Genomic DNA, 128,185 nt, shown 5'->3' with positions numbered 1-128,185 from the left:
AGTCTGTAGTCCTTACCTTTTTGACAGTGAAATGTTTTTGGCCATGCTGGACGAAGGCGCATGTTTTGCACAGGCCTTTTTTGGCATTGGTACATGCATACAGTGAGGAACAGAAGTATTTGAACACCCTGTTCCTCACTAATGGGAGTGGCATATAGAGAAGGGGCAGGGTGGGAATTATTGGGTTTTAATTTACTTGGAGCTATCTTATTTTTCAGATTGGGTGCCTTCCTATAGGTGACCATGGTTTTTTTTAGGGATATTGTCTTTACGTTGAGGATGTTCGACTGTGTCCTAAGGATGTTCTTTATTTTGAGGTATTGCCCATGAAACCCGGTAGTGAATCTGACTGAATGGTTGGATTCAGTAGCAACCTTGGCTTTATTGGATTTTCAGGGCAAATATTGAGTATAGGCTTCTTTCGATTGGAGCCTCGGGATAACCTATTTCCAATAACTTGTTTTTGAGGATAAGGCTTTGTTTTATGTAGTTTGAGTCCCTGGTGCAGTTCTGTCAAAGTCGACAACTGTCCTTGTCGGAATGTTATGTATCCATTTGGGGTAGCGACAGCTATGGTAGTGCAGAAATTAATTACCTGCAGTGAGTTTTGTGTAGTTTTTGGTTATGATTTTGCCATTCTCATGAACCATTTCAAGATCAAGGAAGGCAAGGTGATCAGGGTGTTTTTCATGGGTAAATGAGAAACCTAAAGGGTTGTTATTGCAGAGGGCAACAAACTCATCTAAAAGGGATGTCGGGCCAAGGACACACATGAAGCAGCAAAGTTCTATGTTCAGAGCAATCGGGGAGGGGGGACACTAAAACAGTAGGCCATGGTACTGAAATGGGCTAGGAAGTCTGTGTTTCAAAGTGGCAGACTGTGATGTAAGGTGTACTGAACTTGAGCAACTGAAAACAGCAGTCTCTCTATTAACTGGAGACAGTTTGGGTTATGGAACCCTCTCACCTGGTTTGTAGTCTTAGCAGAGTGTAGAATGGTCTCTTGGTTGGGAGACTCCCTTGTTCTCTCAGTCCCTCTGAGGAAGAAACAATATCGATTACGGTCCCATGATCCGCCTGCACGGTCAACTCTCCAAGCAATCTCTAATCCCTCTTTCCGCCTCTTCTGTGTGAACCAATCCAGTCTGGGCCCTCTGAGTCCAAGACTAGCATCTTGCACATGTGCACACCCAGTCTCTTTCCTTTCTCCCCAGGAAGTTCCCAGGCTCCAGATTATATAGACTCCTGCCTCTTTTGCCAGCTCTTCTGAGAAATGTAGTTTGTTTACAGCTTGTTCAGTACAGAAGCCCTACTTTCAACACACAGGTTCAACAATGCTTTGCTGTACTTAAGTCTGTAATAACTAAACAGCAAAACACTTCCATCTTGTAGTTAATTAATATCCTGCAATTAGTAACAGTGCAGTGTGTTACATACTCCCCCCACTTAAAGTCTTTTGGCCATAAAGCACTAGTAAGTCAAACCAACAGCATTTGAAAACAAGACATACTGTGTGTGTGTGTATATATATATATATATATATATATATATATATATATATATATATATATATAGTGAGATGTGGAAACAGCTCTCATTATTTGAACACTGTTTGGGTGGAGTAAATTATTGTGTGAAGTGAATTAAATGTTCTGGACTGACATTCTGCGGTTTAGCCACAAGATGCCACTGTTTTCCTAACACAGCCTCAGACTGCATAGATATTTCTATATTCATGAAGTGGTGGGGTTTTCACACAGAGTTTAGAGAACAGGAAGAAGAGAGACAGCAGCCATGTTTGGAGGATGGGGAATGAAGGAGCCATGTGAGCAGAGAATTTGATGGCATCCAGGTGTGAGAGCATCCCGCAGTAGTCAGAGCTGCAGCTAAGTGAAGCTGATCGTGTCCAAGACCCTGATCCTGTTCAGAGAAAGGAAGATTGCTGCCAGGAATGCTGATGAGAGCAGAGGAACAAAGCAACATACACTGCGATATCGCATGCTTGTTGGAGAGTCATTTGTTCTGTTCAGAGTCACCAGCAGATGCAAAGCAGACCCAGGTCGGTAAGATCGTGCATGCACCTCATATCAGTGTTGGCGCCTTGAGACTGAGTCCAGGCCTATAGTTAGTTAGTTAGGGTCTCTGTTTGTGTCAGGCCACAAGTGTTATTACTGATCATTGGAAGGACTCCATAACTTAAAGCGACATTTCACATTGGAGAGCTGATAAAATCCCACAAACTCAAGCCAGACTGGCGTTTTGCTCGGAAGGAATACTCAGGCACGTGCTACAGGACCAGTTATGGGAGGGAGAATACTGTAGAGTTGTGTAAGATTGTAAGCTGTTGTGCTGTACCGCAGGCTAGCCCATACCATACACCCATACACTGATTCCTGCTCTTTTAGGGTAATAACGGGTAAGGTGTGGCAGCTTAGTTGTGCCCGCAAGTAGGTAAATTACTATACTTTCTACCTTCATCCATCAGAAGGCGCCATGCTGTGCAGCATAAGGGTCTCAGCCTTTGGGCTGGGTGTATGTAAATTTATTGTATGTTCTCAGCATTGGTGGTTGTGTTTATTTTCCACATCTAAGTAAAATTCTGTTGTGACAAAAGCTGGTGTTGGGGTTGCTTTCCTCGTTCATGACTTCAATGTATCCTGGGGAGCCCACCCCGGTACACGGCTTACAATATCATGGTCCACCTGCATGCAGGGTCGACTCTTCTGCTTGTCAGTGATATCAGCACTTTGTAGTCCCCCTTTTTCCGACCCTCTGGTGTGACCTGATCTGGACTGGGCCCTGTAAGTCCCACACTAACTTCTGACACACATCCTCAATTGCTCACAGTCTCTTTCCTTCCTCCCCAGGAAGTTCCCAGGCTCTTGATTATATAGGCTCCCGTGCCTTTGCCAGCTCTTCTGGGAAATGTAGGCTGTCTTAACTTGTTTGGGTACAGAAGTCCTGCTCTTAGCACGCAAGTTCATTAACTTTACTATATTAAAGTCTGTAATAACTAAACTGCAGAACACTGCTATCTTGTGGAAATTAACCTCCTGCAATCAGTAACAGTGCAGTGTATTACACTACTTTATCACACAGGTATGTGATGACGTTTGCAAACAAAAGGCAGCTTTGCCTGTGTCAGCATCAAGTGTACACTGTATACCCTGAAATAAAGAAGATAAGGCCTTAGGAAAAAAAAAACCTCCCTTACCATAAAAACACTGAAAACTCAATCACATTTTTTTCACTTGGAAGAAAATAAAAAAAAAATCAATAAACGTAAAATTAAAATAAATACATAAAACAAAAGGTGGACAGTATGCTCTAGTGGTTGTGTGCATTAGGCACATGGAAGCTGTAGGTGACAGCCATCTTGTCAGGTCTCAGCCATTTTTTTATATTTCAGTATATTTATTAAGAATTTTTAGAAACTTTATACAGAAAGACAGGAGATGCAACCCACCAACATGACGAGTTGCAAAACATAAACAATAAGACAGTAAATTCAAGTACAATGTGTAGCAACATAACAACAGAGTCGACCAATAAAGTGTAAAGAGGAATACACTGGTAGCATAAACAAAGTTTGGTCGATTTATGAGCAAATTGCTCCATAAACAAGGTGGTATGAATAATATCATTAAAATAATAGACACAAATATAGAAAACAAAATATAAGGAAAGAACTGAAGAAGAAAATAAAGAAGAAAACCCAGAAAAAAAATGAGAGAGAGGGCAAGCCAAGAGTCCATTAAATAGCAGAAATATGCCAAATCCATGGATCCTAAGTGCTCTCAAATTTAGAAGCATTGTTAAGTATACTAGTAAGTTTATCATTAATCATAATTCAATTAAGTTTCTACTTAACTAATTCCAGCAAAATTGTTGACTGTTTCCAACATTTGGCTATCGTAATTCACACCACCAACAGGATATAAAGAATCAGTTTAACTGATTTCTTAGGAATATCAGTGGGCAATAAATGAAATAGAGCTATTTCAGGGGATCGACGAATATTAACCCCTGTTACCAAATAAAGGAAATTAAATAAACGGATTCAAAACCTAGTCACCACAGGGCATTTCCACCATATGTGGAGCATAGCACCCTCTTATCCACAATGTCGGAAAAAGCTGGGTGACACAGAAGGGTACATTTTAGCAAGACGTGCAGGGACCAGACACCACTGAAGAAGCATTTTGTACTTAGATTCAATGAGTGTAGTGTTAATCGAGATTTTAGATAGAGCATCAGCCGTATTCCGCCAAGTGTCCAGCTCCAGAGAAATATTTAAATCCCTTTGCCAATGTACCATATAAGAAAGCTTAATATTTGGATCAACAAGGGAAGCATATATATTAGACAGATGAGCTTTCACCGTACCCGTAGTCCTACAGGAGACCTCAAGAGGGTTCCTTTAGTAATTTAAGTTTGCTAGTGACAAAAGACATGATTTGATGATAGTGAAACAGTTCGCTAGAAGGCAGGAGGCACTTTGTTTGAAAAAATTGGCGAGAATAAGTCCATCCAAATGGTCCCCGATACACAAAAAGTCCTTATTGATCCACCAGTGAAACACAGATGAAGTTAAACCAGGCGTGAATTCAGGATTACAAAAAACTGGGGCAAGAGGGGTATGTAGGGAAAATAAAGGCTTGCGGGCCCGCCATCTATCCCAGATTGTTAAAGAATATGATAACGTAGGGCAAAGGATGGGAGGACACAACCGACTAGGAAGCCACATAAGGGAGCAAACAGCATACGGATAGCAAGATAGGGCCTCAATACCAACCCATTGAAGCACATAGCCCCTAGCAGTAGTGCATGAGAGCTGCATCATCTGAGCCGCATGGAAATAAGTCATAAGATTAGGAAGTCCCAAACCGCCATGCTTATTCTGAGAAAATGAAGTTGAATTATTGACCCGAGGACGTTTACCTCCCCATATAAATCTTGAGACAGCAGATTATAAGAGTAAGATTTCCCGTCTGGGGACCGCAATCGGCAAAGTCCGAAAATAATGTAGTAGTGTCAGCAGCCGACTGGCGGTAGCCTCTAGCAGTCCACTGGCCGGAGTCACAGGTCGCGACCCCCGAGAAACACCAGCTGTGTGTCAAGGTCCTACCTTTTCCCTGTGGTTATGTTACTTCATGTGCTGGTGTCCATCTTGGATTCTGCTGTGCATGATGGGAGCCCTTTTATGCCTTCAGGTTTCTGTGGTCCATCCTCCAGAGGGGTGTGGCTGATGACATATAAGCCTGTGGCCCGCACATGCTCTTTGCACTTGTGTCTTGTGTCTTTGTGTTGCTGTTACTCTGTTCTGACTCTCGTGACTCTCCTGGTATCTGATTCGGCTTGTCTTGACTATTCTTTGTATTCTCCTTTGATCTGACCCTCTGTTGCTGAACCCGGCTCGTGACCTGTGATTCTCGTCTGCTGTCCTGTACTGTTCTGTCCTGTTGTTGTTGACCCCGGCTTGTCTGACTACTCTTTTGTCTCTTCCACCAGCTACACGCCATTGGCGGCGGCCATTACCGCAGCTGAGGTGTCTCGGGGGCCGCGACCTGGTTCCTGGCTGCGTCAAGTCCATCCCCACCATCAGGGGCCCTGGTGAAGGGCAGCCTGGGACTTAGATTCCGCGCCCTGAGGGACTTCGGTCTGTGGGTGGTGGTTGTCGTCAGCCAGTGCGTTACATTGTTAGGCCTGCCTGTCCGTTCCTCAGCTCCTGCCCTGACATTACACAAGTGCCATGAACCCTGACGGTGCAGGCACGCCTTCGCTCCCAATGTTAGTCGCCAGACTCGATCAACAGGATCACCTGTTGGATCAGTTTGCTCAGGCGTTGCAAACTCTGCTTGCACGCACCGCGCACCTTACTCCTGGTGTTATTAGGCCGGTTGTCGCTCCGGTGGTCGCTTCCGCTGCTGTTCCGCTTGCTGTGCCTACCGCCGCGGCTGATGCGGCACCCGCGGTGTCCAGAGGTATGACCGGTTCAGCCCCTCTTCCACAGCGCTTTGGGGGTGAGCCGAGTCAGTGTCGTGGGTTCCTCAACCAGGTGGGTATTTATTTTGAATTAATACCCCACGCCTTTCCGTCTGAGAGGTCAAAGGTGGGGTTCCTCATCTCACTACTCTCAGACAAGGCCTTGGCCTGGGCAAATCCCTTATGGGAGAGGAACGACCCGGTGATTCAAGATTTTTCTGGTTTTGTCGATGCCTTCCGTAGGGTATTCGACGTACCGGCTCGTTCCGCCTCGGCGGCCAAGCTGCTCATGACCATGCATCAGGGTTCACGGACCGTGGCCGAGTACGCTATAGAGTTTCGTACCCTGGCGGCAGAGGTCGGTTGGAACAATGAGGCTCTGGTGGCTGCGTTTTCCCATGGTCTTTCTGACTCATTGAAGGACGAGATTGCAGCTAAGGAACTGCCTGTGGTGCTGGAGGAGCTCATCTCTTTCCTGATCCTGATTGACACCAGGCTCAGGGAGAGGCCTTCACTCAAGGAACGCCTGCGGAGGCCTTCCAATCGACTGGCACCTGCGTTTTCTGTCCCACCCGTTCCTCCCTCTCCTCCCACGCCTCCTGGGGATAGCTTGTCTGGTGGGGAACCCATGCAGCTGGGGTTTGCTCGCCTTTCCGAGGGGGAGCGGGCCGCTCGGCGTCGGGAGGGTCGCTGCCTGTACTGTGGCCTCGGTGGGCACTTTCGGCAGTCTTGTCCGGTCCGTCCGGGAAACGCTCGCACCTGAGATCATGTCGGGGACAGATCTTGGGTGGAGTTTCCTCGTCCCCGGCGTTCCGCAAGGATAAGCCACTGATCACCGTGGTCCTTTCTTGGACAGGGGGCTCGGTGACGGCCCAGGCGTTGGTAGACTCTGGGGCCGGTGGGTTGTTCTTGGACAGCTCGTTTGCTGCGCAGCACTCCATTCCCCTGCAGGCTCGTGCTGCCCCATTGGTTCTCGAAGCAATAGATGGCAGGCCCCTGCAGCCGCCGCAGGTTACCCACGAGACCCTGCCAATAGAGGTAGCCATTGGGGCTGTTCACAGGAAGTTGGCCTGTTTTCAGGTGATTTCTTCCCCACACTATTCGGTGGTTTTGGGGTATCCCTGGCTCCAGAGGCACAATCCAACCTTCAATTGGCAAACAGCCGAGATTCTCTCATGGTCTCCACAGTGTGGGGCCGGGTGCATCCGGGGGCCGGTTAAGGTATTGTGTGCCTCCTCTGACTCTGCGTTGCCCACCGACTATGGGGAATACCGGGACGTGTTCGATAAGGTACGCGCTGGTACCTTACCACCGCATCGTCCTTACGACTGCGCCATATCCCTGCAACCCGGGGCCACTCCTCCACGTGGCAGGGTGTACCCTCTCTCGGTTGCGGAGAATAAGGCCATGGAGGAGTACGTGGTGGATGCGCTTTCCCGGGGGCACATTCGTAAGTCTACTTCCCCAGCAGGAGCGGGGTTTTTTTTCGTAAAGAAGAAAGGTGGGGAATTGAGGCCCTGCATCGATTATAGGGGTCTCAATCGGATTACCATTAAAAATGCATATCCAATTCCTTTGATTTCTGAGTTATTCGACCGCCTTAAGGGAGCAACGGTCTTTACCAAACTCGACCTTAGGGCGGCGTACAACCTCGTACGGATCAGACAGGGGGATGAGTGGAAGACTGCGTTTAACACCAGAACTGGGCACTACGAATACCTGGTGATGCCCTTCGGATTGTGTAACGCGCCCGCGGTCTTTCAGGAATTCATAAACGATGTCCTTCGTGATTTGTTGCAGCAATGCGTAGTGGTTTACCTGGATGACATCTTGGTTTACTCTACCTCCATGGAGTCCCATGTCCAGGATGTTAAGCAGGTGCTGCAACGATTGCGTGAGAACGGACTCTTTTGTAAACTCGAGAAGTGCGAGTTCCATCGATCCCAGGTTGCCTTTTTGGGCTACATAATTTCCGCGGAGGGATTTTCCATGGACCCTCAGAAGGTTGCGGCAGTTCTGCAGTGGCCTCGTCCCAATGGTCTTCGGCCCATTCAGCGCTTTCTGGGTTTTGCCAACTACTATCGGAAGTTCATCAGGAACTTCTCCACATTGGCAAAGCCTCTCTCTGACCTAACCAAGAAGGGGAGTAACCCTCACGAGTGGCCATCCGAGGCCATCAGAGCTTTCGAGGCTCTGAAAGCTGCCTTTGCTTCGGCTCCGATTCTTTCGCATCCCAATCCTGGGTTGCCCTTCGTCCTCGAAGTTGATGCTTCCGAGACGGGAGTAGGGGCTCTCCTGTCTCAGCGTCGGTCACCCGATGGACCCCTACTTCCCTGCGGGTTCTACTCCAGGAAGCTTTCCTCGGCTGAGTGCAACTACCAGATTGGAGATCGGGAGTTGTTGGTCATCATTCTGGCTCTCAAGGAATGGAGGCACCTGCTCGAGGGTTCCGCGGTTCCGGTCCTCATTCTTACCGATCACAAGAACCTGACTTATCTTTCGGAGGCCAAGAGATTGACACCCCGCCAGGCCAGATGGGCTCTGTTCTTGTCACGCTTCAACTATGTGGTTTCATATTTGCTTGGTTCCAAGAATGTCAGGGCTGATGCGTTATCACGGCAATACTCTGAGTTGTCCAGGGAGGACTCTGAGCCAATCTCACTTATACCTCCAGATCAGATCCTGGCTGCCATTCGCACCAGTCTGACCTCTCCCCTTGGGGAGCAGATTTTGGCGGCTCAAACTGATGCTCCTCCCGGGAGGCCGGAGGGTAGATGTTTCGTACCCGAGGGATTGCGCACCCACCTGCTGCGTACCTACCATAACGCCAAAACTGCCGGGCATCCAGGGAAGAACCAGCTGTGTTGGGTCGTCTCTCGCTTATTCTGGTGGCCAACCCTCCGTGCCGACATTGCCTCTTATGTAGCGGCATGTTCGATCTGTGCCCAGAATAAGTCTCCACGGCATCTCCCTTTGGGTCTTCTGCAACCCATTCCCAATGGGGAGCGTCCTTGGTCACATCTAGGGATGGACTTTATTGTAGACCTCCCGGTGTCTCGGGGTCATACGGTCATCCTCATGATCGTCGATCGGTTTTCCAAGATGTGCCATTGCATTCCACTCAGGAAATTACCCACAGCGCAGGAACTGGCCACGGTCTTTTCCAGGGAGATTTTTCGCCTGCATGGGTTACCTAAGGTGATTGTCTCAGACCGCGGGAGTCAGTTTGTGTCCAGATTCTGGCGTACCTTCTGCTCCCAGTTGGGTATTAGTCTCTCCTTTTCATCAGCCTACCACCCGCAGTCCAATGGGGCTGCGGAGCGTTCCAATCAGGCCTTAGAACAATTCCTTCGGTGTTATATTTCAGACCATCAGGATGATTGGGCCGATCTCCTGCCGTGGGCAGAGTTTGCCAGGAACTCGGCGGTCAACTCCTCCATCGGGATGTCTCCCTTCATGGCCAACTATGGGTTTCAACCCGCGGTATTACCTGAGAGGTTCTCACCACAGGACATTCCGGCTGTGGAGAACCATCTTGCTGCCCTGCGTTCTTCTTGGGGGCAGATCCAGAGGGCCTTGAGGGACTCAGCTCAGCGCCAGAAGTTCCAGGCTGATCGCAGACGGTTGCCCGCTCCTTCATACCAGGTCGGCGATCGGGTGTGGTTGTCTACTCGCAACCTCAATCTTCGGGTGCCCACACCCAAACTGGCTCCCCGTTTTGTCGGTCCTTTCCGCATTCTCCGCAAAGTGAATCCGGTGGCCTATGCACTTGCCCTTCCGTCTGGGATGCGGATCTCCAATATCTTTCATGTTTCCCTGTTGAAACCTCTGATCTGCAATCGCTTCACTACCTCTCTTCCTCGGCCCCGTCCTGTCCGGGTTGACGGTCATGAGGAGTATGAGGTGAGCCGGATCCTGGACTCTCGATTGGTGCGCGGTCAATTACAGTTCCTGGTTCATTGGCGCGGTTATGGTCCCGAGGAGCATTCCTGGGTTCCTTCCGCGGATGTCTATGCTCCTGCCCTCCTCCGCGCTTTTCATACCCGCTTTCCTCAGAAACCTTTTGTTGAGCCGCGGAGGGGGAGGGGCCCTTGAGGGGGAGGTACTGTCAAGGTCCTACCTTTTCCCTGTGGTTATGTTACTTCATGTGCTGGTGTCCATCTTGGATTCTGCTGTGCATGATGGGAGCCCTTTTATGCCTTCAGGTTTCTGTGGTCCATCCTCCAGAGGGGTGTGGCTGATGACATATAAGCCTGTGGCCCGCACATGCTCTTTGCACTTGTGTCTTGTGTCTTTGTGTTGCTGTTACTCTGTTCTGACTCTCGTGACTCTCCTGGTATCTGATTCGGCTTGTCTTGACTATTCTTTGTATTCTCCTTTGATCTGACCCTCTGTTGCTGAACCCGGCTCGTGACCTGTGATTCTCGTCTGCTGTCCTGTACTGTTCTGTCCTGTTGTTGTTGACCCCGGCTTGTCTGACTACTCTTTTGTCTCTTCCACCAGCTACACGCCATTGGCGGCGGCCATTACCGCAGCTGAGGTGTCTCGGGGGCCGCGACCTGGTTCCTGGCTGCGTCAAGTCCATCCCCACCATCAGGAGCCCTGGTGAAGGGCAGCCTGGGACTTAGACTCCGCGCCCTGAGGGACTTCGGTCTGTGGGTGGTGGTTGTCGTCAGCCAGTGCGTTACATTGTTAGGCCTGCCTGTCCGTTCCTCAGCTCCTGCCCTGACACTGTGGTAGAGGCAGATGCCAATGGCGTAGAGCAGGTAAAAGCCAGATGTGAAGAGGTATGCGTGGTCAGACAGGCCGGGTTGGCAACAGCGGAGCAGGCAGTACACAGCGGTAGGCAGAAGAATAACGGGTCACAAGCCGGGTTCAGTAACAGGAGGTCAGGCAATCGGGATCAGGCAGAGAATGGTCAGGACGAGCCAGGGGTCAGAGCAGGAGAAGACAGCAGTATCAGAGACAGGCTGGGTCGGCAACAAGGTAATCAGGAACACAGGAATAATCAGGAGCACAGGAACAGGGAACAAGACCATAAGGCAATTTAGAGATGCACAGGGCTGGTTTAAATAGGGCGCCATGTGCTCTCATTGGTACGCCTGCAATCGCGAGTGCGCATGTGCGGCCGTCGCCGCAATCGCCTAAGGCTCAGTGCTCCCCGGCCAGGACGAGTCGGCGATCTGCACATGCGCGCACCGCCGAACGGCTGGGATCCTTGACATGTAGTCTTGGCAGAAAAGTCATTTTAACGGAATTGATTCTACCAAACCAGGGTAAATGGAGATCTGCCCAATTATGTAAATCAGTCATGAGTAGTTTAAAAAGAGGGGGGTAGTTAGCATGATATATCGATGAAATAGAGCTCGTGAGATGGATACCCAAATAGGGAAGAGAGCGGGGGGCCCATTGAATATCGAAATTGTCCTGCAGATACTGAACCTCCGAAGTGGACAAAGAAATATTTAAAGCAATCATTTTAGAGGAATTCAGAGTAAGACCCAAGGCCATAGAAAAATGGGGAAGTAAATGGAGGAGACTAGGTAAAGACACTCGAGGAGCAGACACATACATAAACAAATACATCATCAGCAAATAAGGCACATTTATGATCTCGTTGGCCACAGTAGATACCAGAGATAGCAGGGTCAGAACGGATAGCAATAGCAAGTAATTCTATTGCTAATGCAAAAAGTAAAGGGGAAAGGGGGCATCCCTGTCTAGTACCTCTCCCAATAGACAGAGGAGCCAATTTGTATCCACGAATAGAGACCTGGGCTGAAGGATTACAATATAGAGCCCGCAATAAAGTAAAAAAGGAGGAGCTGAACCCAAATGCACCTAACATCTGAAATAAATAATCCCATGACAGGCTGTCAAAATCTTTATGGAGATCTAAAGACAACAGCAGGACTTCCCTCGCCAAGGAATTGTCCCAATTAGATTGTACAGGTGACAGTAGTGCCAAATTCGAGGAATTTGATCAAGTGTTTGTCGACCGCTAGTAAATCCTGATTGATCATCATGAATATAATGAGCTAAAAATTTATGAAGGTGTAAAGCCAAAACTTTAGTGAGAATCTTGAGATCACAATTAATCAAGGAGATAGGACGATAATTAGAGACAGCAGTAGTATCTTTATTGGGCTTAGGAGTGACACTAATGAATGCTTTATTTTCGTCAGGAGGCACCACTCCCCCCGTCTCGTAAATAATTAAAATAATGGGCCATATGTGGAATCAGAAGGTCAGGGAAAGCTTTATAATAGGCATGAGGAAGGCCATCCGGTCCTGGGGATTTATGTGGAGCTAAGGTTTTTAAGGCATTCTGAATCTCCTCGCAAGTGATAGGCTGATCCATTAATTCTCTATGGGCCTCCTGAAGAAATGGAAGAGTCACGGAATTCAGGAAACTGTTGGTAGATAAGGAGATGTCCCCTCAAGGTGAACGGTAAAGATCAGTATAAAAGGAATGAAACTCTTGGAGGATCTTACTGGGATCTTGAGATAGAGCACCAGTAGTCAGTCTGATTTTAGGAAGAGCCATATGTGAATGTTTAGGAGACAGCTTGTGTGCTAATAGGGTGCCTGGTCTGTCCCTCTCAGAGAAAAATTTGTGATTGGCTCAACCTAACTTTTTATCCGCCGTTGTAGTAAGGCACAAATTAAGTTCCAATCGGGCCTGGTCAAGTTTAACCAATAGAGCAGGATCAGGAGTCTGTTTATGTTGGGCAACAAGATCAGTATACACTTGAGATTTAGCCAAAATCAATTTGTTTCGGGCCTTTTTAAGTCGTTGAATAAGAAACCCCCTGAAATAAGCTTTATGAGCAGCCCAATTAATACCTGGAGTCGTATTCATTTAAAAATACAATTTCAAATGTGTGGAGATATCAAGACAATAATAAGAGTTACCAAAGAGAGATTCATTAAGGCGCCAATGAGGAGCAGTCCTCCCATGTGTCCAAGATGAAAGCATCAAAAGAAACGGGTCATGGTCGGACCAAGGTGTTGAAAGAATTTTAACTGTAATCAATCTAGAAAGTGAACGTGTGTGGAGGAATATATGATCAATACAGGAAAACCAGTTATGAGCCCTAGATAAATGAGAGTAGTCTTGAGAAGTTGGGTTAGCTTCTCTCCAGGCATCGCTGAGATCATAGTGATATAAGAGCTGGGCAAACTTACGCTTCTATCTAGAAGGGGATTTAAGCATGACGGTACAGGATCGATCCAGTAACTGATCCAATGCTAGATTAGAGTCACCAGCCAAAATAACATCGCCCTCTAGCTCTGAGGCCAAAGAGCTCAAAAAAGAATGAAAGAACTCCACCTGATTGATATTTGGAGCACAGTATACCAAAAAAGTGAGCAAAAAAAGTGACCCTCCCGATCCCTAATAATTTTAGATTCAGTAAACAAACAAACGGCAGGACAAACAAAGGGCTACCCCCCATTTCTTCTCTGTGGCATTAGCAAAATAACACAGAGGATAATGTTTTTGGACATATCGTGGGGTAAAAGAAGGGGGAAAATGTGTCTCCTGAAGGGCTACGAAATCTGCACCTAAAGAGCGGTCTCAGCCATTTTTGTTCATGAGCTCAGTGATCTTACCCCCTTCCTTCTCCTGCAAACTATGGAATTCATAGTCTTAACTTTCAACACACTTCAAAAGAGCCTGTCATCTCAGCATAGAGACAGCAGACATCAGCACAAAGGCTTTGGTCAGAGGTGTAAACAGCTACAGTAATTGAGGCCTGACAGGATGCCTGTTTCTACAGACCATAAAAAACTCTACAGATTAACACTTTCCTCTGACCTATCATAAAACAATGACAAATCCGTCACTTTTGGCACACATGATGTGTAGGGCAATTAAAGCACTAGGAACATATAGGGTACCATAAAACATCTATCCAGAAAGCAGTCAGGTGTGGATGACCTCTGAGACCTCAATTCACAACTTAACAAAAACCACACACAATTCATAAAATCTAACAGTATCAAGACACATTAATATTAAGTATATATGGGGCGTGGCTTGGAGCTAGAGCTGCATGCTTGCACACTGAATGAGCTCCAGGGAGAAGTCAGCTTATGAGCCATTTAAGGGGTACACAGCAGGACGATCATGGGCAGGATTATTAAGCCCACTTCACACAATCGCCTGCACCGTTCGCACTTCGGGTCTTCAGCACGACAGATCCAGGATCTTTTCTGGAATAGAGGCACAGAGAGGAGTGGCCCTGCTGGGAACAAGATGACTGCTATGCAACATGAGGAGGTGCATAGTGAGGAGTCCCTGCCAGCTTCTGAGGACATGGTAAGAGAGGACACTCGCCCCAATCCCTCACTCACATAATCTGAAATGACACAGATCGCTGCAGATCTGAAGAGATCTTTTACAGGTGCCATAACTGATTTGAAGGAAGATCTCCTCTCTCTGAGCAATTGATAACTGTGCATAAGGCTGGTGCTTACAGGCACAGGGTGATCTCTAGGCTGGAGAAAGTTTCTGAAACACACGCCATACACCTGATTAATGTGAATCACCACCTAGAAGATCTAGATAACAGAGGAAGATGGCATAACATCAGAGTCAGAGGCATCCCTGAATCTGTGTCTGCTGAACAGCTCATGTCAGCTTTACAATCCATCTTCAATGATCTTTTAGAGCGGCCTGAGGACACTGTCATTGATTTTGAGAGAGCACACAGAGCCCTTAGGCCAAGGGGGATGGATGGCTCCCCTCCCAGGGACATTATTTGCTGTCTTGCCAATTTTGCATTGAAAGAAGAAATCCTTAAAAAAGCCCGGCACAATGCGCTCATTACTTTTAACGGTGATGAACTTGCCCTCTTCCAGGATTTATCCCCCATTACACTGAAAAATAAAAAAGCATTGCACCTCCTACTGGTCATTATGCAGGAGAAGGGGATTCCTTACAGATGGCGGTTTCCTTTTGCACTGCAAGCGACTCTGAATGGCAAGCATTATCTGCTCAGACTGCCCGCAGACCTTAGGGGTTTCTGTGAAGACCTCCAACTTCCGCAAGTGGATCTTCCTGAATGGTATGAGGAATTTTCGACTTCTATCAGCAGTTTCTGCCACTGCACACATGCCTCTGCAAACCCCTTCAAAGTCACAGTTCAGGAAGACCAGACACCAGAAGCAGATTGGTCCGGGCTCTAGCTTGTCCTCTCTGAAGTCCAAACAGCGCAGAGCTAGAGAGGATTTTGATGATACCTGACTGTGCTTAGTCAATTGTTGTTCTCTCATCTCTTTTTGAAGTCCTCACTGTCCTCTCCCGAACAGAAGAAGGATTGAGGGTTCACATGCTGGGGGAGGGGCCTTTTCTGCGGCTAACCACCGCGGTCTGGCCTCCTCGAATATATGTTCATCCTAGCTCCTTGTGTTGATGCCTGATATAGGTAGCCTAAATAATGGTTGTGTGCAGTGGCAGACTGACAACTCATGGGGCCCCCGGGCAATAGGGTATCATGGGGCCCCTGTGTCCTTGCCCAAACTCAAAAAAGCCTATGAAAAAGGTACCAGGGGCATCTCATGGGACCCCTACTGACCCCGGGCCCTGGGCAGTGCCCGGGTTTACAAATGGTCAGTCCGCCCCTGGTTGTGTGTTTAATCAGCCAGGTGCAGCTATTTTATATTGCTTACAGCCGAATGGTTGGAATGCTGTCCAGTATTGACTAGCAGGGCCCATATGGTCTATTAGTTATTGTCAATTTGTTTGAAAATGTTGCACTTACTGAACATAAGGGTTATATTTACTCATTACAAATTATTTTTGGACTTATGCTGCCCTCTATGATACTGTCCTTGCAATTACCTGAAATATACATTTTATTTTTATGATTGTTGACTCGGAGCTCAGACCTCCCTATATGTTTTGACATCTGTTTTATACCATTTTTTCCTTCCCTAGGGTTTATGTTATCATGGGCACTGTTTTTTTTTTAGTTGCAGATGGCTTTACTTGTGCAATGGCCCCTCCCACTAGCCCCGCAATTTGGCAGAATACCACCTTGTGTTTCATATTACAACACCTAATATTTATGCCTACTTCTGCTGATGCTTAATTAACCTTGCGGTACGGTACTTTTTCTTTAGATAATTATTCACTTGCTTTTATAGGTTTGCAGTATCCTATAGGTTAGCGATAAACAAGATTTTCTTTTCTACACATTTGTTTGGAGCAGGGCAGCTTCCGCATTTTTTTGCGGTTTCTGCTTGCTTTCTCTTCGTCTCTTCTTACACAACATGGCCTACTCAAATATAGGAAACAAGCCCCTGATTATCTCTAACAATGTCAGGGGCTTGAATGTTCCTGAGAAACACTCACAACTGCTACGTGAGCCTGACAAAGCCAAGGCCTCTCTAGTGTTTCTGCAGGAAAAGCATTTTTAAACTGGTCAGATTCCGAAGTTGTCAAGTAAATACTTTACGAAAGCATTCCATTCCACTAATGCCTTGGCAAAGACTAAGGGGGTCACTATTTTGCTCAGTGAGGAAGCACAGATTTTGATCAGGGATCAATCAATTGATCCAGAAGGTAGATACGTTTTCTTAAAAGGCTCATGGGTTGGTACGCCGATCAACTTGGGCAATTTCCACTTCCCCAACTCAGTCCACATCTCCTTTTCTCAGTAAATCGTTGATTCCACTTAACCCTGCTTTTGACACATCTACCGGGGCAACTTGCATTGCATGTAAAAATCTTAAAAAGATCGAAATACTCCTGAGATCTGTGCAGCTAATTTGAGGCTTGGAGGTCACGTAACCCCACTGGCCGTGATTACACATGCTATTCCCCACCACACAACTGCTACGCCAGTATTGATTATCTATTTATTTTACAGAGAGACCTTCCTTTGCTGATTGACGCAAATATTGAGATTCAATCCTTGTCAGACCACGCCCTGATATCGCTTAGCTTGACTCTCCCTGGCCGGGTAGCTAAGACATATAACTGGAGAATTAACCCTGCCTTTTTGACTGATGTGGAAATCCTGAATGATGTCACCACTACTATTAAGCATTATTTTAATACCAACACGGTGGTGGATACTTTGCCTATTAGCATGTGGGAGGCACACAAATGCGTTGTTTGTGGAGTGCTTATTAAGTGGAGTGCTAGGCGTAAACGGGAACAGACTAGGAGAATTGTGGAAATCTCTGCAAACATAGCGAAACTTGAATCCCAGCATAAATTATCTCTGGCTAATTCCTTGGCAGCTGAACTTCAGAGGGCGCGATTGGAATTACAGGCCATCTTAGACACTAATTACAAGCGTTCCTTATTTTTTTTAAAAAAAGGGAGGGAGTAAATAAAAGTGGGCGTTTCTTGGCCAGGGTCTTGTGAGAGGTTATGCTAAATGAAAATATCCATGGAGTCAGGAACTCGAAAGGTATCCTGGAACATGATAGTAAAGCGATTGCTTCATTGTTCCTTCAATATTACACCAAGCTATATAATTTGCCCCCCTCTCACATTCCCAAAGACCTTGAGGGTGAGAAACTTGATTTAATTGATGATTTTCTTAGGAAAAGTAAACTTCCCTCCCTAAACCGCTCTGATGTTAATTTGCTAGAAGGCCCCCTTGGGGAGTTGGAATTGGCTAACGCTATCAAAAGTTTAAAACTGGGGAAAAGCCCAGGCCCAGATGGGTTGACGTCACAGTATTACAAGACTTTTAGCTCCCTGCTCTCCACCCCTCTACTCCAGACCTTTAACTCTTTGACAACAGCACATCCAACACCCCCCCCCCCATTTTCTCTTGCTCATATTACTGTCATCCCCAAAAAGGACAAAGACCCTGCTGAATGCACGAGTTACAGACCTATTTCCCTACTGAACACAGACATAAAATTGCTTGCAAAAATACTGGCTAACCGGCTCAGGCCCTATCCCTCTGATATCATTAGCCCGGAACAAGTTGGTTTTATGTCGGGTAGGGAAACATGCAACAATATAGTCAAGGCCCTCAACCAGATTTATAGGGCGCGTGCTGAGGGCTTCGAAGGCCTTCTCCTCTCTACAGATGCGGAGAAGGCCTTCGATTGTGTATCTTGGGATTTCATGTTTGCTACGTGTGCGCTCATTGGGTTGGCACCTAACATGCTAAATTGGATTGCTTCTCTGTACCAAAACCCCATGGCTAAGATCAAGGTCAATAGCACCCTCTCTGACACAATTACTATTAAGAATGGAACGAGACAGGGCTGTCCTCTGTCTCCTCTTCTGTTCATTCTCACTCTTGAACCCTTCATTTGCCTGGTTCAGCAAAATGAGATTCATGGCTTTCAAATTAACAATAAGATTATAAAATAGCAGCATACGCGGATCACCTGCTACTTTTCATATCTCAACCCCACATATCTGTACCTAACCTTTTGAGCTTATTTAATCACTACCATTTTCTCTCGAATTTGAAAATTAATTACACTAAATCGAAGGCTTTGAATTTGACTGTAAGACCGTCTTCCTTAGACCTCATTAAGTGAAATTTCTCTTTCAAGTGGGACCCTATAGTCCTTAAATATTTAGGCATATGGCTTACTCCAAATCTGGAGGATTTATACATGCAAAACTTTGTCCCCTTATTACGCAAGATTTGGAACAATCTCAAAATTTGGCACGCGAAAAACCTTCTCCTGGTTTGGCAGAGCAGCAATCATCAAAATGAATATTCTTCCTCGAATACTGTATTATATGAATGCTCTCTATTAGGCTCCCTTCCATCTTTTGTACGCAATTACAACAGGCTCAGAGGACCAATAAAAAAACGCGAATTCGATTTCAACTGATTCAACTAATCACGCGCACTAAAGGTTTCGGGGGTATGGGGTTACCAGACTTTATTATTCTACTCATATTACCAGAATAATAGACTAGGTTTCCCTTGAAAGCTCCTACACTTCTGCTCCTTTAAGATTCTCACCATGGTTGTCAATGTCTACCCACTTGAAGCGTTTGTTGGCTCATCCCTTAATTGGTGCGGCTTTATCATGATCTTGCGAAGATTGAAGGTTTTGCGTGCGCTCCAGGTCCCCTCACCCCCTTTGCTGACAACCCTGGGTTGGAGCATGGAGTGATTCCAGTGCATGGGTCGGGACTACCTTTGTTGGTCACTCACTGTTTTAAGCAAGGGGGAGTTAGGTCCAAAGGTGAGCTCCAGGAGACTTGTGGTCAGACTTCTCTCCCATACTGGACTTATTTTCAAATACACAATTACTTGACGAACCACAGACGGAAGGCAGCCTTTTCCAGACCTCTTGCAACCCTAGAAACGTTATGTCTGAAAGGGAAACCTGTTGACAAAACCACCTCTTTGGCCTATTCTTGGCTTCAAAACAATGCCTCTGCCACCCCCGACAATTTTCGGCTAGGTTGGGAATCAGCCTTTCAGGCAGAGTTCTCCGATGACCAGTGGAGAAAAGCTTGTATCTTTGCTCACAAATGCTCCATTAGCACCAGGACTCAAGAAACCTCCTACAAATTGTTTATGCGTTTGTACACTACTCCGGACAGGTTAAAGAGGTGGTTCCTCCAGACGTCAGGCTTATGCTGGCGCTGTGAGTCAGCTGAGAAATCCTTGTTTCATATTTGGTGGCAATGTTCGAGAGCTGATCTACTCTATTACAGGGACTGCATTGCCATTAACCGCTGAATGTTGCCTCCTCCATATTTCTGAGTGTTCCCTGAAATCGTAAAAGAAATCCTTGGTGCGGCACCTTTTGAATGCGGCTAAGTCCTTAATTCCCAGGCACTGGAAGACCACTCATACCCTCTCAATCCAAGAGTGGATAAGAGATGTTAATGTCATTCAGGAATTGGAATGCACACTGGCTATGACTGATGACATGGTAACCAGATTCCACAAATTGTGGTCTTGTTGGTATGCTTTCACTTTTTCAGAAAAGTATAAGGGGCTGATTGGGAATAGCTCTTTTACTCTCCTGGATGCATGGGCCATGCCGGTGAATTCTTGACACCTCACGCAGGGATGGTCCTGCCCTTACTATTGTTATTCTCATGCTTTTTCTACTAGCTTTTCATTTTCTTCTGTTCATACACTTCTTTATATTTGCCTTGACATTTGTACCTGTAAATTGTAAATGTTTTAATATATGAACACTTTCTGCAGAATAATGTTGTGATTATGCTACTGAGTTTGCTCCCAAACTAATTTGTATAATTGTGTACTATATGGTACAATATTATGTCATGCCTCCTTGCAGTTCATTTCTGTTCATATGTTCTGCTTTTTGTCTGAATAAAAGCCAATTGTTTAAAAAAAAAAGTATATATTTGAATGGGGAATATCATAACAAATCAAGTCATACATGACTAAGCTAGCACATACGAAAGGGGTGAAAGCAGTCTCCCACCAAATACTCTGTGTTTGGTATCCCTTGACATGAAATATAATGGTGAACAGTAATCTATCAGTTTCCGGAATGCAACCTGTACATAGTTGAAGATCTTAATATTAGTATAAAACTGTGTAAGGGAAAGCCTGATACAATCATAAACGTGATGGCCTTCCAGCCAACACTCCTTCAACCGGATAATTAGTCAGATGACCTCTGTCAACATCCCCTTGATGCCAGATAAAAAACAAATTGCAAGGAAATTTGATAGCTCTCGTTTAACATCAACCAATGATCACTTAACAGGACTTGAGAGAGCCACTGCACCATTTTTGCTTGATCAATTGGACTCTGCTAAAACCAATTACTTTGCAAGTATTCTTCATTTTCTACTCTTATTTAATTCTCTGTTGCTTAATGGTTTCTTTATATCTTTGTAACACCTTTTTTCTGTAAATATTTTATTTGCAGCATTTTGACTTTTTCATTATTAAACCCTATTTTGAAAAGTGTTAAAACTGTCCCTAAGGCTTTTAATGCAAACTAAAAGAATCCCCATCTCTTGAAGAGTGCTGCTGTTATTACAAATCTCTGAACATACCTGCCTGTGGTGACAGTGCATGTAGCAGACGTTTATTTTAAAATCATAGTTGTTATTGCTAAGATTATTAGTTTCTTCCTTCTCAGCCAAAAGGTGGTGTTGGTGGTGGCAGCTTAAACAGTTAATTGTGTAGTAACTTAACCCAGTGACAATTGCTCTCAGGATATGGCACTTAGATTTTGGTCCCATGAGCTGGAAAATCTTTGTGCAGGGTGCAGCATTTACTATGGTGACTACGAAATATAAATTAATAAGTACGTAAATAAGTATAATTTAAAATACTGTAGCCGCTAGTGTACACAACCCATGTCTCAGTGGGCTAAATGATAAAATAATGTCAGTGAAGAAAAAAAAATGCTGTGCTACATATACAATAATGCACAGTTCCTATAAAACATAACAAAAAAACAAAAACACAGAACAGTGAAATAAAAAAAACTGAGATAATGTGACTCAAACGAATACTATTTAAAAAAAAAAAATAATTATTAAACAAAGTTCAATCAATTAAGTGTTCTTCTGTGACCCCTCCTTGAAATAACGACCACCGTGTGCATCTGTCACTAAATTCCAGTGCAAAACATCCTCCACCATAATCTGCTCACCTCCAGCCAGGGGCGGACTGACAGCTCATGGGGCCCCCGGGCAATAGGGGATCATGGGGCCCCTGTGTCCTTGCACAAACTCAAAAAAGCCTATCAAAAGGGTACCAGGGGCATCTCATGGGGCCCCCTACTGACCCCGGGCCCTCGGGCAGTGCCCGAGTTTTCCAAATGGTCAGTCCACCCCTGCCTTCAGCAGTGTGACCTCACATTATACAATGTTTTGGTCTAACTGCGCTTTTGGTCCCAAATGTATGGACTCTGAAGATCAAATTGCTGAATAATAACTCCAAGGATGCTCCCTCGAGATAACCGCCTAAGGGTCAGCTGTATACCTCATAAACAAAAGCTCAACATAGTGCTTTATCCTTTAAAAACTTTTATTGCACAGTAAACATAAGAAATGCGCTCACATTCAGTAGGTACATAACCACACCAGGTATGATGAACATTCAGTAACGTACTAATTAGGCACAAGATGGCAGTATCATCCCCAGCAGCATAGAATGAGTCGAGGCTTCAAAACGTGTATATTGCAAGGCAAAGCACGGGCCCTATGTATAACTGCAATTGCCTACAAATATGACAATCCTGGAGCGATGTGTGGATTACCATTACCGCTGTTCCGATGAATGGTAACGTTGTAGGTACAAAACCGCACCAGGTATGATGAACATCCAGTAATGTACTAATTAGGCACAAGATGGCAGTATCATCCCCAGCAGCATAAAATCAGCCCAAGTTTGCACAGAGCATAGAGAATATTTATATGGCCTAATGGAAAGAAGAGGAAGTTCTCACCAATAGTTCACCCTCCCTCACTGATTACCAAACTAAAAAAGTTTTTAAATGGCAACCACTTAACAACACCGAGAATGGGGCCTCGGCTCATACCACTCCTAAGAAATCAGGGAGTGAGGGTAATGGGAATGGGTGGGCCCCTTTTAAATAAGCCACCACCTATTAATAAACCACCACCTAACAAAAACAAAAAAAGTACCAACAAGGGGTGATAGTTTCAACTATGGAGGATCAGGTCATCATCAGAACCCTAAGATCCCTCAGACCCAATATCAGCCTCAAGAATATTATTATCATCAACGATTTGAGCTGGGTGATCAAATGAGACACCAACAGGCTCATTATCCCCAAGTTCAATATAGAGGATCCCCATACAATAGGGGACCTAACCAATTTGATAAGTCCCAAAAATACCCCTGACAGGGTATAATACCACACAGTACAGACCCTTACCCCAAAGACTGAGGTTTATAATTAACCCTCAGTCCCAATACCAGGTATCCATTAGTAATAGATTTACCCCATTAAATTATGACAATCAGGGTAATCATTCCTCCCTTCCTCTACCACCGCTTTTTTTAGAAGGCAATCAATTCTTTTTTTGTTTACAAACAATTTTATTTTTCAAGAAATAGACTGTAAAGTGACATTACAGCTTCAAACAGTATGTAAAACAGAAACAATGCACAACTGAAATGTACATTTCAGAAAGTACAATCATGTAGAATAAAGAAGACGAGAAGAGAGAAAGAGAGAAAAGAATTTAAGTACATGAGCAATATAAATAGAAAGGTTGGTAGAATTATACAGCTACCGACAGAGTAACTCTATCAATCCAAACATGGGTGTTACTTAATCATGTAGTAAATGTCTATGAGTTCTACAAATTTCCGATTTTCTATCGAATAAGTGCATCTTGTCCAGTAAAGTGTAATTAATTCTTTCTATGAGCATCACAGCATCAACCCTATGCAGAGCAGAGGCCAATGGTACTGTGAGAGATTTCCAGTGTAGGGCAATAATCCATAGGGCTCCCGAGATATGGGCTCCCAGTAGGCAGGAATGCATAGTCAGATGCACCGGAACACCTGCCAATACAGAAGCTACCTCCGAGATCCTACGCTACACCAAGGAGAGGCCCGCAGAGGCCCAAAATGAATGCACCAGAGTACCGGCAAGCCATGAAAACATAGGTGAGACGTGTCTGAATACAAGACATGTAGTCTGGATGGGGATAACACCATCTGGTTAATACCTTGAGGGCTGTCTCACGGACATAAAGGGATCTGGAGTTCTTATGTATGTTATCCACCATGGAATCCCAATCCTCATCTGAAAAGGTGATACCACTATCAGTTTCCCATTTTTGTCTATAAAGAGGAGGTGTGGGAAAAGAACTAACCAAAAATTGGCGGTACAAATCTGAAATAAGACCCCTACCCCTAGGAGAGTCATGGCTAATACGTTTGAAAAACGAAATGGTGTCAGCGACATTCATTGTAAAGGAAGGAGCTGGGTATGTATTGCTGAAGACGGAACCTTCTGTGGTCACTGACCCACTACACTTTCCTCCTTTCTATAGCTATGGGACAATTCATTTACAACGAATGTCACTGACACCATTGCTAAGAAGTGCTGAGGGCATATGCAGAGGAGAGGAAAGCAGGGGAGAAGCAGTGAGAGAGTAAGATCCCAGCAGGGATAGGAAACGGAGAGCTGGCTGAGAGGGATCCACCATTCCTCATATGGTGCAGCACTACTGTTCCATATAGTGAACACAAGCGATATTAGCCTAGTATAGGCTATCTTGGAGGTGAGCGCACATCTTAATCTCACTAAGGAAGTCACATGGAAGTATTTATTGATTTGAATCACTGGGATTTGTCACCACTTATTCACAGAGACTTATTATTATTTGCAAATGATTAGCATGGGATGTCATATCTTATTTTCTTGATCACATGTTTTTTTATATATTGATATATTTTTGGTTTATGATATGGTTTCTTTAGATATATGAATTGATTTAGTTTGTTATTTTTCACTTAGAGGAGGAGCGCGGCATTATTTATTTATATTTGTTTTATTATTTACACATATAATAAATACAACATGTGTTGTATGTCAGTGCACCTTTATAATTAATAGTAGGTGGCTCGCAAGTTATACTCTCATTTTTTATAGATATAGAATCAAGCCATGAGCCGTTTGGAGAAGCAGAGATTGGTTGTGGGGGCACTAATAGGGTGGAATAAAAATTTTCAAAAATTCCCAGGACTTCACGGGGAAGAGAGGAGTTACTGCCAGATTTAGTATGTAACTTGTAGAGATGTGGGGGTCATATAGAGTGGTTTAATTTGTAAACATAGTAGAGGCTGAGTTACTAAATGAGGCCTTTGACCAGCGCAGAGCTTTTTCAGTTTTCTGGGAAAGTAAAGTATTCAGTTCTAGGCGCTTTTACTAAGTTTTATTAAGGAGAGATGGGTTGCCAACATGGGCTCTACAATGTGCTTCCAATTCTTGGGTAAGTTTCTGAATTTGTTTCCACCGCTCTCTATTTTTAGAAGAAGCCATGGAAATGAGGCGGCCTCGCAGGACCGCCTTATGAGCTACCCGCAAAATGGCCGAGGAGATATCGGGAGTTGTGTTTGACTGAAAGTATTTTTGAATGGAGGTGACTATTTCTTGGCGAGAGTTAGTATCTGTTAGCATAGAGTCGTTAAGTCGCCAGGAGTAAGGAGTAGGTGCTAAACCTATGAAAGTGATAGCGCAATAATATGATCCAACCAGGGGCTTAAGCGAATGCAAGCTTTCCTAGAGTTAGCTAGTAGAATGGGGGAGTAATAGATATAATCTAGTCTAGTATAAGAGTCATGTGGGTGGGAGTAAAATGAATAATCTCGGGCTCCTACATTATGTGCCCTCCAGGAGTCTACCAGTTGAAGTGTATCTCATTTTTTGGTAAGGGATTTTGGGAAGCTTGGGAGGATGGCGAGGACAAACTTCAGTCTAAAAGGGGATTAGCTACCAAATTAAAATCACCTCCCACCAACAAATGAGGGGATAGAAACCCATCAAGAATTTTGAAAAAGTAGGAGAAAAAGGATGCTTGCGCCGAATTTGGTGCATAGACATTAGCGATCGTGAGTTCAAGACCCAAGAGGGTGCCTTTAATAATGATAAATCTGCTCTCAGGGTCGCAATAAACATGTTGAATATCGAAGGGAAATGAGTTGTGCAAAAAAATAGCCATGCCTCTACTTTAATGGAGTGTAAGGTGTAGAACCCCTGTTTTGTAGGATCTATGAAAGTATGTCAGGTGTTTAGCGGCTGCAAAAAGAGTTTCCTGTAGTAAAATAATTTTTGCCCCTAGGCGTTTATACTGAAGGAAGGCAGTTTTACGCTTGTTTGGTGAGTTGAAACCCTTTACATTATGTGAGATACACTGGATTACCATGGCAAACGAGTCAAATCAGCATTATGGTATTCATCCGGCAAGTATCCAATATAATTTGTCTAGTCAGTGGAGAATCTGGATCCACATCAGATAAGGAAAAATCCGCCAGTATCAATTTATGGAGCATCCTAGTCACAATATGGCGGCCAGGATGTCCACAAATTGGTGTAAAACCAACATCATGTACCAAAATTGTCACAAAAATAGAAACATAAAGCAAAAGAATTGGAGCTTTAAGAGCCCCTACAACTAAAGAAATCACAATCAACCATGGATCAGGTAGGCTATCTACCCTTCCTGAAAAGACAGAAAAATTAAACATCAAAGGGCCAATCGGGCCCAAACTCTGCCACCATAAAACATGGGAGGCGGAGCGGCCACCACGCAACTGGGCGGTGACATCTCTGGCCATGCTAGGCGGCAGGGTGGGGTCACTTGTCCAAGAGTCATACAGCACCAGTATACGGGCGTTAAGTAAAGGCCTGATGACCCTTGCTGAACTTTTGCTCGTCCATATAGATGAAAAGGAGGTCAAACATAATATACATATAAAAGTATAAAGAGATCGCAGCTTTGTCCAAAAACCCATCCAAAGAGTGAATGACATGTAAATGAGCAGAATCCTTTCATCCTGGTTCTAGCCTGACTCTCCTCCTTTCCCTTTGTGGAGATGGAGTATGCCAAATTGGAGAAACTCGAGGAGTGGAAGGAAGGCATCGAGGTGAAGGAGCATCTGCCAGGCCTAATTTAGCCAGAATTTCTCGACCTTCAGGGAGAGATGTAGCTATGTACGTGCTACCTTTGTGTGGGACTATCAGCTTAAAGGGGAAGCCCGATTTGTAGCGAATACGAGCTGAGAAAAGGATGGAAGGAGGCAATCAATTCAAGGGAAGTCCACCCATGCAGGGAAATTACACAGGAAAAGGGGATGCAGAGCAGGAAGGAGGGTACAACAAAAAAAGAAGGGACTAATGGGGGAGGGTATTTTTAATTTAAGTGGTTCTGAATTATCTCAAACAGAAATTAAGGTGTTGGATCAAGGACTTAAATTTGCCCCTAAAAAGGGTTTGAATAAGTTTGACACGTATGTAAACATTCAAAAATTAGTGCGCGAGCCTAATAATAAAAAATATTTTATGATGAACCCTACACTGGTGGAGCAGAATAATAATGATGAATGCAGTACTAGGTTAAAAAATTACTCTTTATTTAATCCTGTAATTAATGATAATAAACATATTGATATGTTCAAAAAACTGGTATTAGCTGATTTGGATAAAATGCCCATTAAGAAAGTCATGGAAGAACAATACATTTGAAATGGGATAAAATCATTAAAAAAGAGGAAGGAGCTTGTAATCCACCCTGCGGACAAAGGGCGGGCATTGTAGTGTGGTCCAAACAACAATATTATGATGCCATGGATAAACTTATCATGGATAAAGATACGTATAGGAGGTTGGCTGGTAACCCCACTCACAAATTTGAAAAGGAGTTGGAACAACTGATTAAGTATGGTGTCGACAATTAATTTCTTACAAAAAAAGAAGGGAAATATCTTGTCCCTTCTACCTGTAGATTACCAGTAATTTATTGTATTCCTAAAATTCATAAGGACAGTGTTAATCCACCTGGACGCCCTATCATAAATGGGATTAATTCCTTAACAGCTAGATTAGGGGAATACCTTGATTGTTTTTTACAGCCTATGGTTAAAGTATAAATAAAAAGGAAGTGCAGCGCTAGTGAGCAATAGTGAATACAAGTATACATAAAAATAGTGATAAGTCACTGGTGTGATAAATGGATAGTCCCGTGAATACACATAAATAATAGAGGTGACTCTGTTATTCGTGAGGAGGTGGTGTTAAAATGCGCACTCACCGGACGCGCATTTTAAATGCGCATTGGGTATAAGATCCTGCTGTCAGGTGGTGAGCGGTTCCTCCTTTATCGGGTCCTAAATGGGTTATTCTACTCCACTGGGGGTCCCTGTAGAAACCGTCCTTGCTGGTGATCTGGATAATGGATAGCAATCCTTTCTTGGAGTTCTTCTACAGGGACCCCCAGTGGAGTAGAATAACCCATTTAGGACCCGATAAAGGAGGAACCGCTCACCACCTGACAGCAGGATCTTATACCCAATGCGCATTTAAAATGCGCGTCCGGTGAGTGCGCATTTTAACACCACCTCCTCACCTCTATTATTTATGTGTATTCACGGGACTATCCATTTATCACACCAGTGACTTATCACTATTTTTATGTATACTTGTATTCACTATTGCTCACTAGCGCTGCACTTCCTTTTTATTTATTGTCTATTACTATAGGTCTTTGGTACCTATTTTTGTGCATAGCAGCTTGTGGGGTTTTTTCTTACTAAGGCGCTCTTTACTACTTTTTATTATATGGTTAAAGTAACTACAGCGTATTTTAAGGACACTAAACAAATACTACAACTGATAGCTGGTAATGACATTAAATTTCATGGAATCATGCTCACTGCAGATGTGGCATCATTGTATACTAAAATTAATCATGAGGAGGCAATGCGGGCCGTGGAGTGGGCTTTTGGACGTGTGAATGTTCTGGCACAACAACATATAAAATTCCTCTTGAAGTGCTTGGATTTTTGTTTGCAGCACAATTATTTCTGGTATCGTAACAATTATTATTTACAAATCTCTGGGGTTGCTATGGACGCAAAGTTTGCACCAAGCATAGCAAATATTTATATGGCCCAATGGGAAGAAGAGGAAGCTTTCACCAATAGTTCACCCTCCCTCAGTCTATATCGTAGGTTCATAGACGATTTAATCATCCTGTGGGATGGGACTCTATGTGACCTAGAGGGGATGATGAATAGGATGAACATTAACAATAGGAACATTTGTTTAACGTGGGAATGGAGTACCACATGGATACATTTTTTGGATTTAGAACTCATTAAAGATACAAGTGGTTTCAGGACAGTTACATTTTTTTAAAAGCACTGACAGAAATGCATATATACCGAGTCATAGCTGTCATCATAGACCGTGGCTTATAAATGTCCCAAGGGGCTGATTCATGAGAGTGAGGAGGAACTGTAGAAAGGATTCAGACTATAGTGTTCAGTCCCGTGCGTTGACCAAAGGGTTTGTTTCAAAAGGCTATGTGTCAGATTTTATACAGTCCACAAGGGAAGAAGTAGGGTCCCTAAACAGATAATCCCTACTTATGGATAAAGCTCGAGGAGTAAAAACCATGGAAGGGGTACCAGTTATTTTGGATTATAATATCGAATTTGGACAGGTCGAGCAGATTGTGAAACAATATTGGCCTATACTTAAATTGGATAAACAACTTGGTCCTAATTTAATGGACACCCCTAGGTTTATATTCAAAAAAGCCCCCACTCTAAGGGATAAATTGGTTCATAATGTGGTGGAACCCCCCAAGGAGCAGGGATTTACATTCTTTGAAGGAAAAGGTTTTTAGGCTTGCGGATGGTGTTACAGCTGTATAAGGGTGTGAACAAAAGAAGGGATTGTTTTAGTAGTTCAGCAAAAGCGAGGGTATACCAAGATTTTATATCATGTAATACAGCAGGAGTAGTGTATGGTTTATCCTGCCCTTGTGGGCTTCAATATGTTGGACACACTAAAAGAATTCTTAAGGATAGGATTCAAGAACATGTCCGCAATATTACCAAGGGATTTCCTAAACACTATGTTTCTAGGCATTTTTTGGATGTGTATAATAAGGATTGCTCAGGTTTGACCTTTTGGGGTATTGAAGTGTACAAAAAAAATTGGAGGGGTGATAATAAAGTAAGGGAGCTTAGTAAAAGAGAGTCCTTTTGGATTCATGAACTTCAAACTTTGTCCCCTAGGGGGATAATTAGGGAATTTGACCTGAACAGATTCATTAGTGATTTTTAATTTAATTAAATTTTTTTTTATTAATGTAAATATCTTATTTTGAATCAGAGCTTTATATTCATTATTTTGTTTATATTTTAGTGGTTTATATAATTTTTAAATACAAATGAACAATTGTCATATGCAGGGGCGGACTGACCATTTGGAACCTCGGGCACTGCCCGAGGGCCCGGGGTCAGTAGGGGGCCCCATGAGATGCCCCTGGTACCTTTTTCATAGGCTTTTTTGAGTTTGGGGAAGGACACAGGGGCCCCATGATCCCTTATTGCCCGGGCGCCTCATGAGTTGTCAGTCCGCCCCTGGTCAATTTGTAAGTGTGATGAGCATCCTAATTTGTTTGCCTTTTGATGGTTTTAAATGACGGACTGATGACGTCCTTACCGCTCGCATAGTCGGGTCTTTTTGTAGCTTAAGAATGATGTTTTGTTCTGGTAGTGTTTTCCCTTTTGATCTTCTAAAAGATGGCGCCGATCGGCATGTATTAGCACATCGGCTTGGTCCACAACAAAATGGCACCAGTTCTCTATATAAACTGAATGAATGTCGGACAGTCCAATCAGATCTCCTTGATCAAGTCACATGATATGTGACGAAAAGCATCGGGGAGGAGTGTGCAGATGACGTCACAATGTTACCATTCATCGGAACAGCAGTAATGGTAATCCACACATCACTCCAGGATTGTCATATATGTAGGCAATTGCAGTTATACATAGGGCCCGTGCTTTGCCTTGCAATATACACGTTTTGAAGCCTCGACTCATTCTATGCTGCTGGGGATGATACTGCCATCTTGTGCCTAATTAGTACGTTACTGAATGTTCATCATACCTGGTGTGGTTATGTACCTACTGAATGTGAGCGCATTTCTTATGTTTACTGTGCAATAAAAGTTTTTAAAGGATAAAGCACTATGTTGAGCTTTTGTTTATGAGGTATACTGCTGACCCTTATGTGGTTATCTAGAGGGAGCATCCTTGGAGTTATTAATCAGCAATTTTATCTTCAGAGTCCATACATTTGGGATCAAAAGCGCAGTTAGACCAAAACATTGTATAATGTGAGGTCACACTGCTGGAGGTGAGCAGATTATGGTGGAGGATGATTTGCACTGGAATTTAGTGACAGATGCACACGGTGGTCGTTAGCTCAAGGAGGGGTCACAGAAGAACACTTAATTGATTGGACTTTGTTTAATAATTTTTTTTTTTAATAGTATTCGTTTGAGTCACATTATCTCTGCTTTTTTTTATTTCGCTGTATAAGCCCTGAGACATACTTGGGCATCTTTACGCTATGAATCCCCCCCAAAAGAGGTTATAGCATGTGGCGGATGCGGGATCGCTGCCACCACTATGTGACGATCCCACGATCGCTGTCACCAATATGTGACGAACGCGGCATCAGACCCCAGCCCTTCTCACCAAACTCGTGACCGAAGGACTAGCCAATCTAAATCCACAATGTCACGTGCGTAACAATGCCACACTCAGTACCCTGCACAACGATTTTCCAGCTAATTGGACCACAATCGATGCACCGGCAGCCTGAATGCGATTGTTACTGGGTCAGGTTAATTACGCAATTAACCCTTCACACTGCCACCACCTCCTTTTTGTACAGAGAAAGAGGAAACTCGGCGATATCAGCTATAGCACTATAATGGTTGAAATAATCGTCTGTATGAAACGGTCACCACAAGCCGGTTATACAGAGGGTTAAACAAACACAGTAGCGTCTCTTTTAGAGGCAGGAATTCGTAAATTGCAATTAAGAGCTATAGAAACAGTTCAACACTTTCAGAAGGAAAGATTTATTACTATAAGGTCAAACGGGTGCAATAAAAATATTTACAGAAAAAGATGTAATTAAGATATGTATATATAAATATACAGAGACCAACAGCACAGCAAAGAGATATCAGAGAGAGGTGAAAAGGTTAAGGTACTTGCCAAAGTCCTGGGTTAGCAGATCCAAGTTTCAGAGCGAAAAGGCAGGGGTCTCCCCAGGTAGTACTGATGTTAAAATGGGAGACATCTTCAACTTACTCTCTTAGGCCTGACAGCCCAATTTGTAGTTCCCTAGCAGGGGGTGTCTCTGAAGTCAAGGACCAGTACCCGTTTAGGGAGTGGAGGTCTAAGCATAGCCCTAAACTAGAACTAAAATCTCGTGTAGTTCATATTTTGGCTCATAACTTTTCCTATGCACAAGTGACACTCCACCCGCTGGTAGATTATGATGCAGACACGTCTGAGGATTGATTAGACATGAAATTATACACTGAACGGTTCACGAGATCTACTTTTCGGCTTTCCTATGTATTCGAGACAAGACGAGTGACCTACCAAAATGTTCGTCTCCTCTTAGCCAATCTGATGATATGTCTGGTTTTTATGTAAGTCTCTCATATTCCAAGATGTGAGACATAGGGGAAAAATGGATTTTTAAAAGTGTTAGCTGTTCCCGCCTTCCTTGGGATGTCTTTCAACTCCTCGGTAGGCTGCGTTATCTTTTTTCGAGGTGTTAAATGGCACAGGTTCTTTGGACAGCGAGGCCCCAGCTCCCTTGGGGACTTTATAGCTCCAAGCCCCCTGCTGGGCTCTGGACTCCAGTGACACTCCTAACACAAACACACACACACTGGCCAAATGTCACTGTGCCTCTCAGAGAGGGAAGGGGGAGCGAATAAGGGGAGAAAATGGAGATTCTTAACAAAATGGAGGCTGCGTACTTCACTGTGTGCATGCTTGTCACATAGCAGAACACAGTTAAAGTTATTACAATATTTTTTCACAACATACTCAACTTCGCTCTAGTCTACCAACCCACCGGCATTTACTGATGGACCACCATATACTTACCAAATATGTTAAACCTACACTAGAACCGATGTTCGGCTGAGCTACCTCTCCTAAAGGTCATTTAACTTCTATCCAATATAAGACAGAGACGATGGCACCTCTCAGCCTCCAGGGCACCTTTAATGTGGTGCATGTCTAAGATGCCCTCGGGACTGCAGGGGAACATGTTTCCTGCTTTTCAGTGAGTAACTTTTTTCCCCAGGTATGTAAGCTAATTGTGGAACCAGAGGTGGTATCTATTTAATAACTTGTGTAGGAAAAACTGTTTGAGAATTCCTCCAACAATTTGGGGATCATCTCTACTACTACTAAACTGGCTATAATGGGACGACATCGGTCTACACCACCATTATAATGTTTTCAATGGTACAATTTATCATTTTAGAGGTTATTCCTGAGGACCCACTGGAGAGTGATTGAGACCGACAAATTTTACAACGTGAGACTTTATGGATTGAATGCAATTGTACCCCCTGGTCTCAATGAGGTCATTTCATACACTCGCTCACTGGATACTTTCTCTTTTTCGGACCATTCTCTGTAAACCCTAGAGATGGATGTGCTTGAAAATCCCACTAGGTCAGCAATTTATGAAATACTCAGACCAGCCTGTCTGGTACCAACAACCATGCCACTTGAAAGTCACTTAAATCCCTTTTCTTCCCCATTCTGATGCTCGGTTTGAACATCAGTAAGTCATCTTCACCACGTTTAGATGCCTAAAAGCATTGAGTTGCTGATTAGCAATTTGTGTTACCAAGCAATTGAACATTTGTACCTAATAACATGGCCGGTGAGTGTATATGCCATTTTCATAGAGCATTTACCACCTATGCGACACATCTTTATATCTTTATTTTTCTTATTTTTTTCTTTACCTCCCCCCCTTTCTTTCTTTCTTTCCTTTGTCTGTATGATTTTGATTTTTGATGATGCTTAATTGGAATTCTGGATTTTCCTCTATGGTGTGTTAGTCTGGGTTTGATGGTATTTGCACTGTTCTTGACTTGCTGGATTCATTCATGCTGGCATTGTTATTATTTATTTTATGATTTGTATATACTCCATATCAATTGTTACTTTTTTTTGTTTTTTTTCTATGCTGTTTAGTACTATATTCTGCTTATTGTTTTGTTTTACGTTGATGAGAGTGGTTACTGTCACGACTGAGACTATGTAGGTCTGCTGCCATTGGGATGATCTGGTGGGGTGTCTAGGTGTCTGCTTCCCCACGGCGTGTATGATTTCCTCTGGAAGGGGAACAATTGTTGGACACGTCACTTGCCCTTGCTTCCATCTCCACTCTTGCCTATTGTGCCCAGGTCTCGATTTTTTCTGTTTCTGGCTGAGCTTTTTGGCAATGTGTGTGTGCTGGGACCTGCACATGAGCATTCGGAGGAGCTGGGGTTATATAAGGCAGAACTCTGCTGGCGTGTTTGTGACCGGGTTGGCACCAGAGGGAACACGTCTTGTGCAGCTTTACAGGTGAGCACTTTTGGACCACTGATTCATCATCCATTATGCAATGAACTATATGAAATCTTCATTACCTTCCCCTTATTTCATTGATGATGTGGGTCTATGTCTGCTACCACTTTATAAGTTACTACTATTTTTTCCAGATTTTCCCATATTGGATCTTTTCTGAATATAGTCTCCACCCTTGCTTTTGAAATATTAATATTATTCTTATTATACAGGATTTATATAGCGCCAACAGTTTGCTCAGCGCTTTACAATATAACGGGAGATAATACAGCAACAATATGGTTCAATACAAGAGGGATAGGAGGGCCCTGATCCTTGGAGCTTACAATCTAGGAAATACATTTATATTTGATGAAGTAGTATCTCTTCTGCCAATCGATGCCAAATGATTGATAATATTCTGTCCTGGCCGATAGACTCAGCTGGATCGAACTTGATGTAAATCGAATCTAAATCGATCAGAATGGAAGTTTTGGCTGTTTGCACATTGATTGGATAATAAAATCCAAGTGTGTCTGGCCACCATTAGGCTGACAATTGTACACGTGGGTTCACCAAGTTTTTAATCAAAGTTTGTCGAGCCCAGAGGTGCCTTCAAAGCCAAATCAGCAAGATTTGGCCAAAAGTCAAGTCGTGTATGGCCAGCTGCCAGCTATAGAAAAAAAAATGTATATATGGAGACCTCCTGCTGCCTGCCATTTTTACAGCACCTTTGCTACCTGTCAAATATGAAAGGTTTACTATAGAACCTACCTGTGTTTAGAGCTTGAGGCTCTGTGCATATGAAACCTGAAATATTTTCTCATGTTTTCTTCTCTGCTTCTGTAACGTCTAACATACTTCAATAACAATTCTCTGTTTTTTCTTGCAGTAAGCACAATTTTTGTTGCATTACTATTTACTTACACCCAAAACTCAGTGCTCAGAAAATGTCACCCATCAATATTCCTGCAGAACCAGAACTGCATATTTGAGATTTTTTCAGGTTTTCTCACTACAAAGTATGCTGTCACTGACCAGTTTTAAACGGATTAAATACAATTCTGCCAAAACAATATAAGTATTGCTAAAGGGAAAAACAAATCTACAGAGGACCTTCTGACCCCTTCAACTGATACAATTAAAAAAAAACATTTATACCTAATCTGCTTAAAGTAGGTGTAAACCCAATGACTAAAATCTCATATAAAACTGTAAAGAGGTTCTTTAATCACTCCAAGCCCGGACACTTTCACCCCCTTCCTGTCCAGGCCAATTTTCAGCTTTCAGTGCTGTCACACTTTGAATGACAATTGTGCGGTCATGCAACACTGTACCCATATGAATTTTTTAGCATTTTTTTGAAACAGATAAAACTTTATTTTATTGGTATTTTTTCACCACTGGGATTTTTATTTTTTTCGCTATATAAATTAAAAAGTCCAAACATTTTGAAAAAAAAGTGTTTTTCTTATAAAATTTTGCAAATAAATAATCTTTCTTCATAAATCTTGGCCAGAATGTGTTCAGCTATCTTTTTAGTAAAAAAAAATATTCCAAATTAATTTATAACCAAAAATTGTATTTTGCTTTTTATTTTTTTTACATGTTTATTTTTTTTTTTATATTATTTTTTTTTTTTTTACATACCGTCACCCTAGCAATACAGTGTCACCATAGTGACCCTGTACTACTTGTGGGGGTGATGAAGATTTTTTTTTTTTTTTTTTTACCCATAAAGGCTGTAAAATCAATAGTTTCTCCTCTCTGGCTGCATTCTTGCAGCCATTGAGAAATACTGTGAGAGCTGCGATTGGTCACAGCTTGTCACATGGTACAAGGCTATTGTGAATGGCCTTGTACCATGTGAACTCTGTGATCATTCACATATTTCACTAGTAGTAAGCAATGATGTCAGTGACATCTTGCTTACTACTATTCATGTGATCACTGATTGGCCAATCAGAGATCACATGAATCGGGACCTCGCAAAGGAGCCAGTACAGCGATCAGTGTTTCGCTGTGTCCTCCAGACACAGCGGGCACTGGATTGCGGTGCAGCACGCTCCCAGAGAGTACGCACAGGCAGTTAATGATGGGTTCGTTTATAAATGGCAACCCACTTCGGCACTGCTCCCATATGGCCGTTTATGTACACGGGCCGGACGGGAAGTGGTTAAAGAGGGTTTGAAAGAAAATTAAAAGTCAGCAGCTACAAATACTGGAGCTGCTGACTTTTAATAAAAGGACACATGGCTGTCCAGGTATCCAGCACCATCCTCACCCGGATCGGTTCTTTGCTGGTCTTTGGGTCCCCAAGGCTGGCATGTTAGCTGTGGAAAGATGGCTGTGACTCCTTGCGTCTTCACAACTGGCTTTCCACTGCGCATGCGTGAGCCATGCTGCACTTTGTGGATAGTCCAACCTTCTTGGACATATGACGTATCCCAGAAGGTTGCAGGTGGGGTGTAGAAAAAAAAGTTCCAAAAGAAGAAAAGGAGGGGGGAGGAGGGAATAAAGCAGAACTTCCCCTTTGGGGTGAAGTTCTGATTAACTTGTTTATGTTAGTTCATTTTCAATAAAAATCCACATTTACTCAAATATTCCTGGTGATCCTGCCATGAAGGTCCTTGTTTAAGCACTTCCTGTAACAACACTGTCATTTCTGGTAAAGTATACCCTTAGACCCTGACACTGTGTCATTTCTGCAATACAAAGCTTCTGGGCCTAAGGGCATATGTATTTTTTCCACAGTACAGCATTACATACATTGATAATTGCAAAGGCAAATTTTCCATTTGTTTGTAATCAAGCATATCACCTTAGCCCTGGTTCACACTGGATGCGACTTGGAAATATTGAGTTAAATAGTGCTCAGCCTGTCAACCTTATCCCCGAAGCTATTAGGTGATCTCTGTGAGGGAAGCTGCTTTCTTGAGCTGCTTACTACACATTCTGACTCTTTTTCCTTCTGGCACATATAGCAGTGCTACTGTCTTATCAAGGTTAGTAATTGACTTATTTACATTTAGGTCTCCTTTTTGAAGGGTTTCCCAACCTCTCCCTCTTATTTCCCTTTTTCCCCCTTTTTCTCCCCCAACCTCTTCCCCCTTCTCTTTTTTGTCCTTTTCCCTCCCCTTCCCAAAATGATATGAGCTGAAACTTGCTAAACTGTCATTTGTTTTATATATCTTTTTGTGTTTCTTGATTTTAAAGCGTGTAATAAAATTTTTTTATATTTTAATATACTGTGTGAATTCCATGTTCTCTGCATACCAAGATAGTTCACTTTGTTATTAACTTTTTTGCCCCTTTAAGTCTTTTCCTTTATTTAGTTATTGGATGATGGTGCCCTACTGTGGTAATTATACTTTCTCACCGGGCACATCAACAATATTTTAACATAGGGTTATGGTTTTGAAGTGTTTTGTGCACTTTATTTTAATATTTTATTAAACTTGAACTTTTAACAATGCAGTGTGGTACTACAAAAAAAGAAGCTACTATTAAACTGTTTTACCATTGGCCACTGGCCAATTTGTATGAAGTTGAGCGCTTTAGCTTTATTAGTTTTTTTAGCGTAAACTTCTTTGAGGGCCGGCTCACACTATAGAAACGCAGTCCAGATGCGTTTCGGATGTGTTTTTGAATGTGTCTTTTTGGAGCATTCCGATGCGTTTTTGATGTGATTTGGACGTGTTCCAATGCGTATTAATGCATTCCAGTTCATTTTTTCCCCTCTCTTTTTCTTCAATTTGAATAGGGACATGTGCATTCCAGTGAGATTTTGGTGCGTTCTGGAGAGTTTTTGATGCATTTTACCACATTCCAGTACAGTTCTGTGCAGAAAAAATACAGGATGTTCTACTTGTTTTCTGCAACTGGAACACACTGGAACTGCAAGCACTGATGTGAACAATGACACTGACAACCATATAACCTACTTTCTATGCGTTTTGGATGCAGGAAAAAAGCTACTGAAATGCATGTAGTGTGAACTGCCTTGAGCTTTTAGATTTGTTGTGGCTGCTACTTCTACTTGTCAATTCAGGCTTATTATTGCTTGATAACAAAATCAGATGTCACAGACAAAATACTTAACCTCCCTAGCGGTATGATTATTTCAGATTTTTGGTGCTGAAAGCGGTACCATTATTTTGCATGGAAATTTGGCGTTTTATATTGTAGGCCTGTAATTCTTAGGAATAACTCACTGAAATCTGTCCGAACAAGAGTCTAGTAAACATCCCGGGTGGGATAAAACTTGAAACACTAAATCATAAATTATAATTTAATAAATAATCATAAAAGATAATAATATAATAAATTTAATTCAATAATATAATCAAACAAAAAACGCTGAAATTTGAAATATAGCGCCAAGTTCGCACATCACTGAGCAGTCGCAAAATCGTTTTCAGTGTCTGATGATGAATTTCCCCACGAATCATTATCACTCAATTCTGCAAGTGGTTCTAATTTACTATCGCTGTTCTCTAGCTGGTCTAAAACCACTTTTGACCTAAAGGGACGCTTTTTGGACGCCATGGACGTTTCTCAGTTTCCAGGTAGAAAGAACAGTAAAAATGAAGGCAGGGCACAGGACAAAGCACTAGGAACAAAATGTATGTGAAATGGTTTGATACAGTAATGTTTTACTATGTGATTTTAGTGATTTTTGTGAATGTCACTTTTTGTCATTTTTAAATTTCCCGCTGTTCCGTCCTCCATACGTCACAACGCTCGCAGGGGATGGAACCCAGAGGACAGATGCCGGCATCCGCCGGATTACATTGCCGGGACACTGCAGGAGGGACATCGCGGGAGCGCAGGACAAGGTAAGTGACCAAGGGCTCGCGGAGCAGCGCCGCATGGTAAGCTTGAGTGTAGCTCGGGGTTACTCCTTGTGGTACTGAAACTTTACCCCGAGCTACACTCGGGAATAACGCCAGGGAGGCTACAAAGACTTTTTGGGGTGCTGCTGTTGTATTTAAAGTGACACTAAAGCTTTGTTTCCCCAAAAAAATGTCTATACTTACCTGCTCTGTGCAGTGGTTTTACACAAAGCAGCCCCAATCCTCTTTTCGGGTTCCCGACTGCGCTGTGAACACAGAAGGGTTTTTATCTTCATGTATAGAATACATGAAGGTAAAAAATCTTGAGCCTTTAGAACCACTTTGGGCCAGCTTAAATGTAAACGTTAAAAAAATAAATTACACATCCAAAATATGTGATGCCAGAATATAGTGTAGCTGAGGTTGTCTGTAAAAATTGTACTGTTTCTGAGCATGTAGAAATAATTAGGTAGCTTTACAGCCACCCATATCCCTTCTACTAGAAAGGTAGCTGCTGGTAGTAAAAAATAACAATCTCTCAGGTTAGCAAGGAACCTACCTGACATATATAGCATTTTCTAATAATGCAATAAGGGTAACCGTGTTATTTGTGTCTCTATCCACAGAAATAAAATAAGATCAATGGATTTGTAGAAACCCAAGGTTACATAATGTGTAAAGTAGCTGTGCATGTTTCTCATAATAATGCCCATTTGACCTTCCCTCATGCTCTTTAGAGAATAACATCTTTCTAGAATTACATAAGACTCTTTAGACAAAGATTTCATATTCTGTAGGCCCACTTTAAACAGGCATGTAGACACAAAATCAAGCACATAGTAATCCCAGATATATAAAATCTGATATATAAATGACTGAATAGATACCTAGACTCTCCTATAAGGTGTTGTGACCAAACATATAAATTATATGTCAAAGAAGAGCAAAATATTCAGATCTCTACTGCTATCTCAAACCATTGCAGTTTTGTAGATCTGGTTAAATAGCCTGCATGCTCAAGGAACTAAATATAAAATAATATATAACAAATACTGTATAAGAAGAAAACATATCTATACATATATGATTAAGTATTTGGAAAAGATCATAACCTTACATTTATTTTAAAACAGTATTAAAACAAACTACAATGTATAAAGTGCCATATTATTTTGTGTTGAATTAATACTGAATATAGGCTCTCTGTAATTACCACAACCAAATTTAGCTTACAACTGTATTAGGATTCAGTTGTTGCAGCAGTTTTTCAAACATACGTCATACAGCGTGGAAAACATATGTTAGCAATTCATAAGATATACTATACTGCCAAAAGTATTTGAACACATGCACATGAACTATAGTGGCATCCCAGTCTTAGTCCGTAGGGTTAAATATTGAGTTGGCCCACCCATTGCAGCTATAACAGTTCAACTCTTCTGGGAAGGCTGTCCACAAGGTTTAGGGGTGTGTCTATGGGAATGTTAGACCATTCTTCCAGAAGTGCATTTGTGAGGTCAGGCACCAGGGGCAGACTGACAACTCATGGGGCCCCCGGGCAATAGGGGTTCATGGGGCCCCTATGTCCTCGCCCACACTCAAATCACACCCAAAAAAGCCTATGAAAGGTACTAGGGACATCTCATGCGGCCCCCTACTGACCCCAGGCCCTCGGGCAGTGCCCGAGTTCCCCAATGGTCAGTCCGCCCCTGTCAGGCACTGATGTTGGACGAGAAGGCCTGCCTCGCAGTCTCCATGCTAATTCATCCCAAAGGTGTTCTGTAGAGTTGAGGTCAGGACTCTGTGCAGGCCAGTCAAGTTCCTCCACCCCAAACTTGCTCATCCACGTCTTTATGGACCTTGCTTTGTGCACTGGTGCGCAGTCATGTTGGAACAGGAAGGGGCCATCTCCAAATTGTTCCCACAAAGTTGGGAGCATGAAATTGTCCAAAATGTCTTGGTATGCTGACTCCTTAAGAGTTCCCATCACTGGAACTAAGGTGCCAAGCCCAAATCCTGAAAAACAACCCCACATCATAATCCCCCCTCCACCAAACTTTACACAAACGTTACAAGTATCGTTCTGCTGGCAACCACCAAACCCAGACATATCCATTGGATTTCCAGACAGAGAAGCATGATTCATCACTTCATAGAAATGTCTCCACTGCTCTAGAGTCCAGTGGCGGCGTGCTTTACACCACCGCATCTGACGATTTGCATTGTACTTGCTGATGTAAGGCTTGCATGCAGCTGCTCAGCCATGGAAACCCATTCCATGAAGCTCACTATGCACTGTTGTTGTGCTAATCTGAAGACCACATGAAGTTTGAAGGTCTTTAGCTATTGACTCTGCAGACAGTTGGCAGCTTCTGCACACTGTGTGCTTCAGCATGCCCTGACTCCACTCTGTCATTTTACTTGGCCTACCACTTCATGGCTGAGTTGCCGTTGTTCCCAGTTGCTTCCACTTTCTTATAATACCACTAACAGTTGACCGTGGAATATTTAATAGCAAGGAAATTTCATGGATGGACTTATTGCACAGGTGGAAACCTATCACGGTACCATACTTGAATTCACTCAGCTCCTGAGAGCGACCCATTCTTTTACAAATGTTTGTAGAAGCAGTCTGCATGTCTAGGTGCTTGATTTTATACCCCTGTGGCCATGGAGATGATTGGAACACCTGAATCGAATGAATTGGAGGAGTGTCCCAATACTTTTGGCAATATAGTATATATTAGAGAGCACAATCACCAAATACCAGACACTGTGTTCTATTCATGCAAAGGTACACTTGGCTGAGCAGTATGTATTGAGGGGATGTAAGCCACACACCGAGAAGGAATTGAGGAACAGTTAGATGATAGGTAATTATGGAAGATATTATCCAGATGACATTTAGAAGCAAAAAGACCCTTTATTGTGATATAGTACAAGAGAATCTTCTACCCATGTGTTGGGTGTGCTGAGCAGTTGCTTCCATAATAACTGGGCAGATTGGTGGTAGACTGATGCACTGGCTTCATCACCTGTGGAGCAAAAAGATACAAGATGTTAATCTAAATTGGGCGACTGGGAGTACAAAGTAATTCTCTACCCATAACCAATAAATTGTCAGTCCAGTTACAAAAAATATTATGCTTTGGATTTAGACAGCAGTCTGACCCTCCAGCTTCTTCAGGCGCCCACAGAAATTAACATACTGATGCCATCCAGTCAGATCAAGCATGGATCTTTATTTTCATGGGTGAAACTGAGAACAGCCAACACCTGTGCTCACTGTTCACAAAATTAGTGATTAATGGGGTTGGGCCTTTTAACTGTTGTTTTCCCTGCTGGGGATGACTAACTGCATTTCCAATTCTATCCACCATAGACATAAACATGCATTCTTAAATAGTCTAAGAGCATATGCGAATGGGAAAAATATTTTGAAAGAAAGGATCTGTTGATGGTTGCTTGTGTCTCCATATAAATTTAACATCCTTCGGGCAAAGCATAGGATCCGGGCCTTGTGACTTTACTGCTGGTATTTTATGTGCAGGAAGGTGGGTGCTCAAGGTAGAGTACTTCAATACAGGAGAGGTGAGTATGTAAACAAGGGTGTCACGACCTGATTCACCTGCTGGTGGCACTGTGCTTCCCTGTGCAGAAAGCTGCAGTTGTAGTTTCCACCAGCAGGTGTCCCCCAGCAGTCAGCCCCCAGCAGTCAGCAGGTTCCAGCAATCAACTCCACCTGGCCACACCTGCTGGGAGGGCACTTAAGTTCCACCTCTGCTATTGCTCCTTGCGTCAATGTTTTAGCTGCTCCTGCCTTGTAACCTGTTTGTCGTGCTGCTGCCAGACTCTATTGCCATTAACTCTTGATCCTGCTCTGTACCCAGTACCTTGCTGCCTTGCTCCTTTCCCAGTTTTGTTTCCCCCCCTTCCTATCTGCTCTACTAGTTTTCCCTTGACATTTACATATGGGAGAGTAAAGCTGCATTCAAGCTTGCACTCTTGCTTTTAGCTTTTCCAAAAGCAGAACTTATCTGGTAAGTTTAAAAACTTTTAAGCTTCCCAGATCACTTTTTCTTGTATTCCTACTTTAAAGTGGGTTAGTCCACATTTAGGCATGTCAATTCCATCAATTGTTTCAAAAGATTAGTATAAGCAAGAAGCCCGCTTGGGGCATAATGCTATAATAAGGCACAATGTAAGGTGAGAGGATGGTATTTATCGGTATTTGTCTGTTTCCTCTTACCGATGCTCAAACTGGTCCCACCCACAAAGTGCTCATTCAGACCCTGGTCCCAAACAGTAAGATCTAGTCGTGACTTCTTCAGATCGTCTTGATTCATAAGGTTATAAATGATGGTGTGATTCCACTCAGGACAGGTTTGTCTTCTTAGCACTGGGGTCCTTTGCTTTAATTCATGTTTGTTTGGCAGGATGAGACAGCTTACATGTAAAAAAAAAGAAAAAAATATTATTACATTTTTATAATATATATACAGTGTGTGTATACATTCAAGAAAATCATTATTTGTTCCCCTGCAGATATTTTGTAAGTTTGCCCACTTACAAAGAAATGAAGGATCTATAATTTTTTATCATAGGTGCATTTTAAATGATAGAGACAGAATATTAACTGCTTCCCCTCCGCCCTATAGCAGAAATACTGCTACAGGGTGGCAGAGCTGCTCATATATACGTGATTTGCATTTCTGGGTACAGGGCACGCGCCGCCCTTCCCGCGCTGCCATTGGCGGCTACGGATGTCAATCACCAGGTCCCAGCGATCGCTGAGTAACACTGACAGGGAGGGACCTGTGTGTAAACAACACAAGTCTCTCTCCTGCCAGCAATAATATGCTGCTATGAGAAATACACAGCAGCATGTTTTCCTAGTAAAACACACACAGCACACAGGTAACCCCCAGATGTTAACCCCTTCCTGCCCAGTGTCATTACTACAGTGTCAGTGCTTTTTAATAGCAGTGATCCCTGTATTAGTGTCAGTGGAATGTCAGTGGCAGTTAGTCAGTTCCCACCCAGTGTCCGAATGCCTGACCTAGTCCCGCAGTCCCGCTATAAGTCACTGATCGCCACCATCACTAGTATAAAAAATAAATAAATAAATACAAATTCCAGTATATATACCGCCATTTGTAGAGGCTATCACTATCACGTAAACCAATTAATTTACACGTATTGGGATTTTTTTTTTAGCAAAGACATGTAGCAGAATACATTTTGGCCCAAATTTATGATTAAATTTGATTTTTTTATTTTTTTTATTGGATATGTTTTATAGCAAAAAGTCAAAAATTTTGGGTTTTTTTCTCAAAATTGTCAGTCTTTTTTTGTTTATTGGGCAAAAAATAAACCCCACACAGGTAATCAAATACCACCGATAGAAAGGTCTATTTGTGGGAAAAAAGGCCATAAATTTAATTTACATGACTGTGTATTTGTCAACGTTACGCAGTACCGTATCACAAAAAATGGCCTAGTCAGGAAGGGGGGGGGTAAATCCTCTGGAGGGCAAGTGGTTAAATACCACTAAAAGAAAGCTCTATTTGTGTGAAAAAAATGACAAATTGAGTTGCAGTTCAGTGAGTAAAATAAGTATTTGATCCCCAAGCAAAACATGACTTAATACTTGGTGGAGAAACCCTTGTTGGCAAGCACAGAGGTAAGACATTTCTCGTAGTTGGTTACCAGGTTTGTACACATATCAAGAGGGATTTTGATCCACTCTTCTTTACAGATCTTCTCTAAATCCTTAAGGTTTCTTGCCTGTCGCATGGCAACTCAAAGTTTCAGCTCATTCCATAAATTTCCTATAGGTTTAAAATCTGGAAATTGGCTAGGCTCCATGACCTTAATGTGCTTCTTCTTTAGCCACTCCTTTGTTACCTTGGCAGTTAATTTTGGGTCATTGTCATGCTGGAAGAACCATCGACGACCCATCCTCCGTGTTCTGGCTGAGGGAAGAAAGTTCTCATCCAAGATTTTACAATACATGGCCATGTTCATTGGCCCCTCAATGCAGAAAAGTCGGCCTTTACCTTTAACAGAAAAACAGTAACAAAGCATAATGTTTCCACCTCCATGCTTGATTGTAGGGATGGTTTTCTTAGGGTCATAGTCAGCATTTTTCTTCCTCCAAACACGGAGAGTCAAAGAGCTCAGTTTTGGTGTCATCTGACCACAGCACTTTCTCCCAATCCTTATCTGAATCATTCAAATGTTCATTGGCAAACTTCAGATGGGCCTGTACATGTGCCTTCTTGAGGAGGGGGGGCGTTGCAGGCACTGCAGGATTTCAGTTCATGGTGGCGTATTGTGTTACCAATGATTTGTTTGGCGGCTGTGATCCAAACTGCCTTGAGATCATTCACAAGCTCCTCCCATGTAGTTCTGGGCTGATCCCTCACTTTTCTCATCCTTACCCCATGAGGAGAAATCTTGCATGGAGAGCGATTGATGGTTATTTTGTATTTCTTCCATTTGTGAATAATTGCTCCAACAGTTGTCTCCTTCTTACCAAGCTTCTTGCTGATGGTCTTGTAGCCCAGGGCATGAAATTTCCCCTCGCCTGCTCGCCAATGGCGAGTGGAAATTATGGTGGGGGCGAGTGTGTCCCCCAGGGCAGGGCGTATCTACCGTGAGGCACCGCTCCCCGGGAAGAAGGGACCTTTTGGGCAGCAGCGGACAGAGCCATGCAGGGCCGCCAGCAGAGGGTCGCACTGGTACCCTTGCAGTGGCCCGGACAGCAGGAGAATCGATGCGGGGGAGGGCAGTTGCAGAGCGATGCTCCTGTACCTCTCCCTCCAGCAGCTGACGAGCCGGGGCAAAGGGACAGCCTGGAGCAGGGAGAGGAGAAGTGTTGGAGAGGAATAAGCCTGGAGCAGGTGAGCTGTGCTGTGTTCTGTGGGATCTCCCTGCCTCCCTCCTTACGCTGACGGATCACATAAGGCTGCAAACCCCCCCCCCCCCCTTCCTGCTGCCCAGAGATCAGCAGCCTCAGATGTGAGAAAGGAAGTAAGAGAGAGAGAGGGAAGAGAGAGGGGAAAGATGTGTATTTCTGTGTATGTACATGTATCTATGTGTATGCGTGTCTGTACGTGCCTGTGTGTGTATACATGTGTCTGTATGTATGTACATGTGTCTCTGTGCGTGTGTGTACATGATTCTGTGTGTGTATGTACATGTCTGTGTCTCTGTGTGTGTTTGTTGGTGGCGAATAACTCTAAGGCCTGGCTAGTAGCTTGGGACTTGAAATTTTAAGCCCTGTTGTAGCCTATTCCAGCATTGTGCAGGTCTACAATCTTTTCCCTGACGTCCTTTGACAGCTCTTTTGTCTTGCCCATGGTGGTGCCCAAGAAAGAGATTCTGTGGACAGGTGTCTTTATACACATAACAAGTAGTTGTTAGGAGCACCTTCTTACATTGACAGGACTAATCTGTGTACCACATGGTAGGGAATCGATTACATATTTTTCTCTCTGAACTGCAACCCAATTTATAATATTTTGTATTGTGTTTTTTCTGGATTTTTGGTTGATATTCTGTCTCTATCATGTAAAATACACCTATGATAAAAATTATAGACCGCTCATTTCTTTATAAGTGGACAAAGTTACAAAATCTGCAAGGGATCAAATAATTATTTGAGAGAGAGAGAGAGAGAGAGAGAGAGAGGTATCTTATGTTAAAAAAAGTTGTTTTGATAAATACAAAACAATAGTAAAATGTTTGGTGGACTCACCTTTTTACAAATGGACTTAAAGTTCCATCTGGCCGTGATGGCAAATTCTTGGCATTTCTTATTACAAGATGAAGCTGGATCACTCCCAAATGTTTACCTTCCACACCTGTATAAGGAAAACCATTACAACAAGACATCATAGTATAGATGATGACTAAAACCTCAGGCTCCAACATACTGTACATACCATGTGATGAATACTGGAAAGTTGTGGGAATTGGGGGTATTTCAAGTCTGATTCTCAAATGCAGCTCTCCATGATATTGTACTGTGCACTCGTCATGCTTCTGTGGCTAGACAAAAACATTAAATTAGAATTCCAGTCAAACCCTAGCTAATAAGTAACCATCATTTTAAGTGACAGTTTCTACTATTAGTTATTATTATTCCAATAGATGTGCCATATAGAAATAGTGTATGTTACCAGTCTTAAAGTGTAGGTAAAGGCAAAACTTTTTATTTTAGTTTTAGACCCCCTGCAAAATTGTTATTGCTACTTTGTTCCCGCTTGTTATATTAATCCATCTATTAGTCCAGCTACTGGTAGAAACAGGTTTATCATGAAAGCAAGAGGAGAGGGTTAAACTTTCAGTGAGAACAACTGTCTGAGTGGAGTGTGGGGCCCTTGTGGGGCTGTTAGTATGGCAAATTTAATTTGTGCTCAACTTTGGTTGTAAGGTTTTTGGGGGTTTTTTGTATTTACAACATCCATTCCAGCCTATAACTATATTTTTCTCTTGCAACTCCTAAAGGATAAGTTCACTTTTTCGGGCAGAATTTCACTTTTCATAATAAATAGAAGTGTTTTCCAGTACCATTTCTGGCCCAACCATCCCAATGTGCTTTTCTCTCACTTATCTCATCAACAGGATGTTTAATTTTTTGTAAATTTTGGTGAGATTTTGAAAGGCTTTTCAGATAGCACAATCTTCTGTAGATGATCTCTCAGCGTTCATTTCCTGTAGGCCATCTCCCAGAAGCCTTCACTTCCTTGTTGCATCACAGAAGAGGGAATGATAGAGTGTGTTTACCACTCTGGACCATATGTCCCTCATTACAGTCCTACTTTCCTCCCATCAGCTATGTAGTACAAGGGCCTGTCTGATTTGGTACAAATTGAATAGATTGTTCAGGTGTGTTCTCCTATTACATACAGGTGAAACTCGAAAAATTAGAACATCGTGCAAAAGTTCATTTATTTCAGTAGTGCAACTTAAAAGGTGAAACTAATATATGAGATAGACTCATTACATGCTAAGCAAGACAGTTCAAGCCGTGATTTGTCATAATTGTGATGATTATGGCTTACAGCTGTAACGCTATTTGTACAATCTTTGTGGCTACTGGGGTATGATGGCACCTCCTGTATAGTATTTAGGAGCAGAATCCTTATAATCTGTGTGATCAGGACACGATCTCTAATAAGCGCTAGTGCCTCCAATTAATTGGGGCTTGTGGATAACAAGTGAAATCCCAACTGAGAAATGTATCATCTACAGACAGTAATCCACACAGCAGTGTATATGAAAGTCCATGTATTGAAGAAATAACATTCAGTGAACCATCCAACATAAAGTATCTTCAAAACAGGAACATTAAGGCATTAACAGTCTTTTCTGCATGTCTCAGTGAGGGGAGGCTGCAACATTTACAGTCTGAGTTCTCTTTCTCTCCAGGAAATCCACACTTCCCTCTTTTTTCACAAGTCTCTCCCTGATGACCTCATCCTCAGTGCCCAGAGAGCATAGCAGCCATATTGGAAAAGGGCAAAACAAACACTGCATAATAGAAGTATACACTGGAAAATGGGCAAAGAAATTATCACATCACTACATTCTCCCCCTGCTGAAAATCCTTCCGACCCATCAAGGATATACACATAAAACAACAACAAAATATAGCAAGTTAACATTGTTGTCGCCTTCTGCAGACCACTTCTCCAGAAGAAATCTATTACAGAGATTAGCTGCAAAGAAAACATGGTTAGTAACAAATAGGCATCATGCTAACCAGACTAGAATGGGCTGTAATCATGTCCATCAGAACATGAGGTTGTACAGCATAGTCCTGTACAGCATAGCAGGGTCTTCCCAAGGTGTCATAAGTAAACATTGGTGGAGGTCGTCGAACACAATCTCCTCTCCTCAGCCCTCAGGCATTAGTCCAGATAAATCTGGGACTGCACTAGTGGGAAAACTTGGTGCTCCAATCATGCCTGGAACTGTAGGCACAAAGGTTTGAGCTGTTGATTCAAAAGCAGGAGTAGTTGGGTTCAGACCTCCCCTGTGAGGAAGGCTCCCATTAGTAATAGGTAAAGGAGCCTGTACAGGAGACTCTGGTGGAGATGTAAACCAGTCATTGTCATCACACTGTTCTCCACTGTCTGCACAAGGCACATCATTAGAATCTGTAGCAATATCAGGCTGTGGCTCCTCATCCTCAGTAGCAACTTGTGGTACTGGAAGCAAGTGATTCCTATGCCAGGCTTTGATCCGACACTCAGGTCCTCGAATCCGGTAGACTGGAATTCTAGGCAGTTTTTTTATAACTTCAAACAACTCATTTCTCCAGTGATCAGCTAACTTATGTTTGGCTGAGGGTCCCAAATTGCGAAGAAACACTTTATCACCAGGTTGCAAGTCTTTGTAACGAACTTTGGCATCAAAGCGTCTTTTATTGGCAGCATTTATTTTTGCAGAATTTTCCTCAGCCATTCAATAGGCCTCTTGTAAACTATGTTTGAGTCGTGCCACATACTGGTACTGATTTCTATGTTCCACTCCATCAGTAGACACATGCAACTGAATGTCAATAGGCAGACGGGCTTCTCTCCCAAACATGAGAAAATAAGGAGAGAAACCAGTTGATTCATGTCTGGTACAATTCTAGGCATGTACAATAGCTCCAACATGTCGACTCCAGGTTTGTTTAGCACCATTAGGGAGGGTACCCAACATATTCAACAAGGTATGATTGAAACACTCAGGGAGAGCATCACCCTCTGGATGATAAGGTGTGGTTCGGCTCTTGTCGATGTTAAGCAATGTTAACAGCTCTTTAATTAGGCGACTTTCAAAGTCCCATCCCTGGTCAGAGTGAAGTCGATTTGGCAGTCCATAATGAACAAAAACTTCTCCCACAACACTTTGGCCACAGTTACTGCTTTTTGATCTTTGGTGGGATAAGCTTGAGCATATCGAGTGTAGTGATCAGTCACAATCAAAACATTTCCCACACCACTGCTGTCATTATCAATAGACAAAAAGTCCATGCACACTAAATCCATTGGACCAGAACTTTTCAACTGTTCCATAGGAGCAGCTCGAGTAGGCAGCGTTTTCCGTTGCACACATCTCACACAACGGCGGCAATAGTCCACAACAGCTTCCCTCATTCGTGGCCAAAAGAAACAGTCTCAGATTAATCCATATCCAAAACAGATTTTCTTTAGCCTTGAGGGAGCACTAGCTGTCTCCTTCCAGGATGATCATGGAACAAATGTACCCTATACAAAAGTCCATTGATTATTTTGAGTTCATCCCATTCCTTAAGATAGTAGGTGCTCTGCTCAGGAAGGGTTTTTCTCATGTAATTAGGATCTTTGCGGAAATCAGACTCCCTAACATGTCTGATTACTGGATCCCTCATTTGTAGCAGAATCATATCTTTCTTTTGCAGCTGGATGTTTTCTGGTACCCCTAGAGCAGTGGGGCAGCAATACATGTCTGGGATACACTCTTCACCAGCTCCCAATGAGTTAATAACTCGTAAGTCAGAGAAAACAATATTGTCTCCTTGTACAGCAGCTGTAGCACAGTAGGCAGCCACAGCAGGCCCAGGTACTTCCTCCCATTCACTTTCTTCTAAGTTCATTGGCAATCCAGGAAGCCTGCAGAGAGCATCAGCCCTAATATTTTTGGGTCCTCACTTGTACTTGAGAGTGAATTGGTAATTAGATAAGGCAGCAAGCCACCTATGACCAGTGGCATCCAGCTTGGCTGTAGTCAAAACATAAGTGAGGGGGTTATTGTCAGTTCTCACCTCAAACTGAGCCCCATACAAGTAATCATGAAGTTTTTCAACAATAGCCCACTTCAGGGAAAGAAATTCCAGTTTGTGAACAGGATAATGCTTTTCTGCTGGGCTTGGACTGCGACTGATATAAGCAACAGGCCTTAGACCTCCTGGGTACTCCTGATGGAGGACTCCTCCTAACCCATCGTAGCTGGCATCTACATGCAGAACGTATGGCTTTTGTGGGTCTACATAAGCAACACTGGTGCTTCTGTAAGGCTTTTCTTAAGCTGTAGAAAAGCTTCCTGACAAGCAGAAGTCCACCTCTCACTGAAAGGAGTTTTGCTGGTTGTGTCAATGCCAGGTGTTTCTTTAAGCAAGTCATTAAGAGGCCAAGCAGTCTTGGAATAGTCTCTTATGAAGTGGCGATAATAACCACAAAACCCCAAGAACGACCTCAGTTCTGTCAGATTTGTGGGACGGGGCCAGGTTACCAAATCCTCCACTTTAGCAGGATCAGTTGCTACCCCTTCTGCAGATACGATGTGGCCCACAAAGTTTACTGAAGAACGGGCAAACTTACATTTGTCCAGGGAGAGTTTCAGACCTTCTTTCCTCAAACGATCAAGCACTTTAAACAGTCTCTGATCATGCTCCTCCAGAGTGGAGCCAAAAACAATTATGTCATCTAGGTAGACAATACATTGAGTGGGACAAAGGTCTCCCAGTGTCCGATCCATTAGACCAGTGTTTCTCAACTCCAGTCCTCATGGACCCCCAACAGATCATGTTTTCAGGATTTCCATTATTTTGCACAGGTGATTTGATCAGTTTCACTGCCTTAGTAATTACCACAGCTGTTTCATCTGAGGGAAATCCTGAAAACATGACCTGTTGGGGGTCCATGAGGACTGGAGTTGAGAAACACTGCATTAGACGCTGGAAAGTTGCAGGTGCACCACTAATTGCCTGAGGCATTCTATCAAACTGGAAAAACCCCAGGGGGCAAATAAAAGCTGTCTTTTCTTGATCTTCCTCACTCATTGATACTTGATAATACCCGGATCTTAAGTCCATTACTGTGAACCATTTACTGCCTTGCAGGGCATCAAGAGCTTCTTCAATGCGAGGTAGCGTGTATTGATCTGGGACCATTCGCCGATTTAGAGTCCGGTAATCAACACATATTCGCACTCCACCATTTTTCTTTCTGACCACCACTATTGGGGATGCATACGGGCTTTTAGACTTAACAATGATGTTTTGATCTTTCATTTTGTGCAAGCATTCTCATCCAGATCTTTAGGAGGTATGCGCCTGCATCTTTCCCTAAAGGGGGTGCTATCTGTTAGGCGAATACTGTGTTGAATACTTTTAGCACACCCGACATCCATGCCATCAGTAGAGAAAACATCATTGTATTCCATTAGCTGCTCTTCTAGTACTTGTTTGTGCTCTACAGGACTATCAGCATCATTAAGGTGAAAGTCTAATTTGGTTTCTTTTTCCTCAAGCTTGGCAGGGTAAGAGCTAATGGTTTCCACTGGGTAACAATAGGCTACCTCCTGCCACGCTGGTATTATAACTGGGTATGTGGCAACATTCCGAACAGTAACAACATCCATTATTGGACATTTTAAACGATAGTCTTTCCTTTCTAGTACTATCTCCCAGCCATTCTTTGCAGCCTCTTTCGGATCGGTCTCTAGCAGGAAAAAACTACCATTTGCAGCCGGAAAAATTTCCACATAAACCCGCAACACTCTCACTCCCCTGGCTGGAAGCTCTATGGGATGCCATGGATTTCCCACACATCCTCCAGGAAGATCAGGAGCAAATGTTTGGCAGATATTTTGAAGTTCGGGAGCAATAGGCAGTGAAGGTAGAGGAGTACCCTGTTGTGGCTGAAGAAACCTAATGAAAGCAGCCTCAACGGCTTCAACATTGGAACCCACAATCCTAGGAGCATACTCACTACCCCCTGGTGGAAAGCTCACATAGGCAATGACTTTAAGTGGGGGATCCTCATCAGCTGTCACACCAGGAATGCGAAGCTCAACTTCCAGACAACCATCCATAAAAACAGGATTTTCTCCCACAGCATAAACAGACATAGTGTCCATAGGTTTCAAAGGGAGGTGGCTTAAGTGTAGCTGATAGAAGGGTCTGTAGATAATAGTCGGCTGAGAGCCAGTGTCAAACAGAGCAGTAGTGGGTATATCATTAACAAACAAATTGAAAGTACATCTGCGGCCTACTCCAAGCAGTTTAGTGAACATTTGTTTTCTTGATTTTCCCTGTTTTCTTTTATACATTTGTCCAGCTTTACTATGAATTTCAGAACTATCAGCAAGCTGTGGACACTGACGAACTGTGTCGCCTGCTTGTCCACAGCGGAAACATTTAATGTGGAAGAGAGGCTTATCACTGGAGGTTTTATCAGCAGATAGAGCTCTAGGCTGTGGAAGTCTACCAATTTCTTTGTTTTTAGCAACAGTCTCATTTTTGTGCTCACCCAAAGAACTCTGATGAACTTTGCTTTTAGAAGGGGTACCAAAAAGGATATCAGCCTCCTGTTTCTTTACTTCAGTCATAGTTTCAGTAAAAGTAAAGTTTCTCTCTCTCAAAACAACTCCTAGGACCGGTGACATTGAGTGATGCGGCAGTAACCCCTTTATAATTTTGAGCAGTCCTTACTTTATCAATATCTGTAGGAGAGATGACCTTTTTAGTGAGCAATCTTCCTAGAAGCACTTCTAGCCTCCTCACAAACACAGAAACATTCTCTCCCTCTTTATGCTTTGTCTGTTTAACTGCTTGCCTACAGGGCACTTATACCCCCTTCCTGCCCAGGCCAATTTCCAGCTCTCAGCGCTGTCACACTTTGAATGACAATTGCACGGTCATGCAACACTGTACCCGTATGAAATTTTTAACATTTTTTTGTGACAGAGCTTTATTTTGGTGGTATTTAATCACCTTTGGGTTTTTTATTTTTTCTTAAATCAAAAACCGCAGAAAATTTTGAACAAAAAAAAACTTTTTTTCTTCGTTTTTGTTGTAAAATTTTGTAAATAAGTGATTTTTCTCCTTCACTGATGTGCGTTATTGAGGCTGCAGTGATGGGCACTGATAGGCTGCACTGATGGGCACTGATAGGTGACACTGATGGGCACTGATGAGGAAGCACTGGTAGGTGGCACTATTGGGCATTGACAGGCATCACTGATTGGCACTGAAAAGCAGCACTGATATATGATACTGGAAGACGGCACTGACTGGCACTGTTAGGCGACACTGACTGGCACTGTTAGGCGGCACTGACGGGCACTGATAGGCGGCACTGATTGGTAGCACTGATAGATGGCACTGATGGGTGACTGTGAAAGGCAGCTCAGATGGGCACTGATATGTGGCATTGATGTGCATTGGTAGGCACTGATATGTGGCAGTGATGTGGCACTGATGGGCACTGTCACTTGGCACTGTTCAGCACTGACAGCTGGCACTGATGGACACTTACAGGTGGCACTTCTGAGGCCACACTGATCATCAGGGCACACTGATCATCAGTGCCCTGATGATCAGTGTACATGTCCCCTCCGCGGAATGCCGATTACCGGCTCTCCTCTCCTCTTGAGCTGTCAGCGTGACAGCTCGTGAGGAGAGAAATGCCAATAACCGGCATTTCCCTGTTTACATGTGATCAGCTGTGATTGGACACAGCTGATCACATGACCGAGTCGACATCTTCGGCTCTTTCTGTAGATCGTGCTCCCTGAGCCGCGCATGCGCGGTGAGAATGGCAGGACGTCATATGACGTCCTCCCAGAACGAGAGAACCACCTTGCGCCTGTCATTGGACTATATGGCGGGCGGGACGTGGTTAAAATCAGCAAGCATCTGATCCGGGTCACAGTGCAGTCCTTAAGCATCTGTCAAAATATCAATATATTCTTGAGCACTGGTACTCACATGTGTGTCCTTGTAAACTCTAACAATAATGGATGCTGGTGGTCTTAAGCTTTCCATGATGCTCTGTTTTTTCTTTTCCTCTGAGCAGGTCCATTCCTCTATCACTTGTTGAGCAAAATCTTTTCACACTTCAAAGCTTTCTTCACCAGCAGGGACAGGTAGCACTCCTGAAAAAGCCTTCAATTTGCGGTAAGAATCAGCATGTAAATTCTGAGCAATGACTTCAGTGACTTTTAGCAGCAGATGCTCAATATTTGTTTCATGCTTAGTGGCTGTAGCAGGCAACATTCCAGTCTCTCCTGATGAAGCCGTTGTATTCAATGGTTCACACTTTACAGGCAGGGCTGGAAACGTTTGCCTTACTGGAGGTGAAATCACTGGAAATACTACAGCACAACCAATTGCTTCAGCCCCCTTTGGATTAATGCAAAAGGGCCCTTTAACTGGATTTAAATCCACCTCACTGAGACAGAGATAATGTGTATATAGTTCAAAACTCTCATCTTCTTCTCTTTTATCCACAAGAGTGGCATACTGCAAGGTTTCATTTGCTTTTAGTGCCCCCTGCATTCTGTGGGATCTCACAGTGATAGGCATATATGAAATGGCAAATGTCCTTTTAGTTGGCAGTCCCTCTTCTAGGGCCCACTGCCTCACAGCTTCTGTTGATAACAGTGACATGGTCTTTCCTAAATGTCCTGATCCAAGATAAATCTCAGCAGTGCCTCCAAATGTAACACTATTTGTACAATCTTTGCGGCTACTGAGGTATGATGGTGCCTCCTGTATAGTATTTAGGAGCAGAATCCTTATAATCTGTGTGATCAGGACAAGATCTCTAACAAGCGCTAGTGCCTCCACTCAATTGGGGCTTGTGGATAACAAGTGAAATCCCAACTGAGAAATGTATCATCCACAGACAGTAATCCACACAGCAGTGTATATGAAAGTCCATGTATTGAAGGAATAACATTCAGTGAACCATCCAACATAGAGTATCTTCCAAACAGGAATATTAACAGTCTTTTCTGCATGTCTCAGTGAGGCTGCAACACTTACAGTCTGAGTTCTCTCTCCAGGAAATCCACACTTCCCTCTTTTTTCACAAGTCTCTCCCTGATGACCTCATCCTCAGAGCCCAGAGAGCATAGCAGCTATATTGGAAAAGGGCAAAACAAACACTGCATAATAGAAGCATACACTGGAAAATGGGCAAAGAAATGATCACATCACTACACAGCTCATGAAAACCCCAAATCCGCAATCTCAGAAAATTAGAATATTGTGAAAAGGTGCAATATTCTAGGCTCAAAGTGTCCCACTCTAATCAGATAATTAAGCCATAACACCTGCAAAGGGTTCCTGAGCCTTTAAATGGTCTCTCAGTCTGGTTCAGTAGGAATCACAATCATGGGAAAGACTGCTGACCTGACAGTTGTGCAGAAAACCATCAGTGACACCCTCCATAAGGAGGGAAAGCCTCAAAAGGTAATTGCAAAAGAAGTTGGATGTTCCCAAAGTGCTGTATCAAAGCACATTAATAGAACGTTATGTGGAAGGGAAAAGTGTGGAAGAAAAAGGTGCACAAGCAGCAGGGATGACCGCAGCCTGGAGAGGATTGTCAAAAAAAGGCCATTCAAAAGTGTTGGGGACTTTCACAAGGAGTGGACTGAGGCTGGAGTCAGTGCATCAAGAGCCACCACACACAGACGGATCCTGGACATGGGCTTCAAATGTCGTATTCCTCTTGTCAAGCCGCTCTTGAAAAACAAACGTCAGAAGCGTCTTACCTAGGCTAAAGAAAAACAGGCCTGGTCTATTGCTCAGTGGTCCAAAGTCCTCTTTTCTGATGAGAGCAACTTTTGCATCTCATTTGGAAACCAAGGACCCAGAGTATGGAGGAAGAATGGAGAGGCACACACTGCAAGATGCTTGAAGTCCAGTGAGACGTTTCCACAGTCTGTGTTGATTTGAGGAGTCATGTCATCTGCTGGTGTTGGTCCACTGTGCTTCATTAAGTCCAGGGTCAACGCAGCCGTCTACCAGGAGATTTTGGAGCACTTCATGCTTCCTTCCGCAGACGAGCTTTATGGAGATGCTGACTTCATTTTCCAGCAGGACTTGGCACCTGCCCACACTGCCAAAAGCACCAAAACCTGCTTCAATGACCGTGGGATTACTGTGCTTGATTGGCCAGCAAACTCGCCTGACCTGAACCCCATACAGAATCTATGGGGCATTGCCAAGAGAAAGATGAGAGACATGAGACCAAACAATGCAGAAGAGCTGAAGGCCGCTATTGAAGCATCCTGGTCTTCCATAACACCTCAGCAGTGCCACAGGCTGATAGCTTCCATGCCACGCCACATTGAGGCAGTAATTGCTGCAAAAGGGGCCCAAACCAAGTACTGAGTACATATGCATGCGTATACTTTTCAGAGGTCCGATATTGTTCTATGTACAATCCTTGTTTTATTGATTACATGTAATATTCAAATTTTCTGAGATTGTGGATTTGGGGTTTTCATGAGCTGTAAGCCATAATCATCACAATTATGACAAATCACGCTTGAACTATTGTGCTTTGCATGTAATGAGTCTATCTCATATATTAATTTCACCTTTTAAGTTGCATAACTGAAATAAATGAACTTTTGCACAATATTTTTTCGAGTTTCACCTGTAGTTCTGTTAAATCTAATGGAAATTGTACAGAGATTGTATAACCAGATTGCATAGTGTATTGCCATCTTTATACATACATTTGCACATAGGAGGGAGTGGATAGAGACACTCAGTTGTTAGGCCCATTCACAGTGAAGCCTGCCTGAAGGGACGCTGTGGTAGCCAGGCAAATGCACAAGGGGAGAGATTCTGGGGATGCTGTGGAAAAAAATAGTTGATGGGTGACCGGTGCGTATTAATGAGGTCAGTGCAGGATGTTTGAACTAATAAGATCAGCTGGTAATCTGCTTTCGGGGTCCTACTGGCTTCTCTGTCTACATTCCAGGAACTGAAAAAGCTTTCTAAGAAATTTGCCAAGGGCTAAAATAAGGCCATGCTCTCCAGATTAAAGAGAGCTTGAATATTTTTTGCAACTGAGGTATGTTAATGGTATATTGGTGCATAGGGGAGCTGGATTTTATTAAAAGAAAAATTTTTTTAACTTAGTCTTTAAGAATTATGTCGGGAACGTCATTTAATCAATTAAAGAAGCTGGCATTTTTAAAATTGGATTATCAAGTTTTTACCTGGTCATTAATTCATTTTCAGTTTTTCATTATTTAATCATATTTGATAAACAACATTTTTAACTATTTAATTTACAGTACTTTTTATTTTTTTTTATAAAAATAAAGATTATATTAGTCTTAGACACATATCTGATTCTAATTGTTTTTTAAATGTTTGCAAATGTAATGCAAATCTTTCTTTGTTATCCTATATGACTAAAATATGATGAAGACAGCTTCAGATTACATTCTTCCTATAAAATACTTACCTTAATGTAGACACAAACCTATTTACATTGTACTAAAATTTAGTAAAAGCTATGACATGTTGATGTAGTAAATGTTTCCAATTTTTTAAAATCCTCAGAATTCAATAAAAGAATATCTTGTGATCCTGTTATGAAGGTCCTTGTTCAGACTCCTTGTTAGGTCCTTGTTATGGGGTGACAACTGTCTTCCATTTGTGCTCTTGTGCTGTCACCCTGTCCCATATGCCCCTTATGAAAAGTACAAGGGGCCGTGCCAATACAAATCACTAATGAATGGTCCACTATTATCACCATCAGAAACAAGTGCAGAGTAACAATATTCAGCAGACACTCAAACAGGTGCATGTAGAAATGGGAATGTATTCTCCTCTGCTAACATATCATCATATATGAAGTGATTTACATTTGCCTTATACCTTTGCTTTAAGCTGATACCAGTGAAAGGATAATGTAGAGTTTTCCTCAAAGTCCCATAATTCCAGAGGTATTGTCACTTCTCCTAGGAAGACTTTTCTCTTCAGTGTACTTGCATGCCACACTGACACATGAAGAGTCCTTGTCTCCAGTTGGGAGCGGTCAATGGTGTACTGGGAAAGAATATAACAATAAGCAAAGGAAAGCCTATAAAGTTAGTCCATCATCAATAGTACATCTGTTTTTTACTGGCAAGGCCTTTCATACATCTGTATGTTCATACTTTCTACCACAATTAATCACTTTTAGAGTGTACGTAAACCCTTACAATGAACATCTCTTATTTGTTCCCTTATGGTCTATTAGTTATACAACCAATAGTTATATAACCTAAGTTATGGAGTTGAGGAGATGGGGAGGTTATCTGTAGTCATAACACACTTCCTGTACAGTGCATGAGAGTTGTCATCCAAGGAGAGGAAGTGTATTACCAGCATGAATACCAGGTTAAAATAAAGCAACGAAGCCTGAAAAAAGAAAACAAATGCAGATATCATATCTAGGTACTGGTAAACTACAATATTTTACATTTTCATTCTTCGGTTATCATACATGATCCTGTATCAATGATTGAATATGTTAGGTGTAAATTCATTCTGCAAGTTTGATAATGTATATGTTTGTATATAAATAAGACTGTGCAGTGCTCTAACAATGAAAAAATAATATCCTCAATCCTCTACCTATATAAAAATCAATATACATACATATGCAACTTATACATTATCTTAGTACATAAATAACCATCTAATAACTTGCTTGATCAAAATAGTCCACTTTCCAAACACCATTCAAAGTGCATTTACAGTTTTATCACAAAACATCAAATGGATACATTTCCACCAAAACAGCGATTCATAACATTCCTATGTTCTTGTAAGCCAGTCCACATAATATGAGTGTACTTAATATTATCTTCACATTATGCACACCACCACCTCTTCCTGGGATCACCACCACCTCTTGCTGTAATTGCCGCCACTTGTGCATAATCCTAATGGGATACATGGACCCCTGAGTTAAGTCAGTTCAGAATGCAACACACCAGGCAGGGTTGCTCTGTGATGTCATCATGCTAGTGGGAAGAGGGCCCTGTATCCTGTCAGGAGAATGCTAGGCTAAGATTGACACAGTGAGAGTACTGTATGGTACAGAATGCAATGTGATTCAGAGAAAAGTACTTTGTTTTAACATGTCATGTGAATGAGTTTTTAATAGAATTTCAGTAAACGTTTGTTGTATGGAGAACATTGTATGGTTCCTCTTTTTACACTGAGGAATAAATAAGCACTAAGCTGGTCTGTGCCCAGGGGCGTATTTGCCGCGAGGTAAACAAGGCATTTGACTAGGGCAGCACTTTTCAGGGGGGCGGCAGCGCCGCCCCCCCCTTTCCCATGGAGGGGACACTTTTGTGGGAAAGGGACAGGGGCTGCTGTGTCTTACCTGTGTCCGCGACTCCGTGTCCCACGTCGATCCGGTCCACAAGACGCTGCTGGAGGAGGGGTGCAGAGGGTGTCCGTCCAGTGTCTTCATATTCCTGGATCTTGATCGCGATGTGGGTGGGATGACAAGCCGCCCCTCGAATCTGGCCACACCCCTGGGATCACTGGGCAGCCTATGGCAGCCTGCCCCTCCCTCTGCAAGCTCCGCCTCCTCACCGGTGATTGGTCGCCAGATCTGTCACTAATGACACTAAGGATGGGGCACCATCATTTGTGTCAGTGGGAGGAATAGTGTCCCATCATTAGTGTCAGTGTGAGGAATAGTGCCCCAGCATTAGTGTCAGTGGGAGGAATCGTGCCCCAGCATTAGTGTCAGTGGGAGGAATCGTGCCCCATGATTGGTGTCAGTGGGATGAATAGCGCACCATCGTTGTCATTAGGCGGAGCACTAATACGAAGAGGTGGAGCCTAAAGAGGAAGGGGTGGAGTTTTCAGATAAAAGGATGGGGAAAATTTAGATTGCTGGGGGGGGGCCCGATTTTAGCCTTGCCTAGGGCAGCACAAATCCAAAATGTGGACAAAAATACACAAATGTGTGTGCCTGTGAAAGTTATAGCTAGTGAATGTGGTAAATATCAATTTAGCTCCTTTAGGTATAGCAATCAGATTACATGCACAATACCATCCTATAATATTACCTTTAAACTTTCATTGAATATTGGGTCCACTGTATTCCTTTTAGCACTTGTCTTCATTTTACTAGCAGAAGATCTATCTGGAAGTAAGTATGTCTTCACATACCTTAAAAAAAGACACTTGAGTTGTACAGGGAAATCTGTAAAATAAATAGTGGGTGTTGTTTACTAAAACTGGAGAGTACAAAATCTGGAGCAACTCTGCACAGAAACCAATCAGCTTCCAACTTCAGCTTGTTTGATTAAAGCAATAAAACCTTGAAGCGGATTGGTTTCTGTGCAGAGTTGCTCCATTTGGCTCCATGAGCAGGGCCCTCATATTCCTTCTGTACTGAAATGTATTGTAATTGTACTGTCTCCATTATATTGTAAAGCACTGCGCAAACTGTTGGTGCTATATAAATCCTGTATAATAATAATAATTTTGCACTCTTCAGTTTTAATAAATAACCCCCAGTGATTTTTCCACATACCAAAGCATAGTAAATACAATACTGAAGCCCACAATACCATAATGTGACAGTCATATGGTGTAATACCATGCACTTTCTTCTATACTAATTAATGTACAATACCCATCATTTCTTGAGCTGATGGGTGGATTGGCAACTTTGTATATGCATGATACCACTAAATAGTCAGTATGGTTAATTGGAAAAACTCCAAAATACTGTTAAAAGGAGGTATCCAGAAAGTATAACTGGAAAATCATTACACCCAAGGTTCCTAAACACTTGCAAGCAAATCTACCATCCACAAAAAATGTATATTAAAAGCAAAGTAGCTCTTGGGTATTACAGATCAGTGGCAAATGTAACCTCCTCCCCAACCCTCATAAAAATAAAAAAAAAACACATTATATAACATATGATATCTAAAACTGGTCACATGATTGGGCTGCCTTTCCAACTTTTTTCTTTAACAGAACTTTCTTACAGTTTTGTTGCGCTCTACTTGCTTCAGAGACCAAAGCCAGGGGAGCCTATAGCACATTTGTAAATCACATCCCTTTGCTTAATAAACATGCATGTTGGTTTTTTTGTTAAGAGCAGCAGTATGGCCAGCTCAGGGGTTGGAGGAACCGTTAAGATAGAAGTAGATCAGTGCTGCCAACCATAGTGTAGTAAATAAATACAGATTTATTAAATAACAAGCAGCAGTAATATACTTATGAAAGCTTGTGGAGCAAAGCAAGAACACAGTGACTACTGCTATGGATTTTTTATTTAATAAATATATCTATATGCACAAAATTGCCAAAAATATTGGGAAACCCCTCCAAAACATTGGATTCAGGTGTTCCAATCACCTCCATGACCACAGGTGTATAAAATCAAGCACCTAGGCATGCAAGACTGCTTCTACAAACATTTGTGAAATAATAGGTCGATCTCAGGAGCTCAGTGAATTCATCCATGGTACTGTGATAGGTTGCCACCTGTGCAATAAGTCCATCCGTGAAATTTCCTTGCTACTAAATATTCCACGGTCAACTGTTAGTGGTATTATAACAAAATGGAAGCAACTGGGAACAACAGCAACTCAGCCACGAAGTGGTAGGCCACGTAAAATGACAGCAGAGTCAGCGCATGCTGAAGCGCACAGTGTGCAGAAGTCACCAACTGTCTGCAGAATCAATGGCTAAAGACCTCCAAACTTCGTGTGACCTTCAGATTAGCGCAACAACAGTGCATAAAGAGCTTCATAGAATGGGTTTCCATGGCTGAGCAGCTGCATCCAAGCCTTACTTCACCAAGTGCAATGCAAAGCATCAGATGCAGTGGCGTAAAGCACGCCGTCACTGGACTCTAGAGCAGTGGAGTCATGTTCTCTGGAGTGATGAATCACACTTCTCTGTCTGGCAATCCAATGGACGTGTCTGGGTTTGGCAGTTTCCAGGAGAACGGTACTTGCCTGACTGTTTGTGCCAAATGTAAAGTTTGGTGGAGGGGGGATTATGTTTTACTGGGGTTGACTTGGCCCCGTAGTTCCCCCAAGACATTATGGACAATTTCATGCTCCCAACTTTGTGGGAGCAGTTTGGGGATGGCTCATAAATTAGGTATGAATTTGAGCCGAGACTGCGAGTGAGGCCAGACATCAGTGCCTGACTTCACAAATGCGCTTCTGGAAGAATGGTCAAACATTCCCATAGACACACTACTAAACCTTGTGGACAGCCTTCCCAGAAGAGGTGAAGCTGTTAAAGCTGCAAAAGGTGGGCCATATAATATTGAACCCTACAGACTAAGACTGGGATGGCATTAAAGTTCATATGCGTGTAAAGGCAGGAATCCTAATGCTTTTGGCAATATAGTGTATTTATAAACTACACTATGGCTGGCTTCGCTGTTCTCCCCCACATTTATCTTAGCAAGCTTAGCAAATGTACTTTCCTCCTGCAGAAAAGTGCTGACGTAATTCTTCCAGACTGCAACTCTAAACCTAGGCATAGTCACTTGCCTGTTTTTAATGATAAAGGCAGAGATTTCTCTTTTTCCACTGTTGCCATACATTTTGACTCATCATGATTTTTTTTAATGCAGACATGTAAAATTACTAACTGGACAGCTTTAAGCCCCTTCATCATTTGTAAAAGTATATTTTTATTATTTATATCTGAAGAAGTGATTGTGGTCTAAAACCGTGCATGGTAATGTTTTCTTTATCGGAAAGGGTAAGTGTGAATTTCTGAGCTCACCATAAAATATTTGAAAGTTAATAGTCTGGCAAAAAACACAAACAAAATACATACATGGGAGATATATTCCCTTTGAAAGGGTTTGTATTCTATCCATTCTGTCCTAAGATTTATACAACCCATAACATTTAAATTGGTTCTAAAGACAGAAGGTTTTTTTACCCTAATGCATTCTATGAAATAAGGTAAAAAAAAGTCTGGGTGTAGCTCCTCCCTCAACCCCCCCTTATACTTTCTTGAGCCCCATCTCGATCCAGTTATGTGCATGAGAGCCACGGATGTCCTAAGTCTCTCTTTCCTCATTGACTCACACAGCAGAAGGAGCCATTAGCTCCTGCTGCTGTCAGTCGCAGACAGTGACCCAATGAGGAAAGAGTAGGGGGGCGGGGCTGAGCTTCATTCAGTGTATGTGAATGGACAATGTCCATTTACAGGAGCGAGGCTCAGGAGCGAGCCTGATCAAGTGCCCCATAACAAAAGACTTGCTATTGGGGGCACGCAGCAGGGGGTAGGAGCCAGGACTGCTGGCGACGGACCCAAAAAGAGGATCTGGGCTGCTCTGTGCAAAGCCATTTCACACAGAGCAGGAGAGTATAACATGTTTGTTATTTTGGTTTTTTAATTAAAACCTTTAGAATCACTTTAAATGGCACATAGTGTCATTCAACCACTTTCTGTGAGCTAAGGCAGTTAATAACAGACCCCAGGGGAGCTTGGGCTCACAATAGAAATGGTGCTCACACATCACAATGGGAGTGCTGTTCTATCCAGGAATGAGGGCCAGTGATGCTGGAGAAGATAAAGTAGACTCACCTCATCTCATGATAGGCTAGATCTGAGATATGTATACTGAAAATTTTTGCTAAGGTGAAGGGAGCAGGGAGATGGGTAAAAAAGCTAGATTTTATTTTAGGATTATAGGAAATAGAGAGGTCTAATACCTGCCCCAAGACTGTGACTGGACAGTTGAAGAGCAGCAGCTGACTTTGAGCTCAATCCTTCGCTAATTATGATCTCTTTCCTGTCAGCAAGTTCCTTGTAAGCATATATATATTCCACACCTGATTAACCTTACGTACAGTATGTCCTTCCCTCTCCCAGTCTGAGTGATGCAGTACAGGGGATTATACTTATCTAATGTAATACCATTTTAGTATAAAAATGCTCTACTGTGCTATGTTTTGGTTCATACAGGGGATCTCTGGTTCCTCCTCACCATAACCTCTGGTTTATACTTCCTTGTTGGGTCCTAGGCTCTAGTCCATGGTTTATACACTGTACTGATGATGATTAAAAAAAAACCTGAAAAAGCTAGCTGTGTGTTGTTTGAAATAAATTTACTGAATTATTTTAGGCTATATCTGTACTATACACCAGTTGTCTATTAGGGCAAAAAGGAATGAGTTGCATGATCCTGTCAACTATCCTAAAATGAAAAATAATCCCCTTATTTTTGGAACATGCCATGAAATGAGACATGTTGGTTCAGTGAAGGGCGTTTTGGTTGCTTTTAGCCATTCTCACTAGAACCTTCTGGGTTATGTTGGGTTATGAAAATATATATGTTTATTTTTAACACATAACTTCATTAATCTGTGTCTTTTTGTATCCGCCTGGACTTCAGCGTTAAAGCGAAATTTTACCATGTACATGTCTTAATTCTGACATTACAGGTCTTACGGGTTACACTTCTTTTTCTTCTCTTCTCCATATGTCAGGTTCTTACATCCTTTGATAGAAATTTCTAGAGATGACGTCTTCATTGTATATTTGATAGCAAATTCAATTTCTCCACTGACATTACCATTGTCAATGCTTCCCCCATCAGTACAAATACTGCTGATGCTGCTCATGCTAGACTAAAAATAAAAGGGAACATTAGTATGCATAATATATGAAAATATCACTCATTGGGTTGCAGTCCAGTTTACTGGACACTGTACAGACCTATAGAGGTACCCTTCTAAAGTAATGGACACTGAGATATAAGCTGAATTGACAAGGAAATCTAATGACTTGGACAAATGCACTGCAGTTGTACCTCAAAGATGATAATAATTAACTTTTCATAAGAAATTCATAATGAATAAAGATATTTTGAGATATTAGTTCTTGGCACAGGATTTTTCAAACTGAGAAACAATGAGCAAGTGATAATTGAAGCTTTCTTAAATATCCCTAACACTAAAACACACCTAGGCAATTAAAATTCCACACTTCACAGGAAACCCCTCCCTCCTCCAACATAACCCCTACCACCATCTGACTGGAACCATTTTGTTTTTAAATTCTAATCTAAAAGCACCAAATACTCACCTAAATCTAACATGCTGGGTCGAAAGACTTCAATCTTCTGGAGTGAAGAGTGTGAAGGTCCTTCATCTGGTGTCCACATCACTGCATAGGTGCTATAGGCATTCTCTGTAGGCTATCCAGTGGTGGCTTTGCACAGAGCTTGGAACTGTAGTGATGTGATAATGTCACCAGAAGGAGACCAGTCTGTACACTTTAGACTGCAGTTTTGGATCACAGTTCTCCCTTTTTAGTTCAAGTTTTTATTATTATTTATTGTTATGATTATTATTAAACTGCAGGCTGCAGTTTTGGATCACAGTTCCCCACACCTAGAAGAGGTACCAGCAAGGGACATGGGGATTATAGGGGTTTTTGGAAATATTGTGACTGGGTGAGGAGGGGGGGGGGCACATGGGCTTTAACTTTACCCCAGCTGGAACCTAATCACTAACATGCTGGGTCGAGATACTTAGATCTTCTGGCGTGCAGAGTGTGAAGGTCCTTCTTCTGGTGTCCACATCACTGCATGGGTGCTATTGGCATTTTCTATAGGCTATCCAGTGGTGGCTCTGCACAGGCCTCGAAACTGTAGTGACATGATAATGTCATCCGAAGGAGACCAGTCTCTACACTGCAGACTGCAGTTTTGGATCACAGTTCTCCCTTTTTAGTTCAAGTTTTTATTATTATTTATTGTTATGATTTTTATTATTTTATTATTATGATTTTTTTTCTCACATTTGAATGCAGATAATTAATCATTGACCATTGAACCCTGCAATGTTATAGTTCACTCCAACTCCTGCTAGTCACTTTTGTTAGACAGCTTAGTCTTTTTGTAAATGCGTGGACACATTACTGCCTGGGTGTTATGGCAGAATTGTAATTTGAACAATATTACTAATATAATTAAAATAAGTAAGTTTGGTTTAATATGACCTGGGCTCTATTTGAACACTGATTAAGCTTTACTTGCGTTATTGCTAATTATATCCATTTAAGGTAATGTTTGTGTAAATTAACAGTTACAGATTTAGTACTAGGTCTTAATTGCTGAAATATGGGCAGAGAATGTAGAGCATTACATGAATGCGTGCATATTAATATGTGTTAATGACATATTGAGGCAGAAAAGAGAGAAAGTTCACACTAGCTTTGTTAGGAGGTGTTAGACAGGCATTTGAGAAACATTTTTAACACTCCTCAAATGCCTATGAAAATTCTACACATGGCAGAACACAGTGCTGTTCACACTGAAGCATTAGTGTCATGGTAAAATTGATGAGTCAGGAGGAGTTGAAGCCTCCCATTCAAGTCCATGGTGATGCTCCTCAAATGCCTGGCAGGCATTTGCGGAGCGTTAATACCATTAAACTTCAGGGCATTTGGGGAGCATTTGAAGAGCATTAAAAAACTTCCAAAAGCTTGTCTAACGCTTGTCAAATGCTATAGGGGCATTTGGCAAGAGTTAGAAATTAGTCAAGTGTGAACGAGCCCTTAAGGAGTTGAAAATCTTCATTCAAAATTGTGTTAAGACTGAATTACTAAATTAAGTTAAAAGCAAATACTTGTTCAATTAAATACTGAGTCATGTGCAGATGCTTTTCATACAAATGAACAACTGAAGTGAATATTCACACAATATTTGAGAAAAAGTTCTCACCTCCTTTAGTAATTCAGCCCAATGATCTCAGAATTTTAAGATACTGTAAAATTTAAAGATAAAAAATTAAGGCTTATTTACTAGCGAATTTGAAAATATTTGCACAATACATTGTGTGAACAATAACTTCAATTATCCAATAATTTGGAGATTACATAAGTAAAGAATGGTTTTCTCTTCACACGATTGTATACCGAAGTGAATCTTCACACAGTGCATTGTGTGTACATTCTCAAATCCTTAGTTCAATTTCTGTATTTCAGAATTATCAATGTTTTTTCTCAGTGCTCTTCTGTAAAGGCAATTTTTTTGTTGGATACAGTAAAGAAGGGAAAGTTTATACTGTGATTAAATACCCCCACTGGGGAGATTCATTCCACTAATTGTTTTGGTGACTACTGTTATAAAATAGAAAGTTAGGGTAAGGGGTATCCTCCAATGGAGACACTTGTTCCTGTGATAACACTTTACATTTGTAATTATGTTCACTTTGGAGAAATGTTTTCTCATTTCTTGTTGTGTCTCTAAAATGATGGAAAAACCCCCCAGTTGGACATGGCCAGCAAAAAATAACTTGATAGGATATGACCCTTATTTAATCCATAAAAAAAAAAAAAAAAAGCTTTGGCTTTACATGCATTGTAACCAGCACCCAAACTTCCCGCAGCATTTTTAACAGACAGAACATGGAAAATTTACTGACAACCTAAAAAAATGACAGAACTCCTATTAAAAACTAAAACAAATTATATTTAAACAGTATAAACACAATATGGAGACACTGATGTCTCTAGTGTGCTACTAGGGTAGTGTAGGTGAATTTATTGTGTATAACGCATTGTAACTGTGTCTGTAATTAGGACGGGTTAGTGCAGGTCAGGCTTAATGGCTTAACAGGTTGGGAGTCTATCACCTCCACCTGGTTCTGGAGGACCATGGAACCTTCCAGTAGCCAGTGGACAGAAGGGGTGGAGACCTAATCTGCATGTTTATGGGAGTCTAACCAATCCCTGATTTGAAGGCTCTGGTAGAGTGGTGAGACTAACCCATAAACATGGAGGAGTCAGGCTGGCAGGGGAGTCGGGTGGAAGATGGATTGCTGAGAAGACTGTCGGTGGCCTGGGAGGGTCCCCAAGGTCTAGGTCCAGGCCACCCTTGGGCTGACTCAGGAAGATCCATTCAGCATCATGGTATCAGCAGGATCAAGGAGGACAGAGTGAGTACATCAGCACACCCTGGGATTTACAAGGTGAGAAACTTCCACGTATAACAAGCTTTTAAAGGACAGCGCTGTGCTTAATCCTTTATCCTTGTTCTGGGAGATCTGCAGAGCAGCAAGGAGGACTGGTAGTGTCTGCAGGCTGTGCAACTGGGAGCAGTACAGGGGACAGGAGACATTTCTGCATGTAGTATGCAGCAAGCTAAGCTAACTTTCAGAGGCAGGGCTGCATGCCCCTAGCCTGTAAGAGGCTTTTGCTACTGATCCGCAAAGACTGATCGCTTTCAAGTAAAAGAACAGTCCAGGATCTGTTTCTGTAAATGGGAAGGAAGTTGTCCCTGTACATTGATTCATCAAATTGGGCATCCCATAATCCCTATTACCCTATCCAAGTTTGCATAATAAAATACCATAAACTCAAGCTCATGGACTGTTCACTGACTGTGGATGCAAGTGTGGAAAATGCATGTTTCCTGGCTATGCAGAACGTAGGGGGACCTAGAAACACAGCAGCCTTCACAAGGATAGAATTGCATTTGGGAGTTCTCATCCGAGCCATCCCTATAGCAACCAGTACAGCTGTTGCCCCTAGTAACTGGCAACCATCAAACCATAGAATTATTATGTGCTGTCAAATGATCACAGGAGTCAAGCAGGAAAGTGGAATTGTGCTGTACTGCTGTGACTGCGCTATACAAATGCTGTTGTGCATGCTGTTGCCTGTAGCAACCATGTCAGGCCTGTACAAATGTCTTCGTGCAGGTGGCTGGAGTTAAAGACTGTGCTAATTGTGTACCTGCCACTCATGTCAATGAGACCTGTATCATTGGCTTGTATGCCCATAGCCACCATGGCTGCCGCATTCAGATTCAGCTGCTCAACAGGTGGCTGGAACTAAGGACTGTGCTAATTTCAATTTGCTCATTCTAAAGTGGACTGTACTGTTGTTCTGCATGCTGTTGCCCATAGCAACCAAAGCAGGTCATCGCCTTTATGTGGATTACAAAAACCCCTCAGCCCTCCAACGATGATAGGGGTCAAGGAGACTTCTCTTTAGTTCTACACTTTGTTGCCCGTAGCAACTACAATGGGCCAGCATCTCTATGTGGATTACAAATAGTCAGTCGCCCAACAGCAGCTGAGGTTTATGTTCATCTTACATCAAGCCCCGCTTAAAGTCAGTGTAATTTATGTAATCTTGCTTACCGTTACCTGCACCAATCAGGATGGTCTGTCGCTTTGAGGATTACAAATGCCCAACAGGGGTTGAGGCCAAGTATCATGTTGAGACAAGTTCTGCAAATGTCAGTGAACTGTTCTTGTGTTCCTGTCAGGAAACAGCACTCCTTAAGCCTGGAACCCAGTCAGTACACCTCCGCTCAACTGAGCAGGGATTAACACAAGCGTGGGAAAAGTCCTGCAAAACAGTGCCACTGGCACCAACAAGTCTGAGTGAGGGGCATGGCCGCACCATAATATCTTCCCAGCACACCCAGTGTGGAGAGAGAGTGAGAGAGAGGAACAACATAGCGGGTTACCTGAAGCCTTACAGCCAAATTGCAAGTCTTCCAGAAGTATTGGAATTGGTACAAGACTACCTGATGATGGATACCGGTGTGCAGTTGCAACACCGGGGGGAATTGCTCTCGGCACAATCAATGGAATGGAGAAATTGTGTTTGCTGTGTACTAACTGCCGGAGAACCACTGCAGCGATCAGAGCTTGGCTAATGTGCAAGCACTGTGATGAACTGCTGGTGAGGTTGATGCCCAGTGACCTGCCACCTGTCATCCACTTGGTGGACCTAAAGTCGGGACTGTGCATAGGGAAGAAAGAGAAATCCCAGTTGGCCAGCGGAAATCAAGAGAAGTGTGAGGTGCAGTCCTACAGTCTGTCAGGTCTCTGCCACTACTCTTGTGAAAGAGGCCGCATGATAGCAGCAGCCCGGATGGAACAGCCGCAACCAGAGTTGAAGGCTGCTAGTCCAGCTCAAGCTCAAGTTGTCCCACAGGAGAGGCTGGTTGCTGAAGTTTGCCCTGTCAGACCCACCTGGAAGGAGACAAGTCATGATGACCATATGTCCTCAGGTGAAAAGAGTCAACACAGCATGACAAATTGGCAACCCCGCCCAAAAGTGAGGCAGGACTACGTCTTGATTGCAGGTGGCTTTTCAGACCAAAAATATGTATGAATACAGTATATCATAAATGTATTTCTTATTCTATGTTTGAACTGATGCAGGTGATATGCAGTGTTAGAACCTACCTGTTTCATGCTCCCAAAGAATACTGGCTGCTTTGCACCATCTCTTTCCTCTGTCTCTTGGCTTCTAGTTCTTTTCAAATTAAGTTCTTCCTCCTTAGCTTTGTGAATAAGATGATGTAAACTGATGGACTTTTCCAGCTGCCACAAAGATACATTATTTTTTATTAAAATAACAAAAGCAGTGGACATATAATGCACCTACAGCTAGACATGTCACCTGCAATCTAGAAACCTCCACATCCCAACTCTTCTCTTACTCTACCCCTCCTCACTGACCCTTACCCAGTTGTGGTCTACCTCCACCCTCCTCTCCCTATTCCCCTTGCTTTTTCTCTTTCTTTCATGTTCTTCTTTCCTTCTCCTCACCAATACACTTTAAACCCCTCATACCGAAAGATGTTCTACCCTGTTATGCTGCCTGCATCTGTTGTTACTTTCTGAAATGAATATTGAAAACCTACAGTCCATTTGTTTAGTTGTTACTATTTGATTGTACTTTTTGCATTCTTTCGTAGAATTTGTACTCCCATTGCGATTGTGACAAATGTTCTCTTGTCTGCCAAACTATAATATTGTATGCTATTGCTTATCAAAACTAAATAAAGTGCATTGAAAGAAATAACAAATACAGCAACAAACAAAATTAGAGTTGCCCATGTGGGGCATATTTACAAATCAGTGAACATTCACAGGTGGCTAATCATTCCTTGTAATTTAAAAACCATGTACAAAGAAGATTCATCTGCAGTGAATGTTTGATGAATGTCACATTCACTGATATATAAATATAGTCATTTTGGGGTCATTACTTAAGCAGAGGGATATTAAAAAATAAAGTCTGATGTTATTTAGTGCAGTCTGTTACTTTGTAGTTGGTATCTTTATTATTCATACCTGACAAGCTATATTAATGGCAGTGTCAGAATGACTCCTCCTTTCTTTTCTTCTTTCTGCACCTTCACCATAGTTTGTAGACAGATGCATTCTGTCATTCAGCATATCATTCTGTGACTTGGAAATTTCTAATACAAAATAAAATAGTGCATTATTGTCACTTTTTTAAAGGGCAAGTATATACAAAAAAAAACTCAACAAGTAACTGTATTTTGCCACCATGGACTTAAAACCAATGTAATGGCAATTAAAATGTGATCTTATTTCAAATTTTACCAGCTAGTTTCTCAGGAAATTGTAGAATTCACCTGAATATTTCAACACAGATTCAAAGAGGTGCTCATCCTCTTGGACCTGTGGCTGCTCCCTGTGAGACTGAGACCACTGTAGCATCTATCTACATGCCAAATAATGGGTTAATGATAAACTCCTATTCACCAATCCCCTCTGCACTAACTGAACCAGGAAGATCTCAGTACCCAACACTTCCAGGCTCATAGCTTCACTGTCCCTGTGACAGGAGCAGGGTGAGCTGCAGACCAGGGATAAGGATAGGCTTCAGGTTTGGATTAGACATGGGTTCAAGATGAACTAATGGAACAATTCTCACACCCTCTTTTAATTGTAATGATAATGCACTTTGAGGGACTTAAAACTTTCAGCTGCCTTAGAATGGCCAATAATGGAGTATTATATGCAGCACAGTGGCTAAATGGTTAGTAGTTCCGCCTGGCAGTGCTAGGGTTGCTGGTTTGAATCCCAGCCACAGCACCACCTGCCTGGAGTTTGCATGTTCTCCCTGTGCCTGCGTGGGTTTTCTCCGGGTACTCTGGTTTCCTCCCACAATCCAAAGACATGCTGGTAGGTGAATTGGATCCTGTCTAAATTGGCCCTAGTATGTGTATGTATGAATTAATGTAAGTTAGGGACCTTAGATTGTATGCCCCTTGAGGGTTAGGGACTGATGTGTGAATGTGCAATATATATGTAAAGCGCTGTGTGAATTGATGGTGCTATATAAGTACCATAAATAAATAAATATGCCAGACTACTCACTATAAAAAGGAGGGTACAGAGCAGCCTAAAAAACAAATTAAAGCCAAACTCCAGCTAACACTTTATAAACAAGCAACGATTTTTTTCCTTTTGGAATAAAGGTTTCGCACAAATAAAATAATCATTGCAAGCACCCCAGTCAGTGCTAACTAATTTGTCTAAACCCTGTAACTTCTACATATGTAAAACAGCTTGTTCTGTTGAAAATGAACAGACTTACTGGCAAGATCAGCAGGTGAAAATAAAAGAAAGTTAAAAAAAAAAAAAAATCATATATCTAAGAATTGGTAAGCTGCAATAAAAAAAAGAACTGGTAAGTTGAAATTTAATAAATGTTTGCGTTTGGGTTTAATTCTTCTTTAAACTGGCTTGTTCACTACAAGGCTTCCCTTTTATAATATTGGGAATTTTTTCAGGGAAAGCATTTTGGGTTTTTTTGTTTCTTTGGAGGTTTCCAGATTTTTATTTCATGCTAATAGGGGTTTTTTTTCTTTATTTTTTTTGTGGTGCTATAAGCACAGCTTTCGTATTATACAAAGTGAATACAAGGGTGACATATCTAGAGATCCTTGTACGGTAAAGGTAAGGTAAAGGGTGCATTCTGCTGTGGGACATTTAATTATTGTAAGTACATGTATACAGAAGTACAACCAAAACTACCCAAATGGGGTCTTTTTGAAACCTAAACATTTTGCCAATTGTTGAACTGCTGAGGTGATATATTTATTCCTTTGTGAATGTGGCTGTTTCTATGTGGGAAAGACTAAGTTGGAATTTTGGAGACGTGCATATAGACAAAAAGTATGCATACAGGTGACCCTGAATTACCCTTAGGACGACATGTTCTTGCAATACATAATGGCCAATTCCCAAGGATCCAATTTCTCATTCTTGACCGAGAACATCCAGGCCTTAGAGGGGGAGACTGGAACAAGCTGTTGCAGCTTGAACTCAGATGGATTTTCCATCTTCCATCTTTTTTTTAGGCCCTTTTTAGAGGGGTTCATGTCCGGAGATGTGGAAAAACAGACCTCCCTCCACCGTTCCATGGGGGTTTGGGAGTATGGGGATTCTTTGTATTGTAGTGTATACAATGCCCTGTGGTAGATTGTATATTCTACTATTGCTCTATGTGTCTGTTTGAGACCCTTTCTGGTTATATGTCACTCTTGGCCCTATATTTTGTATAATGCTATAATATATCTGCTGTTATAATATTGATGTAACATATTATGTATGAGATCTATATAGCTTTCATGGTGATATGTCTAGTTTTGTTTTTTTTCAACTTTCTCTCTTGTCATGGGGTCGGTGGGGTTTGAACCAGGGTGCCTGGGTGTCTTCTTCTCAGTGCCTGGCATGCTGGGGCTGCGCCACTGGATCTTTGGTCCTGTGGGTGTAGCAATGCCTGGCTGGGAGTTCTGGCTTTCCTGTTCTCCCTTACTATGGTGGCTGTGCATCTCCCTCAGTGTTTTGGCGGCACGCTGGTGCGTGTTACGATGTGACGTGGTAGTAAAACACCTCCTGGGGCTTTGTGTCTCTGGTAGCTTTGGTTCTAAAATTGATATTTGTTTTTCACTGCTGTATCTTCTGCAGTCTATTCATTCTTGTATCAAAATGCCTACCTCCCCCCCTTATCTCCAAAGTCACATCAAAGTCATGCCAAAGTTGCATCAAATCGCACTGTAAAGTCGCAATGAAAATCGCAAGATTTTGAAGTCGCACAAGTGTGAATGGAGCCTTAAAGTTGTTCTACTGCTTGTCTATTTTCCATTGCTGTTTTCTTTATGGTCTCTTAATTTTTGTATTAAAACATCCAAATGCACTTTTGTGTCTAAAAATTGTGGTTCTAAAATTGTTATTTAAAATTGTTCTGCTACTGGTTTATTTTCCACTTTTGTATCCTCTGTGGTCTCACATTGTACCATATGTGCTGTTTGTCTTTGAACTTAAACAAGAAAATCACACCCCTTATTTCATAAACTAAATTAAATCATGAAATAGATTCATACTTACTTTTCATTTGCGTGGTAAGAGATAGGAAGAGGTTTTCCATTGATTTATGAAAACCTTTTGACTTACTGTGTTCCTATAAGAAAATTTGAATTTCAGATAAATTATGTTTTTAGCTTCAGCTGCTAAAGAAAACTTTTGATGAGAGAAACACTGAGGCTATCATTGCACACCTTTCTCTCCGATAAGACTAGCTGTTTGGTTGTCACCCTGGCCCTGTTGCTTCTCTAAGTCAGGGGTGGGCAACTGTGGCCCTCCAGCTGTTGTAGAACTACAAGTCCCATGAGGCATTGCAAAACTGACAGTTACAAGCATGACTCCCAAAGGCAGAGGCATGATGGGACTTGTAGTTCACCAACAGCTAGAAGGCCACAGTTGCCCACCCCTGCTCTAAGTAGTTTCACTGTTCAAAAAATAAAGCAACACTTTTTAATCAGAGTATAGCATCAAGTCAATTAACCTCCTGGGATATTGATCTGGTCAGTTAAGTAGCAGAGGGGGTTGTTAATCAGTTTCAGCTGCTTTGGTGTTAATGAAATTAACAATAGGTGCACTAGATGGGCAACAATGAGATGAACCCCAAAACATGAATAGTTTTACAGGTGGAGGCCAATGAGATTTTTTCACTACTCATTTTTTCTGACTGTTTTTCACTAGTTTTTGCATTTGGCTAGGGTCTGTGTCACTACTGGTAGCTAATGAAGTGCCGAACACCCCCGTTTGGTTTGCGGTCGAACATTCAAACCTACAGAATGTTTGACTGCGAACTTCAAACACAAACAATTTACTAAGTGTATCTTATTGCATCTGAGTATGTGGTAAGCTTCCCCGCTGACAGCTGAATGTAAAAAGAATTGCCAGCATTGCCCGACAATTAAAACATTTTTTAAAAAAAGGCAGAATGTCCCCCCTCCCATCCATACCAAGCCCTTCAGGTCTGGTATGGATTTTGAGGGGAACCCCCACACCAAAATAAAAAAAAATGGCGTGGGGGTCCCCCCCAAAATCCATACCCGGTTCTTATCCGAGCATGCAGCCTGGCAGGTCAGGAAAGGGGGGGGGCGAACACCCCCCCTCCTGAACCATACCAAGTCACATGCCCTCAACAGGGGGGAGCAAGCGGGCAGGGGGGCTCTTCCCCACAACCCTGGGCTGTGGTTGTGGGGGGTTTGCAGGCAGGGGGCTTTAACAAGGGGGCCAGATCCCCCCCTATGTGAATGAGTATGCAGTACATGGTACTGCTGCCCATTCACAAAAAAAATGTGTAGAGTAAAAAAACAGGAGACAGTTTTTGCCAAGTCAAAAAAATATCCCCTGAAGTAGATCCAACGTCAATCACGATGCCCGCTGCCGCTACCCGAAAAAATAAAAAAAATACCTACTCCGCTCGCGACGCTGGCTCCCGCCTGTCTGACAGCTGCACCCCGAGCACGGTTCTTAAATGACGTGACATCATCATGTGCTGTGATTGGCCAAAGCTTTGTACCTGACCTGTGGTCAGGTGCATTGCTTTGAACAATCACAATGCACTGTCAGGGGCGCCGTGCACTGTGGGGTGCAGTGGGCGATAAGCCCGCAGAATGCACGTACTTAGGTTCGACTCGAACATAGAGCCCAACACTACTGGTAGCATGAGGCGATACCTGGACCCTACAGAGGTTGCACAGGCAGTCCAACTCCTCCAGGATGGCACATCAATACATGCGATTGCCAGAAGGTTTGCTGAGTCTTCCAGCACTTTCTCAAGAGCATGGATGAGATTCCAGGACACAGGCAGTTACTCTAGGAGTGCTGGACAGGGCCATAGAAGGTCCCTAACCCATCAGCAGGATCGGTATCTGCTCCTTTGTGTAAGGAGGAATAGCACTGCCAGAGCCCTACAAAATGACCTCAAGCAGCCCACCGGTGTGAATGTCTCAGACCAAACAACCCGATGTTGTCAGGCATGCATACAAGCATGTGAGGGTCATACAAACTACTGAGCACCATTTTGAGTTGCTGCAATGAAATTTCAGCAACATGGACTAGCCTGCTGCATCGTTTTTTCACTTTGATTTTCGGGGTGTCTTTGAATTCAGTCCTCTGTAGGTTGATAATTTTCATTTCCATCAAACGATGGGGCATCCTTACATTCCTAACACATTACACAGTCCATATCAGTATAGATATCCAGCATGATATTTTTTCCCTATTGAGATCTGATGTGTTCCTTTAATTTTTTTGAGCATGTGTATAAAGCAGTTCTTTGGCCAGAATTTTTTTAAAAAAGAAAAAAGAAAGCACGTGTGCTTTCTTGTGAATGGAAGATTAGTAGTGAACAGAAACAGGGGGAATGCCTAGCGACATGGCCTGTCAATGTCCAGTGACTGTCTCTCCTCTAATCATGAAGTTTTCTTGGCTGTATTGCACTGAGAGAACTTTGCAATACCGCAGTCTGCATTTTATGCAACAGTTGCAAAATGCAGGCAGCGGTATGGAGTGACCTAGCAGTTTATCTCTAATAAATGAGCTGCTAATTCAATAACATGGAACATGTATGCAAATGGAGACTAGTGAATTATTAAAGCCAGGTGGGCCAGAATTTCACAAGAAGTTCCTTTGACAATGGGGCAGAGTAAAAATGTCAAGTCTCATGAAACACACTTTCACTACAAAAAGGCCATTTTTGCCATATAATCTTATGTGTTGTACATACAAATGTACATATATATCTGTATTTCTGAACAACTCTACTAGTGCATCTAGCCACAATAGAATATTGAGTACATTGTACACTGAACCACTAGTAGTAGTGCAAGGCACTAGGCATAATCATTAGGTTCCTACTACTGACTCATAATTATTGGTGCTCTCACATGGCTTCAAATTACAGTTATTACTGTTCATTTATTTAGTGCTGCCATCTCATAAAACATATGGATGCAAAACCCCTCAGGGCCCAATAAGACCCATAATGCAGTGCATTAAGTACAATAGCATGTTGTTGTGTCATTCAATGTCAATAGTTCTGTTAGATCCTACTTGCAGGTCTCCCCTGCTTATTTTGTCTCTTTGTTGTATTCTTATAATTTTGTTTCTGTTTATTAAAAATATTTAAAAACTTTGGCACCCAACGCATCAAACTAATGCACCTCCTATACATGTGTTGTATTGTTCCACATGTGCCGTGCATTGTGTTGTGCTGCATATGAAAAAAATGGTGCATTTATGATTTTTGTTGCCTTTTGGTGCAAACCATTAATTTGAATGCAGTGTTTTAATGCAATGTGTGTTGAATGGTGGAGAATAAGGACACTGATGCTCTTTTGTTATCCCAATACACCAGAACAGACAAGTCTAAATAGACCCCAAGGGCTAATATTTTTAAGGGTAAATATTTTGTAATATAATTACCAAAAATAAAGAATATTTATAAACTGAAACAACAAAGTATGCCAAGATCACAATCATATCACTTGTCTGCATGTGATTTCTGCAGCTCTTTGTGATCAGATTGGAAAGTTTTTCATTCACTTTCTGTTTAACTAGTAAGATTGTCACCAAGGCAAGAAATGAGAGGAAATGCACAACAGGGACATACAGAAATTAACACACTTGTTTAAGATGATTAGGAAAAGACTATATATAAGAGATTTTATGTCACTTCCAGTCCTGGTGACAATATTGTCACTTGGTTAGAAAGTAAAATCTCAACAAGATCTCAGACAGCAAAAATAACCTGGCAAAGGTTCTAACCCCTTGGCTGGAGTTGTACTTTTAGAGAAAAGATGAAAAAACAAAGTCCTGCCTATGAACAGGTTAGTATCACCTGCTAATATCATTATTCTCCAAAAGTCCTCCTTTGTACGGCTCTGTGATTTTCTTCTGCTTTGGTACTAGGACTTTCATTTTCTTGAATTCTGGGCTAAAGCTTTTCCACTTGTTTGTAGACTATCCAATAAGACCCGTTTCACATATACTATATTGCCAAAAGTATTTGGACACTCCTCCAAATCATTGGATTCAGGTGTTCCAATCACCTCCATGACCACAGGTGTAAAAATATCAAGCACCTAGGCATGCAAATTGTGTCTACAAACATTTGTGAAAGAATGGGTTGCTCTCAGGAGCTCAATGAATTCAAGCGTGGTTGCCACCTGTGCAATAAGTCCATCTATGAAATTTCCTTGCTACTAAATATTCCACTGTCAACTGTTAGTGGTGATATAACAAAGTGGAAACAACTGGGAACAACAGCAACAGAACCACGAAGTAGTAGGCCACGTAAAATGACAGAGCGGGGTCAGCGCATGCTGGAGCGCACAGTGCGCAGAAGTCACAGAATATCTGCAGAGTCAATAGCTAAAGACCTCCAAACTTTGTGTGGCCTCCAGATTAGCACAACAACAGTGTGTAGAAATCTTCATGGAATGGGTTTCCATGGCCGCATCGCTGCATCCAAGCCTTACATCACCAAGTGCAATGAAAAGTGTCAGATGCAGTGGTGTAAAGCACGTCGCAAATGGACTCTAGAGCAGTAAAGACGTGTTCTCTGGAGTGACTAATCACGCTTCTCTTTTTGGCAATTTGTTGGACATGTCTGGGGTTGGCAGCTGCCAGGTGAATGGTACTTGCCTGACTGCAATGTGCCAAGTGTAAAGTTTGGTGGAGGGGGATTATGGTGTGGGGTTGTCTTTCAGGGGTTGTGCTTGGCCCCTTAGTTACAGTGAAGGGAACTATTTAGGCTTCAGCATACAAGACATTTTGGACAATTTTGTGTTCCCAACTCTGTGGGAACAATTTGGGAATGGCCCCTTCCTGTTCAAATATGACTGTGCATCAGTGCACAAAGCAAGGTCCATAAAGACATAGATGAGAGAGTTTGGGGTGGAGGAACTTGACTGGCCTGCACAGAGTCCTGACCTCAACCCAACAGAACACCTTTGGAATGAATTAGAGTGGAGACTTCAAGCCAGGCCTTCTCATCCAACATCAGTACCGGACCTCACAAATGTGCTTTTGTTTTGGAAACAAAACTCCAAAACATTGTGGACAGCCGTCCCAGAAGTGTTGAAGCTGTTATAGCTGCAAAGGGTGGGCCAACTAAATAATTTACCCTACAGACTAAGACTGGGATGCCATTGAAGTTCATGTGCGTGTAAAGGCAGGAGTCCCAATACTTTTGTCAATATAGTGTGAATTGGATGCATTTAAACCACATCTAATTCGCTTTGACATGTGAACCAAAATCCTTTTCTATGCAGCCGGTTTACAAAAGTGCGGGCTGGCCGCAGTACGATTTAAAAAAAAAAAAACGGGTCAGGTACGATTTCCAGCCTAAGCGTACCCTTAGGGCCCATTTACACCTTTTCGGTGTGTTGACGTGTGTTATGTCACATGTTAACATGTTGTGTTAAGGCAGCGCATTCAAAAATGAAAGGGCGTCCAATGCATCCTAGCACATGGCCCGTCTTTATTTATAATGCAATGCACAGTAACGCACTACCATGTGTTCTGTCTTGCTGTAATACAGGTACAATGCCATGGTGCGTTGGGGTGCCAATCAAAATGAATTGCATGTTACATGTGTTACCATACAATATGGTATGAACAAGTTAGCAAAATATAGAATCTGGCCTTAATGATCTTATTAAACAGGAACAAAGCAAGGAGTATCCTAAAAGCCAAGTAAGTGAAACTAAAACAAAAGGGAAAAAGAGGAGAAATTCTTTCTTTGGGTACTAAAACTAATAGACGTTTCTTTGTGGTACATGCACTTTAGCAAGTCTTTTAGTTTTTTAAAATTTTTACTTCATTATTAAGTTGCAATTCAAAACATAGATTTATAAAAGGGAAATATTGTAATGTTACCTCAGTGTCACTTGTAGAAGATACTTCATAGAATGGAGGTGGTGTTGGGGGTACAACAGAAATCTTACTAGGATAGAAGTAGAATTACTAAACTACATTTCCAAGTATCATTGCAAATTCTGATACATTTAGAAAGGCATTTAAACATTATCACTAAACATGACTGAGCATGTTTTCATCATCGTTACTAATAAGCACAGAGACAAAATTCAAGGCCAAAGGCATGTTTTGCTATAGCATATTACACATATGGATATAAACCAGACCTAAAGCTATACCAAAATAGACACAAAGAACTAATAGTATACATGGTTTTGTGAGGCAAGACCTTTTCCCACACAACTTGCATACTGTTCAGTGGAAATAAAATGACAAGAGGCTACGGTATATGTAGGTTTCCAACCTCAATCTTTAACTACACTCAACAGGTCATGGGGGTATTTGCACAGGTGCTATAGCCCAGGTTTACACTGGATCCGACTTTGAAATCGTGTGACTTCACTTGAAGTTGCACAATTTCAAAGTTGGATAGCAATGTTACTTCAGGTGTGACTTCGAGAAATCAGCAAAAGTAGTGCAGGAATTACTTTTCAAATCGGTACGGCTCTGATGATGTCAAAGTCACACCAATTAGAACAGTTCCATTGCCGATCGTTGGATGCAACTTGTCATTCGATTTGAATGTTCAAATCGCATGACAAGTAACTTCAGTGTGAACGGGGACTTAAATCAATGTTAGTGGCTTTTTTTTTGTGATGGCTATTTTATCTAAGAGAACATTATAAAACATGGGATGTTGGGGATACTTAAGGAGTGGGATTAGGAAACACTGTAGTAGATGGAGCTCCATCTCTTTTAACCATTCTCAAACTTTAAATTGTCTTGCAATCTGGAGCCAGAACTGGCTGGGGCAATGTTTACTATATTAAGATAGGTCTAAAGGGTGCCTCTTGTAGGTAGTATGATTTGCTTCTATTGACTGTATCTCAGCTATATGCCTATGTTACATACATGTATCCATTGCCTTTCAGTATTATATTTTTTCTGATGAAAATTGTAGCTTCTGTCACCTGCCCTCTCTTTTATCTCTGAATTCTTCCTAACAGGTGGTAGATAAGCAAGGCGAGCAGTCTACAGTGTAGAACATTAAATAAGGGGCACTCTTTACGTTTGGAGAAAAATAAATTTAATCTCCAAACATGGAAAGGTTTCTTCACAGTGAAGCTGTGAAAATGTGGAATAGACTCCATCAAGAGTTGGTTCTGGACATCTCAGTGGATTGCTTTAAAAAAGACCTGGATTCTTTCCTGGATACACAGAATATAACTGGATACTAACATTTCTAGGTAAAGTTGATCCAGGAAATATCCGATTGCCTCTTGGGGGATCAGGAAGAATTTTTTTTTCCTTGCAGGAGCAAATTGGATCATGCTTTGCTGGGTTTTTTTGCCTTCCTCTGGATCAACTGTGGGCATAGAATTATAACTTTTTTTTTTTTTAATGGTTGAACTAGATGGACTTTTGTCTTTTTTCAGCCAGACTAACTATGTAACATCTATGCTGTGTCACTGTCTGTCTTCTCAGACTTTTTCTGCTGCTATAAAAAAGCAAAATATCCTTGACAATAAACATTCTATAAAAACAGTTACAATATTTTGAAGGATTGCTACTGTGTATGTCTCAGTGGATTCTCCTTTACGCCCCTGAGTATTAAATTAAATTGTCACAATTTTAACAACTTTCTACTGTATGGAATTAAAGCAAAGCTGCTTTCCTAGGCCTCATGCACACAAAACATTAAAAAAACTCTCCTAGAAGCTGTCCTCCTAGCATCAGCATTTTTGCAGAAAAAGAGGCTTGTAAAAGTATCTAACGCCTTTACCAGGGTTTACAAGCATCAAGTGCTTGGGAGTTCATTCATTTAATTGGTCAGAATGATAACTTATTCTGACCACTGAAATGAATTAGTACTCAAGCACTAAACACGTCTAGCATTTAGACGCACTTCGGCACGTTTAGACACATTTAGTCGAGTTTAGCCATGTCAACTGTTTTTTTCTGCCAAGATGCTGCTGCTCCTGGACGCACTGGCCCTGGGGTTTTTTCTCCTGCTGGTAAACGCTACTGCTACTAAAAGCTGTGTGCATGGACACATGGAGGGCCATTTGGAAGCAGTATATGAAAAAACACCTGATGCTCCTTAAATGTTTGCAGCTGATATGAGCAACAAAATTAATGAAGGTCGTTGTCAGTACTTACTTCAATTTTTGGTAGGATTTCAAAAGCTTAGCGCCTGTTGTTTCATGTTTCCCTTTAAATGAAAAGTATATACATTTATAAAACTAAATATACATACACATGTTCCACAATTAAAGCTAGGAATACAAAAATAGGCACTACCAATTAATTCCCAAAAGTCACATTAAAAAACAAAATAAATAAACCTAGCTTTTGACAACGGTTTTAGTTTACCTGTGCCATGTTCAAGGTAGTTTCATAAGCCTCTTAATTCTCAAAATTGCTCACAGCCTATTTTGCCATAAAAAGGTTTCCATCACAATTCCATTAGACGTGGATTTGGTGGCAGGCCATACAGATTTACATATATGGGTGGTACTGCCAGGCAGTAGCTCTCCAAGTTAGCGTCAAGTGTCAGTAAGCTCAGTTCAGTTTGGCTGGTGGACTAATTGTGGTGTCACTACTGTGCTTCTGCTCTCAATCATAATTTTAAAGTGGTTATAAACCCTTACATAATATACCCAGTGAAGTGACTAGCTTAAGGTGATACATAGAGATGAAGCAAATCCTCCTACACATCTCTTTTCTACATCTGTTCAAAGTCCAGAATATATAAAGCTTGTCTGAGCTGTCAGAAAACAGGGGGCGGACAGCTGAAATTACACACTGCAGAACTCATTGGTGATTGGTGTTTGGTGATGAGATGGCTGAATTTGGGTTTTTTTAGGCCTTTTTTTTCTATAATTTCACCTGGTGACATGTTTCCTGTCTTAGGGTGGATTCACTCTATGGAGGAGCAATAGAGCCACTCTTGGGTAGAAGAATCGCCAACCTGTTGAGAGGGTAGTGTTAGACTAAAGTTCTGTTTTTGAAAACTGCAAGCAGTCTCTTTATTGCAGCAGAGACATGAAATGTGTACATTCAGGCACAACAGGTGAAGGAGTGACTTCATCCTGCACTGACCAATGAGAATGGCCACAGCATGGCCCCCAGAAGATGCCAGGTAGAAGATGTTGATGCCAGCAAGGGATGTCGCACAGTTTAAGGGAGGTAAGTAATATGGAGTTTAGAGTCCCTTTAGCCACTAAAGGACCGCCCTATTGCAGATATACTGCTACAGGGCGGCACCTGGGTGCAGAATCACGTAAATATACGTCACTTTGCATTTCCGGGTAGGGGGCACCCTACCTACACCGCCATTGGCAGTCGCGGATGTCAATCACTGGGTACTGGCCGCTAACTACCCACCGGGACCCGGTGATTACCAAGCATCTCTGATGGGGAGGAAGATTGTTTTGTTTATAAACAATCTTCTTCCCTGTCAGCTTGATCACACTGCTCGGGATGGCTGTGCACAGTACAGCCATCCCGATCAGTGTGCTTACACTGAAGAACACAACCCGCCCCCTAGTAAAACACTCCCAGCACACAGTTAATCCTTTGATCGCCCCTCACATTAACCTCTTCCTGCCCAGTGCCATTAGTACAATGTCAGTGCTTTTTTTTTATCACTGATCGCTGTATTGGTGTCACAGGGGTGTCAGTGAAACCAAGTTAGTTCCCCCCAGTGTCAGAATGTCCCGCTAAAAGTCACTGATCGCCGCCATTACTAGTATAAAAAAAATCCCATTATCTATACTGCCATTTGTAAACACTATAACTTTCACATAAACCAATTAATTTATACGTATTGGGATGTTGACATATATGTCGCAGAATACATTTTAGCCAAAATTTATGATGAAATTTGATTTTTTAAATTTTTTTACTGGACATGTTTAATAGCAAAAAGTCCAAAATGTTTTTTTCTCAAAATTGGCGGTCTTTTTTTGCTTAAAACCAAACAAAATTAAAAATGCACAGGCGATCAAATATGGCCAAAACAAAGTTCAAATTGTGGGGAAAAAAAGGGCGTAAATTTCATTTGGGTGCAGCGTTGCATGACCACGCTATTGTCAGTTAAAGTAACGCAAAAAATGGCCTGGTCATGAAGGGGAGTAAATCCTCAGGAGGACAAGTGGTTAATAGAACTTGACAAGCAAACTAAAGCTGCAACTTTTTAAGCAACATTTTTTTTCCCTTTTTGGTTAAAGGTTTTACATAAATTAATAACAGCTGGCCATTGTAAGCTTTCCTGACAGTGTTAAAGAAAATCTCCACGTTTAATATCCCTTTAAATAGTTTACTGCAGTTTAATACACTAACAGGTGCAGTCTGAGCACCACTCAGCCATTCACAGGAAGCTTTGTGTTCTATGAAGGAATACAAAGCTTCCTCTGATGAACGAATACAAAGCTTCCTCTGATTGGTTGAGGCAGAGATGCCAGCAAATGATGTCACAATCCCTGCCTCCGCCAATTAGAGGAAGCTTTGTATTCATTTATTCATTTATAGGACACAAAGCTTCCCATGAATGGTCAAGCAGTGCTCAGCTTGACTTTATTTTATGCAAGGAGAGAGAAGTGAAGCTATACACATCTAACAGTCTCTTACAGAAAATTGACCATGTGGTTAACTCTCTGCTGCCTTTTTCTGTCACTGAGTTTTATAGCCATTCCATTTTAAATACCAACTTTTTTGGCTTTATGGCTCATTAGGGAATTTTACAGCATGACAGAGCACAAGCTGCTAGAGTGATACAGACGCTAAAATAAAATAATGTAACAGTTATTTTTAGGGTCACTTTGTAGCTCTTCCAGCAGCCTCTCACACAAATATAAACTTTACCTGCACATGGAAATTTCTTTTCTCTTTCATCAAAGAACCATTCACCCGTCTTTATTTTAACTTCTCTAAAATATATAAGAAAAAAATGTGATTGTTATATTTATATACTGTAAGCTGTTAAAAATTTAATATATACAGAAAATGGTATTTTCCAAAGTGTAAAGCTGGCCTAGCATGAATCAAAATTCAGCCAATTCTGCAGGGACTAGCCAAATTTCGACCCATGTATGAGCAGGATGGTTGTACAGAAGTCAATCTACTGTTTAATGTATTTTGATGGTGGGGAAGGCTCTTTTCCATTAGAGTACAATAGCACAGCGTGAGGATTCCATCATTCACACACTCAGTTGGGTCGATGGAGAAATCGGATCAGCAGGTTGAACAAAAAAAAAGATATGAATGTAAATGCTGCCTACAACTTGCACTAATGCTAATGTAGCACTCTCCTAGTTAAGTTGCTAGGTGTCACGTCTATGGTAGTGAGCTCTATAAAACCACAGCTTGGGGTTCCCCAGGGCGCGGAATCTAAACCCCAGCCTGCTTGTTCACCAGGGTCCCTGATGGTGGGGATGGACTTGCAGCAGGCTGGGACCAGGTCGCGGCCTCCAGGTACACCCAGCTGAGGTGGAGGAGACCGCTAGCGGGAGCAGGGTGCAAGGGAGAAGACACAGGGAATCCAATGGGCTAGCCGAGGTCAGGACAGGCGGAAAACAAGCAAGGTCAGGAACGGAGCCGGGGTCAGTACACAGGTAGACAACATAGGATACAGAGCAGAACCACACAGAAGCTCCAACAACACGAAGTTGCTCAGGCAATGTGGCCCAGTCTGAGCACATCTTAAATAGACAGGCAGACAAGGAGGCGGGACAGGAAGTGATGGAAGGGAAGGACATAAAACCCAGGGAATAGCGGATGACACCCAGAGGTGAGCACAGACAAACACGTGAAGAAATCAAGAGCCGCAAGGAGGTAAGAGTAAACACACAAGAGGCTGCAAGCTAACTTGTGACAGTACCCCCCCCCCCCCCCCCCTTACGAGGTCTCCCCACTTTTTCAGGGCCAGGCTTAAGGGGAAACCTCTAATGAAACAATTCCACCAGATGGGGTGCAGAAACATCAGTAGAAGAAATCCAACACCTCTCCTCAGGACCATATCCCTTCCAGTCAATTAGATACAAGAGCTTCCCTCTCATGAATTTAGAATCCAATATTTGCTTGACTTCATACTGATCCGAAGTACTCGCTATTGGGGAAGAATGATAATGAGGACAGGAAAATCTGTTGATGATATACGGTCTCAGAAGAGAAACATGGAAAACATTAGGGATTCTCAGATGTGAAGGGAGGTGGAGCTTGAAAGCAACAGGATTGACCTGGCAAAGGATGGTAAGGGGACCAATGAACCAAGGAGAAAATTTCATAAAGGGTACCCATAGACGGATACTCTTAGTATAGAGCCAAACCTTGTCATCCGGGAAATATTTGGGACTCACCCGGTGATGACAATTTGCAGCTACTTTGTACTTAGAAGCTGACTAATGTACACTCTTGGAAACATTTGCCTCAGAAGGAGTAAGACTAGGAGAACAAACGACAGGAAGCTGGTTGGAGCAGACTTCAATGACCAGGATGAAGGGTCTAGTGAGGAGGCTGCCAGGGAGGGCACAGGAGTAGGCGTGAAGGTTTTGATTTGTACAGTGGGCAAAACAGGCTGTGCAAAACAGGAACCTAGGGTAATACAAGGAACAGAAAGCACTGTAGGATGTATGGGGGCAGGACTGGGGACATAAGGCACTGTAGGGTGTAGAGGGGCAGGAAAAGGGACAGAGGGTACAGTAGCTACTAATGTGGAAACCACAGCTGGATCCTAAGCAGCTGAAGGGAGTTTTGGGGTCTCAGCATGCAGAGCACATGAATCTGGGAACTCAGATGGTACAGAGGTCACAGATGTTGGGACCTCCACCCAACCAAAAGGTCGCGGTATAGGAGCTCTGAGCTGCAACATATGTAAAGGGACCAAAGATTTGGGCAGCAAAGAGGGTAAGGAACTAGAGGTGGACCGCACCGGAAGGGAGCCCGCAATAGGAGTAGGCAGGGGAGCAGCCTTACTACAAGAAACATCTTGTAAGGTCTGGCAATGTTGAAGGAGCATAGGGGAGGTGGTGGCCACAGGCATGGGTACAGTGCAAGGTGGGCAGACAGAACAAGACCTAATTAGATGACCTTCAGCCCCACAGTAAAGGCATAGACTGAATCTTTGGCGACGTGATCACTCTTGTGGAGTAAGGTGTGTTCAGCCCAACTGCATGGGCTCTTCAGACGTCGGTACGGTTGCAGAGGTAAGTTGATCAGGGACTTTCTGGAAAACAGGAGCAAAAGAACCCACTGGAGGGCGATGTGGATGAGCCCTTAGCAGATCTTGCTCCTGGAAGCAGATATCGATCTGGATGCTAAGAGCAATCAAGTCATCCAGGGAGGAGGGTATAGTTCTTCCAGCTAGTTCATCCTTAATATGGTCTGCTAGACCCTGCCAAGAGGTTGCAGAGAGGGCTTCATTATTCTATGCCAGTTCCGAGGCTAAGGTGCGAAACAGAACTGCATATTGTCCAACAGTCCTGGTATCTTGATGAAGCCGAAGAAGAGCTCCTGCGGCAGATGAAGTCCTGCCGGGCACATCGAATGTCTTATGGAAAGCTTGCAGGAAGGCTGGGAGGCTACCAATAGTTGGATCTTGTCGCTCCCACAGTGGCGAGGCCCAAGCCAATGCTTCACCAGATAGGAGGGAAATCATATATGCCACCTTGGAACGATCAGTAGAAAAATAGTGGGCTGCTAGCTCGAAGTGAATTGAGCACTGGTTGATAAAGCCCCAACAAGCTTTGGGATCACCAGAGAAGTGAGGCAGTGGAGGCAGCTGGAGTCTCGAAGGACAGTGTTCCACTGGGGGAACAGCGGAAGGTGGTGCAGCGGGAATCAGAGCAGGGGCCGAAACAGAGGGTGAGGAAGTGGACGAAGCCTGTAGCTGATCCAACCGGGAGGAGAGTTCCTGCAGACAGTGCATGATTTGTTCTTGGAAGGCCCGTTGGACCTCAACTCTGAGCACCAAAGCCTGAAGTTGTTCCAGGACAGGCTGCGGTGTCTCTGAAGAGCTCATGGCCTGAGCAAACTGTAACGTCTATGGTAGTGAGCTCTATAAAACCACAGCTTGGGGTTCCCCAGGGTGCGGACTCCAGGTACACCCAGCTGAGGTGGAGGAGACCGCTAGCAGGAGCAGGGTGCAAGGGAGAAGACACAGGGAATCCAATGGGCTAGCCGAGGTCAGGACAGGCGGAAAGCAAGCAAGGTCAGGAACGAAGCCGAGGTCGGTACACAGGTTACAGAGCAGAACCACACAGAAGCTCCAACAACACGAAGTTGCTCAGGCAATGTGACCCAGTCTGAGCACATCTTAAATAGGCAGGCAGACAAGGAGGCGGGACAGGAAGTGATGGAAGGGAAGGACATAAAACCTAGGGTATAGCAGATGACGCCCAGATGTGAGCACAGACAAACGCACATGTGAAGAAATCAAGAACAGCAAGGAGGTAAGAGTAAACACACAAGAGGCTGCAAGCTAACTTGTGACACTAGGTAAATTTAGTTTTTAGCTTCTGCTGTGATCACAGGAGCAGTAAGCATTTGGTTTGTTCTGCTCAGAGCATTACAGGCTGAGAGTTTGATTACTTTTCCCTGCCTCTAGAAAGAAGAAGTTTCTAGAGCTTAGGGTGGGAGAATTTAAATTTTCAGTCTGCATATTCAGCTGGGCCTAGCCAATCCCTGGTTAGGTGTGCCCAGATGGTGGCTAGGCTGCTGTTAAATAGTCTGGATCCTTGAGGAGATTGGCTTTTTCCCCCTGTGGAGATGGATCAGTAAGCTGAGAAGAGAGAGGCTGCTTGACCCTGGAACCCCATAGACTGAATACTGGACCACTTTGCAAGAGGCTGCACCTATGGACTGTCTGTGTTCCAGGATTCAGAGAGTAAAGCCTCTACCTGTGCATATACTACTTCATGTTCGCCAGCCATGAACCGTGGACTGTTCCAGGCTGTCTTTACCTGTGCACACACTACTTCATGGTCCCAAGCCGTGAACTGTGGACTGTTCCAGTCTGCCATTATCTGTGCTCATACTACTTTGTGGTCCTGGTCATGAACTGTGGACTCTTCCAGTCCACCTTTACCTATGCTCATACTACTTCATGGTCCCCAGCTGTGAAACGTGGACTATTCTGGTCTACTTACACTACTGCTACAGCTGCTAAGCAAGAAGTGTCATCTACTAGCAATACTTTCTGTTTTGGAGTATCCTACATCACCCTAAATCCCCTGCCAAATTTCTACTAGCAAACAAACTTAAAAAAAGACATCCTCTACCTAGACCGTTCAATGAGCTGGAATGAATAGAGTGTTGCTGTGTGCCTGGCTGCCTCTGCACTGTTTTGGTAAAGAACCTGTCTAATCTACAGTGGCTCCTTCATGGGTTAGCGCTACACTGATATGTGTCTTAACAGCATATGTGAAGTGTTGCCAACTTGGGGCTCAGGAGGCCATTGCAGAGGACCAGGTGTGATACTCACAGCTGAATATCCATTGTGATGCAAAGACATTAATGGCATCCTATAAGAGAATAGGGGGCCTACTAGCCACAAGGAGTTACAGACCATGATCAAAAGGCAAGAATTGACTGTATGTATAGGTTCCAGAGGCCATCTTGGAGAAATAAATATGAAAGAAGAGTGGCACAATAACCTTTAATTTCTAAGAATATAAATAGATTTGCACCTGGTATACCCAGGGATATGACAACAACAACAACTGTGTTGTGCATGGTCAAAAAAGATGCCAACATACAGTTAAAATGATTCAGATATAAGACAGTGTTATATGATGGATTTAAAGCTGCAGGTTTTACTAGAATATCTCAAGAAAAATATTAAGGCATATTTATATATATATATATATATATATATATACTATATTGCCAAATGTATTGGGACACCCCTCCAAATCACTGGATTCAGGTGTTCCAACCATCTCCATGGCCACAGGTGTATAAAATTAAGCACCGAGGCATGCAGACTGCTTCTATAAATATTTGTGCAAGAATGGGTTGCTCTCAGGAGCTCAGTGAATTCAAATATGGTACCATGGTAGGTTGCCACCTGTGCACCCATATGGAAGAAAAATATATTTGAAATATATTTTAAAATATCCTTCCCAAATATATTGACATATATTTGAGATGCTACAATTTTGGCCATATTCAATTTATTTAAAAATATATTTCAATATATATATATATATATATATATATATATATATATATATATATAAATATATAAAATGTATGTTGAAATGCGTTTTTATTACAAAATATATAAAAAATATTTTTAAAAATACATTTCAAATATACTGTATGTCTTTAAAAATACAAATCTACATTTTTGGAATGCATTTACAAATATATGTTAAAATATATATTTTTAAAATATATTCTTCAGATTTTTTTTTAACATATAAAAAAGTCATTTTAACATATATTTTTACATATATTTGTAAATGCATTCCAAAAATGTAGATTTGTATTTTTAAAGACATACATTATATTTGAAATGTATTTTTAAAAATATTTTTCATATATGTTGTAATAAAAACACATTTCAACATACAGTATATATAGATATATATTTATTGAAATATATTTTGAAATATATTGAATATGGCCAACATTTTAGCATTTCAAATATATGTCAATTTATTTGGGAAGAATATTTTTAAAATATATTTCAAATATATTTTTCTTCCATGTGGGCAATAAGTCCATCCGTGAAATTTCCTTGTTACTAAATATTCCTTGGTCAACTGTTAGTGGTATTATAACAAAGTGGAAGCAACTGGGAACAACAGCAACTCAGCCACGAAGTGGTAGGCCACGTAAATGACAGAGCAGGGTCAGCACATGCTAAAGTGCACAATGCTCAGAAGTTGCCAACTGTCTGCAGAGGCAATAGCTAAAGACCTACAAACTTTGTGTGACCTTCAGATTAGCACAACAACAGTGCGTAGAGAGCTGCATGAAATGGGTTTTCATGGCCGAGCAATGCAAAGTGTCTTATGCAGTGGTGTAAAGCACACCGCCACTGGACCCTAGGGTAGTGGAGGCGTGTTCTCTGGAGTGATGAATCACACTTCTCTGTCTGGCAATCTCTGTCTGGGTTTGGCGGTTGCCAGGACAATGGCACTTGCCTGACTGCATTGTGCCAAGTGTAAAGTTTGGTGGAGAGGGAATTATGGTGTGGGGTTGTTTTTCAGGGGTTGGGTGTGGCCCCTTAGTTCCAGGGAAGGGAACTCTTAAGGAGTCAGCATTCTAAGACATTTTGAACAATTGAATGCTCCCAACTTTGTAGGAACAGTTTGGGGATGGCCCCTTCCTGTTCCAACATGACTGCGCACCAGTGCACAAAGCAAGGTCCATACAGACATGGATGAGCGAGTTTGGGGTGGAGGAACTTGCCTGGCCTGCACGGAGTCCTGACTTCAACCTGATAGAAAATCTTTGGGATGAAATAATATGCGGAGACTGCGAGCCAGGCCTTCTTGTCTGACATCAGTGCCTGACCTCAGAAGAATGGTCAAACATTCCCATAAACACACTCCTAAACCTTGTGGACAGCCTTCCCAGAAGAGCTGAAGCTGTTATAGCTGCAAAGGGTGGGCCAACTCAATATTAACCCTACAGACTAAGACTGGGATGCCCTTGAAGTTCATGTGTGTGTAAAGGCAGGTGTTCCAATACTTTTGGCATTATAGTGTGTGTATATATATATATATATACTGTATATAAAATATGTTTATTTCTCTTTTGGATAGAGGATAGAAAATGGCTAAAACACTTGGGTTTGCATTACTGTCTATGTCTGTGATAGGAAATCAAGAATTTCACAATTTTCACCAGTGCCAGAATAGGGGGTAAATCTTCTAATGAGAACAACTGTTCAGTGGCAGCTGCCTATGGGCGATTTCACCTCACTTTGAAGAGATTTCTTCTTGCTTTTTGTTTCTCTGAAACAAGATGTAAGTGGAATCTTCTCAACAGGACCCACTAAAAAGGAAAAGGCATTGAACCATTCCACATTCTATCCAAAACCAGTGTAGCACTACCCCCCCCCCCCCCGGGAGCTGCTTGTATCTTGCCAAGGCTTTCCTCTAGACCTTCTCCTACAGCCAAGCACACATCATTTCTTATAGCACACAAGTGCACACAACTTCCACTCGTTAATTCAATGATCAGTCTAGGGGTTGTAGTTTTTTTGTTGTTTTAGTTTGTCTTTAGAACTGGGGTGGGGGAAGGGATACTTCACATCAAACTATGCACAATTGGGGACAGCTTTCTTTAAGTGGATCTGTGTAGCAGACTGCACAAGATATGCAGACTTAGTGGACAGTTGCTCTTCTGGACACCAGCCGGTGTCCCCTCTAGCTTACACCCAGCAGCACCAACAATATAGGTCCCAAGGGGGGATAAAAAGCACAAGTCCCAGCATCCATGTAGAACAGTCTTGCACTCACAAGATCCTTGCTGCAGGTCACCTTCCTCTGTGATACCAGACAGGATCTGTAGACATCCCCCTCAGTCAGCTCTTAGAAGCACCATGGGTTTCAGCATTCTAACCCTTGGGTCACCCACCCAAGACCTTCTGACAGCATGAGCCAGAGAGGCAGCCACCTCCCCTGGTTTGAAATCCCATCTCGGAGGAAGAGAAAGAAGAACCCATATCCCATGTGCTCACTGAATACAAACACCAGTACCCAGCATGCTCAGGGGCACCACTCCTTGTAATTGGCTGGAACCAGTGGTGTATTTAGGTTTTGTGCTGCCCTAGGCAACACAAAAATTGGCTCTCCTCCCCACGGAGAGACCCTGACACCGACACCCCACGGAGAGACCCTGACACCGACAAACACCCCCCTCCCCCACGAAGAGAGCCTGACGTTGACCAACAACATCCCAGCCCTACCCCCACCTGAGAGAGTTTCCACTACCACCGCCCCCCATACACTGGCAACCCCACCCTGGCAAGAGATAAGACACCCACCTTCACAGCTCTGGATATTCCCGGGAACAAGAGTCAGGCTCTGCATACACCATCAAGCAGTCCCTAGCCTCTCTCAGATCCCACCTGGTCTCCATGCTGCATGTGTCTCTTCTTCCTTTCCTTCTTTCGGGGGATGACACTGCCCCCCTGAAAAATGCTGCTGCCCCCCTGAAAAATGCGCCCTAGGCAAATGCCTTGTTTGCCTTGTGGTAAATACACCCCTGGCTGTTACAGCATTCATATTCATGCTGCTTATATCATGGGTTATTTCTATTTACCCAGAACCTTCCAAGATTTCCTGGATAGAGAGGAGCTAATCACAGCAGCAGCACTGTGAGCCACACAGGCGCTTACCACTAAACAATTACAGCTTTCTGTTACGCAGAAAACTGCTATATTTAACCTGCAGGAGACCACACTATACTAAACTAGACTATATAAATCCTAGCATCCTATCTAGGAGGGTGCAACACTAACAGAAAGTTTTAGTTTTTATATATATATATATATATATATATATATATATCAGTTGTGTTCAAAATAATAGCAGTCAGACATCACTAACCTGATCAATCACTGTTTTTGGTAGAAATGATATTTCTACATGGCAAATTATTTACTAGCAGGTGTAGTAGAGTAAGAGAAATCCAACAGACCCAACAGTCATGACATGCATGCTGCTTATTCTGTGTAATTGAATCACTAATTGAAAGGGGCATGTTCAAAATAATAGCAGTGTGGAGTTCTATTAGTGAGGTCATTCATTCTTTGAAAAAGAGGTGGCAATTATTGCCCTTATTTAAGGAAGGAAGGCAGCAAATGTTGTACATGCTGGTTACAGTGCTTTTCTCTCTGAAATTCTGAGGAAAATGGTACGTTCCAGACATTGTTCAGAAGAACAGCGTACCTTGATTAAAAAGTTGATTGGAGAGGGGAAAACATATAAGGAAGTGCAGAAAATGATAGGCTGCTCAGCTAAAATGATCGCAAATGCTTTAAAATGGCAACCAAAACCTGAAAGACGTGGAAGAAAGCGAAAAGCTACCATTCGAATGAATAGAAGAATAGCCAAAATGGCAAGGGCTCAACCAACAATCAGCTCCAGGAAGATCAAAGAAGGTCTAAAGTTACCTGTGAGTACTGTTACAATTAGAAGACGCCTATCTGAAGCCAAGCTATATGCAAGAAGCACCCGCAAAGTCCCAAAAATACACGCTGAAGAGGTTACAATTTGCCAAAGAGCACATTGACTGGCCTAAAGAGAAATGGAGCAACATTTTGTGGACTGATGAAAGTAAGATTGTTCTTTTTGGGTCTAGTGGCCGGAGACAGTTTGTCAGATGACCCCCAAACACTGAATTCAAGCCACAGTACACTGTGAAGACAGTGAAGCATGGTTGCGCAAGCATCATGATATGGGGATGTTTCTCATACTACGGTGTTGGGCCTATTTATCGCATACCAGGGATCATGGATCAGTTTGAATACATCAGAATACTTGAAGAGGTCATGCTGCTTTATGCTGAAGAGGAAATGCCCTTGAAATGGGTGTTCCAACAAGACAACGACCCCAAATACACCAGTAAACGTGCAACATCTTGGTTCCAGACCAACAAGATTGACGTTATGGAGTGGCCAGCCCAATCCCCGGATCTTAATCCAATAGAAAACTTGTGGGGTGATATCAAAAATGCAGTTTCTGAGGCAAAACCAAGAAATAGAGAAGAACTGTGGAATGCAGTCCAATCATTCTGGGCTGGAATACCTGTTCACAGGTGCCAGAAGTTGGTTGACTCCATGCAACACAGATGTACAGCAGTTCTCAGAAACAGTGCTTATACAACTAAATATTAATTAAGTGATTTAAAGGAAAGCAAAATCTTCAAACATTTTTCAGTTTATATAGTGAATGTTTGAGTTTGTAAAGAAGAATACAAACACTGCTATTTTTTTGAACCGTCTAATATTCACTTTTCTTCAATTTGTTTAGAGGAACAACACAAATTTGATATATTTTTCTTCATGTTTTGATTTGGAATAGAATGTGTAGTGTTCCCAATGCATTTGTGTGTATGGAAATAAAAGCTATTAGAAGGATTTTTTATTCACTTTTTTCAACACACTGCTATTATTTTGAATACAACTGTATATATACTTTGCAACTGTCTAATCATTTGAGATAGACACATCAATATGTCTTCTTCATTTTAATTTCAAGTTATTGCAATGTAAAGGGTTCTGCCAGATGACTCTTGGATAATTTGGGGACATTACCCTACACTTCTTGTCCCAGAGACACAACATGAAGCTAGAACAAATCTCCCACAGTGAGAGAAATGTTCCTTTTTCTAGATCCGGAACAGGTATTTCCTGTTTTGATTCTTAAGCCATATCAGCTTGGGAATTCACTTTATTTGGTGAGTGTGGGCGCAATCAATTATCAATGATGATGTGAGCACGCTGAAAAATGTATGCATATTTTTTCATTACTTTTTCATCACTGTTTTCTTTCTATATTGGAGCACTGGACTTTTATTTGGGACTTTTTGGACTTTCGTATTTTTTCTTTAATTTTGTATGATCTTTTTTGCTCTGTGTTTTATTATGTTAATTTAGATTTTTTTTCTTTGAGCAGCAGCATTTATTGATTGTGGTTTTAATTATTCCCTTGGCACTAGTTTTGTTAACTATTGAACTTTCCATCACTCTTGTCATTTGAAAATTAAAATCAGGCTAAAAGCAGGAGTTTCTGTATGGTTTTAACATGACAAAGAAGAAACAGAACAGGGTGACTGATTAAAATTTTTCTTATCTGCTGATAAGATTACAGTCCTATTTCATGAATAGAGAGACTGCAAAGAGGAGTTTGGGCAGACAAAATGCAGCTACAGCTCAATGTACTGTATTTCAGAAGAATGAAGCAGTGACTGGAGAAATTAGTTCAGGCTCAAAAGAAGAGCCCCGCACTTCAGGATAAGGCAGCCATATATTCCTGACTGGAGGACTGACTGCACAGAAACTAATAATTAATCATAAACTGACAGGACCATTTTCATGGAGACAGGGTTTGGATTTAAGTTCCTCTAAGGATGCTTATCAATGACATAAATGTTTCATATGAAAAACTGAGCTTTTATCTCTTATGAAGTCAATTACATTCTCTAGTGTTTCACCCTGTAAGCTTTTGTTAGCCTAGGTTCACATACAGAATATGCAGTGCATTTCCATGCATATATTGCAGATACAGAAGCCCATTCGAGAAACATGGGGAAACAAATCCTGATTTTTATTTATTTATTTTTAATAAATTGTACTGTGCCAAGTCTTATGGTGCCACAGCATCATGGAACTCGGTGCAGTGCGAAAGTACGCAACAGTTGCCTTAGATTGTAAGCCCCTTGAGGGTTAGGGACTAATGTTAATGTACAATATATGTATGTAAAAGTGCTGCGTAAATTGATGGCGCTATATAAATACCTGTAATAAACTAAATTAAAATAAATAAATAAAATGTGTGGGGGTGCCATTAAGAATTAATGGCTTCACTGCACAGCTACTAAAGAGCAGTGTGTTTTGGCTGTGGGTCAGCAATGTGCGCAACTTTGTGAATGTGAACTTACCTAAATCCATTCTTTTATTGCCAAGTCTACATGATTGTGGGCATGGTATAAGCCTGCCCATATGGAAGAAAAATATATTTTAAACATATTCTTCCCAAATATATTGCCATATATTTGAAATGCTACAATTTTAATTAAAAAATCTTAAATAAAACCACAGCTTGGGGTTCCCCAGGGCGCGGAATCTAAGCCCCAGCCTGCTTGTTCACCATGGCCCCTGATGGTGGGGATGGACTTGCAGCAGGCTGGGACCAGGTCGCGGCCTCCAGGTACACCCAGCTGAGGGAGAAGACACAGGGAATCCAATGGGCTAGCCAAAGTCAGGATAGGCGGAAAACAAGCAAGGTCAGGAACGAAGCCGGGGTCGGTACACAGGTAGACAACACAGGATACAGAGCAGAACCACACAGAAGCTCCAACAACACGAAGTTGCTAAGGCAATGTGGCCCAGTCTGAGCACATCTTAAATGGACAGGCAGACAAGGAGGCGGGACAGGCAGGGAATAGCAGATGACGCCCAGAGGTGAGCACAGACAAACACACGTGAAGAAATCAAGAGCCGCAAGGAGGTAAGAGTAAACATATATTTGAAATATATTTTAAAATATCCTTCCCAAATATATTGACATATATTTGAGATGCTACAATTTTGGCCATATTCAATATATTTAAAAATATATTTCAATATATATATATATTATAGATATAAAAAATCTGAAGCATATATTTTAAAATAAAAGTATAGTTTTAAAAATATATTTTTTTAATATAATTTTAAGATTTTTTTTAACATATAAAAAAGTAATTTTAACATATATTGTTACATATATTTGTAAATGCATTCCAAAAAATATAGATCTGTATTTTTAAAGACATACTGTATATTTGAAATGTATTTTTAAAAATATATTTCATATATTTTGAATATATTTCATATATTTTGTATTAAAAATGCATTTCAACATGCAGCAGTGTGTGTATGTATATATATATATATATATATATATATATATATATATATATATATTTATTTTTTAAAATATATTTAATATGGCCAAAATTGTAGCATTTCAAATATATGGTAATATATGTGGGTAGAAAATATTTTTTTAAATATATTTCAGATGTATTTTTCTTCCATGTGGGTGCATTCAGAGAGTATTCCTGGTGATGTTTACAGGCGTATTACAGGATCTTTAGAAGTGTTTATGCACATGTATCAAGCTTCAGAAGATTTTTTCCTGAGCTGGGCAATGGGAGCAGAGCAGTTCTTTAGGAGCAGAGGAGCTTTACAGGCCCCTAAATACATTCAAAAAATAAAGATCATATACTATTTTCAGCGTAGGGAGCACAGTGTAGAGTGACTAAGCATGCAAGTGTGAACAGGAACAATTCAATATGGGATTCTGCATGTTGAGCATAGTCAGGCATAGGGAAACAAGCAGAAAAATGCTCAAGTGTGACTGGGGGCTAAATAGAAAAGTACAGCTGTTAGTAAAGGTTGATTATTGAATGCCTCAATGACTCAATTATCTGTTTGTTATTTCTAAAATGTGTCCTGTTGATTTGCAATCAACAGGAAGAGGGACTAGGAGAAAGAAACAATAATATGTGAGGAATTATTACCCGTAAGCGTTGCACACTGTACACTTCCATGCCAGACTAAAGCGGTAAACCTGACATTCATGACAGACCCTGTGGCTGCAGCCATTGCAAACAGCACCTCTGTTCACTATCCTTCCAAGAGCTTTCTGGCAGCGGGCACAAGACCTCTCTTGGTATTCTTGCCTTGCACTTTTTGCACCTTTCCATCGTAGTTGTTGTAGATGTGCTTTCAATTTTCTGCATCAAATAACAGAAAGAACATAAACAGACATAAGTAGAACATTGATAGTCATTGGTACAAATAATCAACAATAACAATAAGAACATTTTATCAGAAAAACATACCCAGGGAAATGTTCCAAAAGAGCCCTCGATTTAGTTCTGGTTCAGATGCAACTTTGGTTACAATGAATTGCATGACAATGGAAACACTGCTTAAAATGATGCCCATTCACATCAATGCAGGGCATCTGAGATGCAACTTTGGGAAATGGTCCTGTTTTACTTTGGTGCCATTTACACTCCAATTTTCTAAAGTGAGCAAAATCCTCTCTTGTATTAAAAGAGGTATAGACTCCAGAGAGAGAGATATCATATTACCCCTGTACAAATCATTAGTAAGACCTCATGTGGAATATGCAGTTCAGTTTTGGGCACCAATTTACAAATAGAACATTGGGGAACTGGAGAAAGTACAGAGAAGGGCAACCAAACTGATAAGAGGCATGGAGGAGATCAGCTATGAGGAAAGATTAGAGGAACTGAATTTATTCTCTCTTGAGAAGAGGAGATTAAGGGGGAATATGATCAACATGTATAAATACATCAGTGGTTCATATAGTGAACTCAGTGTAGAGTTATTCACCCTGAGGTCATCACAGAGGACAAGGGGGCACTCTTTACATCTGGAGGAAAAGAAATTTAATCTCCAAACATGGAAAGGTTTCTTCACAGTGAGAGCTGTGAAAATGTGGAATAGACTCCCTCAAGAGTTAGTTTTGGCCAGCTCAGTGGATTGCTTTAAAAAAGGCCTGGATTGTTTCTTGGATACACAGAATATAACTGGATACTAACATTTATAGGTAAAGTTGATCCAGGGAATAGCCAACTGCCCCTCTGGGGATCAGAAAGGAATTTTTTTCCCTGCAGGAGCAAATTGGATCATGCTTTGCTGGGGTTTTTGCCTTCCTCTGGATCACCTGTGGGTATAGGATTATAACTTTTTTTTTTTTAATGGTTGAACTGGATGGACGTTTGTCTTTTTTCAGCCAGACTAACTATGTTACTATGTAATTTGGTGCCATAGAATAGGCAAACCACATCCAAAATGCAGAATCCATTCATAATCATATCATAGTAGTGTGAACCGAGCCTTAAACACTGTAGAGCTTATGATCAATTTCATCAGTTGTTTCAAACCCACTCTTCTCTCCAAAATTTTTCAGCCTAAGCAGACTGTTAATTACTGTGTATGCAAATTTTGACTTTTTGCCTAACAGCTTCTAAAAGCACTCACCTCCACCCCTAACAACTCTTGATCACCCATATATGCCTACTGCTCAGCACAGAGTAGTGGAATGTGACCATCACAGGAATGGTTGAAGTGCCAACTGGATTCAAGTTTACCCAGCCCAATGGGGAAACAACTGGGTATCAGAGGACAGACTAGAGCAGAGTTTTTATTTTTCTGAAAATGCACCGCTGTGTAACGTTTAGTAGTATATACTGTGTTTGGCAGTCATTTCTGTAAACATTGGCAAAGGGAAAGGTTTCTTTAAGGCTTGCATACACTATTTTGTGCATATTGTATAGGAATACTCTTTAAACAAACATTCAGTTAAGAGGAACGGAAATGGCAAGAGGAATATACCAAGCATTTTTAGTCTGGTTAGCTGACATTTGTTTTGGTATATGAAGTTCCAGAGTTGTCTGTATAACACACAAAATTTTAATTCCAAAGAATAACATTAACATCCATAAGAGTATTGGCATAATCACTAACCCTTTTGGATTATGACCTGAATTGGGCCATTACACAATGGTTTCCAGTTATTGTTCTGTATGCAGTGTAAACATGTGTAAACATGTGTATGTTGTGTTTGTGTTACACTCATCTTTTTGTCAATCCAGCGCCAAGTGTCCTCTCCAGCACATAGCTGCCAACACTTTTCGGTTACACTTTGAGCATACTGACAGTGTGGTTAATGAGGAACCAGCACTCCTAATTGGTGCCTGCTTTAAATGGTGAAGCAACATACGACTCGGTGTTCAAGCACCATGTCACTACACCTAAGTTAAGGCTATCCCATGCCTTCAGTGTCAACCCCCTGTGTTCCCCATGCAATTGAATGACTGTGACCCCTGTGTACTCCATTGACCCCTGTACTCATGTGCCTCCAGTAACCCCCAGGCAATCTCACTGTTTCTAGTGACACTAGCACTTCTGTGCCTCCAGTGACTCTGTGACCCCTGAGTACCCCAACAAACCCAGTGCACCCACTGACCCCTGCACTCCTGTACCTCCATTGACCCCTTGTACTCCTGTGTGTTGTCATCCAAGTCACAGCACCAATATGTTGTCATATAGTGAATGAGGATTGAAAATTATTGTTATAATTATTGTTGTTGAGGCTAGAGTGTGCAATGTGGAATGCAAAACTCCTCTAAAAAAAAAAAACATTTTCCTACAGCAACTTGGTTCTCCAGAGAGGTTCGCATTTATTGGATGTCAACAAAGAACAGAGTCCACAGAGTATTTGCAAATAATACAATGAACATCAACCTTCAGGGTCCCATTCAAAATACTTAGTCTTTTTCTGTCACAGCAAGCATAGAGGCACTACACTATCCAGCATATATGTTCAATCTACAATATGCACCTACTGTAGGTAGCTTCTATGTATGCAATAATTTGTGTTATAATTTAGACCTGTGCTTTCATTATGATGATCATCTCTAGATCATGACCCCTCTAAAACTCCTTCCCCGCCTGAATAACCAGTTATTAACCTTGGAGCAGTTTCTGATTGGCTGACAAAACACTTTTATTTTTAATCAAGATGAAAAGACCAGTTAAGGCCAGCTATATTGTTTAGAACTCTCTTTACTCAGGACAGTAAACAATCACCCATTTGGCCAATTACCATTTTTAGAATTGGCATAGGAATAACCTTCTGTCAATCTTGAAGACCTATCTTTTAATATGTATGCATGTCATGCACATCAGGAACATATATATGTAAAAATAAAATTATATTTACAATATACTACACTGTGTCATTAATGACCACTGCACTCCCGTATCTCCAAAGACTATGGTAACTCCTGTGCCTCCATTCACCCCTGCACTTCACTGCCTCCAGTGACCCCTGCACACCTCTGCCACCAGCGACCCCCTGCAATCTCAGTGTCTCCAGCACTATCAGCTCTTCTGTGCCTTCGGTATCTGTGTCCCCTGTGCAACCCAGGGCCCCTGTGCCAACAAACAGGATAATTTAAACAGCCACAGATCCTCTTCATGTCATTGACCTAAAACATCACCAACATGAACATAGGTAACATTGAAAAGTAATATGAATGTATTAATAAATATTTTTCTGTACAAGTATACATGCTTTCATGACCACCCATATTGTTTTCTATTGCTGAAAAACGGTATTTAACCTTCTAGTTTCAGATGTAGAAAGCTGTTTGTAGGACTACTAACTAACTGGATAAGGAATTTCACACTTTTAAATGCCTTCTTTAGCTATACATTATTTATTAACGATGTACAAAAAAGATACACTTTTACCTTTTTTTATTTTTTTTATTTCAGCACCCATTATTGTAGTATGAATAGTAGATAATAATAAAAAAATCCACAATACCTTATTCTTTCATCCTCTGATTTTCGAAGTGCCTGGTCTCGATACAAGACGTCAAGTACCTTTTCTCTTTCGAGTTCCTTCATAAAGCTTAGATCAAAATCAACAGCCATCTTCGTTCAGGTCTAGCAATATCTCCAACTGCTATTATGTGCTTTAGCTGTACTGCAGCTTTCATAGATGTCTGCACTTGATTGGAGTTACTTCTCTGTTTGCTTAATGTGCTATTATCCTGAGACAGAAGAGAACATCCACTCAGCAGAGAAGAACTGAATTATGAAGCTCAACTTTTCACATCTCTGGAACAATGCAGATAAATCAATAAAATTTCTTCTCCGTTCTTAATCATTCTGGGAGTACACCTAACCAGTCTTAAACAAAATTTGGTTTATCTATGCTTTTACCAAAGAATGTTCAGCCCATTGGAGACTTGAAATACAGCATGTTTCTTCTCAAAATAATAAAAAAAGTGCATGTTTAAGAAAAAAAGCTTACCTATTCAGAAATAAAACAAATATGCGGTTTAATATTGTTACTTCTGGTCTTAAACCCATAATGTAGCTGTGGGAAACATAACCACTTACTTGTGATGACGTGCCAAAACTTGGATGATATAATGAGCAGTAGCTAAGTAGAGTCATTCATTAGGCACAGCTTTCAGACCAAATGAAATAGCTTTGCTTTCAGCACTCAGCCTCCACTGTAAATGCAGAAAGTTGATCTCCTCTAGAGTTATATGTCTACGCAGCAGCAAGGTATTTATTGTACACAATGTTATCAGGAGGTATTATGATTTCAGTTATATTTTGTGTATTTTGTGCACTGTGTACCATATTGTTCTTTTAGAAATAATACCCAAGACAAACTGTCTGCATCAAATGCAAATAAGGCATCAAGCGTGGTGTTTTTGAAACGTCTTAGCATTTACTATGTAAAGAGCAAAGTTACAGTACAGTAGAGAAGGGTTAAGAATACTGATTTCTCACCACTACCGGTACTGAGAAAATAGCAACAAGGACCAATAGCGAGGGTAAATCTCCCCACTGGAAATCCATATCTATAGCAATAAAAACCTGACAGAGATTCTCAATCTTCCACATTATATCCAAAACTAATAAAACGTTTTGGCTTTAAATACACTATAATGCATCCCAATTGAAAGTAACACATTTCAACATATACAGGGATGATGAAAGTTAATATACCCTATATTTCCAAAAGTATTGGGACGCCAACCTTTACAAGCACAGGAACTTTAATGCCATCCCAGTCTTAGTCCGTAGGGTTCAATACTGACTTGTCCTACCCTTTGCAACTATAACAGCTTCAACTCTTCTTGTCCACAAGGTTTAGAAGTGTGTCTATGGAAATGTTTGATCATTCTTCCAGAAGCACATTTGTGAGCTCAGGCACTGATGTCGGACTGGCTCCCAGTCTAATTCATCTCAAAGGTGTTCTATCGGGTTGAGGTCAGGACTCTATGCAGGACAGTCAAGCTCCTCCCCCCCAAACTCGTTCATCCATGTCTTTATGGACCTTGCTTTGTGCACTGGTGCGCAGTCATGTTGGAACAGAAAGGGGCCATCCCCAAACTGTTCCCACAAAGTTGGGAGCATGAAATTGTCTAAAATGTCTTGGTATGCTAGCGCCTTAAGAGTTCCCTTTACTGGACAACCCCTGAAAAACAACCCCACACCATATTCCCCCCTCCAACAGTCTTTACACTTAACTTTGCACTTGGTGATGTAAGGCTTAGATGCAGGTACTCAGCCATGGAAACCCATTCCATGAAGCTCTCTATGCACTGTTGTTGTGCTAATCTGAAGGTCACGTGAAGTTTGGAGGTCTTTAGCTAATGACTCTGCAGACAGTTGGCTACTTTTGCGCACTGTGTGCTTCAGCATGCACTGACCCCGCTCTGTCATTTTACGTGGCCTACCACTTCGTGTCTGAATTGCTGTTGTTCCCAGTTGCTTCCACTTTGTTATAATACCACTAACAGGTGGCAACCTATCACGGTACCATACTTGAATTCACTGAGCTCTTGAAAGCAGCCCCATTTTTGCACAAATGTTTGTAGAAGCAGCCTACATGCCTACGTGCTTGATTTTATACACCTGTGGCCATGGAGACCATTGCATACAATGATTTGGAGGGACATCCCAATACAATTTGATTAGTTAGGTCTGCTCTGGGCTCTGTAGTTATGGGATCAATTATTTCCTCCTGTCTCCCAGGGGACACTAGGACATAGTGGGTGGGAGAATGATCCCAGCCTGCATGTTAATACTGTATCTCGCAGCTAAGCCCTGGTCAATGTGGTAGATGACCAGCAGGGGACTGAGGGGAGTATAAATGGGCTAGAGTCCGGAGCAGAAGGTCTATTGTTCCTGGGGAAACAAGACCCAGCCTGAGGGCTGTGGCATCCCTGGAAGATCTGCATGAAAATGCAACCACCTTTATTGGGGTCCTGGCTATTGCTTGTCTGGGGGACCTCTGTTCTACTCTCACGGAGCATTGCATTCACAGAAAGCCTCATGTGGAGGCTTACGCTCATCCTATCCATGTTCTACCCAAAAAAAAAAAGAGTTGCACAGCCTGTTTACTGACTCAAGTGTGTGGAAATATTGTGTGTCTGGCTGCCAAGTGCTTATCAGGGAATGCGGGATCAAAGATTAGCATGCGATTTGAAATGGAATGCGATTCCTGTCTAAATCGCATGTGGTTTCCCCACTGCTTCAGTGTGAACCCAGGCTTGTCCTAGCCAAACAGGAGTGGTGCAGGAAACCTCCCTGCAGGGATCCCATGCCGAGCAGAAAGTGGGCATGCGAGGATAATTACTATGGAAGCAGATGGTCCATATTCTCAGTGGTAGGAGTGGAGAGAAAGCAGCGGGGATTTGAAATCCCTGGCACTTGCTCTTTTCTCCTTGCAGGGATAACAATTCAGGCTAGAGGACTTTTGATTGGTCAGCACCATTACATGGACAATGCTGGCCAATCAAATGACGTCTAGCCTGTCATCGCTGCTAGGAAAAGAGAGAAAGCGGCAGGGATTTCAAATCCCCAGACGTTTGAAGAGGCTTTCTCTCCTACCACTGAGAATATGGAGCATCTGCCACCATAGTATACATCCCCACATGCCCACTCTCCGCTGCGGGAAACCTCCCTTCACTGCTCCTGTGGGAACTCTATGACAGCCTGGGTTCACACAGGAGCAGTGAGGAAACTGCATGCGATTTGGACAGGAATCGCATTCCTGTTCAAATCACATGCTATTCTTTGTGGTGCAGTTTGTGTCCATATATTTTGTACTGAAGCAAATTGAACCGCAAAGTATCGGTAATCAATATCAACAAGTACTTGGCCGAAAGTATTGGCACTCGTACTCACTGGTAAAAAAAAGGGTATAGTTGCAACCCTAGTTTTAACCCTCCTTTACTCTATCCACATGTAAAACAAAAAAAAGTTTTGCCTATACATACAATTTTAGAACTGATGGCACTATTTGGGCTGGTTCTGGAGTGTTGATCTTAAATATCCTCATTGCCACCCCAGGCCTGTGATCTGGTAGTACAGCATAGAAGGTCTGTTTTGTATCTTCCTATCTGTAACTATAGTAGAAAATATATGGGAAATCTTGTGAAACATAGCAGAATGTGAATAGCAAACTAAAGAAAATCTGAGGATGCTGAGGGATTGTAAAACTGAGACAAAAATGTAACTATATTAACTCCTTCCAAATTGCAAGGTTGTTAGAATTTATCTATCACTTAAAATAGGGAAGTCTATACCTAGCCCCCTGAAAAAATGGTATACAGTACTGATGACCACTGGTAGGACTGCAGAGGTGTGGGTAAAGCAAAGGTTCTGGCATATACAGTATCTCACAGAAGAGTCCACCCTTCACATTTTTGGAAATATTTATTCTATCTTTTCATGTGACAACACTGAAGAAATGACACTTTGCTACAATGTAAAGTAGTGAGTGTACAGCTTGTATAATAGTGTAAATTTGCTGTCCCCTCAAAATAACTCAACACACAGCCATTAATGTCTAAACCACTGGCAACAAAAGTGAGTACACCCCTAAGTGAAAATGTCCAAATTGGGTCCAATCAGCCATTTTCCCTCCCAAGTGGGGAGCAGGTGTGTTAAATTTGGTGTTATCGCTCTCACTTTCTCATACTGGTCACTGGAAGTTCAACATGGCACCTCATGGCAAACAACTCTCTGAGGATCTGAAAAAAAGAATTGTTGCTCTACATAAAGATGGCCTAGGCTATAAGAAGATTGCCAAGACCCTGAAATTGAGCTGCAGAATGGTGACCAAAACCATACAGCGATTTAACAGGACAGGTTCTACTCAGAACAGGCCTCGCCATGGTCGACCAAAGAAGTTGAGTGCGCATGCTCAGCATCATATCCAGAGGTTGTCTTTGAGAAATAGACGTATGAGTGCTGCCAGCATTGCTGCAGTGGTTGAAAGGGTGGGGGGGGTCAGCCTGTCAGTGCTCAGATTATACGCCGCACACTGCATCAAATTGGTCTGCATGGCTGTCATCCCAGAAGGAAGCCTCTTCTAAAGATGATGCACAAGAAAGCCCGCAAACAGTTTGCTGAAGACAAGCAGACTAAGGACATGGATTACTGGAGCCATGTCCTGTGGTCTGATGAGACCAAGATAAACTTATTTGGTTCAGATGGTGTTAAGCATGTGTGGCGGCAACCAGGTGAGGAGTACAAAGACAAGTGTGTCTTGCCTACAGTCAAGCATGGTGGTGGGAGTGTCATGGTCTGGGGCTATTTTGAGGTGACAGCAAATTTACACTGTTATACAAGCTGTACACTTGCTACTTTACATTGTAGCAACGTGTCATATCTTCAGTGTTTTCACATGAAAAGATAGAATAAAATATTTACAAAAATGTGAGGGGTGTACTACCTTCTGTGAGATACTGTAAGTGTAGGTAGATTTAATCTATATGTGGAAACATGACAAGACATTTCTGGGTATCTGAAAACACTAGCATCTACCAGAAACCATGTTGAGTCAAAATTATAGTTGTGGTTTGGCAAAAGGTTATGAAGGTTCTGGTCTAATTAACAGCAAAATGCACGGCAACCTATACACTACAGCAAATACTGTATGTGTATATGTAAATATAATTATGTCGCTGATATTTAAAGATGTGGCTATATACACAAATCTGGCTAATACTTATGATGTTAGAACTGCTTTTTTAAAATTTAGTTCTGCACTGACATCACCTTTTTTGCATCTAAAGATAATAACCAAAAAGTGTCCAAGCACTTTTTTTGATTAAAAATTGTGACATCGTTAGCAATTTCTGCTAATTTCAAGATTTCAACTAATCTGCTGACATTTGATATTATTGTTGATAACTGGAGAAGTTTAGTTTTTTTTCTGCGCCAAGGCTATTTACAGAACACTGGGGAGGTTTTTATTTTAATTGTGCATTTGCCATTTACAGAAGAATGTCTTTATGGGTAAGAACCACTGCCAGCCTGTATCTTCATGTATAACATTTGCATCCATAACATTTCATGTGAATTATATCTGGGTAATGTTCACCCCCGAAATGGCCTGCTAAGTAGTCCCAGGTTCTCTTTCCTAGTTAATGTAAAGTTAGCCAGGCACACCACCACAGTCATGGCTCAGTGATCAGTCTAGGGGTATCTTTTGATGCCTTACTGTATGTGGCATTTGGTTAGGGTACAGGGAGCTGAGGAATACTCCAGAAAAAAGAGTGCAATTATTATAGGACACTCTTCACTTTGTTTAAACTTCTTTGAACAGTCCCCCTAGAAGCAACTAAAGGGATGAGTGGCAATGACACCCCAAAAAGGAAAATCCCAATCCAAGCAAGGACTGGCACTGATGCACAGAGGGATAGTGGCAGCAAACAGTTGCTAGGATTCCACACTCAGGTCTGCACTCACAATGTCCCTGGATACTCGGATGCCTTTTTCCAGTATCAGACAGATGTGAACTCCCACACAAGATCCCCAGTGAAATCCCTCAATCAGTTCCAGTATGTTCAGAAAATAGCCCCCCCTCCCCCCGCTCTGGCTGAGCTTGATGAGCTCCTGTAAAACTGCAGCAATACCTGCTCAGGACTGCTGCGCTTCAGACCGGGAACTTCTCCTGGACAAGAACCCAGATGCTCCAAGTCCCAGACAGTGTATGCACTCCTCAGTCACCTAGCAGGCATCCTCCCTCATTGATTGGCCGAGATCACATAAATATTCAGTGTGAGGGATTTCCGGCATGAAAAATCGTGATCAGGAACGCACATGCGCAAAAGAGATTCCGCAGAAGAATTGCCGGTTGTGCGCAGGCACGCAGGAATGCACGATCACGCACATGCACGCACACGTGCACACTCACGGCAAAGATTGTCACCAGGCGGGCCATTTAAGGAGTGCCTCTGCTCAGATTCAGTGCTGACTGGTCTTCAGCTCCCCCCTGTGCTGCTTGCTCCTGTACGATTCCATTGTTGCTGTCCCAGCTTGTTCCTGACCCGACTCCGATTGCTCTCCTGCTCCTGGTTCCTGACTTCGGCTCTGCTCCTGACTTTGGCTTCTCCTTCTGATTCTGTACCGCGCTGCCCGACTGTTTATGACCCCGGCTATCCTATGACTCTGCTCCAGTCCTGTGTCCTTGCTACCTACCTTGCTCTGCTGCACATCTGGCAATCCACTGAACCTGCCTGGTCTATTTCTATGGTGCCCAAATCAGAGCATACTCTGCCTATCAAGGTCATCATCTGCAAGAGCCGCAAGCAACAACCAGTGGCGCTCTTGTCCCTCTGGTCCCTAGACTACCTCTGTTCCAACCTCAGCGGGGTCAGGGCTAGTGACACAAGTGAGGCCGACCTTGTCAATTCAGTCTCCCATCAGGTACGTGACAGTACCAGTCAGCCAATGATGGAGTCTGAAAGGGAGGCCTCGCAACTGGGGGACATTCGCCAAACAGTAACTACCTTGTTTAACGTGAGACACGATCTGCAGAAAAACTTCGAACACCTGGAGAGTAAACTGTTAACCGACTCTAATGTCCTCACAGACACAGATCTCATGGCAATCTATGATGCAGCCACTCAAACAGAGACCAGTATGATCATTGAAACCTCTACCCTACTGGAACCCCGGGTGCCTACACCTGAGTTCTTTACAGGAGACCGCCGGAAGTTCAGGACGTTTCGTAACTCCTGTGAGTTATATTTCACCCTGCTTCCCAGGACCTTCTCTTCATCAAATACTAAAGTGGGATTTATCATCACACTTCACACTTCTTAGAAATGAACCTCAGTCCTGGACATACCATCTCCGTGAACAACATGATCCGGCCCTAACTTCAGTGGACTAATTTTTTACAGCAATGGCACAAATCTATGCTGATCCCTTCCAGGCGCCAAACAGCGGAATCTATGCTCAGTAAGCTGTAGCAAGGCCAAAGTGTTTCTGAACGGAATTATGATGTGGGGGAAAGAGAGTTACTAGCCATCAAGGCAGTATTGGAAGAATGGTGCTACTTACTAGAGGGAGCATCCCATCCTATTCTCATCTTCACGGATCATAAAAACCTAGAGTATCTGAAAACAGCAAAACGCCTCAGGCCACGACAAGCAAGATGGGCACTATTTTTCTCTTGCTTCGTCTTCCATCTGACATACCGTCCCGGATCAAAGAATGGGAAACCTGACGCACTCTCCCGTATGTTTCCCGACCCAATTGTGCAGTCTGAACACGACACAATTTTACCAGCCAAAAACTTCTTACTTCTCCAGACAGACCTTGTAACGCAGATAAAAGAAGCCCTGGAAAATCATCCACCTCCCATAAATATGCACCTGCAATTAAAGGACGGTCTGTACTTCCACAAGGAACAAATCTTTGTGCCTGAAAAACTTCGGACTCTTCTTCTCCAGAGATGTCACGACCATCCCTTAGCAGGTCACTTTGGGATTCACAAAACTTCAGATTTGTTCTCTCGCTCTTTCTGGTGGCCAAACACAGCAAAGGATTGCCAGGACTATGTGAGATCTTGTCTGCCTGAGGAACAAGTCTGATAAAGCCAAGACTTGGGTCCTGTTCGAATCCTTGCCCGTACCAGAAAAACTTGGAGTATGATCTCCATGGACTTTATTGTCCAACTTCCCCCATCTGAGGGATTCACAACTATTTTTGTAGTAATTGATCGCCTGTCCAAGATGGCCCACTTCATTCCCTTCAAAGGGACTCCTTCTGCCATGGAAACTGCCTCCGCTTTCATCAAGAAGATCGTAAGACTACATGGCTTTCCCCTGAATATTATGTCTGATGGAGGAGTGCAGTTCACATCCAAATTTTGGAAAGCTCTGTGTGAGGCATTAGAGATTGAGTTACGCTTTTCCACTGCTTATAACCTGCAAACAAATGGACAAACGGAAAGGACAAACCAAACTCTGGAGCAATATCGCCGATGCTTCTCCTCATATTCACAGGATGACTGGACATCACTCCTTCCATTAGCGGAATTTGCGTACAATAATTCCATCCATTCCGCCACCAAGCAATTTCGTGTTTCAAGTTTTATCCTACCCGGGATATTTACTAGACTCTTGTTCGGACAGATTTCAGTGAGTTATTCCTAAAAATTACAGGTCTACAATAAAAAAATACATATTTCCATGCAGAAAAATGTACCACTTTCAGCACAGAAATATGGACAGAATCATACCGCTAGGGAGGTTAAAGAGGTATATTAGTTTAAGCCATAGAAATATGCCAATTCACTAAGGCAGTACGGTCCCTGCAGCATATGTATTAATACAAAAGAAAAAAGATGACTAGAATACTAGTCAAAGGGAAGCTGCTTTCACAGGACACTTGTGGTGTATCAAAAACAACTAAGTTAAATTAAGTAAATTCAAAATATCTTTATAAATGTCAAATACTGAATGAAAATAGTATAAAAAATCACACACATATATAAATATCCTTCTACCATTAAAAAATACAATGTTATGTATAGGATATTTATATACACTATACTGCCAAAAGTATTGGGATGCCTGCCTTTACACGCACATGAACTTTAATGGCATCTCAGTCTTAGCCCATAGGGTTCAATATTTAGTTGGCCCACCCTTTGCAGCTATAACATTTTCAACTCTTCTGGGAAGGTTGTCCACAAGGTTGAGCAGGGTGTCTATGGGAATGATTGACCATTCTTCCAGAAGCACATTTGTGAGGTCAGGCACTGATGTTGGACAAGAAGGCCTGGCTCGCAGTATCCGCTCTAATTCATTCCAAAGGTGTTCTATCGGGTTGAGATCAGGACTCTGTTCAGGACAGTCAAGCTCCTCTACCCCAAACTCATTCATTCATGTCTTTATGGACCTTGCTTTGTGCACTGGTGCGCAGTCATGTTGGAACAGGAAGGGGCCATCCCCAAACTGTTTCCACAAAGTTGGGAGCATGAAATTGTCCAGAATGTCTTGACTCCTTAAGAGTTCTCTTCACTGGAAGTAATGGGCCAAGCCCAACCCCTGAAAGACAACCCCCACACCATAATCCCCCCTCCACCAAAATTTACACTTGGCACATAGCAGTCAGGCAAGTACTGTTCTTCTGGCAACCACCAAACCCAGATATGTCCATTGGATTGCCAGTTAGAGAAGCATGATCCGTCACTCCAGAGAACACTTCTCCACTGCTCTAGAGTCCAGTGGTGGCGTACTTTACACCACTACATCCGACACATTGCACTTGGTGATGTAAGACTTGGATGCAGCTGCTCGGCCATGGAAACCCATTCCATGAAGCTCTCTATGCACTGTTGTTGTGCTAATCTGAAAGCCAAATGAAGTTTGGAGATCTTGAACTATTGACTCTACAGACAGTTGGCGACTTCTTTGCACTTCTTTGCATGTGCTGACCCCGCTGTCATTTTACGTGGCCTACCGCTTCATGGCTGAATTTCTGTTGTTCCCAGTTGATTCCACTTTGTTATAATACCACTAACAGCTGACCGCGGAAAATGTAGTAGCAAGGAAATTTCATGGATGGACTTATTGCACAAGTGGCAACCTATCACGGTACCACGCTTGAATGCACTGAAACCCTGAGAGCAACGTATTCTTTCACAAATGTTTGTAGAAGCAGTCTGCCTGCCTAGGTGCTTGAGTTTATGCATCTGTGGCCATAGAGGTGATTGGAACACCTGAATCCAATGATTTGGAGGGGTGTCCCAATGCTTTTGGCAATATGGTGTATGTGTGTAAGTTTTGATAGTCTTCTCATTCAATATTTGACATTTATAAACAAAACAAATCTTCTCCCTGCAAGGTAAGAGTATAATGTGCTAGTACACTAGCATACTAGCACATTATGAAAGACTTACCTGAAAACGAAGCCCTCCAGCTGTCTCCGCTTTTATCTTTACCTGGTCTTCCTTCCGGGTTCGGGGGCTGTGGCCATTTGACTGGCTGAGCCGCAATGTCGTCACTCCCATGCACGCTGTCCATTGAGAGCGCAGTGCATATACTCCAGTGACATAGCTGGCACTGCTAAAGTCATAATTTCAAAAACAGTGCATGTTTAGGAGGTATTTACTATACCTACAGGTAAGCCTTATAGTGTGGAGTGTGGACATTCACCCTTTCTATTTGTCCTGTTTACCATTATCATTGAAAGTGAAATGAAAAACAAATCCCAAATGTTGGGTTGTCCCCAGAAAATAATAGGGGGGACATCTTCCAATGAGGACACAAATGGCAGAAAAAAAAAACCTGACAGGGGTTATAACCTTCCATTACTCTATCCAAAATTAAACATAATGTTTGGCCTACACTTTCAAGCAGCCTTTCCCAACCTTTTCAACACAGAGGAACCCTTGAAATAACTTTTCAGTCTCAGGGAACCCCTGCTAAAATTACAACTCATGATACATTCATGTGATGGTCAGTGGGAAGAATGATCCTCACGCTTGTGGTCATTGGGAAGAATTACCCCTTTATAGATAGCTAAAAAGATCAGTTATGTCAGTGGGAAGATATCTCTAAAAAGTGTGAAAAAGCAAGGTATCCTCACTACATATATGACATATATGTTCTAACAAAGGATTAGACCATTGTGATATGCATGTGCATTGTATTATGTTTGGAGTGATTGGGAAGTTTTATGCAGCAAATGATGTATATGCTTGTATATACACAAAGAAAGTCTCTAAAAATCTGGCGAAATGACAGGAGAAAATAAGTATATTTTACTGCATGTAATGGGGTGGATTTACTAAATGTAATGGGGTGGATTTACTAAAGGTCCATACAGTGAGCACTTTGCAAGTGAAGTTGCTCCAGAGCTTAGTAAATGAGGGGGAGCTCTGCTGACTTCCATCATCCAATCGTGCAAGCAAAAATGCTGCTTTTTTTCCCCTTGCATGTGATTGGGTATTCTTTGTAAAGTGACGCTTTACCTCATGTACTAAGTTCTGGAGCAACTATAGGCATTTTTTTTTTCATTTTGGATAGAGTAATGGAGGGTTATAACCCCTGTCAGTTTTCTTTTTTTTTTGCCATCTGTTTCTGTTTCCCCGTTGGAAGATGCCACCTCTATTACTTTTCTGGGGACAACCCAAAATTTGGGATTTTATTTTACTTTTGCTTTCAATGATAAAGATCCAATGGCTGCACAGACAACAATAAAATCCTGACAGGTGTTCTAATCCACATCCACTCTATCCAAAACTAAAAAAAAATGTTTTCCTTTAGTAAATCAACCCAAATGATTTCCATATTTAGGTTCTGTGCATTCTGTTGAGAGACTACTGATCCAAAAAGGCAGGAACTACTCAAAACTGGCTATTATATTTTTACATTCCATAACTAATGAAGGAAACACATGCCAGCAAGCAGCAGGGGGCATAGGGAAACGTTCTCCACTTTATATTTAAAAAATGAAACACTAAAGTAGACCAGTTCCAAAATGGGTCAGGAATTGGTCAGCAATAGCAGGGCAGGCAATCCAGTAGGCAGCAAGCATAAAACCTGTGGTGTCACTAGGGTTGGTGTCACCTAGTATGGTAAAACATGGTGTCACCCTCCCAATAATTTTTTCCTATATATGTTTGCCCCACTGTAGAGCACTGGGTGGGCTAGTGTATCTGCACTGCTCCTCCCCCCCTAGCCTGCCACAGTGCTCTGTCTTGCCGCTGTGCAGTGACAGCAGGACAGGGCAGTAGACACTGAGCAGGCTAGTGCATCGGGCTCTCTTCTCCTGTCTAGCCTGCAACAGTGCCCTGCAGGGTGCTGGGCAGGCTAGTTTCAGAATGATAGCATGTGGTCAAAGTGTGCACCCCAAACTGGCCCCTGTAAATGATCTGGTCAGTGCACTGAAACAGATGGGGGTGACACCATCACAGTCTGATATCACTACCTACTTGCTGGTGTCCGCCAGTGGTAAGACAAGGGCAATCAGTGCCCAGGATGAAGATGTCAAATTGTGCCCCCCCTTCCCAGACACAAGAATTACCCCCATAATTTATGTCAGTGGACGGAATAATAATCCCCAGCATTGGTGTCAGTGGACTCCACAATAAGTCCCAGCATTGGTGCCAGTGGATGCATTAATAAACTCCAGCATTGGTGTCTGTGGACTCCATAATAACTCCCAGCACTGATGCCAGTGGACGTATTATTAGCCCCCAGCATTGGTGTCAGTGGATGCATCAATAAACCCCAGAATTGGTGTCAGTGGATGCCATAATAATCCCCAACACAGGTATCAGAGGATGCCATGATAACTCCAATTATATTGGTTTCAGTGGATCCATTATTAACCCCCAGCACTGGTGTCAGTGGACGCATTAATAAACTCCAGCATTGGTGTATTTGGACTCCATAATAATTCCCAGCATTGGTGTCAGTAGATGCCATAATAAACCCCAACACAGGTATCAGAGGATGCCATGATAACTCCCAGCATTGGTGTCAGTAGATGCTATAATAAACCCCAACACAGGTATCAGAGGATGCCATGATAACTCCAAGCATTGCTGTCAGTGGATGCATTAATAACCCCTAGCACAGGTATCAGTATTATTAACCCCCTCCCCTACATTGTTGGTCAGTGGCATTGAAACTTAACCCCACCCATGACCACCAATGTGGGGGAAGGGGGTCAACTTTCACTGACATTGCTGCAAATGCAGAAGGGGATGGTGGGTTAAATTTTCACTGCCATAAGGGCTAATGCAAGGTGGAGGGGGGGGAGGGGTTAATATTCACTACCATGAAGACCAATGCAGGTGGGGGAAGGGGGGATTAAATTTTACTGCCGCTGACCTCCACCCACCACCTGCATTGGAGGTCACAGCAATGTTAACCCCTTCCTCAATTCCAGCCTGCTCCAGTCCCATTCCCCTACTTTCTATGCTCTAGTGTTGGACAGGGAACAGGAGCAATGACAATCAATCTAGCCAGCTGAGTTTACCTCAGCACTCACTTGCTCCTGGTCAGTTCTCTTCTTCTTCTTCTAGAAGTTCAGCTGAGCGGGCGGGCAGACAGGCAGGCAGGCAGACAGGTGGGTGGTGCAGGCCGAGGGGGCGACTCAGGCATGGGGTGGGCCGGATCTCTGAAACTGGCAACACCCTCATCCCACCCACACAACAAGAAACCTACACCAAGAAGAGATCCAGTCCCACAGCTGGAGGTAGGGGGGAGCGCAATCCTCCTGCCAGCAGCTATTGGAACCCCTTGTCCTGGTTCTGGTGTCACCCTCTGGCAGGTACCACCCGGGTGCAGTGCACACCCCCTGCACCCCCAAAGTGACACCACTGTATAAAGCAATAAATCAAGCAAGGGTTTGTAATAGCATGGCAGATAGTCTGTATACCTTGATCAAACTCTGATCTACCTATTTTTTGTTTATTTTTTATTACTACTTTTATTATTTTTAAACACACATTTGTTTTTGTTTATATTTTTCTCCTCTAGCAAGGATAAAAAGATACAATGTATGTTTTTCTCCATTCAAAAGGAAATAAAGCACAGGGGTGGGCTGTACAGTGACTGATCAGAGGCTATCACAGTGATCAGGTGATCATGCTTCCTGATTCCTGATCCTTAGAACAGGACTTCGGGTTCTCAGTGAGAACAAACATATATACGAATATATGCTGCTTCATGGGAGAAGATCTGCTTCTTTGAGGTTGCATATATGTGTACACATGACGGGAAGGAGTTAATAACCTGAAAGTGAAAAACTCAACACCACGTTCACTGTGGACCACATATGAATGTATACATAGTTATTATATGCCTTCTTGATTACTTTTTCTTAAAACAGAATACATTTAATTCAGCTAATCTTTCCTCACAGTTGAGCTCCTCCATGCCTGCTATCAATTTGGATGGCCTTCTTTGCTCTTTTTCCAGTTCCTCTATATCCTTTTTATGAGCTGGTGTCCAATAACAGATGAGATCTTACCAATGATTTGTACAGGGGCAAACTAATGTCTCTCTCCCTCTGGAGTCTATACTTCTTCTAATACAAGAAGGTTTTTTGCTAACTTTACAAAATTGCATCTTGGCATTGCATGCTATTATCAAGTCTATGAACTACCCGAATACCCAGATCCTTCTCAACCATTGGCTCCCTCAGCTGTTCTCCTCCTTGAGTGTATGATGCATAATTCTTGATTTTGTCTCTGCTATATGGAGAGTTGAGCTCTGACATGCCTTACCCATTGTTTGCCGTATGACCGTAAGAACATGTAGCATATTTTTTTATTGTATTTTGTGTCAATCCAGAGGTTTGAGAATGAGCAAGGGTTATTTGGCAAGGTATAGAGAAATCAAGTAGCTTTGCTAGCATCTGAAAAACTCAGTTTTTGAAGCTTCCGTATCAGTCAGAACCAGCAGACATAGTGAAAAGTATTAATTTGTCTCTATGTAGTGCTACCCTCATGAGGGCCGCTGTGTAATGAGTATCCCTAAGCTTCCCTCCACACAGCCAGACAAGTATTTCTTTCACACAGACTTGCATCCAAATGCAGTGGCCAGTCCTTGGTTTTGTTATTTTATTAGGGGATTTCAACTTGCATAGGGAAATAGTGATTATGGGATGCCCAGTTGGCTTGAATCAATGAACCAGCAAACACAAATGCTCCTGCGCTTGGGGATGGACTCGATGCAGGCTACAACCACATTAAAAATGTCCTGGAACATGCACACCTTGCTGCCCTCAAATGGACCGGGGAAATCCAAATATACTGAATGAGGAAAGACAAAACAGAGGGCGCACAGGCCTAGTGCATTACCATAAAAAATGTTTAATAAAGAAAAACTTATGTGTTGTACTCACAAAGAACAGCTGGGTCAACACAGCGCTGAGTAACAGTCCGCAATAGGGAGTATAGACATCCAAAAGGCTGACGCGTTTCGAGGACTTGCCTCTTCCTCAGAGCCCATGAGGAAGAGGCAAGTCCTCAAAACGCGTCAGCCTTTTGGATGTCTATACTCCCTATTGCGGACTGTTACTCAGCGCAGTGTTGACCCAGCTGTTCTTTGTGAGTACAACACATACGTTTTTCTTTATTAAACATTTTTTATGGTAATGCACTAGGCCTGTGTGCCCTCTGTTTTGTCTTTCCTCATTCGGCTTGAATCAATGGAAGGAGGATACTTCCTTCCTATGTACAAAGGCAGATCCTGGACTGTTCTTTTCCGAAAGCTGTCAGCTGTTGTGGATTGGTAGCAGCTGCCCTTTACAGGCGAGGAACTAGCAGCCCCTTAGAAATCACTTTACTTCTCGTAGCTACATGCATTGATGTCTTCTCTCCCCTATAGAGCTGCTTCCAGCTCCACAGCCTGCAAGCACTACCAGCCCTTCTGACTTCTCTGAAGATCTTCCGGGACAAGGATTAAGGATTGAGCCTAGTGGTTTCCCTGGAAAGCTTGCTGCATGTGGCAGTCTTTCCCCTTGTAGATCCCAGAGTGTGCTGCTGTACACACACTGTCCTCTTTGCTCCCTGCTGCTCCAGGCCTTGATCCCATTCATGCCTCTCCACTGAATGTATCCTCTCAAGTCAGCCTGAGCCTAGCCTGGAGGTCGGCCCCCCAGATGTAGGACACCCCTCCAAGGCACCGACAGTTGCCTGAGAACTCCATCTTCCATCTGACTCTCCCATATTTATAGACTAGTCCACCACTCTACCAGGGCCTCCAAGCCTGGGATTGGATGGATCCCCCATGAATATGCGGATAAGGCCTCCACCCCTTCCTGCTTACCAACTTCTGGAAGGTTCTATGATCCTCCAGAGTCAGGAGGAGCTGATGGGCCACAACCTGTTGAGTTATCCAGCTGACCTGCAATAACCTGACCTCAATCACGGACTCATACAACTACCATGAGTCTTACACAATGATTTTACTTATGATACACTGCACTATTCTAGTAGCACACTAGAGGGTGCAACACATACCCTCCCAAATCACTAAGGGGAATATCCTGGAACATATCTAGTAATGCTAGTTGGAGCTAAGTATCATTGAACTGCTCTCCTGAACAATATCCCATAGAGAGCAACATGAAAGCTGAACTCCAGATTTACCTACAGTCTGGAGCAGTTGTATAGGCTCCTCTTCTTTACTTAAATTGCTTACTCATGTGTAAATTACAATCTTAACCAAGTCAGATACAGTCTGCTTTATTTCCAGGCTGGAGGACTATCAGCATAATCTAGTCTATTCTATCCCATCACCTTATTGTCCTTGCCCTCCTTTTCATTCAATGGATTTCAGTTCTTTCAAATAAGATGTCTAAGCATTACATATGGGCATTACCTAGGATGGTCTTCATGCAAATGCAACCTGCCTAGGAACTTCCACACTTCAAAGCTGACAGTTATCCATCATGTTATTTGAATAACTCTTCCCAGGAGCAAGCCCATTGCTTGTAGTGGGGTCAAGGGTTCCAAGAGGAGCACTGGGCAAGGTGCTGTGATGTTAGCAAGCCCATTACTTGCAGGAGGGCTAAGGGCTCTAAGAGGAGCACTGGGCAGGGTGTTCTGATGTTAGCAAGCCCATTACTTGCAGGGGGGCCAAGGGTTCCGAGTGGAGCACTGAGCAGGGTGCTGTGATGTTAGCAAGCCTATTACTTTCAGGTGGGCCAAGGGCTCTAAGAGGAGCACTGGGCAGAGTGCTGTGATGTTTTCAGGAGATTATATTAAAAGAACCCTGCTGGCCCCTCCCACCAACAATATTCTGCCTGCATTGCACAGAGAACCACAGAGACCACAGGGTCTAAAATAGTGTACCCTGCCTTCGAGATGAATGTCATAAATATGATACTTCCATAGAAGGGTGTCCCAGATGCACACTGCTACCAGTAAAGTCTGCCCACTGCTTTTATTAGTCACAGTAAATAGCTGAATATTCAATATGCTCTAATTATCCAGTCATCTTTCTGAGTGCTCTAGCTTACTTTAGTCTAATTTCCTGACTGGTCAGCAATAATTGCCAGTTAGAAACCAAGAACACTGTATACATCCCATGACTACAGTGTTGAACTAAGCAGCTAACAGGCAGTGCATAAAATACTGTAAGAAAGGCACATTGCCTACATATTAGCAAAAGATGGGGTTGTGTATGCTTTCAAATTGTATTAGCAAAATGCATGTCTTTGCTGAAATACACTAAATGTCTTCACGTTTGTGATGTGCTGCATGTAATTAGGTGGTTGTAAAGTTTTTTTTTTTTCAATAAAAAACATGTTATACTTACCTGCTCTTTGCAATGGTTTTGCATTCAGCAGCCCAAATCCTTTTCTTCCTCGCATCCCCAGCCAGCACTCCTGTCTCCTCCTCCTCTCCATGTGCCACTATAGGAAGACACTTCCTATGTTGGCATATGTGCGGACTTAATTTTGAGCCACGCTGTGTGTGTCTATAGACACACACGGCGAGGTTCAGCCCCATGTCTGTGCTCTCTCTTCACTGGATTGTACTGACAGCAGCAGAAGCCAATGCCTCCCTCTGCTTTCCTGAGTCCAGTGAGGAAGACGAGAGGGCAGCACCCCTGCTGTCAGGCACAGTGCTGGATTGAGATCAGGCTCAGGTAGGTATTTGGGGGGCTGAGAGTAGCTGCCAACAGAAGTTTTTTTACCTTAATGCAGAAAATGCATTAAAGGACAACTTCACCTTTTGACCAAAAATAAGAAATGCACATTTTTTGCAGGTACAAAAATGTCAATTTATTATTTTTAGTTGCAGGAGCCTGTAAAACATTGCACCAGTGATCAGCAGATCACCATGCAGGTGATCAGTATATCTGTAGGATGTACAGGAAAACAGATATAATGACAGGAAGAATCAATGAACTACCACAGTGCTCCACACCGCCGTGGTAGTTAATTGAGAACTACAAGCCGACAGCCACTAAGGCTTCCAGGACTTGTAGTTCATTAATTCACAGAACACGTGAATGAATGATACGGCCCGGCAGATGGAGCCTCGCACGGCAGTGCTCTGTTTAAAAAGTGGAAGCTTGTGCAGGGAACTTCTCCCCATACTGCTGTCACAGGAAGGGGGAAATCCGGCGGCTGTTGCAGCACTGGAAACATGTTACATGTTCCACCCTAAAAATAGGTGAAACAGGTAACATGTACCCAAAGGTGAACTTATGGTGAAAGCCTTCACAACCACTTTAAAACCGATACACTTTTCCCATTGATTGAAAGCTGTCTGGTAAAGACTGCAAATGTATATGTACATTATAAGATCAAAAGTTTGTGAACACCTAATCATCATGTAATGACCATGTAATCCTCTGCACAATCAATACCTTTCTCTATTATCAAACAACACTGTGTGTATATCCTCCATTTGCAGCCGACACTGACATGTGCTCCCATATCAAACTGACTTTTATATGTTATAAAAGTGCAGCGCAACCATGTCATAATCAAAGAAATGATATGTCTGTAATCTTCAGACTAATTATAGAAGTACCACTACTCCATAAATCAAAATAAATTAATATATAATCAAATATGTGATATTCAAAGGAAACAAAAACCTGCAAAAAATTATTAACTGCACGTGTAAAGTCCACTACAATAATTATTAATAATATGTAAACAACACAAAATTATTAATCCCTTCCCGCCTAAGGGCAAAAGTAATGTTAATGCCTATGCACAATTTAGCCCCATAAGATGCCCTTGGTACCTTTCATTGGCTTTTTCATAGGCTTTTTTGGTTGTTGGCGAGAACACAGGAGCCCCATGATCCCCTATTGCCCGGGGGCCCCATGAGTTGTCAGTCCGCCCCTGCCTGGCACTGACCTTGATCAAACCTTGATCCAAGTATTTTTTTTCTTTTTTATTATTATTTATTTATTTACACACAGTTATGCTTTTTTCTCTCTGCAGAGAGAGAGAGAGAGAGAGAGAGAGAGAGAGAGAGAGAGATACAATGTATCTCTCTTCTCCATTCAGAGAGAGAGAAAACAGAGAGTGACTGATCACTGTGATAGCCAACCAGAGGCTATCACAACAATCTGGTGACTCGGATCTGTTAGTATGGGACCTGGGGCTCCCAGTGAGACCCTGGTCTCTGTGCTGGGAGCACGCTGTGCTGGGGGTTCCTAGCACAAAGCCAGTAACACATATGTAAGGCCCCACAGAAAAAAGCCCAGTCCAATGGGGCCACATATGTGTACTGTTGGGGGGAAGGGGTTAATATTCCTTTTTTCTTCACCATATACACTGACACGACAGTCTAGCCAGTTTATGAGTAAAGTAATGATGTACCAGTGAGGCACACAAGATGTAGATATTCTGACTTTGTTTTCAGAACTGCTCCTTGCTGTTAGCACCTTTTCACTAATAGCAATGACGTTGGGGGTCCGCTGAAATCATCTCTATCAAAACTTTAAAGTCGTGCCTTTTTAAGTCCAATCACCTGTAGGCTTGGCCAATCCTTGCCCCACATCACACGTGAATAAAGGAGGGGGATGCTGCTAGATGGTAAGATTAATAAAATAACTCCAGTAACCCCAATCTAGTTTATGAATGGCTGTAGCTGAAAAACATCTGGCAAAGGTTTAACTTTTTTTGCTGCCTGATCAGAAGATCTGTAAAGAGAGTGGTCTGGTGATAACTTCGGTTATATCCCAAGGAGGTGGCTGAAGCCCCTTAAAGTGGTTGTAAACCCATACATACAATATACCCAGTGAAATGACAGGTGACACAGATATAAAACAAATCCTCCTACATAAGTTGTACCTGTATAACTACAGTATTCCCTTTTCTACATCTATTCAAAGTGCTGAATTTACAAGCTTGTCAGACAGTTCAGAAAAAACGGGGCCGTAGAGCTGAACTTACACTCTGCAGAGTTCAGTGAGGAGAGTTCTGATTGGAGGGAAGAGACACACCCCCGTCCACACAGCTCATAGGAACAGAACTGAAGCTGTCAATCTGCTGGAGGTCCCTCCCCGTCACTATATTTCTGTTGGTGTCAAGAAAACTTGCCAGAAGTGATTCATGCTGATAGCACAGGAACAAAGCAGCAGACAGAGATGACACTTAGTGCTCTGGATTGAGACAACTACACACTATAGAGGGATATGATTTGCTCATATTTCATGTCTGAGGTTGACAACCACTTTAAAGGGTAAGTTGCTTTTTGACCTATTTATAGTCAAACATCTCCAGGTAAGAACACAAAGAAAAAGATGGTGGAGCACACATAGATTTCACTGGATAAAAAGTAGTTATGAGCATGTGTGTAAAGAATTGTTTATATCGTGAAGAAAAAAGATCTAATAATAATTTTGTAGTGTTTACACATCAATGCTAATTATTGTAGAAGACTTTAACCATTAAATTAATCATTTTTGCACAGAGGTGTTTATTCCTCTGATTTAATACCACATATTTGATTATATATTGTGTTTATTTATAGAGATGTGGTACTTCTATAATTATTCTGTGAATCATGCACATATACAGTTAGGTCCATATATATTTGGACACAGGAACAATTTTCATACTTTTGGCTCTGTATGCCACCAGAATAAATTAAAACAAAACAATACAAATGAATTTGAAGTGCAAACTTTCAGCTTTAATTCAAGGGGTTGAACATAAATATCAAGTACAAATTTTAGGAACTGCAACCATTTTTATACACAGTCCCTCCATTTTCAGGGGCTCAAATGTAATTGGACAAATGAATATAATCATAAATAAAATGTTCATTTTTAATATATTGTTGAGAATCCTTTACTGGCAATGACTGCCTGAAGTCTGGAACCCATGGACATTACCAAAGACTGAGTTTCCTCCTTTCTGATGCTTTGCCAGGCTCCAACTGTAGCGGTCTTCAGTTGTTCTTTGTTTGTGGGTCTTTCTGCCTTTAGTTTTGCCCACAGCAAGTGAAATGCATGCTCAATTGGGTTGAGATCAGATGATTAACTCGGCCAATGCAGAATATTCCACTTCTTTTCCTTCAAATGCTCCTGGGTTGCTTTTGCAGTGTGTTTTGGATCATTGTCCATCTTTACTGTGAGGCGCCGTCCAATCAACTTTGCTGCATTTGGCTGAATCTGGGCTGACAGTATATCTCTAAACATTGCAGAATTCATCCGGCTGCTTCTGTCTTCTCTCACATCATCAATAAACACCAATGACCCAGTGCCCCTGGAAGCCATGCATGCCCATGCCATCACACTGCCTCCACCATATTATACAGATAACGTTGTGCACTTTGCATCATGAGCTGTTCCAAGCCTTCTCCACACTTTTTTCTTCTCATCATTCCGGTAGAGATTAATCTTAGTTTCATCCATCCAAAGAATGCTTTTCCAGAACTGATCTGGCTTTTTTAGATGTTTTTTGGCAAATTCTAATCTGCCTTTTTTTTCTTCAGGCCTGTGAATGGTTTGCACCTTGTGGTGAACCCTCTGTATTTGCTCTCATGAAGTCTTCTCTTGATTGTAGACTTTGACAATGATATGCCCACCTCCTGGAGAGTGTCCTTCACTTGTCTGGATGTTGTGAATGGGTTTTTCTTTACCATAGAGAGGATCCTGTCATCATCCACCACTGTTGTCTTCTGTGGACGTCCATGCCTTTTTATGTTGCTGTGCTAACTAGTGCATTCTTCTTTCCTCAGAATGTACCAAACCATTGATTTGGCCACTCCTAATGTTGCTGCTATCTCTCTGATGGATTTGTTTCATTTTTAAAGCCTTACAATGGCCTGTTTCAGTTGCATGGACAGCTCCTTTGTACGTATGATGTAGGTTCACAGCAATAGCTTCCAAATGCAAATACCACACTTAGAATCAACTCCAGACCTTTTACCTGCTTAATTGATGAAGAAATAACAAAGGAGTAGCCCATACCTGGCCATGAAACAGCTTTTGATTCAATTGTCCAATTACTTTTGGTACATTCTGAAAAAGGGGGGATGGTTAGTCTTAAGATCTGTAATTCCTAAACCCTTCCTCCAATTTGGATGTACATTTCCTTGAATTAATCCTGAGAGTGTGCACTTTCAGCCCATATCCATTATATAACTATAGCTTGAATATGTTTTGATAAATATCTAAAATTGTGCCTGTGTCCAAATATATATGGACCTAACTGTATATTCTTTGATTATCACATGGTTGTGCTGCACTTTTATAACATACTGTATATAACCTGATTATTATACTTACACTGAATGGCCATAAATATGTGGACACTTCTCCAAGTTATTTTAGGTGTCTCCAGTATAGTGAACTGTTAATTCTACAACTTACAGAATGAAGAAAGGGTACTGTTATGTTGCAGCATACAAGGACATTTTGTGCTGCCAACCTTATGACAACAGTTTGGGGAAAGCCTTTTTTTGTTTCAACATAACTATGCACACAGCAAGATCCATAAAGACATAATTTGATGAATTTGGTGTAGAGGAACTCAAGTGGCCTGCACAAAGCTCTCACATCACACGTGCTGAGCACCTTTAGAATGAATTGGAAAGTCAGTTGCAAGCCAGGTCTTCTTGTCCAACATCAATACCTGACCTCACAAATACTTTTTTTGGCTGAACGGGCACAAATTCCAACAGACACACTCAAAAGTCCAATGGGATACCTTATTAAAAGGGAATAGGCAGTTATAGCTGCAAATCAGGAGCCAAATTCTATGCTATTGCCCATGGTTTTGAAATAGAATATGCAAAAAACTCATTGCTTGTGATGATGTGATGATTGGGTCACCAAAAACATTTAGCCATATAGTGCATATACAAAAACACAATAAATTTCCCATTCCTAACACTTTCCTTTTTACCCAAATCATAATGTCATCTACAGCTATGCAAACAACAGCGGTGCCTGTCTCCAAGTCCCCATGAATTTGGAAGTGTTGCCAAGATTAAGGTAAAAATACCTACAATGTACAGAATATTGTGTTCAAGTACAATGTACAATGGTTGAGAAATGTGTTTTCATTTATTACTACTGGTCAAATATTCACACTTGGTTATCTTTAAAAAAAAAATGAAAATTTAGTTGACCATATTTTGCTTCCTTCAGTTATAGCATATACTGTATGTTCCTTTAACACCAAGTAGCAGTACCTCTTATGGAAGTAGATACTATCAGATATCCAGAAGGAAGGAACAAATCTTTTTCTTCAGCAGACAAAGGCAGGAAAGCAAAAAGATACGGGGGTTAAATTCAAGGAATGTTTCCTGATAATCTAATATACAATAAGTTTCATTATACATTATAAACATATTATATGTAGGCTGTTGTGGCAAAATGATTGTCTAATAAATGTAAATTTTGCCATCATACACTTACAGGTCAAAGCGAATCTGTCACTCTGAGGCAAAATCACCTTTTTAGAAGGCAACTTAAGTGTGGATAGTTATGTTGCTATTGCTAAGGAATCAAAATAGAAGATATTTTTTTTTTTTTTTGTGACACCTATGTAAAATCAGAAAGCTGCATACCACAGAATGCTTTTACCACTGCACTGTGCAATGACGGATGAATTCACTGATCAATAGTTAGATATGAAAAGTGGTAGTGCCAAGCCTAACATTACTCTATTAAAGTCACTGTTTGCATTAGGCCCCTTCCAGACAGAGAGGGCTCTTCCAGGAGTCCACTTGCTCAGTGGGGTATCTGTCTGCTGTTCGGTATCACTGGGCCCCGTACAGCCTACCTGACAGGGCTCCCCCCCCCCCCCCCACCGCCAGAGAAATATCAAAATTATATTTATGGTACAGATACACTAAAAACTTTATTAATGGAGACAATCCCAACAAAATTCCTGGTAAATCTAAATGATAAAATTGTACTGAGTTAATAAATAAAGCTGTGTGTGTAATTGAGGTTTTGGGTGTATAAACATGCACTGCGTTCGATTCGTAACACAAAATCCAAAAATCTGCGGCTGAGGATATATGTATATGTATATGCCAAATGTAGTTACTGGGAAAAAAAGGACAATTTCACACAAGTATTTACTAATCATTATGCAGGAACTTTTGTGCTAGATAAAAACATGCATAATAAGATCAATAACATTATCACTCCCATGTGAATGCAGTATTTAAGTGGACTTACCACTTGATGTTATCAATATAGGGAGTCACGTTTCCAATTAAATTACAATCTGGTAAACAAAAGAAAAAACAGCAATTCCCATTAATTATTTTGAAGATTAGTTAATTGTCCTATAGCCTGAAATAAGTGTAACTGCTTTCTGTTTCACACAGATAAGATGCTATAAACTATGGTTCAGCTGCTACTTATCAAACCAGATAGGATCCAATACAAAAATCATAGCTTGATGGCCGTTATGTGACAGGATATTACTTGGAACAAAAAAAACTGTAAAATATTCTGATATGCTCATATTCTATTATGAAAGCTATCAAAACGCTGTTGCCTGAAAATATTTAATAACTAAACAATGAACACACCAGATTGATTACTTTAGTGCTCTCTCCTTGTATATTGTGAATTATTTTTGAAATTTTGCGTTTAACAGCTGTATCATTTACAAGTTAAGAAAATGGTACAAATAGCTTAGGAACAATATGTCCCTCAAGAAAATGCAGACTTTATCGGCATAACGTGAGGCAACTTATAAAATCACAATTTTTATTTACAGATACAGTATTTGACATAAAAAATATTAAAATCAATACAACACCATCTTAATGAGTA

The 128,185-nt window shown here is 42.2% G+C and overlaps 1 protein-coding gene across 1 annotated transcript; it reads right to left on the bottom strand.

Annotated features, from left to right (window-relative positions):
* Positions 1-41,829: 41,829 nt before the first annotated feature.
* On the bottom strand, positions 41,830-127,630 carry SYTL3 (synaptotagmin like 3). The gene is made up of 16 exons (XM_089676283.1): positions 127,580-127,630; positions 102,940-103,168; positions 99,092-99,307; positions 85,712-85,776; positions 83,006-83,057; positions 80,747-80,813; positions 74,900-74,972; positions 71,828-71,955; positions 70,934-71,071; positions 65,172-65,350; positions 60,794-60,896; positions 58,596-58,766; positions 46,876-46,981; positions 46,689-46,794; positions 43,176-43,372; positions 41,830-41,961 (listed from the first exon to the last, which is right to left on the bottom strand). Exons 2-16 carry the CDS (start codon positions 103,047-103,049, stop codon positions 41,831-41,833), a joined length of 1,842 nt encoding a protein of 613 aa, XP_089532409.1. The 5' UTR covers positions 103,050-103,168; positions 127,580-127,630; the 3' UTR covers position 41,830.
* Positions 127,631-128,185: the final 555 nt, after the last annotated feature.

This window comes from Staurois parvus, unplaced genomic scaffold, assembly GCF_062004578.1.
Source record: "Staurois parvus isolate SC_StPar_1 unplaced genomic scaffold, SC_StPar_1.0 ptg000165l, whole genome shotgun sequence".
NCBI classification, from domain to species: domain Eukaryota; kingdom Metazoa; phylum Chordata; class Amphibia; order Anura; family Ranidae; genus Staurois; species Staurois parvus.
This window is presented reverse-complemented; position numbering and strand designations above follow the sequence as displayed.

Excerpts from the sequence above, each read along its gene's own strand:
- SYTL3 (XM_089676283.1), bottom strand. The coding sequence starts at position 103,049 with ATGGCTGTTGATTTTGATCTAAGCTTTATGAAGGAACTCGAAAGAGAA. Across the intron at positions 65,351-70,933 it reads TCTTTGGGAGCATGAAACAG|TCTAGCATGAGCAGCATCAG; the intron begins GTAGGTTCTAAC and ends TTTTATTTTTAG. Across the intron at positions 46,795-46,875 it reads TTTCCAGTATTCATCACATG|GTGTGGAAGGTAAACATTTG; the intron begins GTATGTACAGTA and ends TTCCTTATACAG.